The sequence below is a fragment of the Parambassis ranga genome, chromosome 22, assembly GCF_900634625.1.
Source record: "Parambassis ranga chromosome 22, fParRan2.1, whole genome shotgun sequence".
In the NCBI taxonomy this organism is placed as follows: domain Eukaryota; kingdom Metazoa; phylum Chordata; class Actinopteri; family Ambassidae; genus Parambassis; species Parambassis ranga.
In genome coordinates, this window is record NC_041042.1 from 14190027 (window position 1) to 14328917 (window position 138891).

The 138891-nt window shown below is 43.2% G+C and overlaps 12 protein-coding genes across 17 annotated transcripts in view; 7 read left to right on the top strand and 5 right to left on the bottom strand.

The window, feature by feature from the left end:
• The first annotated feature begins 1771 nt into the window (after positions 1 to 1771).
• On the top strand, positions 1772 to 6553 carry pls1 (plastin 1 (I isoform)). The gene is made up of 16 exons (XM_028395422.1): positions 1772 to 1913; positions 2107 to 2197; positions 2572 to 2732; positions 2805 to 2934; positions 3234 to 3366; positions 3644 to 3725; positions 3840 to 4005; positions 4349 to 4491; positions 4578 to 4676; positions 4765 to 4960; positions 5096 to 5174; positions 5268 to 5382; positions 5459 to 5592; positions 5663 to 5786; positions 5869 to 6002; positions 6085 to 6553. The coding sequence occupies exons 2-16, from the start codon at positions 2128 to 2130 to the stop codon at positions 6221 to 6223; spliced, it is 1905 nt and encodes a 634-aa protein (XP_028251223.1). The 5' UTR covers positions 1772 to 1913; positions 2107 to 2127; the 3' UTR covers positions 6224 to 6553.
• Positions 6554 to 6977: 424 nt separating this feature from the next.
• Positions 6978 to 19894, top strand: atr (ATR checkpoint kinase). Its single transcript, XM_028395978.1, has 48 exons — positions 6978 to 7154; positions 7298 to 7389; positions 7561 to 7713; positions 7798 to 8705; positions 8808 to 8938; positions 9009 to 9185; positions 9352 to 9518; positions 9631 to 9783; positions 9864 to 10062; positions 10147 to 10403; positions 10488 to 10684; positions 10769 to 10869; positions 10989 to 11160; positions 11397 to 11552; positions 11646 to 11840; positions 11927 to 12022; positions 12099 to 12188; positions 12353 to 12448; positions 12530 to 12660; positions 12733 to 12876; positions 12986 to 13079; positions 13161 to 13286; positions 13398 to 13604; positions 13699 to 13812; positions 13884 to 13999; positions 14309 to 14429; positions 14510 to 14647; positions 14745 to 14916; positions 15034 to 15200; positions 15291 to 15455; positions 15555 to 15646; positions 15726 to 15817; positions 15904 to 16081; positions 16158 to 16343; positions 16430 to 16589; positions 16683 to 16862; positions 16942 to 17084; positions 17166 to 17263; positions 17351 to 17580; positions 17765 to 17899; positions 18065 to 18265; positions 18345 to 18488; positions 18574 to 18724; positions 18802 to 18958; positions 19036 to 19189; positions 19270 to 19421; positions 19504 to 19609; positions 19705 to 19894. The coding sequence occupies exons 1-48, from the start codon at positions 7102 to 7104 to the stop codon at positions 19876 to 19878; spliced, it is 7821 nt and encodes a 2606-aa protein (XP_028251779.1). The 5' UTR covers positions 6978 to 7101; the 3' UTR covers positions 19879 to 19894.
• Positions 19895 to 20781: 887 nt separating this feature from the next.
• On the top strand, positions 20782 to 25152 carry LOC114427486 (endophilin-B1-like). Of its 2 annotated transcripts, XR_003669463.1 has the most exons (11): positions 20782 to 21156; positions 21246 to 21387; positions 21971 to 22099; positions 22181 to 22314; positions 22389 to 22481; positions 22577 to 22660; positions 22756 to 22779; positions 22937 to 23026; positions 23107 to 23207; positions 23775 to 24321; positions 24682 to 25152. XR_003669463.1 is itself a non-coding variant. In XM_028395577.1 (10 exons), the coding sequence occupies exons 1-10, from the start codon at positions 21100 to 21102 to the stop codon at positions 24268 to 24270; spliced, it is 1350 nt and encodes a 449-aa protein (XP_028251378.1). In that variant the 5' UTR covers positions 20782 to 21099; the 3' UTR covers positions 24271 to 25152. The 2 variants fall into 2 exon arrangements, 1 of the variants encoding a protein (XP_028251378.1); XM_028395577.1 differs by having other exon boundaries at positions 23775 to 25152.
• Positions 25153 to 27564: 2412 nt separating this feature from the next.
• On the top strand, positions 27565 to 29028 carry LOC114427808 (uncharacterized). Its single transcript, XM_028396020.1, has 2 exons — positions 27565 to 27702; positions 28308 to 29028. The coding sequence occupies exons 1-2, from the start codon at positions 27579 to 27581 to the stop codon at positions 28913 to 28915; spliced, it is 732 nt and encodes a 243-aa protein (XP_028251821.1). The 5' UTR covers positions 27565 to 27578; the 3' UTR covers positions 28916 to 29028.
• A 2044-nt stretch (positions 29029 to 31072) lies between these two features.
• On the bottom strand, positions 31073 to 35349 carry slc35g2a (solute carrier family 35 member G2a). The gene is made up of 2 exons (XM_028395948.1): positions 35088 to 35349; positions 31073 to 32481 (listed from the first exon to the last, which is right to left on the bottom strand). Exon 2 carries the CDS (start codon positions 32453 to 32455, stop codon positions 31100 to 31102), a length of 1356 nt encoding a protein of 451 aa, XP_028251749.1. The 5' UTR covers positions 32456 to 32481; positions 35088 to 35349; the 3' UTR covers positions 31073 to 31099.
• A 5240-nt stretch (positions 35350 to 40589) lies between these two features.
• On the top strand, positions 40590 to 66763 carry stag1a (STAG1 cohesin complex component a). The gene is made up of 32 exons (XM_028395411.1): positions 40590 to 40742; positions 57414 to 57627; positions 57736 to 57856; positions 57944 to 58099; positions 58202 to 58298; positions 58387 to 58463; positions 58561 to 58765; positions 58868 to 59019; positions 59097 to 59170; positions 59265 to 59388; positions 59469 to 59567; positions 59672 to 59751; positions 59845 to 59952; positions 60042 to 60156; positions 60260 to 60377; positions 60631 to 60734; positions 60817 to 60909; positions 61214 to 61507; positions 61728 to 61798; positions 61932 to 62100; positions 62678 to 62770; positions 62879 to 63053; positions 63154 to 63293; positions 63379 to 63480; positions 63575 to 63723; positions 63851 to 63979; positions 64071 to 64273; positions 64359 to 64527; positions 64629 to 64745; positions 64841 to 64955; positions 65047 to 65127; positions 65208 to 66763. Exons 2-32 carry the CDS (start codon positions 57599 to 57601, stop codon positions 65229 to 65231), a joined length of 3783 nt encoding a protein of 1260 aa, XP_028251212.1. The 5' UTR covers positions 40590 to 40742; positions 57414 to 57598; the 3' UTR covers positions 65232 to 66763.
• Positions 66764 to 67205: 442 nt separating this feature from the next.
• pccb (propionyl-CoA carboxylase subunit beta) lies at positions 67206 to 71299 on the bottom strand. Its single transcript, XM_028396382.1, has 15 exons — positions 71038 to 71299; positions 70467 to 70586; positions 70314 to 70382; positions 70156 to 70212; positions 69957 to 70070; positions 69758 to 69868; positions 69541 to 69649; positions 69333 to 69453; positions 69172 to 69253; positions 68971 to 69094; positions 68780 to 68887; positions 68446 to 68546; positions 68211 to 68309; positions 68028 to 68127; positions 67206 to 67930 (listed from the first exon to the last, which is right to left on the bottom strand). Exons 1-15 carry the CDS (start codon positions 71284 to 71286, stop codon positions 67809 to 67811), a joined length of 1686 nt encoding a protein of 561 aa, XP_028252183.1. The 5' UTR covers positions 71287 to 71299; the 3' UTR covers positions 67206 to 67808.
• Positions 71300 to 71797: 498 nt separating this feature from the next.
• Positions 71798 to 76949, top strand: msl2a (MSL complex subunit 2a). The gene is made up of 3 exons (XM_028396271.1): positions 71798 to 72855; positions 73417 to 74831; positions 75030 to 76949. The coding sequence occupies exons 1-3, from the start codon at positions 72714 to 72716 to the stop codon at positions 75330 to 75332; spliced, it is 1860 nt and encodes a 619-aa protein (XP_028252072.1). The 5' UTR covers positions 71798 to 72713; the 3' UTR covers positions 75333 to 76949.
• Positions 76950 to 77598: 649 nt separating this feature from the next.
• LOC114427524 (tumor necrosis factor ligand superfamily member 10-like) lies at positions 77599 to 81844 on the bottom strand. Of its 2 annotated transcripts, none has more exons than XM_028395632.1 (6): positions 81566 to 81844; positions 79954 to 80097; positions 79555 to 79600; positions 79330 to 79446; positions 78532 to 78761; positions 77599 to 78450 (listed from the first exon to the last, which is right to left on the bottom strand). In XM_028395632.1, exons 1-6 carry the CDS (start codon positions 81677 to 81679, stop codon positions 78241 to 78243), a joined length of 861 nt encoding a protein of 286 aa, XP_028251433.1. In that variant the 5' UTR covers positions 81680 to 81844; the 3' UTR covers positions 77599 to 78240. The 2 variants fall into 2 exon arrangements, with proteins under 2 accessions (XP_028251433.1, XP_028251432.1); XM_028395631.1 differs by having other exon boundaries at positions 79555 to 79597; positions 81566 to 81805.
• A 2167-nt stretch (positions 81845 to 84011) lies between these two features.
• On the bottom strand, positions 84012 to 87551 carry LOC114427815 (neutral cholesterol ester hydrolase 1-like). Its single transcript, XM_028396024.1, has 5 exons — positions 87495 to 87551; positions 86170 to 86386; positions 85850 to 85919; positions 85597 to 85750; positions 84012 to 85521 (listed from the first exon to the last, which is right to left on the bottom strand). The coding sequence occupies exons 1-5, from the start codon at positions 87549 to 87551 to the stop codon at positions 84901 to 84903; spliced, it is 1119 nt and encodes a 372-aa protein (XP_028251825.1). The 3' UTR covers positions 84012 to 84900.
• Positions 87552 to 87816: 265 nt separating this feature from the next.
• Positions 87817 to 91232, bottom strand: LOC114427794 (neutral cholesterol ester hydrolase 1-like). Its single transcript, XM_028396010.1, has 5 exons — positions 91015 to 91232; positions 90082 to 90337; positions 89543 to 89612; positions 89271 to 89442; positions 87817 to 89201 (listed from the first exon to the last, which is right to left on the bottom strand). Exons 1-5 carry the CDS (start codon positions 91153 to 91155, stop codon positions 88581 to 88583), a joined length of 1260 nt encoding a protein of 419 aa, XP_028251811.1. The 5' UTR covers positions 91156 to 91232; the 3' UTR covers positions 87817 to 88580.
• Positions 91233 to 99552: 8320 nt separating this feature from the next.
• Positions 99553 to 138891, top strand: part of ppp2r3a (protein phosphatase 2, regulatory subunit B'', alpha) — a 44449-nt gene continuing 5110 nt past the window's right edge. The window contains exons 1-4 of one of the 4 annotated variants that reach the window (XM_028394805.1): positions 99553 to 99755; positions 123706 to 127174; positions 138372 to 138656; positions 138840 to 138891. The exon at positions 138840 to 138891 is cut by the window's right edge and continues 52 nt beyond it. In XM_028394805.1, the coding sequence (XP_028250606.1) occupies positions 124448 to 127174; positions 138372 to 138656; positions 138840 to 138891 (3064 nt within the window). In that variant the 5' untranslated portion in view covers positions 99553 to 99755; positions 123706 to 124447. Of the gene's footprint in view, positions 99756 to 100034; positions 100170 to 123705; positions 127175 to 136566; positions 137237 to 137293; positions 137751 to 138371; positions 138657 to 138839 lie in introns of those variants that run through there. The other 3 variants (XM_028394807.1, XM_028394808.1, XM_028394809.1) reach the window with 3 other exon arrangements.

Here is a 138891-nt window from a genome sequence, read left to right on the forward strand (position 1 = left end):
GAGTGGCAAAGTGTCAACATTACAGCTGAAGTAAAAGGCAACACACTCAACTACAGCACACATTTTTTTGTCTTTTTTAATGCAGAACTTGTGATATTCTTTAGAGTCAGCAGGCCTATTTTTGTGCGAGGATGCTGAAGGCTCAGAAATCAGAAATGTGTGATTTCTGCAGGCAATGTTTCCTTGTTCAGCTGCAGCTGAGGTAACAGAAACTCAATTGTTGTACTAAAATGGCTCTTTGAATGGTTTATACTTGATGTGAATGTTTAATAATAAGTGCTGCATGTACTATTAGACAATAATATGAGGAAGAATCTATCATTACTTATTTAAAAATAGAGAAGCTCTGCAGCCTGTATTAACAAGCAGCAGAAAGTGTGTATGTGTGCTTTTATGCGCGTGCTGTGTGTTTGTATGGGCTTCCATCCACCTTCCATGCGTTCTTAGATGCAGTCAATAATGCATGAGGCTTTATGAGAAAGTCTTTGGCAAGTTGTCACACTTTTTACACCAACAGCTGATCCCAGCTCAGGGTCCACAACCAGAACTGCTGCTCGCACATCAACAGCTGAAGGTGGAACGCTTGTCTGAGACTGGCAGCCAGGAAGAGAGATGGAGTAACCGGAGAGCACCTCATGAGTCACAGAGTGAAACCGAACCGATCAGGTGTCTGGCGGAAGAAAATACCCGAAGAGGAGACGCAAAGATGGAGTCCCCTGTCACTGTTTTTAGTGAAGAGGTATAAAGATGCTCTCAGTAAAGGAATATTTCGCAGACTTGTGGCTGACTATTAGAAGTTTTTTGTAGATGATGACCAACAGGGGTTAAAGGAAAAACGTGAAAAAGGAGGGGCTGAAAAGGAGAATAAGGAAGAAAGGGCTCCAAAATAGTCATCAGAAAGCAGATTTTCTACTCTGGACTGGCCCTGACCAGGACGTTAAGCCCCTAAGCCTGCCTGGGAATGAATGTAAGCTTTTGCTCTTTCCTTATGTTACAGTTTTGCTGTTATCAAATACTTTGCTGTACATGGTGCGAGTAAATAATCTGGCTGTAGAAATAGGTCACCTCAATGTTTCCTGACAGGTTGCAGATTTAGGGAAAAAAGGAGTCAAACAAAAATACTATAAGGACTGAAGAAAAGCTGCAGAGTTGTTGTCAAGTGCACGGCAGTTTAATATAAGTGATGCAGTTGGCTCTGTGCCTCAGGTTACAGGGCATTATTGTGCAGCGGTGAGGCAGGCAAACAGCCTCATGATTTAAACATGCCTGATAGAAATGTGAGCATTGTCCCTTTAAGAAGTTTGCAGGAAGGATGCTAACAGTAATGTAGAAGAATCATCACGCAGCATTTCTTATTCAGATTAAATGTACTCTGGCTTACTTAGTTTCTTCATACACTCCACAGTTCTGTTTAGTGCTGAGGTTACCTTTGCCTGGAAGGTTAAACTCAGGGCAAGAATGGCTCATGTATTTGTTCTTATTATCAAAAATGTGATCTGACCACACAGCTCTTGCACATGCAGCCTTAATATTTCTTTGAACTGCTTCAATTCTTTGCCACCACCTGAGTGTTTTATTTATTTTTTGTCCTGCATTATAAATCAGAAATGTCTTTGCTGCAAATAAACAGACCAGAAAGGGACAAACAGACAAACTGTAAGACATGATGACACAGCTCAGGTGTTAAATGTTTAACTGTCAGACTACGCCTGTCCTAAGGTCCACGCAGGCCAAAGGTCCACTGTGTGACTCCTCCTAGGTGAGAGATACTCAGCCGTCGAGCCTCCCTGAGATCCAGCCTTCTCTTCTGAAGCTCTAGCAGAGCCCTGGAAGACTCGACTCCTGTAGTCAGGCTGAAAGGGATAAGCAGTGGAAGGCTTCACTGCTCAGGACAGGACTGACAGGAATCACAGGTACTCATGTCTGAACTTCCTGTCTCCACATGGGAGCATCGATGTTGTTTAATGTGGTGCAGGTTTAAGAGATGTCGATGATGCATTGTCTCAATTATCCTGCCAAAAATCCGACAATTGTCAGAGGCCGATTGTTTGATCAAAATGAGACCCATTTCCTCTTCGTGTCTCTGTGTGTGTGTGTGTGTTTCAGGTTCACAAAACAGAGGCCACTATGGAGAATTATGTCACTCAGATTTCCCGTGAGGATCTGGATGATCTGAGAGAAGCCTTTAACAAAATCGGTCAGTTTTCCCCCTCACACACACACACACACATACACACACACACACACCTAATTTTAATCCCACAAGAGTTTTACTGTCTGCCATAAAGTATGACTTTTATATAAGTGATTTTTATTGCATAGGGTGCCCAGTCTATCGTGTGTAAGGTGCTTTCAGATGTGATACTGAAACGCTGACAGATTCTATCAGTTAATAATTATAAGACTATTATTGTAAAAAGACGATGACAATGATCAGCAGTAATCACCTGCTGATAACAGCCTACTTTGGTGTTTATCATGTAGAAATCATATAGCATCTATAATCACCAAGTGTTTTCTTAACCTTCCTTGTCTTGTCTGTATAGTATATATATGTGTTTCTGCCTCCAGATATCGATAACAGCGGCTACGTGAGTGACTTTGAGCTCCAGGAGCTGTTCAGAGAGGCAAGCTTCTCTCTACCAGGATACAAAGTGCGAGAGATCATCGAAACCTTCATCGCCGGAGACACAAACAAGGACGAGAAGATCAGCTTTGAGGAATTTGTTTCTGTAAGTTTGGAGGCCAGGTTGTGAGTAAGTAAATATGTATATCTGCTGAGTAACACAGTGTGTTTTGCTCAGATCTATCAAGAGCTGAAGAGTAAGCAGTACAGTGAGACCTTCAGGAAAACCATCTCGAGGAGGGATGGGATCCGCTCGTTCGGAGGGACGTCACGAACCTCCAGTGAAGGAACACAGCACTCCTACTCTGGTACACTACACTACACTTCATTTTCTGTTAATAGCTCTGTTAGCCTCCACATTTAGGCCTCAGCGCCAATTACCTCATCACAAAAGATGAGCCCTGAGCTGCTTCCTCAGGTCGGACTGAGAGTAAATTTGGCAAATGTTCAAATCCACATTCCTGAATGGGAGCAATTAACACTGGACTCACAGACACCAAGAATATCTAAATAAATTGAATGGATGGGCACAGTTTTCTACTTCCTACTGAAATTGTTACAGCTGAATGCCTAATTGTTTCATTTGTGTGTGTGTGTGTGTGTTTAGATGAGGAGAAAGTGGCCTTTGTTAACTGGATCAACAAGACTTTGGCAAAAGATCCAGACTGTCAACATCTGCTGCCTATGAACCCTGACGATGACAGCCTCTTTAAGTCTGTCCGCGATGGCATCCTTTTATGGTATTAAGCAGGCACACTGATATGTGTATAACTTCAGATCCAGGCAAATGTAACTTATGAACAACGAAACATCTCTTTCTTTTTATTTCCACTAAATTCTTGTTTTAGTCTTTTATATGGCAACAAAGGTTAATGTGGGACTCGTATGATCCTCTTTTATGATACTTTTATTGTAGTTTTATTGTAGCTGGAGCCTCTGAATTTAGATCCAGTCATTATCTCACTGACCTGCTTATCCTTTCACATCATTTTTTTCACCTACTTTGTTCCCCTTCAGCAAAATGATCAACCGGTCCCAGCCTGACACAATCGATGAAAGAGTCATCAACACAAAGAAGCTCACTACCTTCAAAATGACAGTACGTCTCCCTGAGTTTAAAACCCCAAAAGACTCAGGCCACAACAATTATTTTTGTTGAGCTATCAAAGTTTAATCAAACCCATTGATGTCAAAAAATGTGTGATGTTCATAGGAAAACCTGGTCTTGGCCCTGAACTCGGCTTCAGCGATCGGCTGCACAGTGGTGAGCATGGACGCCCATGATCTGATGGCTGGGAAACCCCATCTGGTCCTGGGACTGTACTGGCAGATTATCAAGGTTGGACTCTTTGCTGATATAGAAATCAGCAGGAACGAAGGTCAGCACACACACACACACACACATTAACTTCACATTGGCACTGGTATTTGGAATGAAGAACGGGCTTACTACAGTAACAAAAAGTTCTGAACTTTAAATACATGAGCTGTTCTTAACCTGATTTATTCATCAAATAAAAAGACATTTATCTGCTGCAGCAGAAACTTAATTTTCTAGAACATGCAGCTTATAATCAAACTTTATCATAGTTCTTTTTGAAAATGTGCAACACGGAGTGTTTAACAATTTAATAAAAAGACTACAACAAAAAAAGATGATTATATAATTGGCCTCCTCTGTTGTTTTAATTGTGAACTAACTGCAGCTCTGGGTGTTTCCAGGTTTGATTGCCTTACTAGCAGAGGGAGAACATCTGGACCATCTAATGTCTCTGTCCCCTGAAGAGCTCCTGCTCCGCTGGGTCAACTATCATCTAACCAACGCAGGAACGGAAACAATCAGCAACTTCAGTGAGGACATCAAGGTGCCATGCAGAACACACAGACACATAGTTATTAGTATGTTCTCCACCACTGCATGGATGTAACCCTGGCTTATTCTGTGCTGAAGGACTCGAGGGCCTACTTCTACCTGTTGGACCAGCTCTCTTCTTATGAAAACAAGGAGGAGTATGATATGGATGTCAAAATCGACATGTGCGGCCTCGGTGTGAGTCTCTTAGTTTGTTTAAAGTAATGTGGGCATGATACACGGACCATGTCGTGTTATTCATGCCTGTGTGTGTGTGTGTATAAAGGAGAGAGATTTGGAACGACGGGCTGAGCTGATGCTGCAGCAGGCAGCCAAACTGGACTGCAGGCAGTTTGTGTCTCCTAAGGACGTGGTATCTGGGAACAGCAAACTGAACATGGCCTTCGTCGCCAATCTGTTCAACATGCACCCTGGTCTGCAGAGGGCTCATATGAATGGCGTTGACACAGCACTCATAGAGGGTGAGACACACCTGGCACTATGACACACACACACAGATCAGAACTAATAGATAAAAAAGCTACATAAATTGTGCTGCTGCATTGCGCAGCCATACAAAATGTTTTCTTGTTTGTGATCTGTTTGTGTTTTTACAGCGGAGACCAAAGAGGAGAAGACTTTCCGCAACTGGATGAACTCCCTGGGTGTCTCTCCACGTGTCAACCATCTTTACCAGTATGTCATCAATAATGCATTATTAATCTCTCAGGGGAAACCGCTTCTTCTAAGGTGTGAGTTTTCTGTTAATTTAATCCATACCTTTTGCAGTGACCTGTGTGATGGCCTGATTATTCTGCAGCTTTATGAAAAGGTCAGCGTGCCTGTGAACTGGAAGAAAGTCAATATGCCTCCTTACAGTGCCCTGGGGGCCAACATGAAGAAGGTGCAATCATCAATAATACAATGCATTTATTGGAAAACAAATGGAATGTTACACAGTTTTTCTTCTGATGTCACAGCTGGAGAATTGTAACTATGCTGTAGAGCTGGGCAGGAACGTGGCTCACTTCTCTCTGGTTGGAATTGGAGGAGAAAACTTAAATGAGGGGAGTCCCATGCACACCCTGGCGCTGGTCTGGCAGCTGATGAGGAGGTACATGCAGAGCTGTGTGTCATTGTATGTAATGTTTTTCAGTTTCAGTTATCTGTTTGTTGTTTTTCAGATACACTGTTCGGGTTTTGTCAGATCTGGGTGATGGAGAGAAGGTTGGAGATCAGATCATTCTGAACTGGGTCAACACCACGCTGAGCCAGCAACGCAAGACCACACAGATCAGCAGCTTTAAGGTGTGTTTGTGTGTATTCAAAAAATTGGACACATGTGCATAAACTGGAGGTGAGCTTGAGCTTGCGGCCATGTTCTCTGTAGGACAAATTGATCAGCACCAGTCTGCCGGTGATTGACTTGATTGACGTCATCGCCCCCGGCACAGTCAAGTGGGACATGGTGAAGAGAGAAGAGAAAGGAGGGCTGAAGAAAGACGATAAACTCAACAATGCCAAGTAAAGGACAACTGCTTGTTCCACAGCCTTCGTGCATTTGTCATTGTCTTATGACTTATTTCGCTTCCTGTTCCTCTCCTAGGTACGCAGTCTCATTAGCTCGAAAGATCGGAGCTCGTGTCTACGCTCTGCCTGATGATCTGGTGGAGGTGAATCCCAAGATGGTGCTGACAGTGTTTGCCTGCCTCATGGGGCATGGATTGAGAAAGGCCAACCGCTGAACCAAATGTGAACCAACTGTCATCTTTTTTTCCCATTGTTGTAATTTTTTTGACCTTGTTGTGATCACCAGACAAAACAAGGTTCAGCCTTCACATACAGTATCAACAACACAACTGCATTTGTCATCTATGATTTTTCTCAGCAAACTACAAATGATCTATTTGCTTTATTATATAAATACAAAATTACTATTTTATTTACTTCAAAAACAGCAGAAGGAAATGCCGAATCATATACACAACTGTTGTTTCAACCTTTATGTCTGTAAATGTTGTGCATTGCTATTTAATTACTGAAGAAAATCTATTAAAGTACCACTAAACCGTGAATATGTGTGTTGTCTTTAATCACAGATTTTTTCATATGTTAATTTGCAGGTGCATAAAAATATCTTTAAAAACAGACAGGCTATCTAACTTTAACCTATATAAATTTACTATCTTTATAAAACAGCAAATCTTTAGTATAAGCAATTCAAATAGCTGCACATTCAAAATGCATCACTCTGCAATATATGCTAAAGTCTCTAGGAAATTAGGCAAAATAACAGAAATGCAGACTTTTTAAAAATAAAACGCATTACAGGCAGGACAATTGATGTAAGATTTGTACAGAATAAGCAGTTTTAACTCCACGTTTGCTATAGATTTTTGGTATGTCTCCGCCAGGGGGCACAGTTTGTCATTTGAGTTTGGTTTTCGGCCCTCGGTGGATGCCGTACCAAAACAGAAAACGTCATTTTGGAGCGAAAGTTTTGGAAAGACTTGACAGGATGGACAGGAAACGAAGACGCGTTCTAATTAAACTTGCCACACATTCTTAGTTTAATGCCTTAATAAACGTTGTTTAAATACAGACACAGTACATTAGTGTAAAAATGGAAGGTCTGGAGATGTCTGCTATGATACCGGCTCTTCAGGAGCTTGCTAGGTGAGTTACTCGGCTAAAAGTAGCTCAAAGCTAACACATGTGGTTTGAGCTCTGTTTGTGTATTTTTTTCATGAGGATGAATAGAAACTTTATTGTGTCACGTCTTCGTGCTTAACGTAGTAGCACCGTGTTGGTGTTTGCAGTGCCAGCGCTGCTGAGTACGACCTGGCGGTGCAGAAACCTCGACAGATTCTCTGCCAGTTCATTGACAGGATACTGACAGATGTGGATGTCGGTAAGTCAGGGCATACATACAGGAGGTGGTCACAGTAACACAAACACCCGACAGTAGAAGAGAACAAAAGATATCATTGGCAAAACAATAAAGCTTTTTATTGTTTTGTAATATTTTAGCTTGGTTGGTTCTTTATGTTTTGCTGAACTTGTCTATCTTCTATTGTTTCAGTTGCTCTGGGGCTAAATAAGAAGTCCGGGTCAGAGCCAGCTTGTGTAATGCTGCTGGACTTTGTGCAGCATATTGTCAAATCTTCATCCTTGATATTTGCCAACCCTGTCTGCCAGCCTGCCGAGTTTCCAGATGCCACACAGAACAGCACTGGTAGGAAAAGCCTCCTAAAAATAGACTAATCCCTACTAAAATAAAATGTGAACATTTATCTTTATTTATTTTTCTTGCTTTCAGATTTCAGTAAGTGGGTGTCGGTGCGTTTGCTTCGTGTGGCAGCAGCTCCGGGCTGTGACACCCTTCATGGACGGGTCTCTGCCGTGCTGTGCTCTTTGCTTCACACTCTTCGAGTCAGGGCGCCATTTATCTTCAGTCGCCTCACTCAGGAACTTATATTTCTGGCTCAAGGCCTCAGCAGCATCTTGTATATACACATCTCCACCTTGGCTGGTCCAGGACATAGTTTGGACATTCACACACAAAGCCGCTGGCCTGTAACACTTGAGGGCTTCAGTTTCTCCCCTGCACGTGCCTCTTCCTACCTCACACCCTCTCCTCTTGAACTGTCCTCACCTGCTGCCTTGGAGTCGTTGACTGCAGTGACACTTGGTATCATAACCGACTCCCTGAGAGGAGTTGTCTCCTGTCATGATTTGACTATAGCCTGGGAAGCAGCGTGTTCCTTCCTGGCCAATGGCAGCACAAAGCTGAGGAAAATCTCTATGGTGATGCTGAGGAAACTGGTGGAACTGAGAGGTTTTCCTGAGATGCAGTGTCATGAGTTTTTTAATGCTTATTTTCATTTGCTGGAAACGCATTCCTACACTTCCACATCGAACTCAAATGAGAAACAACCCTTCGAAGGAGAGCTTCTGAACCTGACTCGCTGTGTGTTTCAGTCATGTTACATTGCTTCTTCACACTTTGAGCCCATCTATCTCACTCGGATGTTTGAGTGCATTTGCACGCTTGGAGGAGCAGGTGTCAAGTTAGGGCCAGAAGTTACCGAATCACTCTGCCTGTTGTTTAGCTTCTCGCTATCTGTTGCCCCAGTTTACGAGAATGCTGCATTGCTAAGGAGGCATCGGGTCACAGAGGTCTGCAGGACACTGGTGTGCACTGTTGGGACAGAAAATCAAGCTGAAGTACGAGCTGTTTGAAGTTCTTTCTTTCCCTTTCCCCTTAAAATGTTTGTGCCATCTTTTTACTTTACTTATCTTATTTTAAAAATATGCTTGTTTTTTTAGTGTGCAGAGGGGTTTCTCCAAGCCGCCCTGAGAGCTGAGACAGCTAGGGTGATACAGGAGTCAGGAGATCGAGAGATCGCTACCAAGAAAGCCTGCAAAGCTGCCAATAAAACAACAAGAACACCATCAGCGTGAGTTCATTTGCTTCTGTACAGAAATCAATGCAGCAGCTTTAATGACAATGTGTCTCTTTGTCTTCAGTGAGATGGACATGCGAGTTTGCAGTGAGGTTTGGACTGTGTTGAACAGTCGGCTGGAGGAGCTGCTGGCACTTTTGAACTCAGACACAGTTGAACCTGGGACCCCACAGACTCTGTCAGCTTTGCAGGGTGTGGCTCTCATCCTGCACTTGGCGGCCCTCTGCACATCTCCCATCAGGTAATAGATGAACAAACTGGCTGTAGCTCCTTCCCTTCTATCCACCATCTATCCCTGTTTTTTTCTGTCTCCCAACACAGTACAGAACGTGCTCCGATTTTGCCAAATGTCTTTCACAGATATTACAGCCACCTTCTTATGCAGTTTTGCTTTTTTTCACTTCCAGCAATGTGTTTCCTGTCCTCTGGGTGCCCGTCGAGACTCTGGGCAGAGTCCTAAAGAGCTGTCAATCAGTCTTAGAAGGCAACTCTCAACCTGTCTCAAACCGGAACTACTTTCAGTCTGCTGTCCAGACCACTGTCGGGGTGCTTGACTCTATAGTGTACCTGACCAGTAAGGGCACATACAAAAATATCTTATTTTAAGTTTCTAGAAAGTAAACCACACCCTTTTTGGCTACAGATTACTGAACTTCCCATTTTTTTGTATGCATTTGTATGTGTAGTGAGCAGCCAGAGTGAGGACGGGCTTCAGCGGCGTGTGTGTGCACTGCTGTCACTGCCCTGGGTGTGTGAGAGTAAGTCTGTTCCAGCATTTAGGAGTTCAGGATTTCCCTCCTGGCTGCCTGCTTTGGCTCAGAGACTCAACTTCTCTTATTGTGAGTAATCTTGTAAAAATAATAAATACATAATTTTTCAGGCTATGATATAATTGTAAAAATTGTTTCTGTTTTTGTAGCACCTGATGTCCAGGCAGAGTGCGTGCTGCTGCTGGCCTTTCTGCGTCATGGTGTGTGTGAAAAATGGCGTGTGTGTGTTTTATCCAAGGCACTGCAGAGCGTGGATGAGGTGGTGAGAGCAGCAGCAGTCAGGGCCTTCCCTCTTCTTCTTCACCACCTGGGAAACACACACCACAATCTCATCAGCACTACTCTGCTGTATGTAGACACCAAGATACCTTCCACATACTCATAACTGATTAATACCTGTTGCTCACTTATATCATGATGTGTTTGATGTAGTTCCAGGCTAGAGGACAGTTCAGAGCAGGTGAAGACGGAGCTTGCTAGGATTATTGGTCAGCTCAGCTGCATCCAGTCGGAGCTTTCCAAGCTTAGTGAGGTCTACACAGAGTCCACCACTTTTCCTAAACTCCTCTGCTTGCGTTGTGGCCTTGCAACAAAGCATGCTAAGAAAGCAGAGCCAACCCTCAAAGCATCTGTTGTTAAACCATTTCTTCCACTACTCAGGCCACAAGCTCCAAGCAGTGTTAAAAAAGGTACTTCTACAATTAACTTTTACAACATACAAAAAGCAGTAAAGCAACACTCCTCTTAATTGCTTATATATTTCACTGTTCCAGCTTTCCTTGAAGCGCTGCCTCACCTCTGCCAGCATGTGAATCTGGTTGGTGGAGACAGCGACTCACAGGCAGTTCTATGTAATTTGCTTGGTCTAATGGAGGATTCAGATCCTGTGGTCAGAATATGCTTCAGCGAATCCGTCCGTTTTCTGCTAACAGAGACAACCCGGATTTCTGAACAGAGCTGTCTGAATGAGGTAAAAAAAATGAGGTTCAGATTTCTGTTGTTAGGACTTGCATTTGCAAATCAACTTACATGTGTGCTTCTGATGCCACCTCAGCTGCTGGTTGCACATCTTAAGGAGGCATTTAACAACGCTAAGCTGAAGAGAGATGATGATCTGCGTAACACACTCATCCTCACTACTGGAGAAGTTGGGAGGTATTACATGTCCCTTGCCTTGTATTTACATAAATTGTCACAACCTATACACAATATTTAAAAGAGTCTTTTACATGTGACCTCTTTGAATTGTTTGCTCCTGTTTTCTCCTCTGTCAGAGCATCTCAGGGTAGTTTGGTGTCATTCTCTCTCCTCCGTCTCCTCCACTGTCTGCTGTCCAAGTCATCCTCTGTATCTGTAGCTGCTTACACTCAGATCAGAGCTCTGGCCACTGCCAAAGGCCTCAAGCTGCAGACCCTCTTCAGTCAGTACAAGAACCCCATTTGCCAGGTAGAATATTTCATGCTGCAGTTACACTTACTATAAATGACACTGAGTGAAAGATAACAACACCACAATAAAACAGTGCTGGATGGCTACTTTTAATGTCTTTACCACACTCATTTCTCAGAGCATTAAACCTTTTCACTGTACTGAGTGTAATGTACAGTAGACATTTCTTTGTAGCTGTATAAAATTCTGTGTATTTTTGTAGAGGATGTCCAATGCTTCATTTGCCTTTTTAGTTCCTGGTGGAGTCACTACATTCACGCCATGCCTCTGCCCTGCGGAGCACACCTGATCAGAGCAGTGAATCAGCCAATCAGAGGGAGCTAGCTCTGGACATCCTGGCTCAAATCGCACATGCTTTTGACTTCCCAGACCTCCACCGCTTCCTCACTGTATGTACATTTCACTTCTGTGCTGATAACATGAACTGTATTGTTAGATGTGACCCTAAACTGAGGCTGTTTTATGTGTTTTTTTCAATACAGCGGACCCTTCAGGTGCTGCTGCCCTACCTGGCAGCCAAGGCCAGCTCTACAGGCTCTGCCCTCATCCGTACACTGGCAAATGAATTGAAGGCAAACAGAAGAGAGATTCTTATCAACAATTTCAAATACATATTCAGCCATCTGGTGTGTTCATGCACCAAGGAGGACCTGGAGAGAGCCTTCCACTACCTACAGGTATTAATGATGTGACTCGTGGTTTGAGCTGAAGTGGAGAAATGAGCACTCATGTTGATTTTGAATACTCCCTCATGTTGTTTCAGAGTGAGACAGAGATTGAACTGGGCTCTCTGCTACGACAAGACTTCCAGGGTCTTCACAACGAACTTCTGCTGCGGCTTGGAGAGCATTACCAGCAGGTTGACAAACACACAAATACACACTGTCCCTTTTACCTGCATAAATGGTATGTAATGACCTGAGCTTACTTTGCAGGTATTTAATGGCTTGGCAATCCTGGCCTCCTTTGCCTCCAATGATGATCCATACCGGGGTCCCCGAGACATCACCACACCAGAACTCATGGTACGTGTCGGACTGTATTTCATATTATTGTCTTCATTTTTGGGGTTTTTGCTAGTTGATTTAAGTAGTTGTAATCTTTAAAAAAGCATCTGCCATGCTCTTTTTTAAACAGTTACTCATACTGCATTTTCTTTGCTGCCTTTTTTGTCATGATTATGTGCTAGGCTGATTACTTACAGCCAAAGCTGCTGGGGATTCTCGCATTCTTTAACATGCAGCTGCTCAGCTCTAGTGCGGGAGAGAAGGACCGCAAGAAGTTGGTGAGTAGAGACTGTGTGCTGATTATACAATCAGTTAGAATCAATGCACTACTAAGAAGGTCTGCCGTTTTTTTTGCAAAGGTGCTGACAAGTGTGATGGCTCTAATGCGACTGATGGGCTCCAAACACATCAGCTCTGTCAGAGTGAAGATGATGACCACACTCCGTACCGGCCTCCGTTACAGAGAAGACTTTCCCCTGCTCTGCTGCCAGTCAGTGTCTGCACCCTTACACACATTCTCATAAAGTTATTGTTTCTGTAACAAATAATGTGTTTGCTTCAGGACTTGGGAGTGTTTTGTGAGGAGTGTGGAGCAAATACACCTGGGCCCTCTGCTGAGTCATGTTATTGTTGCCCTGCTCCCCTTGATCCCACTGCAGCCCAGAGAAACTGCTGCTATCATCCGCTTCCTCATCCTGGACAACGGGTAATGCACAGAGAGATCAATTTACTCATAAAAAGTTAAATGGCAAAAAGAAGTTATGGCACTGTGCTTATTATAGATACTGTAGTTATTATGGATGCTTCACTTACAGGGACGAAGTGAACGACTACCTCCATGAGATTTACTTTCTCCCAGACCATCCTGAACTGAAAGACATTCACACAGTCCTGCAAAATTACAAAACGGTCTGTTTGAAGGTTGCGATGATGATTCTGAGATTGTTATTGGTATTGAAGATGAAATTATGGATTTTTTTTCCCATCTAGTTGACAGCCAGCAGCAGTGATTTGGCTGCTGCACTGCAGCTCTCTATGAGAGCCGTTCAACATGAGAACGTTGATGTAAGAATCCATGCTCTGACCAGCTTGAGGGACATGATGCACAGCAACCAGGTACACAAACACTCAAAACATAAAGAAATGGGTAAATGACTCCATATCGCAACAGATCACAGTGCTTTGCAGTTCTCTGTTTTTATGATATAATTTTTCTGGGGACTGCAGGAGTGGCTGCTGCAGCAGGTTTGTGCAAGTGAAGCAGTGGAGCCAGTCATCTCCAACTTGGTGTCGGTGCTGCTGAAGGGCTGCCAGGACTCGTCCCCAGAAGCTAGGCTCCTGTGTGGGGAGTGTCTCGGGGAGCTGGGCGCTGTGGATCCTGGACGTCTGGACCTGTCGCACACCCACACTCATGGCAACCGCAACACTTTTGTGGTAAGTAGCAGCAAAAATATACATTATACATTATGAAGCTGTGTAAACAGACCTCATTTTACTCAAAGTAAGTGTTTCTTTTTCTTGGTGACAGAGCGGGGTGGATGATCCTAACTTTGCCTTCGATTTGCTGACTGAATTGACCAGAACATTTTTGGCTTACGCTGATGATGTGAGAGCCCAGGACTCCGCTGCTTATGCAATTCAGGTATAGACAAGCATACACCTACTAAACACTTGTACACATGAGCAGCTTTAATCTGTGTGTGTACACTGTAGGAACTGCTGTCCATATTTGAGTGTCACGAAGGCCGAACTGACTCACCAGGCCGACGTTTGTGGAGGAGATTCCCAGAACAGATTCAAGAAATACTGGAGCCACACCTCAACAGCAGGTACAAGTACAGCTACATACACATCTCAGAATCAGAAATACTTCATTAATCCCACGGGGAAATTGCTTACATTCCAGGTGCGACTTGCATGATCAGAAATAAGGTTAGGAATATATAACAAGGGAGTAAATAAAATATGACAGCATTATAACATCCAATATGGATATAATTAATAAGGGTTAGATCAGACTGTCTGATCTCATAGGGAGGATTGACCTCCTCTAGCGCTCAGTGGTGCATTTTGCTCTCTGAATTATTGATTCATTTTGCTGGTTCTCCTCTTTTATTCACTCTTTTCCTCAAATGCAGATATAAAAGCAGCCAAAAAGAGGTGAACTGGTCCAAGCTGAAGAAACCAGTGTACCTTAGCAACAAAGGCAGCAGGTTCTCTGATTGGTCAGCCACCTGGGCTGGATACCTCATCAGCAAGGTTAACAGATCTTTGAGTTTAGCTGCAAAAGCAGCATGCATTTGTTTTTTGTTTTTAAGGGTAGTTTCTTTGTGTTCCAGGTGAGACATGAGCTGGCAAGCAAGGTGTTCACGTGCTGCAGTTTCATCATCAAACATGACTACAAGGTCACAATCTACCTACTGCCTCATATCTTGCTCTACATGCTGCTGGGTTGCACACCTGCGGAGCAACAGGAGGTGAGAATGTTGTCTGTGTGACTCCCACATGCAGCATATGAATACGTGTTTTAAATTTGTTTTCATGTTTGTTTGGCTGCTTTGTTTTTTTTTGAAGGTAACAAAAGAGATTCTGGCTGTGCTGACAGAAGGTGATGAACGAGGACAGGGGCGTGTCCAGGAGACGGCCTCCAGCCGATCACAGCTCAGCACTCAGACTGTGTTTAGCATCTTGTCACACCTCACACAGTGGAGCCGCCATATACTGTACTCCAAACCTAAACTGAATGGTAACATGATTCATTTTAACGTAAACAATCTGCATTTATCGTCAGTCTACTGTATATGACTGCATTCCCATTATGTATTTTTAATGTGTGAGATCAAAACTAAATGTTTCATTGCAGAGAGTGGAGATTATCAGCGTGTGGTGGCTTTCCTAAAGGGTATTCCACAGGATGTTCTGGCAAAAGCCTCTCTTCGATCCAAAGCGTACACTCGTGCCTTGATGCACTTTGAAGCTTATATACTAGAAAACAAAGAGAACATCCAGGACCACCTCACTTTCCTGCAGGTCAGACAACAAGACTAGTTGCTTATTAATTGTTAAAAAATCACTGAATCAAGTTTTGAGCTTTTGAAGAGGGATGATTGTCTGTTGCAGACACTGTATGCAGCCATGCATGAACCTGATGGGGTATCGGGGGTCAATGCACTGAGGAGAGAGGAGCCGTCGCTACGGGAACAGATACTGGAGCATGAAAGCATCGGCCTCCTCCGAGATGCGACCGCCTGCTACGATCGTGCCATACAGCTGGAGTCAGACCAGGTGCACACACACACACAAACACACACACAATTAGTGCTTGCTGTCAGCTCTGGTTTGTTACAGTTCTTCTGATTTGATCCTATTGATCATCCCGCACAGATTGGTCACTATCATGGAGTGATGACGTCTATGCTCGGGCTGGGGCAGCTGTCCACAGTCATCACACAGGTTAATGGAGTACTGGCTAACAAGTGAGACACATACATGTAAACACACAGATAACTTACTGTCATGAATTATTTAGTTTAATTAAACATTATGCACTTTTAGGCCCCAGTGGAAGTCGGAGCTTAACACTTACAGAGTGGAAGCAGCCTGGAAGCTTGGAAAATGGGACCTGCTGGAAGATTATTTGAGTTCAGGTAATAAAAAACAGTCCCTTTAAAGTTGCAGCATCTTCAATCAGTAGTGACTCTGTATGGCCTAAATCAGTGCTCTGTGTCTCCAGACCAGCAGTCCAGTACCTGGGGGATACAGTTCAGTCAGTTACTCTTGTCCGCTAAGAAGCAGGATTCTGAGACTTTCTATGAAAAGTTGAAGGTGGTGAGGAAGGAGCAGGTTGTACCTCTGTCTGCTGCCAGTTATGAGTGTGGCACCTACCAAAGGGGATATGAGTACATTGTCAGGTCTGTGCTTTTAGAATCAATCAAATTTATCTTATAGCAATAACTTGTTTCTAAAAAAAAACGTATGTGTGTTTAGGCTCCACATGCTCAGTGAGTTGGAGCACACTTTCACTGAGCTGCAGAAACACAGTGAAGGATCTGCCCCAAACCTTAGCCAGCTGCCTCCTCATTGGTCAGATCGGCTGGAGATGACGCAGAATTCCTTCAGGGCCAAGGAACCCATCCTAGCCCTCCGCCGGGCCCTGCTCAGCCTTGAACCACAGTAAGGATATGGAAGCATTGGTTGGCACACACATACATTATCCATCTACTTGTTTGTCTCATGATCATGTACCTCTCCCTTTGCAGGCCTGTGTGTCAGAAGCTAATAGGGGAGTACTGGCTACAAAGTGCACGAGTTGCCAGAAAGGCTGGACACCACCAAACAGCCTTCAATGCTCTTCTGAATGCAGAAAACACACACCTGGCTGAGCTAGTCACTGAAAAGGCCAAGTGGCTTTGGTCCAAGGTGAAAACCAACATGTAAACTGAGAAATAAAGTGTAATGTATTTGTGCTTTTTCCTCTTACTAAACCGATCTTCTGTGTTGGCCTGCGTCCAGGGCGATGTACACCAGGCTCTGATTGTCCTGCAGAAGGGTGTGGCCCAGTGTTTTCCTGATGAAGAGCCCCTAATGGACCCTCGTAGCCTCCAGACTAAAGGCCAAGCCATGCTGCTGGTGGGACGCTTCATGGAGGAGACTGCCAACTTCGAGTCCAACGCTATCATGAAAGTGTACAAGGTATCAGCCATGAAAACAGATCTTTGGATATTACAGCAACTCTTACAAAGGGCACATCAGTACATGTTGTGTTTTTCAGGATGTTACCAACCTTCTGCCGGAGTGGGAGGATGGAAACTTTTACCTAGCCAAGTACTACGACAAAGTGATGCCTATGGTGACTGAAAACAAGATGGAGAAACAGGGGAACCTCATCAGATACATTGTCTTGTACTTTGGGAAGTAAGTTATTGTTTTTTATGTATTTATTTTTTTAGGCTCATTAATTTCAACCATCCTATACATAATCATACTCCTCCCCAGAGCCCTACAGTTTGGAAACCAGTACATCTACCAGGCTATGCCTCGCATGCTGTCTCTCTGGTTGGATTTTGGAGCTAAAGTGTGTGAATGTGAGAAAGGTGGGTGATTGCATGTGCACATAAAGTGTGTTTAATGTTTGATTTTTCATTGCTTGTTAAATTTCCTAACATATCCCTCCACCACAGCCGGACGAGCAGACAGACAGATGCGACTGGAGCTGAGCAAAATCAACAGTGTTGTGAGTGAACATTGTGACAACTTGGCACCGTACCAGTTCCTCACCGCCTTTTCCCAGCTCATCTCCAGAGTGTGTCACTCCAGTGACGAAGTATTCACTGTCCTCAAGACCATCGTAGCCAAAGTGTTACTCGCATACCCTCAGCAGGCTATGTGGCTCATGACTGCTGTGTCAAAGGTCAGTGTGTGTGTGCTTTAATGTCATACTTACGCACCTACAAAGGCAGGTTACTGTAAATACTTAATCCTTGTGCTTCCTTGCTTTCCTGAAGTCAATTATTCAACATGTCTGTTTCCTTAAGTTTTTTAAAAGCCGGATATTTCAGTATTTAAAAACCATTGTTTTGTTTCATTTTCTTCAGTCTTCCTACCCCATGCGTATGAACCGCTGCAATCAGATCCTTAAAACAGCTATCAGTCTTAAACAGTCTCTGGAGAAATTCATTGGAGATGCCACCAGATTGACTGACAAGCTGCTGGAGCTGTGCAACAAGCCGGTACACACATACACACAAACACACACACACACAACAATCACTGTTTGCTGTATGTAATTAATAGTGACTGGGGTGCTTTTCCTTTTCCTTTATTAATGTTCTTTTTTTAAAGAATAAATTGAATGAAAGTGAGTCAAAGTAGTAATTTCTGAATGTGTCTTTCAGGTGGATGGTAACAGCACCACGCTCAGTATTGGCGTTCACTTCAAGCAGCTAAAGCGTCTGGTGGAGGAACCGACTTTCAGCCAGATCCTGATTCCTCTGCAGTCAGTCCTTATCCCAACACTGCCCTCGACAGGCGGGGCAAACACTAAACACGACGCCTTCCCAGGACACTGGGCGTACCTGGATGGCTTTGAAGACAGTGTAAGACAAACAAAATGTAAAAAAAAAATGGTTTTGAAACGACAGCTTCCTTGTAAACATAGTCTGTGTGTGTATATAGGTGGAGATCTTAGCCTCTTTACAGAAGCCTAAAAAGATAAGTCTGAAAGGTTCGGATGGACGAAGCTACACCATGATGTGCAAACCCAAAGATGACCTGAGGAAGGATTGCAGACTAATGGAGTTTAACTGCCTTATCAACAAGGTGTGTGTGACATTATACTCAAATTACAAAATACACTAAAGTAGCATTTATATTATGTGTTCATGCTTTCTGTGTGTGTGTGTAGTGCCTACGAAAGGATGCTGAATCGAGGCGAAGGGAACTACACATCCGAACGTATGCTGTAATTCCTTTAAATGAGGAGTGCGGTATCATCGAGTGGGTCAACAACACTGCTGGATTGCGACACATTCTCACCAAGCTGTACAAAGATAGAGGTACTCTGAAGCCTGTAAATATAGGTAAATACTTGAGATTTAAAACAAAAATTAAAAAAATCTCTTGTGTTTTTAAGGTGTCTACCTCTCAGGTAAAGAGCTCAGGAAGCTTATTCTACCAAAGACAGCTCCCTTTGAGGAGAAACTGAGGATCCACAAGGAGGTGCTGTGTGCTCGACACCCCCCTGTCTTCCATGAGTGGTTCCTCCAGACCTTCCCTGACCCCACATCATGGTACAACCTTCCCTTTAACTCCTCTGCAATGACGCTGTTTAACAAATCTGCAATAAAACTTCTGTGTGCGTTTGTAGGTACAGCAGTCGCTCTGCATACTGCCGCTCCACTGCTGTCATGTCCATGGTGGGCTACATCCTGGGTCTGGGAGATCGCCACGGAGAAAACATCCTGTTTGACTCCTTCACAGGAGAATGTGTTCATGTCGACTTCAACTGCCTTTTCAACAAGGTTTGTCTTTGCTTCAAACAGTCTTGTGTGGTACCCCTACCATGCATTTTTCTCATGTTCCTTCTCTTGGTCTTCACTAGGGGGAGACATTTGACGTGCCTGAGGTGGTTCCATTCCGTCTGACCCAAAACATGGTCCATGCTATGGGGCCCATGGGTACTGAGGGCCTCTTTCGGCAGGCATGCGAGGTCACAATAAGACTAATGAGAGACCAGCGAGAGCCACTCATGAGGTACACACATAAATACATTATGATTAGCAACTTATTTTACCAAAAAAGTCAACATTTCTCTTTTGAATTTTTTCCCCCCAAGTGTGCTGAAGACCTTCCTCCATGACCCGCTGGTGGAGTGGAGCAAACAAGGCAAAGGACTGTCAAAGGCTCCGGCCAACGAGACAGGAGAGATTGTTAATGAAAAGGTGTGTGCATCTCTTTAAAGTTTAATTATGTTTGCATGCACACAGCAGCATCTGCATCTAATACTCACACATGTTATATTGTCCCTCACTTCCAGGCTAAAACCCACGTGTGCGACATCGAGCAGCGTCTGCAGGGAGTGATAAAGAGCAGGAATAAAGTGCTGGGTCTGCCTCTGTCAATAGAGGGACATGTCCATTACCTCATTCAGGAAGCCACGGATGACAAACTGCTCTGTCAGATGTATTTGGGCTGGGGGCCATACCTTTAGAAGCACAACTCACTTACAGGAGACTATTCTTGATTATCCAATTTTCGTTCTCCCAGTTCAAAAACAGTTTTTTGAGTTCCAGAGAACAAACTGTAGAGTTGTGTACATTCTCTTGTAATAAAGGATGTGTTTTGCTCAATTGTTGGCACCTAGCTGTGTCCTCTAATCTCTTAACCCTCCTTACATTCACAGAAGCAGTCGGACTGTAAGCTGTTGCTGTTTTAATCCCCTCTCTCATTCTTACACCCAACAGCCTCACCTTTACTTAACACCAAGTAGGCTACAACTGGAAGAAGGGTGTCGATACAAGCGGGAAGTAGAAGACTGGTTTTTGTTGTTTGGTTTTGTTTTTTTTAAGGGAGGAATAATTTTCTGCTATCATGCGTTCAGAGACTCAGAGAGTCACTGTGTTTTTTATTATTGTTTTTCTTATTTTTGTCAATGCATGGCTGTTTTTGAGCTTGCTTTAAGGTAAAAGCTGTTTTTGTTCTGTGTATGTGATTTTCGGTTAGTGTGGTCCTACGAGGAAAAACCATAGCCGGCCATGCAAGGAGCCGTGCAGCTGCAATCCATTTATCACCTGCGGAAACTTCTACATTTGTGGAGATTATGTTTTTATTTTGAATAATCCGGACCGGAAGTCTTGGATAATCTTTGCTGTCAGTACATTTGTAAATTGTATTAATGTTTAAGAAAATCTATAGCACATACTAGTGTCTGAATTAAGTTAGCAAAACGATTCTGAGCTGCGAAATACATCGATATATTTTTTCTAAGTAATCCGGAAGTTGTTACACCGAAGCCACCCATCAAATTAAAAGCCCCAGGAGGTAGAGATTACATGAGAACACTGATTATCTGCTTGTGTTGTGAAAGACTAGCCGATGTAAAACTGTAAACTAGCGAGATAAAAAATAATATTTAATCACAGTCCGCATCAAAACGGAGGAAGCGCTCAGAATGGCCGGAGGAGGTTAAACCTTGACCCGCAGCCTCTCGCTCCTGCGCCCTCCTCATGCGCTCTGCTGCGCGGCGTTAACGGGCAGTAATCTGGCTAACAGAGGGGCGGAAAGCCGTGAGGCTATGGCGAGGTCAGCTGCCTGTTGTTGTAGTTGTTGGCCGCTTGGCTTTTTATAGCGGCCAGGTTTGCTCCGTCCTGTTGGGCCGGTAACACTCTAAAGATTCCACCGGAGACAGCGCTCGACCTTGGCGGACGCTGTCATGGATTTGACGCGGCTGGCTGTGGACGCTGGTCAGTTCATCAACCGCGCTGTTCAGGTACAAACAAAGACATTCCAGTTAATACATAAAACAGGCGATTTATTATATAAACTTAAGCTCAATGTTCTTCTTTGTCTTTGCACCAGTACGCAGGAGAGAGTCTTGGCCAGGCCGAGAAGACTGAGTTCGACCCCGGGCTGGAGGCGCTCCTAGCCCGTGCAGACGCCACCAAGACGTGGACGGACCAGATAATAGCCCAGACTGAGGTTTTACTGCAGCCCAGCCCTGGTGAGAGCCTCTGGATTCATCAATTAGGCCTATTATTCCTCTGCTGCTGTTGAAGCTAATTGACTCCTCAATTAACCTTTAATTTATCACAAAGATTTATAACCTCTAATACATTTTTATTTTAGTAACTTTAACAGGAAGAAAAATGGTGTCAAAAACAGAGGGACTCTAAAACACTAATATACCAATAACATGAGGGTGTATGCCCTGCTTTTATTATTAAACACTTCATCTCATTTTGCACAGGAGACATTGACACAGACCCCACATTGAGCCCCCAAAGAACCCTATTCCTTTATATGGATACATAAAGTGTTGCAGAGAATCAGCTTCATTTAAGAGGAAGGTCTCTTTAGGCTTGTAGGTTTGGAACTGGAAAGGGTCACAACAGTGTTAGTTATGGATTAGTACTTCCATCAAATGCATTTATTCATATTGGAAGGAACAATATCTCTCAGACCCCAACATTTATTGTTATTTGAGGGTGATGTTTAGCTTAAAAGGTCAGTCATTAAATATTAAATGTTATTGTCCTGGTGGTACCTTCTGAACAAATTAAAATTATTATTGATATGATAAACAGGAGCACGTTTAGAGGACCGGCTGTATGAGCGTCTGGAGTGGAGCGTCCCGCCTCGGCCTCGTGCCCACGAACTACTGGGAGATGAGATGACCCAGGCCGGGCTGGAGATTGGGTCAAACAGCCCTTATGGTGAGCATGTATTTTGTATTCTTTTTTTAGTGTTTTGACAGATGTTGTTTTCAGTATGTGCTGATGAAGTTTTGTGTTCAGGAATGGCCCTGGTGAGGTGCGGAGAGGCTCAGAAACAGCTCGGAGAGGCAGAGAGGAAGTTTGTCCAAAGCACTAACATTCACTTTCTCACACCTCTGCGGAGTTTCACAGAGGGGGAATACAGAGCCATACAGGTAAAACACACACAGAAATACACACAAACACTTTTAATGTATTCTTATCTTATATTTGCTCTTATTATTCACAGAATGAGCAGAAGCTGCTGGTGAATAAACGTCTGGACTTGGACATAGCTAAGACCAGGCTGAGGAAGGCACACGAGGCTGAGAGAGAGGCCGGAGTGAGTTACACTGATGACTGATGCAACAAACCGCTAAACCAAATCAGTATGTAAAGTTCTTTCTCATTTATGTTTTCTTATGTTTTTTCTGTCAGAGCCTAAATGCAAACCCGCTGGATGACGACTACTTGTCTCACGTCTCATTCATGTTCAGCTTCCTGCGTGTTAAGTGGCTAAAGGTCAGTGAAGGACTAACCCCTATTCTGTTCTATTCAGCTCGATATTTGGTCTTTGACTTGATCATTCGTCCTCTTTTGTCCTTTCCTTCAAACAGATTTGGGCTCAGGAGATCGCTCAGGTGAGTTTATCTCTGACAGCACACGGCTCTGTAATTGTCCTCATGCAGCTTCACAGAGAGACTGTCAGCAGTTATAGAACAGTTATTAACATACAAATGAGTTCCATCATATTCTGTTAATATAAAGGCATGATCGGAAATGTGTGTGTGTGTGTAGGCAGAGATGGAGCTGAGGATCTGTCAGAGTCTTTTTGATCGACAGTCAGAAATAACAAGACGAGTTCTGGAAGGAATCAGCAACACTCAGGTACACACACACCTAGTGCCTGTCACTTTAACTTTCAAACAATGTGATTAATTTTTTGTCATCCTTTTGTGTTTTTTCAGACCAAACACATGCAGAGTCTGGTCGACTTTGTGGAGGCTCAGTCTTGTTACTTTGCTCAGTGCAACCAGCATGCTCAGGAGCTTCAGAAACAGCTGGCCAGGTGTGTGCAGTCTCATTTACAAAAACTAAAATATGAAGTATGGCATTATGTATTACAGTTTACCGCATTAGTATAGGTGTGATGTTTTTATTATTATTTATTTTTAATATTGATAATCCATTGTTTTTTCTCAATTGGGTGTACCATAAATATAAAGTAGTGCTGCTGAAGAAATATTTCAAAATATGTGATTTTCACATGAAGTAATGCTCTCTTTTAAAACCAAATGCCAAGTACGGTTCAAAAATATATTGCTGTGAACGGCAAGAGATTTTCTTGAAATGGTCAAAGTGCCAGGCACTTTTTGTGAAATTCATATGTTAAATATGACAAAATATGACAATCCAAAAATCTTTAAAATCTAAACTACATCTGGACACTTCATAGCTTTAATTTGAAGTTCTGATTCATTTGGCAAAATTTCTATAAGCAAGAAATCCACCACAAAGATGTGTTTGTGCAAGAAGCTCGGGACATCTGGTTTCACATAGAAAACAGGACCACTGAGAATATTTTACGATTTGAGTATGAATGTTTTATATATTATGATTGTGTTTCTCCTTGCAGCATTCCAGCAGTCCTCTGCTCCAATAACTGGCAGTCGGCGCTTAATAACGCAGTTAACCAGCCGTCAACAAGCAACCATGTAGCTAATGAGCCTGTTGGGTTAAATCAGGTCACTCCGATGCCCGTAGTCGTCCACCAACTTCCAGACTTTAACCAGGACTCATGGACAATAGCTTCACCAATTCACCAGTCTGACAAAAACGCCACAGATTCCTCAACAAACCAAACAAATAACAACAACAATAACAACTACAGCTTTCTAACTGATGGCCAGGCAGCAGCGCCGGCTGCAAATCAAGCGGTTGAAGCACCAAACCCAACAGATGCCCAGGAGCTGACATCCAGTGCTTCAATATCCAGTGGTGCAATAACAACGGTAGCTTCACAGGCAGTGAATGCAGCCGCTACTGAGACTGTGACAGCCAATGGAACCGACCAGCTGCCCGTCATTAATGGAGGACATCTCCAGGAATCATCATCATCAAGCAGAGACTAAAGCCATAGAGCTGGTTTCTGCAGCTTCGGCTGGATACACAATCATCGTAAAGTGCGTGTGTTATGGCTAAATGTATTAATTAATCCCATAGGGAAGATGTGAAGTGCTCATTTTTCTAAACATGATCTGGTGCCACAATATTTCCCGCCCTTAGTGATGCTCATATATTCTTCATGTGGTATGAAAATGATGTCTGTACAGTGTCAGTCCCCACATGTGGCAGCAGGTGTAACATTTCCCGGCTTCAGGCCCTGGAAAAGGAGGCTGGCTGACCGTTACATGTTTGCATTGTGTAGCTCTCTGTTCTCTCAGCCTGTTAAAGAAGTCTTTATTTTTACATTTAGAGATCTAACATGTGCCAAGTCATGTATGTGAGTACATGGATTTATGTGACCCACTCTGTGTTTACAGTTTGCCCGAACCTTGTGACACCTTGAAGAGAAGTATATGTGCCACCTCCTCCTGACTCATGTTCTATAAGGTGAGGTCATTTTCCATATGAAACTGTTCATGTGTCACAGGGAGGTGACACAGGTTGAACGGGACCTTTATGCTTCCTCCTCATGGGTGTTTCCCCCGTGCACACACACAGCCTTTCTCCCCTGTTAGGTGAAAGTGGTGAAGTTTCCATGTCCAGATGTTGTTGATTTTCTTCACCATGGGGCAGCCCTGCTTTTACTGTGATGCGGGTCCACTCTTGGGATGGAAATATGCACTTTATATGTATCGTTGATCGTGCTGATGTAATCGCTGCGCTTTAGTCCTTGTACGTAAAAAAGATGTGTGTGTGGGTCGTTTAGCTGATGTCAGTGCAAGGTTGGCAATTCATGTGAAGATGTGGAAATAAATATGCAAGCAGTGATGTCATGTCAATCCAATATCAAGCACAGGCTCTGTCTCCAGTCGAGGTGTTTATTTTATTGGTACACACATTTATTTTCATGTTGAGGGCTTGATTATGCTTCCCAGACTTTGTGGTAACACAACCTGACACTGCAGATCTTGTGGTTAAGCTTGACTTTCTCCACTGTTTGTATTAACCACATAACACAATCACGAGGTTTTGTTGGTGCCAACATGTACCACAAACTTTTAACACATGCAAATCACTGAGCAAAGTGTGTATGTGTGTGTTTCTGCATTCTGTCCCCTGCTTCCTGTCTGTGTCTATCCAAACAAATCAGATCGATTAAGCGAAGCTCGTGCCATATTGATCCGAGCACAGTCGGGGAGGCCTGCAGTTCAATAACACCATAAAGATCTAAAATGGTTCTGCATTTTAGGAGGGGTGGAGGTACAACACCCACCTAAAGACTGATTAAACAGTGTTTCATTCTTGCTACTTTTTCCTGTGACTCATGGACAAAAATAGTTTCTCCTAGATCTGTCACTAGTTATTCATAAGTGTTCTTCCTCTACGTTCATAAAGCAAATGAACCTGTGAACTCTGTCACTGGTCCAATATGTCCGTCAGCAGATATCACAGCTCCTGTTTGATAGAGGAAGAAAATGTAATTTAACTTGAGAAACAAGTTCATTATCAATCAATACTTTTGTATGTTAGCCCACAACTATGTATTGTCAATGACATTGGTATTTGTTACATGTCATCCCATAGAAAGAAAAACTAAAGAGAGCCATGTTTGGAGCCTTGAGGTACTCCAATACATGTACAATATAGAAGGTTGTAAGTTTAAAAAAGAGTTAAAATATTTAGGTGTGTTACTGTGTTAAAATTGTGTGATTTTTGTGCTGTATTTTAATAATATCTCCATAGTTTTTTCGCCTCCTTGTCCAACACATTTGGGGACAAACAATGGGATACACCCAAAAACACCACACCATTCTCATAAACTGGTCTGTGCTGACTGCTATGTGGTCTGTTCATCAGTGAGGTCCTGTTGTTGTTTTACATCTGCTCTAAGTGCTGCTGACAACACCCATTGTCCCCATTTCTCTCTGCATCCCTTGTTGGAAAATAAGTTTTTTTTTTTTTACTAATTCCCTCTGGTCTGAGTAAAATTAGATGCATTCTAAAATCCAGCGCTTCTCTCTTTGCCTTCCATTTTTCCTCTCATGTTTTTTTTTTGTCTTCCCTTCATCTCTCATCACTCTTCCCCCTCATGGCCAGCTGGGAGTGTTTTGTGTGACAGCTAGAGTGTAGGTGTGGTGTGCAGGTGGGGGTGGTAAACAGCGTCTGGCGGCTGCAGATAAATGTGACTCCTCTGTGGCCTAAATAGAAAGATGACCTATACATGCGAGTGGAGGAAGTGGAAATGTTTCAGAGGGGACGAATAAGGACAAATGAGCAGCAAAACAGCAAGTTGAACAAATTTTGTCGCACCTGCAAATTCTAAATCATGAATTTATTGCCTTTGTGACAAAGGAAAAGTACACACTCATGCCAACTTCTGCACATCCTGGCCCCAATATACAACATTTGTCTGTCTCTACCTGTCCTCTCTCTTCCTGGCGCTTCCTGCAGGTATTGTGTTTTCCTGAGATAAATCAGCCAGCCTCACTGCAGGTACTCCCACTCCTATAATTATAGCTTGTCAGAATTTTAGACAACACGTCCGCCAGACGTGCTGACATGTGCAGTTCGGGCTCTGTCTGGAGGTCTGCAGGGAGAGAGGCCAGGGTTTTTCCTTTGACATTGCCATGTCCCACTTCTGCTGCTTAACCCCATCACCTGTTGATCACAGAGCCCTCTGTCTGTGGGCTGTGAAGCCTCAATGAGAACACAGTGTCTTCGTCAACAGGTAACAAAGTACCATGAGAGCTTGACAGTATTGCTTAGCAACAAAATGCAATTTCACGTGTTGGAAATATACTCATGGCGACCTAAAAAATATGATCCTGACTCTGCAGTGTTGCAATTTTTGTATGTTAAGGGATTTGGTGCTGATTCACAGCACAAGGAGGGAATCTGACTCATCAGTAAAACTATCTTCAGTCACTAAAGGAAGTAAGGCTGCAGGAGACATGTTAACTTTCAAATATTAGTCTAGACTTTTTAGGTGAAACAAACACTAAATCTTTGTTTTGACTTCTGTTTCCCTCACCCCAGCTCTGTTATAACTCCCTGTCTTTCCCCTTAATGCCCACATTTCACAGCCACTTTGATTTTTGACATATTACCTCCATCAAAGTGTTACTCACCCACAGTAACCCCCCCAACCCCCCAAAAAGAGCTCTGCCCCACCCTCCTCAGCTCGCTTTCCCCTCCTTCTTCCCTCTTTGCTGGGTTTATAAGTGAGCAACAGTTACCTTAGTGAGAACAGCTCTACAAAAGGAAGCAAAGCATCATGTGTGCATTGACGATCTGGCGTGTGCTGTGCGTGCTGAGCACTCTTTGTTCATCTCTGTGTATGAACGAGGTTGACTATGAAGAGAACTTTGACAATGAAATCTCTCAGGACCTGCAGGAGGGTGAGTTCTTTTTGTTTGTTCGGTCCTCTGTTTTCTGTTTGTTTGAATAGATGGAGCATTTTAAAAGTTTTTGTCATTTTGTTCATTTTAATTTTAAAATTTGCATCAAGTTGAGTTATTTATTTTGGACAGCAAAGCAAGGTTGTTCAGCAGTACTTCATTCTTGATCCACGTCCATTCCAATAACGTTTAACAATCTGCACTGTAAAGTACATTTTTACGCAGATGACACTATCTTTCGTGATCAGAAGTTGCATTGTTTGTCTTTTTTTGGCATTTTACTTAATATTTTCCTATTTCCTATTTGGCACGTACAGCTTTATTGTTTGAGTCAGATATCAATAAATATATCTATTGGTTTCTACTGGCACTTGAAAAAAGCCCTATGGGCAGCCAGGAAATATAATCATTGGACACATGTCTCAAAGACTCTTGTCCTGGTTATGTTATGGATACCTCCAAATAGCAGTAGGAATTAGAGAGTAGACTATATTGTCACATGATGTTACATTAAATAGTATGGTCTGGTAATGTGTGCCCAGTATGACTGTGTAACGGTTGCATTCCTGTGTAACTGATGGACCCATTCCTGTTATCGTCACCAGGCGAGTCTCCAACAATTCCCTGCCAAGCAGATTTCTCCAGATGGGACAAGCTTTTCATCAATCTAGAAGACTCCCACATGAGGCAGAACATGTTGCTGGAATCTGTGGAGCAGTGCTGTGGAGGAATGAGTGCTCTAAAGGCCCAGCTGGAGAAGCTGGCGAAGAGAACGTGCCAGCAGTGTGTACCCAGCCTGGAGTCAGTATGCAGGGCACAAGCTGAAGAGGCGAGTCTCAGGCTGCAGATGGGCTTGATGGACCTCCGAGAGGAAGAAGAGGAGAGGGAGAGGAGGTTAAACGCCACCTTGCAGATGCTGTTGCGCAGCAGACACGAGGAAAACGCCCGATTGAAGCGAGTGGAGGAAATGGTGGCACCATCAGGACCGGCAGACGCCAAGATCGGACACCAGCCAACACAGAGACCTGGAGGTTCGGGAATGAAGCCATTTTCATCTGACCTGAAGGAGCAGGAAGTTACATCATCGGTGGACATGGCCACATTGGAAAGGGCTCTCGTTGCCATAGCAACAGAGCTGCAGAGGATTCACCTTCAGCTGAGCAAAGTGATAGAGCAGACAGGAACACTGAGGAAGGACAGAGGAGACACATGAATTGCCCAAAAGAAAGAAAAAAAAACTGAAACTCCCCTTTAAATGATTTTGCACATATTCCTTTTTTTAATGTTTCCTTTTTATATATATATATAAGTAATCTTAAGACTTGGCTGACGGCAATGAACTTAAATGTACCATAAATGTTGTGGGTTTGCTGTAATGAATAAAAATGAATTAAACAACTGAATTAGCCTCATGGAAAGGTTTCCTCCCTCCTCCCACACACTTAAATGTCTGTATGTGACACTTTCATTTGTTTGAGTTTGGCTTCCTCCTTTCCGCCTCGTGCCAGAGTTTACACCACTGCCCTGATGTTTATGTTGTTGTGGTGATGTCTGCAAAGACCTACAACCACAAAAAAGGTGTGTCTGTGAGGTTTAATTCTGGGCTGCTCCCTGCCACTCATTAGCTTCTTTAATAGTGTCTGAATGCAAAGAGGCCACGACTTGTTATGCTCAGAGTGTTTATAGTATGAAGCCTTTGCCAGGACTGCTTTATACTGCCGCCGTCTCCTTCACGCTAATGCACACACATGCACACTCATTATAAAAAACCACAAAGAGGGGCTGTTGTTGCTGGAGGCACTCTCCTCTAAATTTTTTATAGTTTCTGTTTGATGTTTTTTGTTCCAGATCATCTCTTCATTCCTTTTTTTAATGCTTCATACTTTTGTTTAGTTGATTTTTATTTGAGCAGGAGGGGAAATTGGGTAGAAAGTGAGACACATGATGAGGTGGTCGATTGGGGAAAAAAAAGGTTTAAAAACAAGAATTAGAAGCTGTAGAGATAAAGACTGATTTAACTGGGTAGCGGTAAACCATACTGTCACAGATAACATTACATGGGGTTGTGTCGGAGTAGCATCTTGTCAGCTCTCAGTTGGATGTAAAAGAAAGGAGTAGCATGAGTCATGACATTTGCACATGAACATTAAGCAAGTTTGTGTTGTCTATCGTAGAAAATCATCCAACAACCAGCCTGCATAATGATCCCCTGCATAAGCTGCATTATCTTGTCTTGCTGTGTCTGACCAGCCCATCTCATGTGTGGTGTCCCTCTGCTGATTTCTAGGTGCTTCTCATCACTGTTGTAGCAGTAACTTGTTGTGTTTCTGCAGGATATGATGATATGAAATTGCACGTATTACGTCCCTGCACCAAATTCAGTACATATATATATATGTGTGCTTTTAATTAGGTCAGAGCACTGACATCACAGAAACATTTTTCACTGATGAAACACTTACAACTTGTGCCCAGGCTCGTGTCTGTGTGTGTGTGCATGTGCCTTTCTTTATAAATCTGCAGATGGATGTGGGGGTTTTAATAAGATGTGGAAAAGCAAGCGGTAGCATCTCCAGACTTACCTGTTTCACCATGTTCCCCAACATGCACACCAAAACACACCACACATGCTCATTAGACACGCAATGCAGAGGCACTTTTTTATGAAAAGTGTTCATCGGTGGATAAGTGTGAATGGATGGTCTTTTGTGTGTTGTTCATTCATTAGCATGGAGGAAAGAGCAAAGAGGAAAGTAAGAGGTTATTAATGGTGAGCACAATCGAAGTAGAGACACTCCGAAAAGTAGTGACCATGTGCTTACGTGTCTGGCCCGTTGTTATTAGATGTAATGACTGTTCCCCATGCACAAAGCACTGGTTTATCAGCCAGCTGGCCAGACACAGCACAGTAATCAGAAACCATTAGCCTCACTTTCTGCCCTGACTTCCTTTCGTTCCGCTCCTTCTCTTTCATGTCTGTTTTGTCTTCTGCCATCATTCTCCTTCCTGCCCTGCTTCTTATCTGTATGCCAATCCTATCATCTGCTCTCTCGCTCTTCCTCCATTTATCTTCCGCTTCTAGCGTCACTCGCTTGCCTCACCAGCGGCAGCCAACAGCCAAATAGATGGCATCAATCCTTGGCCAAATCTCAGCAGGCTCCTAAAAAGAGAAATACAGCCTGTATACATTCATGGTCACTCATGAGGAATGCAATTTGTTCATGAGAGATATTTTAATATCACATCACGTCACTGTAACAGACAACACAATATTGGCACTTTCCCAAAAGCAAAGAGCACAATACAAAATAGATAACGCTCCAATAAACATATAGTAGTCTCTTATTTACACTGGAAACAATGAGGGAGGGAGTGAGGAGAAGGACAGAGGGGGTGTCTATTTGATGGGTGAGTCCAGAATCTCCTCATACTCTTCCCTCTGGCGCCGTGCAGCCCCTAAAGAGGGGGACAACTTCATTGCCACGAGCCAACCAACGCTCAGCACGATCATCACATTCCCCACGACCTCGGGTGCAGTGGGAGCCAATGGCAGCACAGCCAGATGCAGGAGTATGGCAACCGGTACCTCCAAGCTTTGAGAAGCAGAGACCAGAGCCGGGTGGAGTCGGGTGAGGGCGTGCGTCATACCTAGGAAGGCTGCGACTGAGCAGGCAACAAGACCCAGGACTAGGCCCCAAGCTGAAGCGCTCATCGGCCAGGACCAACCCTCCTGAAGCAGGGCCAAAGAGGCCGGGGCAAGCAGACAGCCTGTCCAGCTTACTGTGAACAAAGCGGTGCCAACACCCACTTTTTCCTTGAGGGACCGATACCCGACCAATGCCAGGGCCATCCACAGTCCAGCAAGAGCCGAAAGAGACCAACCAAACGCTCCCCTCCAGAACACAACTGGGTCAGTTGGTGAATCTGAATTACTCTCATCTGCTGCAGGAAGCAACACAAGCCCCAAACCACACAGGCCTGCCGTGATGGTGATCCCATCAGCCAATCCCAGCCTCTCCTCCAGAAGCAGGAAGGCAAGGGTCGCTGAAAGAGCTGTGGTTGCCAAGCGCCATGTTGCTGTGGCATTTCCAGGCGATGCAAAGGTTAGAGAAGCATAAGCGCAACAAAGGGAAAGGGAGTAGGCGAGGCCGTAACAGATCAGACGCAGTCGATAACCCTCTGGTCCAAATGGGTTTTCTCCTTTGTGGAGTGGTACAGCCACTGACAAGAGCTGCACAATGGATCGAGCCAAGAGCAGAAACAGGGGGCCTAGACTGAAGCGTTCAGAGGCCAGGCGGGTCAGAACAATCAAACAGCCATGTGCCAGGGCCGCCCCGAGCAGCCCTACCCAAGTGAGTCGAGATGCAGACACAGACGCCTCACCAAAACTGGCCAGCTGTTCCCCCACACCTTTCCCAGAACCCTTTGCTGCTTTGCTACCCCCCTCGCTCTCCTCCCCTCCCCTGGCAGCTTGAGGTTTATGGGATGTGTCCTTGTCTTTGGAGCCAAACAGAGTCAGCGGCCACTTCCTGCTGTCAGTCAGCTGTTTTTTGTCTGACGTCTCCTCCAGGAAGGAGCCAAAGTCCTCAAAGGATGGAGCGTCATCGTAGCCGTCATCTCCAGGTTGAGGGAAGTGAGTGTGCACTCCGGGCTGGGGGGAATAGGGTGTGTGCGTTGCATATTTGGCTGTGACGGTGTGAGGGTGGATCTTCACTCTTTTCTTCGAGCCACCCAGGAGATGAGTGGACTCCATTTTAACACTTCAGAGAAGACGTGCACCTGGGAGGACAACAAAACACCTTTAGAACCACATACATTCTGTAGTTTACACACGCTCTCCGTTCTCTCCCTTCACTCTGTCTCGCGCACTCTGATTCTGCTTGATATCTCATATATCTTTAATATCCGAGATAATAATAGCAGTGACTCACATCTTCCCCGGTGCCCTGAGTGTTTGCCAGCGAATATACGCAAGCTTTACCCATGTGAATTACATTTTTTTTTTCAGTGTAATGAGACTGCACATTAAGTCCATATTAGCTGAGTTAAACACACAAATGTCCTTATCGCATCTTTTACTCTTCTTGGATAAGATGACCTTCACAGGGGCTTAGAGATAGTTGGCAATGACAGTTACATAACCCAGTGCTTCCTGCCTCATTTGTCTCCCATCTTCCTCTCTAATGACTTTTTCTTCCCTCTCTCTTGCCAGTGCTCTATCTCTAATTGTCAGTTTATGAAAACATAATTTTTGATACTGATATTTACATCAAAATAACGGCATATGAATCTCACCCCTCCCCTTCCTCCCCTGCTGCTTTAATCTCCCTCTCTCTCTCTCTTTCTCACCCTCTCACCCTTTCTCTCTTCGACTTTTCTCTTCTAGGTCCTGCATGCTTCATGGATGACTAACTTACAACTGATGTATGGCTCTCTGCGGCAGAACAATATGACCATGCAGGGGCTGTACGGGCACACTGCTGCATTTCAGGTTGTAAAAACCCTTTACAGCTCTATCTGGGAATGGAGCGGCACTTTCATATGACATCATGTTTATTGCTGCAAAATCATACAAAGCAAACAACTCACTATTATTTCCCGGCACTTATGTCATAATTCCAGTAAAATTTGACTTGTTAATAAAGCCAGGCATATATATACATATCTACGCAGACTCCTGTGGTGTCATGTAAAATCCTAGACAAGGTGGGGACTTGTGTTGATGGTATTCATAGAGATCTATGATTTGTAGCATGTTAAATGTTAAGAAACAGTTTGTTTTAGCCCAAATTATGATCTTTTCCTAATCCTGCTTTGGTGTCTTTTTGGACAAATATATTGATAGCAGTAAGATGAAGTTTCTGTAAAACTTATTGATAAAAAAATCAAGACGTTCTGCAGACTAACAGACCCTGAAATGCATTACAAACATCATATGTGGTTGTAAAAACGGCTTTTCTTGTTCAGTTTAAGGATAAGGCTCTTACATCTTACTGCTGCTGCTCACATCATTAATGGTGCAGTCCCTTTGATTTGCTGACAGACTGTGTGGCCTTTCCTCTCTCTGGAGATCTAGAGAATTCCCACATATTAGTGTAAATGGTCCATCATAAATACAGCTAGAAGGGCTGCCACAGTGTGAGCGCTGTTTTTAGCCGTGCATGTCTCTCAGTTTAATGGCAAGTGCTCATAAATTATTTAATATGAGAGCTGTTAAAAATACCTTTTCTGATAAGATGGTTTTGAGGAACTTGTGCTGCCTGCAGTAACTCATCTAAAATGAAGAGGCATGTGTCTGGACTGATTTCACCCATTTGCAGCATGAAAAGCCACAGGCGTGTTCTGGTGTGTCATTTGAGAAGATCTCACCATTTTTTTCTCACTAGAGGTTATCTGAAACCTGATCAGCTTCTCTGTGAACAAACAAAGAGCAATAAGAGATCAGAACGTTCGACCGCTCTCGGTCTGTGAGATGAACTGTGCTGGATGATGCAGCCTGCCTCTGCAATGCTGCTGCTGCTGCTGCTTACTCTCAAAAGCTTCACGCCTTACACAACCCTAAAAGTGAGCCACTACACCGCCTGCACATTGTGATGAAATCATACTCATAAAAACCATCCATCCATCTTGTTTTATTCCTTTTTTAATTCACCAAACATCCTCAGAGTTTGATATTCTCTCATAAAATGTCATATGGACTTTTAATGGATCAATCATTTAATGGATTGTACTCCTACACTATTAATAATTGATTAGACTGAAAGTATGACTGATGATGTGTATAATATGTTTTTACGGAGGTAGACGTTTGCTTAAAGCTTATTGAATACTGCTGTGAAAATAACAGTGAGTAAATAAAGGTGAGTCTGTGGTAGTCTAGTTTTCTCGGCGATGCGCCCCTGTGACGCCAAAGGCTTGAAAACACACATGCTCGTGCACACACACACACACATAGCACATAATCACAGCGAGACGCACTGCAATTCACAATCAATTAAATGGTCGTTTTCACAATAAAACACAAGGTTGCTCCATGACTGCGCTGCGCACCACCTTCACGGTTGATGGTTCGATTCCCGCCCGGCACACGGCAACTGTATGTGCGATGTCTGCACTGAAAACCCGACCCGTGACCCATGACGAATTCTTGAATGGGGCGAAGCGCGCTCTCGTTCACACACTCTGCCTGCGCTCGGTTGGCACACGGCAGCTCAATCAATGAGTCCTCAGACGGATCCACGATAAGTGACCTTACGGTGATTTCGTTATAATGGCCAATAATGTGCCACGATCAATAAATCATCGAATTGGTATAGCTGGTTGTTAATGGTATACATCTCACACCTTATCTGGTCAGAAACGACCCTCCCCACGCCTGAACTCACCTGCTTTCCCGCAAACCAGCTCCTGCTGGATTCAACTTCTCTCTCGTTTCACCTCTGTCAGTCACCCGAGCGTCTCCAAACACTCCGACACCTCTTCTTTGCCATTTGTTCGTCTGCTTCCTCCTCCCCTCTCCTTCCCCTCTGCTCCTGCGGCAGTCCGGACTCTTCTCAAGGGCACAGTGCTGGCGCGCCACAGCCGGGCACCTGCGGTCACCTCACTCCACTCTGCGAGGGGGAAATGCGTGTTTTATGGCAACCTGCTGCCCTTCCATCACTCTCTGAGCAGTGTTACAGATGCTCCCCCTCAGCCTGAGCGAGACAGAGAGAGAGAGAGAGACAGAGAGACAGAGAGAAAGGAGGGAGGGGAACAAATCACAACGTCTGAGCATGCGTGATTTTCATTGTACCCCTGATCATTGATATCTATCATCCTGCCTGTGGTGAGAAATGAAATTGTACCATTGATTAAACACGTCTTCTTCTGATTTCCCTGTTTATGACCATTTTCATTTAGGACTACAAGGTCCTATAAGATCATTTGGTGCACAAATCTTTTGATTTAGTGACATTTATGATATTAAAACTTGAAGAAATGATCATTTTGTAGGTATTTTTGCGCAGATATTCATCAGTGTGTACTTCCTCTGTAGAAACTTTTGCACATTATGTTTGCACCCACACTAAACTAGATTTCTTGAGACCTGTTTCAAACCGTGAGTAAAATGCTGACATTTCATCTGAGAAAAGAGTCATTGATTTGATTTACTTTGTTTCAGCAGGTGCTTTATTTCCAATTAAAGGAAATGTCACTGTGCCACCGCATATACTGACACTGATAGACTTGGTGTGGCAGAGCTGTTTCCAGCTCCAACTTTACAACACTCCTGCTCTTTAAAGTGAGGTCTGCATTGATCTATAAAGAAACTACTTGTGTAAAACTTAACTAGTCAGCACAATACACTAATAGTAAGAGAAACAGTCTGATTTTCAACTTATGGTCTTTACAACAAAGAGGTGCCACATATGGGTTTCTGTCCACATACTTTGGGTGGTGTGATTTAATTTGAAGTAATGAGAATTAAAAGATTGAATTAAGACTAGGAGGCTGACTCAGAAGGAGCTCTGGAGTTTCTCAGTTGCTCTCACTCTTTTCTTCTTCTTCCAACCTGACAGTAATTGCTTTGACATTTTGCTGCCCTAACACTTGTGTGTGTGTGCTCTGTTTTGAGCTGTATTAACCTTTGTGAAATGTAGCTGGGTCGACTGTTGTTAGGTTACTGTTTAATAAGACGCCTCCAGGCTGCTGCTGCTGCTGCAATGCTGTTAGCAAGGGAGGCAAATACATCCACTGGGGCACAGGGAGACGCACAGTGGTCCATAATTAGACCAAATCCAGCATGGATAGGAAGCAAATATTAGCTATATAACCAAATGAGTGTGTGAGAATATGAATATGCAAAAACTATGCTGTCAAGAACATCTGTGATGGACACAGGAGCTGGACCATGAAGCAAGGACAGAAGGTGGTCTGACCTGATGAATCATTGTGGGTTTATGTGTTTACCTAGGTAAGGGATGTCAGTGGGGGTCACTATGGAAAGGAAGAAATGCACTTTGACAGTTGGATGCTCTGGGCAATGTTCTGTTTGGAAACTCTCAGCATCCATGTGGATGTTACTTTGTTATTGCATACATTGCTGTAATCATCTGACTTGCCAAAGCTTCAAAATGTGCTGCTTTATTTACTTAACAAAACAAATAATTGCTTTGGAAAAGCTGGCCAACATGGACAAATGGAGCACTAATAGAAAAAGTTAAGCCTTTGGTAATTAGCTTGCCCCTTGAGCTTCATTCCTTCCTTCTTCCTGTTAGTCCTTCCTTCCTTCCTTCCTTCCTTCCTTCCTTCCTATGCATCTGCTTTAGGCAGTTTGTCCACAGATGAGGAGGAATATCTAGTGTTTCCATGGTTACCGAGAATAAGAGTACATCAGACCCAGTTATTTTGGGCACTGTTTAAATCCCATCGACTGCTCCGCAGGTTTTGCAAGCAGGTTCATCATGTCCTGACTCAAAAGCCACAGCCTCCAAAGATGGGCTGGTGACTTGCTGTGATAAGAATGTTCTGAGAGAAGCAGGGATGAGCTGACAGCAGGGAGGAAGTAGAGGAAGAAGGGTAGGTGGAGAGAGGGCTTTTGATGAATTCATGTGCACGTTTGAGTCAAAAATGATGCTGTACTTTCTGTTTTGCTCCAGAAGAAATTAATTATGTATGGTGAGGGAAAAGTTGACCTTGAGTGCTCAAAACTTGGGTTTTGCTTTTTATATTTTTATTATATATGAATTTCTTTCACACACATCTCATGCAAATGCAGTAGAATCTACTGTTAGCTGTTATGTGCCACACACTGATTAAATAAATGAACACCTAAATCCACTCTTTACTAATGTGGACACTAAATAAACTAAATTTAGCCCTATCAATTTCATTTCATTGTATCTGTTCTGAGTGTTGGCTGTTGATGAACTTATCAGGACATCATTATTCAAAGCTGGGGTTCTTCGGAAGCTTGTTCTCATTACAGCCGGAGCTGATGAGACCAGAAACAAGCGCACTGCAACAGTCGACAGGACACATTCATCACTGGGCCTCCAGAGAGATGAAGTAGAACAAAGTTCCTCTGTTAAGATTAAGATGCAGGATATTTAAGGGTATCATTGGGAGCTTGGGGTGTTCAGTGCATGACACACACACTGCAGCAGAAATCCTTGGCTGTGTCCATCTGTGTGTGTGTGTGTTCCATCGAGGGAGCTGGATGTGACAGACTATGACTGCCTGGTTCATCGCCAGTGAGGTTGTGATAAGCTGTGAGGTTTTTTCTCATACATTTTGTATTACCACAGTGATGGGGAAAAAGAAAAAGAGAGGGGAGAGTGGTGCGGGAGACAAAGGGGAGGGCATGAAAGGCATGTGGGGAGGCAACGAGATAAAAAAAAGAATGCCTTGGGAGTGAAAACACTGCAGGCAAGGGCAGAAATGAAGAAGTGTAAAACAGTTGTGTTAGTCAACAGCCTCAGAGATGAGACAGAGCAAAGAATAAAAAAGGGGGCCTCCACTGCGTAATTCCCAGCGAGTGCATTTCAGTAAAGAGAAAGCAGCCATCAAATCAGAACCCTTGGAGCTCTCCTGGACCTGTGTGTGTTTCCCCACAGATGGAGATGTTTGCCACTACCTGTGCTAATAGCCTGTGATTACCTTGACAGAATAAAAAGGGGGTTTTTCTTCCAGTGGTGCTGCACCAGACGGCCTCTGTTTCCATGGTTACGGCCCTGGGAAAAGTTTTTAGATCATGGTGTATAATACGCCGTGATGCAGTGTGTATTTCTTTTGTGTGTGTGTGTGTATGTATAGCACAGCTTCTCAAAGTCTGCATCAAAACTAGGGCACACGGATCAGACGTCTGCGGGGTTATGTAAGAAAACACTGCGCCTTGCATACCTAAGAAGTTAGGTGTGGTGTCAGTGAGGCACTTAAACAGCATAAGCTTAAACATTGAGCAGATTTCAAAATGATTTGAAGTGTCTCCAGAAAGGTTTTATATTTATGTGTCCACATAAATTTAAAAGCATGTGTGCTGGAGGCAGATGATACATTTTGCTATCCCATCAGCACTCCTTACTGACACAGATCCTCCTTCCTTTTAAAATCTGGCTTTAATTTGCATTTTTTTTTGATAAATAGTTGCCTCTTCTATCTTCATACTGCTGTGGTGGCGCATTCCTTGCACTGGAGAGTGAGTGGTGATGTGCGGAATCAGAATTCAGACCTCTGACCTCTGACACAAGAAGGAACTGTTGTCTCCTTCATAGGAATCGACTCTGAAGTCACCATAAATGTGACTTATTTTATGATTTCACAAGTATCCATGGAGATCTATCCTGTATTGATGCATTGAGCTTTATGGCTTCTGTTACAATTTATATGTCAATACCATTTACAATCAGTAAAAACTGAACAGAATAATACACAATGAAGACAACAGTGGTTATTGATATTCACATATTTGTGGTATTTTTTAAATATGTGCACAGAAGCCCTCATCTTTCATTTTCTCTCTGAAAAAAAGAGCTTATTATTGTATTGCTTTGCCTATTTTCTTCACACAGCACCTGTGGAATTCATCATTACATGAAACATTAAAGACCAATGATTTGAATTCATCTGTATATTTGTGTGTGTGTGTTTGTGAAATAACCCTGAGGGGAGGCTCTGGCTGCAGCTTTTATGTGCAAGACGTGCTGTTGCTATGGCAAACAACGGTGCGTCAATCAGATAAAAAACCACCCGGTACGGTTGTGTGTGTGTGTGTGTGTGTGTGCCTTTTCTATTATTGATGCAAAGATACAGAAAAAGTGGGCACAGCAATATTTTTATCTGCCTTATATCTTTGCTGCATACATAACATCTCTCTCTCTCTCTCTCTCTCTCACACACACACACACATGTAATTCCAGGCGTTTGATATCCACTGTAATGACTTTGAAGTGGGACTAATATAATCAGCCAAAGTCTTTGCTTTTTCTGTCTCTCTCTCCCTCTCCCTCTCTCTCTCTCTCTCTCTCTGGCAGTATCAGGCCATCAGTGCCGGAGTAAGTAATGTGAGTACATCCCAGCTCTGTAATTGGGTTTACGCACGTCCAATTTCAGCCTAAGGACCTGACGTAGGAGTTGGGGCCATGTGCGAAGGCTCACTCTTCTCTCTCTCTCTCTCTCTCTCTCTCTCTCTCCTTTTTTAGTATAACAGGTTGAAAAAAGAATCAAATCAAACAAAGCTACAGGTCAAAGGTCACTAATGCACTGATGCACATGTGTGCTTTGTAACCTGAGTGTACTTTTATTTCTTTGTCTTTTTGTTTAGAAAAAGGCTTTTGCAATAGGTATTTTTATCATTCACCATGGCAACTGTGAAAACAGTCATTGTTTCAGGTATGTCTGAAACACTTTAGTGTTATTTTTACTTTTAGGATTGATTAAATCAATCTCTCGCATATTATTCATCAGTTGCACCTTATAATTTACAGTTAAATTCACATGTGTGTGTTAAGAAAATCAGCAGATTCAACAAAACTGATTCCAAACTTTAGTCATTTTAAACAGCTCTAGCTATTTAAAATGAATACCGTGTATGTGTTTTTAGTGTAATTGTAAATAATTCATAATTGCTGCAACATATTTTCATAACTTGTTGTAAAGTTTGTGTTTATTTCTGTGATTTCTGACACTGTTTTCAATTTCAATTGAACTGAGAGAGAGAGAGAAGAGGGGAGCCTCTCGGCCGCTCTGCGCGCCCCCGTCAGTGTTGTGTTTGCGGGGTCTAGGGTCCCTCCCTTCCTATGCTCGCCCCCGGAGGCGCGCCTCCGCCGCAGCTCGCTGTGTCCGCCAGGGGGCAGCTGTGTCTCGGTCTGAGGCTGCGCCGCTCCCGCTGCATCACAGAGAGGAAAATACCACCAGATGGCGGTTTAGGATTGCTGCTCTTCTCTCAAGGCGCGGTTCCGCTCGCACGGCCAATTTTCAATATTAAAATACGCACGATATTATAACGAAAATCGATTTATTATTTCGGAAGGTGATAATCGATTTGGCGATGGTCGTTAAAGGTGAGTGCCTTGTGTTTTTGTCGTGTTTTGTGCGGTGGAAAGGGAGACGGAGCACAGATTAAAGATGGTGGACACAGACATGGAAGACTGGTTGGTTGGGGGATGGGCGCTAGCGGCTAACGGAGGTGAATGTGCTTTCTCTCTCTTCCTCAGTTACATTCTAGCCTAGCAGGGCTGTTAGCTTGCGAGCTAGCCCCCGAAATTTCGGCAAGACAACTTGCAGGAAGGGCGAGTGGCTGCAGCAGCTTTGGCCTGTTTTGCCACCAATTTCTATCCCGGCGCTGGAGTTCGGCTTGTCAACAAATAAAGAGACCATGCGGTGTGACGTGTTTTCTTGCTCTTTTGCAAGACAGGATTCAGAGCATCACCTTCTCTCATTCGCACGGCAGTATTATGATTGTACAGTATTGCCCTCCTGCCGCGCGGTGCTTTCTGTGGTTGGGTTTGTCATGAGCTCTAAATGCTACTAGCCACGTTGTTGTTGTTATTGTTGACAATGTTGTTATCGAGCGTTTTATACAGAAATGTGTTCCTTGTTTTTACTTTTCTCCCCCCCCCCCCCCTCCTCCCGTGTCAACATCAGCATCCCAGCTCGCCTTTAAGTTTTCAGTGTACTTTCCACACGGCTTATAAACAGGTTGTCGTTTTTAAATCAGTGACAGCACACGTATGTTTCCTGATCAAACTGCAGAATGGACTCCTGTGTGTTTAACATGATAATTATGGCACTTCTCCCCCCCCCCTTCTGTGCGGGAAGCAGGCAACGCTGAGCGGGGAAACGTGAGTCACATCAGGGGGGATGGGCTCCAGCAGACACCCCTACAGGTTTAAACGGGCTTTTGGTCCCAGCTTCCCTCCCTCTCACTGACCTTTGTACAGCTCACCCTATGCATCGAGTGCAGTTTAGGGTGTTCCATCAGGTCAGAGTGCCTCCTTGCTGTTTGCGTGAATCTCAGATTGTTGCATAACTGCTTTGTTTACAGTCAGCCATGTGATTTCTCATGCAGGCTGTCTTGGATCGCTATCTGCAGCCTCGCTTTCCTGCCAACTTGTCTTTCTGTGATCACTAAATGTTTCCAGTTCCACACTGCACAAATCACTTTGGATGTGTTCTTCAACACTTCAAACTTTCACTTCCTATAAGTGTTGTTCTGTTTGTACTAAATAATTTACAGGTATTTCATGTTGCTTTAATTATACTTGTCACAACACTAATGAGGTGACAGGCTTTTGATTATTAGATTAATTCATAACATAAGTCCTTAGGGATAACTTTCTCTCACCTCGTCCAACATGTTCTCTGTGTAAATGGGCTAAATGTAATGGGCTCTTGGCTAAAAACAAAAGAAGATCCAGAGTTGATGCTGACAAATCACATACAGCTAGAAATAGAGAAACTTGCTGTTTTTGTAGCAGGCTGTAAACATGGGGATTTACTCAGTTGGAGCCAACCCCAAGCTGCAATTACAGGTTCTCCCATTTTTGGAACTGGTTGGCATGTTTTTCAGCCATGGAAGTTGCTGTTAAATGGTCTTTCCCCCAACAAGAATTAGAGATTGAGATTGTTTTCATAAAATCCCATTTTTTTTTTCTGTAGTCTTTTTTATTGCGTCATGGTCAGTTATACAGTTTTGCATACTGTTAACCGGATTTCCCATGAAGTTTATTTAGGTGTAATTTTGCTTTGATAATGTGTAGTCATGTACCACTTCACACAGCTCTGTGTGCAAAATTGTCTGTACACTCATGTTGAACTTAAATGCTTTCCTTTTTACTGCAACAATGTAATTTGACTAACCTTTACCCTTATTATACGAGGTGTCAGGTCAGATGTGATTTGATGATTGACCACTTAATAGTCACGTTACGCAACAGAGATTGTTCACTTTTTCACCAAGGGACCTAACTATATATATATATATTGTCTATTAATATGGTTGTCTGACTCACTTAAGCACAGGGTTGTGGATCTAATACAGGCACATTATCAAACAGCACATTATTTGGCTTTCAAATTGCAGTTTTATCTATATCGATTTTTTTGTCCTCATCAGTGCACAAAGTGGTGTGAAATAGTTTAATATGTTATGCAGAAACAGCTTTTTTAATATCCACACTGTCTTCCTTTTTGTTTGTGTAATGCTGTCATAAATATTTAGTCACACACAAGCCTGTCCTTGCCTTGAGAATGGGAATAAAACAGTTTGAAGCTGATGTTTAGTGACACGTGTTGTATAACTTTCCAAAGGTAGCTAATGTGAAGGGCATTGTTTAAACTTTTACTCCACAGAAACGGTGAATAACCCTTCTTCCTTCCTCCGTCTCTTGAATCACTTGGCTCTTTGCCCTAGCTCTTCCCATAGAAAGCCCTTAACAGTCTTACAGTCACATATTGGTGCCTATTAGTAGTAGATACATAAAATTGTTAAAGGCATCAATGAACATGTAGTGGAGATTTGTTGTGGGATAAGCAAAACAAATTTACTTTTTAAAAGGCTTGTGACAGCAGCTGTAATTATTTTTAAGCGATTCATTAAGGACTATGAATCAGAATGTAAGGAGAAAGCCCAGATTCTACATTATAATAAATGGTGCTCTTTATAGTTTCTTAGCTAGAGGGGTTTGACACTCGGCTGCACTGTGCTTTCTGTTAGAGCCATATGTTTATAATAATACAGCTCAGGGGATTATGTAATGGCTTTGACATTTGTCAGGGCTTATTACATGGTGACCTTGATTCGAGATGTTGGCTATAGAAAGAGTAATATTTCCTGTTCATCCTGTTGTCCAGCCTTTGGTGCTTTTTGGCTCAGACAATGCAGTGTTGAAAGGAAATCTAAATATTTCTGCCATCTGCCCTCATTAGTCTGTTTAAATCTAATGCACTCTCTAAATGCATGAACCATATAGTGTTTATAATTACATTAAAGTCACGTGGATACAGACAATTCCAGCTATCCGAATTACACTTTACTTGATAATTATTATTAGATATGTGTATGTTATTTTCTACATTAAAATGGGACATCATAGTATTGTAGGTTTTTATTTTAAACTGAATTCTGTTTGTCAGTACAAGGCCTGCAGAACCTTTTCTGAAATGGTTTCGTCACCCCTGGCTTGTTTAAAGGCTTTGCTTGTGATGTGGTTTCCTGTTGAGTAATTGCTTGCATTGCTGTTGTCAGATTCACTTTTACAGTTCGAGTTGAGGATTAGGATGCTGTAAAGCTCAGCTGAGGGTCATTGTGCCATTTGAGGTGCTGTAGGTCTGAAGGAACCGGCGGTATTTTGAAAACATACCAGTTCAAACTAGTCAAGGCCGTTCTACTCACTGATGATCACAGAATCAGTTAAGACATGACGTTCAATTCCAGTATCACAAGTTTTTGTGTGTCCTCCCAGCAGTAATGCTTAATACATGCATGCTTGCTCTGCTTTGTGGTCACTGTGGGCAAGGTCAAGTTTTTGTAAATGTTTTATTACTTGGTTAAAATTACAATTGCAGGTTGTCAAATAACACTGAAACTTAATGTTGACATAATGATCAGTCGGATAACATAGTGGCAGTGTTTTCATTAGTGTATCTAAATCTGTATTCACAGGGTCCTTGTCCTTGTTAAAGAAATACAATTCAGCTGTCAGGTTGAGCTCTAATGATACTGGGTGTGTCATTGTGGTGTGTGTGAGTGTGTGTTTTGGCGGTTTGTGATTTCTCACTGGTATTGCTACATGGCTCAGTGGTTGCCAGGCTGAGCATGTCTCTGCTACCTGCATTGTTTTTGCGGATGCAGCCAACAAGTCTTACCCGCACTGTGACTATGTACGGGGTGTTTCTATAGAGTCAAGAATGGGGAAATGGGAACCGACGTTTTATGTTTTGGAGGCAGTTGCAGTTTAGCATCATACATTAAACCCTGGTTTGTTATGCAGCCTTCTTTCTTGTATTAAATTTCAAAATGGAGTTGCATATCAAGGTTATTTAACAAATGCTGCTATTACAGGTAACTTTACACCCTGACCACATCAGAGGCGGATGTCTCTACACAGACCGTGTGTTAGCTCCAGTTTTACTGTTGTTATATGCTTGTAAACACCAATGCTGGTGTTTCAAGTGCATTTTGCTGCATTTTGCATCTATGACTTGAGTTGTTGCCTCATTTTTGTATGCGTAGAAGACTAATGGATAATGAACTTCCTCACCACACAATGGTTTGTTTCTGTTTATATCAACATCAAAATTCATTTCTTACGTCAGTCAAGCCTTAATGGTGAGAAGTAAATCCATGGAAGATATGATGATACAAATAATGGCAGCATAATATGTGAAAAATTACTGTACTGTCATTTCCAACACTTGAAAAGCATCCAATTAAAGTCAGAAACTAGTGGTGTTTTTCACAATCTGCTGTCTGCTGTCAGGACAATTAAAAGGTGGTGCTCCCGCGTGAGACTGGATTTCTTGCTCTGACAGCACTTCATTTTTCATCACTGCTATAAGGTAGAGCTGGAACACCTTATTAAAGACTGAGCCTAAGGCCTGCATTAGAAAAGACCACAGAATTATGGCTCAGTCAAACAGCAGAGCTGCATTTTGCATTTGTGAACAGAAACATCTTAGTATTATTAGTGTGGTTACTCTAAGTTCATGTTGAAAACTATCATCACTTTCAGATCTGCTTTTATGATCCCTAGGCAAGCTATTTTAACAGCTCAGACTATAAAAACTACTGCTTCAACAAATGCATTTGTCAGCTTCCTAATCCCTGAGTGGAAAGAATTCTCTTTCACAGCCTTGGCCAACAGTGTAGAAGTCAGGCAAGTTTCCTTAAACATTGGTTGAAAAGTGTGAAGTGAATGTGCGGCTGAGTGCCGTCCATATTTTTAGTCCACAAAAAAAGCAGGTTATGATGTATTATTGATTCCTTTTTTAGATTGTGTTGTATTTTTTCCCTCTTCACCACTACATTTACAAAGCCAAAGATTCATTTTACAGAGACCTCAGGGCTTGAAGTTAAGTAAATACTTGTATTGGCTTGAGAGGAATTTGTTATTTATGTTCAGAGCAGTCAGATCTAAATTTAGTACCGGAACAGACCTGCAAATCTTTAAGGTGTCATTTATACAACAAGGTAAACGATCATCTTTAGGGAACAGCAAATGGCACCTCCTCACCATCAGCTGTGGCAGCGTTTAGTGCTTTTTGTACACGGTCCTACTTAATATTGATTTGCTGGCTTGTGCCAAGACAATTCTCCAACTTTAGAGTGGGAAATGAAACGCTCACAAAAGACGACAATTGTCAAAAAAGGAGCTTTTAAGCAGGTCTGAAACAGATTGACTTGTGTTAAGTGGTATTGCAAGCAAAGTGTATTCAAAATTTAAAAGGATTTTAGAAAATAACAGTAATTATTTTTTCATTCATTATTTCTATTTTAGGTTTGAGTTTGGCTGCGAGTAGAAATATGACAGGCCGCATTCACTGATGAGGTTTTCCTTTCGGTTTTGCTCCCTGCACATTTACCCATCTGCTCTTTCAGCCTGTGTGCATCAGATTAAGGGGCTTCCCTGCCCTGCTGTTGGTCTCCAACAGATTGTTCACTGGTAAACCTTGTTCTTTTTCCCTACTGACTGCATGTAATCTTCCTGGAGTTGACCACATATAGACCAAACAATCCAATGTAGTATCAGAGGGTGTTCTGTAAAATGCTCAACAGTGTGTAGTCAAGGTTTCTCTGAACTCCATGCAGAGTTAATAGACTACCACAGTGTTTTCAAATCTAATATGCTATAGGACAGAAAATAATTCACTTTTTTATTATAGATCTTACATGCCACAAAATGATGCAAGTGCTGGCAGTTACCTCATTAGCTATATATATAGTCATTCACTCATTGAAATGTAAAATAGAGAAAGCATGCCTTTTATATTTAAGGTAATATATATGCAGTGATAAAAGTTTTATATCAAAGTGTTGATAGTATTTAGTTTTTTGTTGACCATATCGTTTTTTATCTCTATTCTGTCCTGTAAGGATTCTGTGAGAGGAAGCTTTATCATTAAGCAGCCACAGTTTTTGGCATTTTGCTTGAATAAACCAGCACAAAATTCAAATGATTGTCAAAGCTGACCCACCCATGAGTTCACACCCCTAATCTCCAAATCTCTAAATTGTCCTGTTGTGCCTTGTAGTACATTTCTTTATTTCCCTATTGAGCAACTTAAATTGGATTGACTGAGTGACCTCCTATACTCTGTGCTCTGAGCCCAACTAGGCCTGGCAGCCTCTGCAGACTGCTGTAGATGCTATTGGAAAATCTGTGTCACAATAAGATTACAGCAGCTTTAAAATGGGGAAGCAACTTGGCCTGCATATTTATATATCCATACTTCCTCAATTAGGTAATCACGTTGTCTACAAAATAAATGACAAACATGTCAACATATTGCGTTAACAATGGCATGATATGAGAAATCATCTGTTTGTTGCTAAAACACAAATGATCTATCAGACTGTTTACTTTGGCAGAACTGCAGTCAAGTAATGACATGTTTGTGTGTTGTCTGATATGGACAGCTTTTGGTAGACAAAACCCATTATGCTTTCCTCAACCGGATCGCTCAGTCTCAAGGATTACTGAATGTACCTCTTACTGCTGCTGTTTTCTTGTTAAATTCTCTTCTTCTCTTTGTCTTGACATTTGTCAGGCACCTAGCTGAGATTTGCATACTCTTACCTCCTTGAAGCTCTGCTTTAAATCAGCCATCTGCTTCAGTCAAAGCTCACTTCTGATTCCCTGAGCTGCAGTCTATATCTGGGAAGTCATTATTCCCCTCAGCTGCCTGGACATTATTGCTATGTAACAGCATTTTTTTTTTTCACTTACACGTCTGCCTACTCCGATTAACAGGCTTCTCTCACTGCTGTGAAATCTTTGACATACCGCTAGATGATTAGGAAGTAATAATGGGTGTGAGGGCTAATGGCCTTCACAAAGTGTGTGTGTGTGTGTGTGTCAGTCTGTGTGTTTTTGTGTACCCTGCCTTCCTCCTCCTATTAGAAGTGAATATGAGGTAGACTGAAAATCTGGGCCAAGGTGAGAGAGAGGGAGAGGGAGAGCGAGATCCCAGACAGATGAGAGAAGAACAAATTAGTCTCTTTCTACTCCATTCCCTCTGCTGCTGCTCTCTCCCTCTCTGCTTCTGTCACACTTTCTCCCCCTTTTCCCACCTTACCCCTCCTCCCATTTGCCCCCTAACCCTTCTCCCCTCACTCTCGGGGCTCCATTTTGCGTCAGCTGTAGCCAAGCACGCAGCCATTGCATTCAGAGGGGGAGAAACATTCTTTGCCTCTCCTCTGCCTCATCTGTCTCTTTTATGCAGTTCTACAGCCTTGCCCTTTTCTTCATATGATCTATTTATCCTTTATTCACAGAGGTAGTTCTCAGGAGACTGGGAAAAAAATCTATTTTTCAGCAGAGATCTTATCAGTTTGTGCAGTTCACACAGCATCCTTCCCCTCCTCTCCGCTAAGATCAAGCTTTGTGTGCTGCAGAGTGTACAGTAGTTTGTGGCAATAACAGATGGCTGTGTGTGTGTGCAGGACCATGACTGTGCGTCTGACACTGACTTTCTGTGTTGGACGGGTAATCTCCCGTGTGATATAATCGTAATCTGGTTAAACCAGACGGCCGCATTTGGCCTCAAGGCTGTTCCACATTTTAAGGCCACGGCTCTTTGGTCTCAGTATGTATGGAGGCTGGCAGCATAATAAAGTGCAGTTATTGTCTTAGTGGTTCAGCTCACAGTTGTGTCCCCAGAGGAACCGATTGCGCTTCACCCTTACAAGTCAGGCTCTGGTTGGTCTTTATTGTAGGGAGGTATTAAAGGCTTGAGAGCCTGTTGTTTTTTTAATTGTTGTAGTTGTGTATGCCTTTCCTACCATTTGTTTTGATCTGATTATAAGCTGGTGCTTGTTCCCACAATTGTCAGAGTGAAAAAGACAAAACAGAACATTTTCTCTTACTTCTTATCAGACAGTGGGATAAAAATCCCAACATTCCCATAAAACAGCAAGTAGAGGGCTATTTTTTTTAGTGAATCTACATATTCCTAGACAGGCAGGCTGATGACACTACAGCAGTAAGTGTTAAAAATGCACCTGAGCCATCGAGATATCAGAAATGTCTTTGGACATTTTCCAATCAAGTAAGGTACCCTTGTTATATAATGGTTCAAAATAATTAAAATATGTGATATAATAGATATAAACGCAGGCAGCATGACTTAGTCTTGTCTGACATTATTACTAAATGTGCCTTTGTTGTAAAGGCGCTGCTGTCACTTTATGGCCATTTTAATAAGAGCGGGCAGGTGTTAAGTTTCATTAAAGCTCACACAGCTTTGCAGTTGATTCCTTTTAAAAAATGACACAAACTGCAAACATAGAACTCTGGAGAGAAAATATTCAAAGAGCCGTGTGTTTTAGGTGTCAGCTCACCTGAAATAAGGGCATGCCATGTGCATGATGTATGCGTGTGTTCATTTGTTTGCAGTAGGGTATTGGTGCAGCAGTACTGATTATGCAGGCCTGCTGTCGTCGTTGTTCCTTATTTTCAACAAGCACATGAGAAATGTTCCTCCCAATGAAATTCTACCTGTGAACCTACGTTCTGTTCTATCTTAATCATTCTAAACCTGATCTAAAATTCTGATTTTCAATCTACTTCACACAGTTAACACCTGATCAGCACAGACACACAGCATGTTAAAGAACGTAAAATTAACTTGATTTATGTGTGTATTCATGTTACACCTGACCACACTCACGAACATTATTTTATTCACTTTATTCTGTTATTCTATTCTATTCGCTACCTGAGTGAAACCATAAAATCACCAATTACCAAGAGAAACAAAAAACATGACAGAACTTAACCTTGCAAAATCCAAATCTAATTATTTGGATAATGTTACTATTGACCCTCAATCCCACCCCTTCTCCAGCCAGTCTGTTGCAATCAGTTACCAGCATACAGAAGAAACACTAGCTCTCTGTGATGCAGGCTGAAGTATTTTCAGTAGAAAATAGTGCTGGGTATGACAAGTAGGACTGTTCTGGGATAACTGAAATATTTAAGGTTGGTATGTTTTACTAATCATGCTCTAGCATAGAGCTCCTGCAGCCCCAGAGTGTTAAAAACTGAGTAGCTTGTTCAGAGTTTGAACTGTTGACTGGATGCTGGCCTCTCGCCAGAGTGTCTTGTAGAACAGAAAAGTCCTTAGACATGCCAGTTTTCCTCCAGTGATTTGTAATTGCAGTCACTGTACTATTAAATTTAATTATGCAAGTACATCATATGTCGGTTACAACCAATGATTGCTTTTCTCAGTGCTTCTTTGTCATTCCTGTGAGTGCTTCTCACAAATTACATTTGTGCTGTAGTGTACGGATTCTCACTAAGCCTTGAAGGCACACTCCAAAAGACTTTGGCTAAATTCACAATTTACAACTCAAAAAATGTAAATATGCTTTATGATAACTTGTTATTGTTGTTGTTATGAAAGGCCACAGAATGTAACAAGGTAATCAACTGACAACACTGGATTTAGACATAAGGGTTTCAGGCAATTTGGCTTATTTTCAAAATATATAATATTCATAATATACCTGGAGGACTGCATAACATCTAGCCAAGTGCCCCAGTCATTTTTCCTTTGTAAATTGTAAGAGTGTTCTCCCTTTTGATGATTAAATGACTGTTACACTCTTTTAAGCTTCTCTTGATAAAGAAATTGTTACAGCAATACAAACAAGCAGGCCAATGCACAATTGCCGAGTTCTCTGTGCATTCTGGACACTGTCACTTTAACTTGCCACCTAGAGGATTGCTCTCATTTTCAAGCCATGGGATGATCCTTCAGGTAGGGGTGCATCAATCGATCGGCCCCGATTTCCTAAATTGTGCGAAATCGGCAATTGTCCAAGTCCTTTATGTGAAACCGATCTTATCTACAGATGTTATCTACCTCTGTATAGGCTTTTTTTCTGCACTACAAGGAAACTAAAAACTCAGAACGCTTTATTGGTGTTGGCAGTTGTTTTGTTAGTTTACCTCAAACCTTACTTCTTTCATTTGTAAAAGCAAAGTACTGCTGTATTCACGAGTGTTGTTTTTCAATAAAACAAGATTCAAACATTAAAGGTGTATGCTGTCAGTTATTTTAAAAAATCTGTAGCAGCCAAAATCTCAATTGGCAGGTCCGCCTTTTTAAAAATTGGTTATGAATGATTGGCACCCCTACCTTCAGGCCACTGGGTTTACAAGGATTCAAGTTAATTTAATCTGTTTAAATCTGGGAGAAACTGTTTCCTTTCCACCAGAATCTAGTGTTCACCCTTGACACTGCTGTGTTGCTCTTCAATGGTAAATCACAGGAGTGAAATTCTGTCCTCTTCCCCTCATAGTTTCATAATGCTTTCATAAAGAGTGTAAATACATTGCAGAGAGGAGATACACAGCGTGGTTTACAGTTACAGATAACAGCTGAGGCTAATGTGGGACAAATTCTGCCTGAGCTGAAAGTGTTGACATGAATCGTTTTTGAAGAAATAATGAAAGTGGTAAATGGCTGCTGAGCAGAAAATTACTTCATTTGAAATGTGTTCTGGGCATGTTGCTACGGAAACCAACCTTTCTAAAGACAAGTACTTTACAGGGGTTAACATCAATTGGTGCATTTGACAAAATAATCTATAAGTTTTTTTTAATAAGAGAGCCTGCCGCATTGTTGTGCCAGCAACATTTGAATGTAGTGACACAGAGGTGTAAAAGTTAATCCGCTTCAGCCTGTGTTCAGTGAAACAGCTGCTAAGCAAGTCAGTGGCTGTAGTTTAGAGAGACTGTAGAAAGGAACGCTAAGCAGCTTTAGTGTGTGTCAGTCTGTAACAGCACCACAGAGTGGGGCATTTGCTGAGCATATGGCTGTAATATAAAAAGACTTTTCACTAAAGAGGCTGTGAGACGGGAAATGATAAGATTCACAGAGCATTGGAAGAAATTATTACACCACTCATGTTCACAGGGAGAATTTACATAGTAGTAGTTGAATATTCTGCTCTGGTTCATTGGAATAAATATTGATGTTATGGTTGCTTTGTTAGTCATGCTGCATTGTAATAGAATTGTTCAGAGTGATGTTGACCCTCTGACAACGTCCTCTTGTTTTCACTTTTGGATACCTTTGGATTACGTATGTATGCTATCTTCTTGGGGTAACACTGTAAAAACATGTCATCAACTTGTCCATCGTGTTTGATTACCATGGCTTGTTCACAGGCCAGAACTTCTTCCTGTTCTCTTCTCCAAATGTCATGATCATCCCTCGCTTTTCTGTCAGTATTTCTTTCTTTGAATGCACTCTTGACTAAATTCATGTATTTTACTCATCTGTTGCCCCAGTAGTAAGTGTTAGGATCACTCTCTCATATGCTGTATGAGACCTAATTCAGTCACTCACTAATTCTCATATTCATACTCTGGGTAAGAAAGGTGAGGTACGCATGCAAATCCTCCTGGACATACTGTTGTGACCCATTCTGTAATATTGATTGTGGACACAAATAGCTCCAGAATGAATTGAATATTGATGGCAACGCATGTGGTGTATTTGAGAAACCAGTCTTTGCCTCTTCTCTCCATCCAGTCGTGTGTGTGTGTGAGTTTTTCAAACAATGCACAATTGTAATCCACAGTGTAAACATTTAGGGCTCACCACGCTAAGTCTCCAGAGATAATGGCCAATTATAGTAGACACAGTACAGGTTATACTGTCAGAAGAATTGGCCATCAGGGACTAAGGCAACAGCAAGGTGTGTGTGGTGCTGTCTCATTGTTTTTCATGAAAAATTGCAACACCAGCCTTTCCTTAAAGTAGACTGAACAAGATGCAGGTGAAAGTGCATCCACCTTATAGTTACTCTCTGTTGAAATTGCTTTGTGTTTAACAATGCCTGGATGAAAATGTAGTAGGAAGTTAGGTGTATAACAGAACACAATGCATGGATGCTAACTCCCATCTTATAATATTCAGATAGAGCCCTGGCTACTTTTGAGGCGAGCTTCAAGTAGTAATTGGCAGAGCTATGTAAAAGTGTTGAGCCCCCCAGCTGTTGGCACAGTGCTGAAGTGTCATTCTAACTACTGATTCAGAGTCATTACCAGCTGCTGTGTCACTGTTGTGTGACTGACCGTGTACTCTCTGAAGTCCCTGTAGATAAAGGAGGGAAGCTGCCTTTGTGGCTCAATTAAGAAATGTAAAAAGAAGCTGTAAGCTACTTTGCCAGCTTTTTTCATTATTGTCATAATGGTGCAGCTGCTGTTGTTGTCTATAAAGCCTTTTAAACGTGTGTAATACTTTGAGAAAGACTCCTTTAATGTCATTTTGCTAATTGGTTTATATTAGTAGTGTACTTGTTATTTTTGTCTTGAGGCAGCAGCAGTTTTTCATGTGTCATATCTTATAAAGACAGATTATTCTACAGTGTTTTCAGCCAAAGTAGACTTTCAGAGTTGAAGGGCGTGAAGTGACCATGAAAGACACTGGCTTTGGTGAAGGATGCTTTGTAAAACTGGATTTATGCTGCTGTGTCAAGGCTTTCTTCTGTCTGTATTAGAAGCCTCTGGCATTGGAATTGATTTATTACTCTGAATATGATTTCACCCCTTTGCTAGCTGGATGGGTCATACATTTTCAGGCTTTGCCATGCCTTTATAATACTCTGCATAATTGTGTTTACACCCTGTTATGAGCTTAGTGGTAAAGCCTGATGACAGAAGGTTAGCTTTGTTGTTGTACCTTAACATTGGATCATTTGTTGTTTGGAGAGTTCTGATTCGGGACACTGATTCCCTTTCTCTGACGCTGAAGTTGTTGAGTTTAAATATGGCTTTTTGTTTACCCTTTTCCCCCCTCACCTGAATTTTTTGATAAGCTCTCTTATGACCAATTCAAATGTTAGCACTATCATGGATGGCAAACAATGGGGTCCATAAGGAAGGAGACACCACACTTAGCTATGGATGTCTGAGGCGGAGAGAGCGAGAGTGAAAAAACTTTAATCAACACTGGAGGAGTCCTGTGAGAGTCTTTAAGTCAGATTTCATGGAGCACTGACTGGATCTTTACTGGTCCCGTTCTGTTCTGCTCTCCCCCAAAGTCCTCGCTGTGGTCCCTCCTGTCTCCACTCAGCCAATCAAATATGCCATCATCGCCGGGCTTATGACCCACACTAGTTGCTATAGCAACACCGGCCTGCCTCCTAGAGAACATGTCATGCATTTTAAGTGGTTCTCAGATGCTCGCCCGTTGTCTCTCAGTCTTGTGCTCACTCACAGTTAAGTAGACACAGACGCACAGAGGATCAACTCTCCAGACCACAGATAGTTAACATTAAGGGTTTGCTTAAGTGTCTGAAACAGCACTCATAACTGCACCGCCTAGCCTCTGGTGTCTTTTGTTTAAGCATGAATAGCTACTGCTGAATATGTGTAGACACATGATGATTGCTCTGTGGCGATAACTGTTTCTACTCTACTTGTCAAATATACCCGTTTTAGTGATGCTCACCTGTGCCTGTTTGGATGCAACCATAGTCAATGTTTAAACTTCTAAAGTATTTTCTTATCAAATTCAAATCTGTGCTGTGCTCATAATGCTGAAGAACACAGTATATCACGACAACCACTAATATGTTCCAGACAGAAGTTCCCATCACAATTTTCCCCACAAAGACAAAATACTAGTTGGCCTTTTCTTTCTGTTTGACGTAGCTTTGTAGAGTTTTATTGTTCTAAAAAAGCTACAGTTAAATGTGTTTATTTATTTATAAAATAGGTGGTTCATTTTTAGCCAGATCAAGCTTCCCTCACCCTGGTTTGATACCCTGCAAGATGAAATGTGTACACACACACACACACACACACACAAGGTCTCAGCCTCACCACCTGGAATGTTGAAGCGAATGTTTTGAAATGCTTCATGTAGAGAATTTGCCCTCCAACCAGCTACCTGCTGCTCAGCTGTCTGTGTTTCTATTAGCACAATTAAAATCCCCTGCTGGCAGGTGTTTGCAACATTTTGCTTGACTTGTGCTGTTTTTCTGGTTCTTTAGTCATTCCGTTTGTTTCAGTGATTTTCAAAAAGGTCTTTTTTCATGTATAATTTATTGTTCTGCTTTAGCAGTAACACTTTGTAATCACTCTTGTCTGATGCTGGTTTTCATTTTTAAGTTTTTTTGTGTACATTTATGCCAGTAGAGTTGAAATGGAATTGAACTGAGAGGGCAAGAGGTGCAAAGTGAATGCAGTTGTCAGCTTCTATCCTGTCCTCCAAAATTGAGTAGTTCAGGAGACTCAGTGCAAATTATTCATGGGCGCTGTTGAAGCTGCTACACTCTCCAGTGTGTGTGTGTGTGTGTGTGTGTGTGTGCGGGTGTTAGAAAGCCACATAGAGAGTGCCAGAGTGTTGACAAAATGAGGAAACCCAGTGTGCGTTGAGGATTATTTAGTTGTTGGTCGATATTGGGTCTAGCAGGCTCCTGGCTTGCACACACACACATGCTACATATACACATCCTTTTCCTCTTCCTTCCTGCGCAGCTCAGAACTGAAAAAAATGAGGAGAACTGATTTAAATGAAGTTGGCTTCTGTCCCTTCAGAGGAAGATAATCTGATGATGAAAGGGATGTTGGGGTAAAAATAAGCCAGCAGCTGAGATGAAGTACAGAGATGACAGTGGTTGATGGGGAGGGTTGGTGAGATTACATAATAAGAGCAGTCCACTTGATCGATTTTGTGTATTGATTATTAGATATATGACTCTAATCCACTGTGATGTCCTGCTTCAGCATCTTGATTATTTCCACTTACAGCAAGTGGGATTAATCTGCAAATTAAAATCACTATGATATGAGCCAATAATATGAGGCTGATAGTTCATGTTATCAGCATCTTTAGCCACTGCTACTATATGTCATTCACTTCGTAACTACACCGGGAAGTCATTTAGGAGAAAATGACAAGACAACATGTGCAGGACAAGAATGCTATCTAAATTAGTTATTTTATTTATGCCTGACAATTATAGAGGTATTATAGGCTTTTGAGTTGCAGTCTACATTTTTATAGATGCTAAAAATATCCTTAAAACACTAAATACACACTGTGTACTATCTGGAACGTTAGTGATTAACAACTTGTCAGTATCCTGTGTGTGATGATATTCTATTTGTTCTAGTTTACTTTATATTTTTAGCTAATAACTCCATTTAGCCTCCTGTTTTCTGAAGTTTAAAATGCTTCTGTTGTTATTTTTGTTATGTTATTATTTTGACTAAACACTCCACAAGATTACAAACTTTAGCAGTAGTCTCTCTGCTTGTAATATCTGTTTCTCACAGTCTTGCAGTTTGGTCAGACGAAGGCCTGGTTGTGTGGAACTGTGAGCCAAACCGAAGTGTGTGCGTATGTGTGTGTAGTTCAGCTTGAAGAAAAGAGGGGGCTCTCCTGTCCATGTTATACTACAGTATAAACACTGTGTGGAAGACAGTATTTAAATACACACTCTCTTAGCCTGCCCCCTACTGTTGCCCAGACCTACTTTCAAACACACACATATGTACTCACACACACTCTGGGGAAAATATACTGCTAAAACACTTCGTATGTGACCAGAACATAACTGTAACTGAATTGTGACTTAAATCTGTGTTAATGGATTTTTTCTTGGCCCATTTTTCCCAGTAAAAACCCAATTAAGCACTTTGGAGATAGACTTTGGGCAGAGGACTTTGTGGATCATACTGCCTCTTTTGGTGGAGTGTGGTATTGCTCACCCTGTGCTCTTTGATCTTATTAGCATATAAACAGTTCAACAACTGCTGTTGTAATTAACTTGATTGACAGTTTTTTCTTTACAATAATTGATTGTTTCTGTCAGCTACAGCTTTAGGGATTTTTTTATTTTTTTGGTGGCTTAGTTTGCATCCTTCATGGAACCTGGGATATTTTAATTTTGCTGAATATTGAAATTTCCCCAACTTTTGTAGACAAACACATCATTAACATTTTTATTAATTACAGAGCAAATCTTACATTGAGTTAAGCAATTTTACTTTCTTCATTACCCTACTTTTTATCAACATTTAGAAGTTCAACAAGTTTTAAACTGATCTTACCTGTAATACATGAAATAAATATATTACATTATGAAATGTTTTATGTTTTTTTTATGGATTCTTTTTGTCCTAAAATTATTTGAAAACAACACTTCTGTATACAAATCCCACACCAGACCCATAATATTTTTGCTGTTGTAGTTCTTAAATTGACCAGTTGGTGTCCTCCTTTCTCTCTCTTTTTTTTAACCAGAGTGAGAGATTGAACTGTCTCCGTGTGCTTTCTGTGACATTTATAGATGTGGCAGTTTGTTTATAAAGCTGTCAGTGTATATTAATGTTTAAACTCATTTTATTTATTGCGATGACTGTTTTATTATATTGTTAGTAATGTGACAGATTGCCTTGATTGTCTAAGCGTTCAATAGTATCAGCACATCAATGTGTATGGTGTGTGAAAATCCTTATTTCTTTGTCTCTCTTTGTTTATTCCAGAATCTGAGGAGAGTTAAGTGCTGGCAAGTTGAGCGCAGTCCGACCTGGTGCCTCTCCTCCCTGCCCTCCATCCTAGACCTGCCCCACCCCTTGTACCTCCATTATCACCTGAAGGCTGCTAAATCCTGAAAATACATTACACGGAGTTACACAGGTCCCCACCTCCAACCCCCTCAACAAACAGCATGATTACCTCGGAGCTTCCTGTCCTACAGTATGTAACAAACATGTTTTATAATTACAGTTTTTGGCATTGTCTCAGTAGCTCAGCTTGGTGGTTTAATACATGTATTTGATGCTGATATGTGTCTTGTTCTTTCAGGGACTCATCCAATGAGTCTGGGGCAACAGATGCAGTGGGTTTAAGTATGAGCATAAGTGAGATAGAGGATCCAGAAGTGAAAGGGAAGAAGAAGAGAGGCAGGCCTGGGAAACAACCAATGGTATGGAAAACTGATTAGGGATGTGTTTTTCTGGCAGTAGACACCAGTATTTGGTTCTGTTCCTAACTGGCAATTCCCCTTTTGTAGACATCTGCTAAGAAGCCCCGGAAGGCACCAGTGGATAAGACAATGAGTGTGGCCCGAGGGCGAGGCAAAGCCAATGGTGTGGCTCAGCATAATGGAGATGGCAGTGATCCTGTCACTCTTTTTGAAGTTGTGAAACTGGGCAAGAGTGCCATGCAGGTTAGTAAATGTGTTTTTAGAATAACATTAAGTATAAAGAGAGAAACACACGTTTGATGATGCTGATGTGTGTTCCTGTTCCTTCTTTGTGTGTGTGAACAGTCTGTGGTGGATGAGTGGATTGAGTCCTATAAACAGGACCGAGATTTGGCGCTGTTGGACCTTATCAATTTTTTCATCCAGTGCTCAGGTTGCAAAGGTATGAATAGTACAGAGCTGCTCTTTTACTATTGTTCTGTGCTCATGACAGAATACTAAAAAAAATGATGTTTTTGTTTCGTAACCAGGCACTGTGAGGATCGAGATGTTCAGAAACATGCAAAATGCAGAGATCATTCGCAAGATGACAGAGGAGTTTGATGAGGTAACCGTCTGTTTTTCTAAGGCAACAACAACATCATAAAAAAAGCTTGCCAGAAAAAAAGCATGATGGATGACACATTCTTGTGCACCACTTTCAGGACAGCGGGGATTATCCTCTAACCATGCCAGGTCCAATGTGGAAAAAATTCCGCTACAACTTCTGCGAGTTTATCAGCGTGTTGATCCGCCAGTGTCAGTACAGCATCATCTATGATGAGTACATGATGGACACTGTAATCTCCCTCCTCACTGGACTGTCTGACTCTCAAGTGCGAGCTTTCAGACACACGTCCACATTAGCAGGTAATAACATCACATTTGTTTGAAAAACAAACAGTGTAATGATGAGGGGTTAAGTGTGGCAGGCGTTAACAATAAGTAATGTGCAATTCTGTCTCTACATAGCGATGAAGCTGATGACGGCACTGGTTAACGTGGCCCTGAACCTGAGCATCCACCAGGACAACACGCAGAGACAGTACGAAGCAGAAAGGAACAAGATAGCTGGCAAACGAGCCAATGAGAAGCTGGAACTGCTGCTACAGAAGAGGAAGGAGGTTAGCTTGTGTTTAATAACTGTTCACCTATAATTGGAATTGATTTGTATGTAAACTTGACCTTTTTTTCTGTTTAGCTTCAAGAAAACCAAGACGAAATAGAGAATATGATGAACTCTATCTTCAAGGGTATCTTTGTGCATCGCTACAGGTACACTTTTTTGTTGTCACAAAACTAACTGATAATGAGAATATTTGACAGAAAATGTGTTGACAATGGTTATTGTCTTCATTTTCATTTCTAGGGATGCAATTGCTGAGATCCGTGCCATCTGCATTGAGGAGATTGGAGTGTGGATGAAGATGTACAGCGATGCATTTCTTAATGATAGTTATCTAAAATATGTTGGTTGGACGCTACACGATAGGGTGAGCTGATATTTTAGTGATTTTTGCATTATGTTTGCACAAAGACAGACCAATAGTTTGAACTGCCTGTCAATTTTCAGCAAGGAGAGGTGCGTCTTAAGTGCCTGAAGGCTCTACAGAATCTGTACACAAACCGAGAACTGTTTCCCAAGCTAGAGCTTTTCACTAACCGCTTCAAGGTAACTGTTTTTTTTTTCATGTCATCTGATTTCTGTTATGCCTCTGCTTATTTATTTCAGTTCTTTGCAGTTGTTTCTCTCTTCAATTCTCTCTATTTTGGCAGGACCGAATAGTATCAATGACACTGGATAAGGAATACGACGTGGCTGTAGAGGCCATCAGACTGGTTACGCTCATCCTGCAGTGAGTCACTTGATTCTTTTGTTTACTTCTTTTGGTGTAGTTTTGAGTCTAATGACATTTGAGTCATGTTGATTTGGTGATTGTCCTATACAGGGGGAGTGAAGATGCTTTATCCAATGAGGACTGTGAGAATGTGTACCATCTGGTTTACTCTGCTCATCGGCCAGTGGCTGTTGCTGCTGGAGAGTTCCTTCATAGGAAGTGAGTCTTGACGGCTTTTTCATACCTATATTATTTGTGTTTCTGTTTCTTGTTCAACAACTCTCCTTTGTCCTTTTCTCTCCTGTCAGATTGTTCAGTCGTCATGACCCTCAGGCTGAAGAAGCACTGGCCAAGCGCAGAGGGAGGAGCAGTCCCAACGGAAATCTCATTCGCATGCTGGTGCTCTTCTTTCTGGAGAGTGAGGTAACACTTAACCACACACACACACACACAAACTGTGGGTTTTACTAAATAAGCACACAAACACATGTGTTTAGAGTCTAACTCTTTCACTGTGTGTGTGTAGCTCCATGAGCATGCAGCCTACCTGGTCGACTCTCTGTGGGAAAGCTCTCAGGAGCTGCTGAAAGACTGGGAGTGTATGACTGAACTTCTGCTGGAGGAGCCTGTACAGGGAGAAGAGTGTAAGACACACACACACTTACTCACTCCTCTCATTCTCACTGCAAGCCTGTGAAATGACTTTAGGCTACTTCACATCAAGTGGAAAAAAGAATCACAGCTGAAACTCTGCAAGAAGAAATGATGCAATAAAATCGTGTTCTGTGAAACTAAAACTTCTCTGTTTCTGAACTTTGCTGACAATCAATCTCCCTTTTGTCTCCACATTTGTTTTCCTCTCCTCTTCTTTGTCCTTTGCTCTTTGCTTCTCTGCAGTGTTGTCAGATAGGCAGGAGAGTGCGTTGATAGAGCTAATGGTGTGCACCATACGACAGGCGGCAGAGGCACACCCACCTGTTGGCAGGGGCACCGGCAAACGGGTAGGTGAAGCATACAAGCATCATAGCTCTCCAAACAGTGCCACTGTTATTTAGTTTGACCTTATGTTTTGGGTATGTCCAGGTGCTGACTGCAAAGGAGCGGAAGACCCAGATAGATGATAAGAACAAACTGACCGAGCACTTCATCATGGCTCTGCCTATGCTTTTGTCCAAGGTAAAACTTCAGCTTGCAGCCTGCAAGCGAGTGACCAGTGACTAATGACTTGGCAAGATAACCGATCTGTTTGTCGAAATAATTGATCAAGCTGTTAGTTATGTAGAGTTGTTAAGTGCTATTGAATACTTGTCACTCTGGACGAGTGTTTGCTAAATACTTAAAATGTCATTGACTATTTTTACAACCTGGGAAACGGACACAGATATAAATCTGTGGGTGCTGATGGAGTGGACTCTCTTTTTTTTGGGTCTGTACTCCTTGTCTTCATCTAATCCTCATCTCACCGTCCTTTCATCAACAGTACCAAGCAGACTCAGAGAAGGTAGCCAACCTGCTGCAGATCCCTCAGTTCTTTGACCTGGATGTGTACAGTGCCGGACGCATGGAGAAGCACTTGGATGCCTTACTGAAGCAGATCCGACTGGTGGTGGAGAAGCATACCGAGACAGACGTGCTCGAGGCTTGCAGTAAAACCTACAGCATCCTCTGCTCTGAAGAGTACACCATCATGAACCGTGTGGACATTGCCCGCTCCCAGCTCATTGATGAGATGACCGATCGATTCACACACTCGGTTGAAGAGCTGCTGCAAGAAGTATGAGAATATGAAGCATGGTTTGGGAAGGATTAGTGAAAAAAAATGATTTGCATGTTAGGGTCTAATATAATTATAAATATGCCCTTTTGGAGTAGCTTTATATCATGGTTTCATGATATAGGTCAAAATGTAGCCATACATTTTCTTTCTTGTCATAGTTTTACAGTGCATCATAGCTATTAGTCTGATGTAGTAATGACAGATGGTTGTGTTGCAGGCTGAGGAGGCCGATGATGACGATATCTATAATGTCTTATCCACACTAAAGCGACTCACAGCCTTTCACAAGTAAGATTTGCTTTTATTCTGTTTTTGGCATTGATTTAGATACAAGACAAAAGAAAAGCTTGCACTTACATTTTTTTAAAAGAAAGGAGTTGATTTGGATTTGATGACTTTTTTTTCTCATTTCCTGCCTCAGTGCCCACGACTTGACTCGGTGGGATTTGTTCGGGAACTGCTATCGGCTGCTGAAGGCAGGCATCGAGCAGGGCTCCATGCCGGAGCAGATAGCTGTCCAGGCCCTGCAGTGCTCTCACTATTCCATCCTCTGGCAGCTGGTCAAGATCACAGAGGGAGCTCCCAGCAAGGTGCAGGACTCACCTCATTAACAGAAAGTTAATTCCATGCACTTCAATCGTAGCTTTATCTTTGGTCAGGGGCTCAGAGTTAAGTCTGCCGTGTCAGGAGCATCAGTGGCCCAGGGGGATAGGAGCTTATCTGTATCACTGCAAAGTGGGGCAGCTTAGATGTAAAAAAATCCATCTCATTGTCAGACACCACCAATTGAGAGACCACAAATCTGTGTTATTTAACACCAGACAAAAGCTTAGATTCAAGGTTGCTCTTTTGTGCTGGTGTTAATTGTTTATGTAAAACGCAATCTCGATATATATACAAGTCACAAGTGTCAACTAAAGCCCATTTACAGCCCATTTACATGCAATCATTATTAGTTGATCCGTCTGCCCTTTTCCATGGAGTATTGCTCGCCTTCCTAAATTAAGTTAGTCACTGATACACGAAAACAATTGATTCCGTTAATGATGCAGTTAGTGAGGTCAGGACGATTAGCCTGAAGGATGCTGCAGCTTTACATTGATTTTTGTCCATTATGTGTCACAATCGGCTAATAATGTTTGTCTTTGGTTTGCTGTGCGTGTGCAGGATGACCTGGTGGCTCTGAGGAGAGTGGTCAAGTCTTTCCTGGCTGTGTGCCAGCAGTGCCTGTCCAACGTCAACACGCCAGTTAAAGAGCAGGTAACAGAGAGTGTGTGATATAATGTGAGCGTGACTGCAGGAAATGCAAAGGAAGTGTGTTTTCTCCTATCTTCAGTGTCACTTCTTCAATTGTGCTTCATTTTCAAGGCGTTTATGCTTCTCTGCGACCTCCTGATGATCTTCAGTCACCAGCTGATTTCTGGCAGCAGGGAAGGTCTCCAGCCGCTGGTTTTCAACCCAGACAGCACTCTGCAGAACGAGCTGCTCAACTTTGTCCTGGATCACGTCTTCATCGATCAGGATGATGAGAGCCAGAGCATGGGTAGGACAGAAGGGTTTTTTTGTCCTTTAGGGACTTTTCATATTCTCAGTACAAGTATGTTCAATATTTTCCACCTTCTCTGCTGTCCTTGTGTCTGCAGAGGGAGACGAGGAGGATGAGGCTAACAAGATCGAGGCTCTCCACAAGAGGAGAAACCTGCTTGCAGCCTTCTGCAAACTCATCATCTACGACATTGTAGACATGCCTGCTGCTGCTGACATTTTCAAACATTACATGAAGGTGTGTGTTCACCCGTACTTGACACAGAAAACAATCAGCAGTCAATATTTTTGCTTGATTTAATTGTTTTCTTTCTCTGCCTCAGTATTACAATGATTATGGTGACATCATCAAAGAGACCCTCAGTAAAACCCGACAGACGGACAAGATTCTCTGTGCCAAGACTCTCATTCTCAGTTTGCAGCAGGTGAGACAGTCACACTCGGTTCCTGCGTTTCATTGTGTAAATTACACTTATGTGCACACCCACAAACACCTTTATGCTGCTGTGTGTGCTGCAGCTGTTCAATGAGCTGCTGCAAGATCAGGGTCCCAACCTCGACCGAACATCGTCTCATGTAAGCGGCATCAAGGAGCTTGCCCGGCGCTTTGCCCTCACTTTCGGCCTGGATCAGATCAAGACCAGAGAGGCTGTTGCCACGCTGCACAAGTAAGACCAGGAGTGTTTTTGTCTCACTTTCACAGAACCAATCATGCACAAAGAAACATAAGAATGCTTTTGCTCAGAGCAAAGTTTCCTTGTTTTCTTACTCTGTGTTTCTTCACCTGTTTTTCAGGGATGGAATAGAGTTTGCATTTAAGTACCCGAATCCTCGAGGACAAGACTTGCCTCCTATCAACCTTGCCTTCTTAGAGGTCCTAAGTGAATTCTCTTCAAAACTAATCCGCCAGGACAAAAAGACTGTGTATGTAGAGTTTTTTTCCCCCTTAAACATTCATTCATTGTGTAGTTTGAAAACAAAGCAAATAATCCTAAACTGCTAAATGTTTCCTCAGCCACTCTTACCTGGAGAAGTTCATGTCAGAGTCAATGTCGGAGCGTCGGGAGGATGTGTGGCTGCCACTGATTTCCTACAGAAACAGCCTGCTGACGGGAGGAGACGAGGATCACATGTCTGTTACATCAGGGTCCAGCAGCAAGACGGGCTCGGTCCGCAGCAAGAAGGGACGACCGCCGCTACACAAGAAGCGCATCGAGGGTGAGCCGACAGCACAGAGATGAGGGGTTTCTTTTTTTAACAGTTACCTGCTGTTGTGTTACTGAAACTGTAAACTACTTTTCAGAGGAGAGCAGTGTGGAAGGCTCGTGGATGATGCGTAATGACACCCTACAGACACCTGGGGCACTTCCAACACCTCAGCTCACGTCAACAGTCCTCAGAGAGAACAGACCAGCAGAACATATTCCTGACCCAGACTCAGAGCCGGGATCAGAGAATGACTACGTACACAAGTGAGTTGTACATCCACATATAAATACTACGTACCTTTTAGAATACTGAACTCGAACAACTGATAGAAATCGGTGTTTTAATTCAGAACCTCTGTTTTCAGTCCTCAGATGCAGATGTCGTGGCTCGGCCAGCAGAAGATGGAGGAGGTGAACAGGAAAGACCGAACGGGCATGAACTACATCAAGTCGCGCAGTAATCAGGGCGTCCGGCAGACTGTGTAAGTGTGTTTTACATTTTTATGCTGCAGCACAAAAAGGGATGATGATTAAAGATAAACTACAGAGAGAGGATAAAATGGAATTTTCCTTTCAGCCGTGGGTTGATGGAGGATGATGCAGAGCCAATCTTTGAGGATGTGATGATGTCATCGCGGGGCCAGCTTGAGGATATGAACGAGGAGTTTGAAGACACCATGGTCATCGACCTGGTTAGTCACATCAGTTAACCCGTGATTTATTTATTCGCCAGTTTTACCATAGCTTGAGTGTTACTTTACCTTTTTTGTGTTTTTATTTCAGCCACCGTCAAGGAACAGACGTGAAAGAGCAGAATTAAGACCGGATTTCTTTGACTCGGCAGCCATGATTGAGGACGAGTCGGTAAGTAAAGCTCAGTAAAGCTGAAATGCTACTGAAGATTGTATTTTCTTACCTTCTCTCTCTCTTCTCTTTTGTTGCAGGGTTTCAGCATGCCCATGTTCTGATCTGAAATGAGGGAAAGATCCCATGATCAGGATCTATATCAGCAGTAAACAGAAGAGAAGGGAGGGGGTTTGGGATGTGTAACCAGATCGCCTGGCAATCAAATTTCTAAAAAGAAAAAACAATGTTGAAGTACTTTTCTCTGATGGGAGACATGATGGGAGGCTTTATGTCCTTAGGATCTACTCATAGATCCCGTGTTGGATGGACCTCACCTGGCAGCGAGGACCCGCTCTGCTCCTCTGCTCTGACAGGCGGGTTGGAGGATTCACTGTCTAGAATATTCAAGAGCTCCGTCTTGCTCGTATTCTTCCTCCACTTCAGCCTGTCTGTTTAGGTTCTTGTTAGTGGTAGCTCTGATGGCGCTCTGGCTATCAGCCAGCCGAAGAGCACTTGCAGTTTTTACGGTTCCCTGGTCCACAGATGTACAGATGTACTTCAGTTTCTGGTCAGCAGCACAGAGCAGCGTATCACTCTGTACAGTCTCCCCTTTGCCCTTCTTTTAATGCACTTCGATCCATCTGGTTAAGACAAACATAGAAAGGATCTCAGTACTACGGTAAATGTTCTATATCTTTGCTCTTATTACCACCCACTGACCCCCCTCTCCTCTCCTCTCCTCTCCTCTCTCTCTCTCTCTGTCTGCCATCTCCGAGTCCTTGTACGTGGTGGTGCTGGTGTGTGATGTGCGTGTAAAGTGTTGGTGGTGATGATGGCTGAGTAGTGGCACATACACACCGAGGTTCACAGCTGTAGACAGACCAAGAGGAAGTGATGTAACTGTCTTGTGTGTGGTGTCAAAGCAAAGCGCGTGTTGTTGTTTGACAGACACAGAACCTTCTCAAATCATGGAAACCTTCTGCACACACACACATACACACATCCTTAATAACAGCTTTTGAAGTAAAAAAAAACACATTTTAAAAAAGGCAAACATATTTTCAACTCTGTAGCTTTAGTACTAAAGTTTTAAATAAAGTGTGTTTTTGTTTTTGTCTGATGTTTGTACAGTTTTTTCTTGAATATGTATCCTGTTTGTTGCCAAATTGTGGCCTACATACTTATAGTATATTCCAGCCCCTTCCCCCGACACATGTAAGTCATATCCATCGGTTACCAAGTGTACCAGCTTCTAGGCGCTGTATGGTCTGATTGTACTCGTATCACAGTCCAGGATCAAAAACATTTTCATACCTGCAGTGTTAACCGAGATGTTTAAAAAAAAAAAAAGAAGAAAAAAAGTGAGAGAGACTTATCATTGTTCATATCCAATGCAGTGATAGATCATCATGTCTGACAGATCTGTTTGAATGTGTTTTGAATGTGTTCAGCCATACTTTTATCTCACTTTCGTTGATTTATCACTCATTTACAACCTTTACTCATTGGCTGGTTTGGCAGTCCTGTATATATCAGACAATTGGATCTTTTCTGCAGTGCAGTTGACATCAGTTGCCCTGAAATAATCTAAAAAGCCTGTTTTTTTTCTGTGAACTTAAATTCTTTTTAATAAAATAAAATCTGTAATCAATGATTGGACCAGTGTTGGTGTCTTCATTTCAAAATGCCATTTCCAGATTTGTTGTTTTTAAACAGCAGGCACATATCCTCCCTAGTCACTGTTGTGTGTTCTTGGGCAAGACACTTCACCCTAGCCTGTGGCGCGCCTTGCTAGTCAGTGTATGACACTGCTTGGCAGCAGCCGTAAAGAATTTCCCTCTGGGATTAATACAGTATCTAAAAAATAAAAAAAAAATGTGTTGTCAAACCATAATGATTTTGGCTTTTGTCAGACGTGTTGATGTGTTTCATACAAAGCTCCGCTATAATATGAGACCTTATCTTAACACTGGATAAAGGAGCCGCCCACTTGTTCTATACCATCTTTTATTTTGAAAACCAATTCTCTTACACTATTTGTACTCATTAAACACTGAATACAGACAGTAATTATTGGTAAAAGGAGATGAAACAAATGGTATTGAGTCCATGATTTATTGTTACAGATGGCAGAGCAGAGCCTGTGTCCAAAAAGGCTATGAGAATTACTTTTCTGACCTTTTCAGAGGATCACCTGTTTGAATACACTGCAGGTTTAAAAAAACAGTAGGTTGCAGTATGTTTGCATATGTTGACAGTTTTTTTTCAGATGCATATTGTAGCAGTAGTGACCAATGTGGCCAATGATAATCATTTTAAGTGTGTGCGACCACTGGATGACTAAATTCAGTTAAAGTAAAATGTTTGTCTGTGATATAGATCCACATCCTGACTTTGTTTACAGAGCACCAATATTTCCTCCATATCAAAAAGCCTCTGTGTATTAGCTGAAGACAGTGAGGTGGGATGGGAACGAATCAGGGAGTGATCTTTTTACTTGCTGCTTTCAGTGGAGTGGTAAGCAGCGAGAGAAAAACAATAAAACATGACAACTAACATCTGCTTGGCAGGCTCCCAACGTTGTCATTATGAGGTACCACTGCAGTTCATTTTGAATCTAGACTCGATACAAGCAAGAAAATCCCACCGCAACAGAGTGCCGTTCAATAGCGTTTATATGGAAAACGTTTGGGTGTGTTTCACAGAGGAATGTTGGCGTGCTTCTTCCAGGGGTTGACCTGCTTCTTGCTAGCCAGCACCTCCAGATCTCTGCAGATCCTTTTACGAGTGGTCGCTGGCTCGATAATGTCATCCACAAAACCTGAAACAAGAATCAGTCAGATGGAGGCGCATGTAGCTGAAGTGCAGACAAGGACAAGGAGAATTTTGAGAATTTGTTTTCTTCACAGCAGATTCACCTCTGACAGCTGCTGGGAAGGGGTTGGCAAACTTCTCCACATATTCTGCCTCTGCTTCTGCCTGGTTCTCCTTTCCTCTGAAGATAATCTGAACAGCACCCTGAGGATATGTTTGCTGCAGTTTAATCAAAGGAGACAACACAGACAGACAAACAACTAGAACATGTGAGAGAGTGTTTATACCTTGGCACCCATGACTGCAACCTCAGCTGTAGGCCAGGCGTAATTCATGTCTCCTCTTAAGTGTTTGGAGCTCATCACATCATAAGCTCCTCCATAAGCCTAGGATACAAAAACAGAAAGTTAGCACTATGTAGTATAGCGTTAGATCAGCAGCAGGCAGCATATTGTGAAGCATCTAAGTGGGAGTTTGAATTTACTCAGAGGATTGTTCACATGAATCTCCTCACACACAAACCTTTCTTGTGATGACAGTGATTTTTGGGACGGTGGCCTCGGCAAAAGCATATAGCAGCTTCGCTCCGTGTCTGATGATGCCTCCATACTCCTGAGCAGTACCTGTAGAGCACCAACACAGCGATGTAACTGTACATTGGACGCTATTAGTGTCACTCAGACAAGGCGCTGAGGATTTTTTCTGACATGGAAAGTTATTCAGTCGTGACACAGCTGGCTTATTCAAACGATAAAACCAGTAGATGAAACATGCTGCTTTATTCTGAGCAGCAAGAGTTGTCAGAGGATCCCAGATCACTATCTGAATAGGATGTAGACTAGTCTGATTATTCTACCTGGCAGGAAACCTGGCACATCCACAAACGTGATGATGGGAATGTTGAAAGCATCACAGAAGCGAACAAAGCGAGCTCCCTTCACTGAGGAGTTGATGTCCAAACAACCTGAAAAAACAGGGTAAGAGTGAACAGCAAAGTCCAAGTGAGTACACCACATATTTTATGTCTATCACACTTATTTCACTTACCCGAGGCCACTTTGGGTTGATTACCCACAATCCCCACAGTGCGTCCATTCATACGGGCGAATCCCACCACAATGTTTTTGGCGTAGTTGGGCATAACCTCAAAAAACTCCTTCTCATCTGCGATCTGAAAATGGGAGATTGAAAATTTTTACTACATGCAAAAATTAGTACATTATAGAATGCACGTGTTTGAGCACACACCGTCTGAATAATATCCAACATGTCATAGGCTTTAGCTGAGTCAAACGGGACAATGGTGTCCAGTGACGGTACCAGACGATCGCTGAGAGAAATAGGAAGGAGATGTCAGAATAAAAGTGATAGCATTTTTTGTTAAGCACTGGTAAAGTTGATGGGTTTACCTGGGGTCATGACACTCCCTGATGGGGGCGGGATCCTGGTTGCTAAGCGGCAGGAAGTTGAAGAACTCACGCAGGTTGAGCAAGGCCTCAACGTCATTTTCAAATGCATGGTGGGCTACACCTGAGGGACAGACATAAGACAGACACTTTAGATGCACCGAGTCCTGTTCCTGTGGAAACTTTTAGCTTTTAAGCAAAAAAAACCCACCAGATACGGAGGTGTGTGTTTTGGCTCCTCCAAGCTCCTCTTGAGTCACATCTTCATTGGTGACAGACTTCACAACATCAGGCCCAGTGATGAACAGGTATGAAGTGTCCTATATACACAAACATTGCAGCTTGAGAAGATGTGTATACTTTATTTTTATTGTCTTCTGTAGCTGAAAGTTTAAATTGAAATAACAGTAGGATGTCAGCTCCAGTACCTTAACCATGAAGGTGAAATCTGTCAGGGCCGGGGAGTAGACGGCCCCTCCCGCACAGGGGCCCATGATGAGAGAAATCTGAGGGACGACTCCTGAAGCCAAAACATTCCTCTGAAAAAAAAAGTAAAGTGTTAAGTTTTAATTGGTAGATAGACACAAATTAAAGACTGGAGAATGATACCTATGAAAATATACATACCAGGAATATATCTGCGTATCCAGCCAGAGATTCTACTCCCTCCTGGATTCGAGCACCTCCGGAGTCATTCAGCCCGATGACAGGGGCCCCAACGGTCATTGCCTGGTCCATGATCTGAGAACGAATGCACCCACACAGGCAATAAACTCATAAACTTGTAGATGCCAGAACAGAAGATGTGTTTAAAGCTGTTTGTTACCTTGCAGATCTTCTGTGCATGAGCTCCAGACAGACTACCACCAAACACTGTGAAGTCCTAAAAGACAGCAGAAAGGACAGAGAGGAATATTAGCTAAACGTTGAGCTGCTCTCTACATGTACAACGTAAAGTTTCTGCATAGGAACCATGCATTGTACCTGACTGAATACATAAACCAGCCGTCCGTTGATCCTGCCTCGGCCTGTCACAACGCTGTCACCTGGGAACTAAAACAAAAAAAAACATGTTCTTGTTTCCACTGCATGCAGCAGTATGAAGCTGTCAGGGTGAAGTGTGTGTGCCCCGATTACCTTGTTTCCATCCTGTTCCATCCCAAAGTCAGCGCAACGATGTTCCACAAACATGTCAGACTCCTCAAAGGACTCTGGGTCCAGCAGGAGATCCAGCCGCTCCCTGGCTGTCAGCTTACCCTACAAAACAAGACCCTGTGTGTTAAAAGTATGGCTACCACAGTGCTTATGCATTTAAGATCTTTGGGTCGGTATTATATGTCATTAATAGGGCTGTTCTGCGATAATTGTAAGAAATATTGAACTTATTTCTGCCTGATGTTTGCAGGGTTGCTCAAGGGCACTGGCAACCGCAAGACCTGTGTTCACCAAGACAGGACACGGTCGCCACATCATATTTCTTGCAAATGCTGGCTTTGAAATGTCATTTAAATGTGTGTACAGGAGAGAAAAAAAGGCAAAACTCAGTAAACAGACATTGATTCCAGTGATTACGAGCCCTTGAGCCAAGTACTTTATACCAACATTACTCCAGCTGCCACTTGCATTAAGTGAAAATATAAAGAAATGTTCAAGAAGAATATTAGCAAATATAAAAAGACGTACTTGCGTCAATGTTAGGTAACTTTACCTTTTTGTGTTGTGCATCTATTCTCTTCTGACCTCCCCCGACCAACGCCGCTCTCCGTTTCTTATCAATCCTCTCCTTAACGGACAGGTGGCTGACCGAATACCAGCGGCGGTCCTGCTTTAATAAATTCGTTTGCGGCACTGCTGCACATACGGAGCCATATTTTACTTGCCCCAAACTCCTGAAAGAGACCCTCAAACCATTTAACAGTCCGCAGCTGCTGCGAGCCACACTGAAGGCCGCCATCATGGCTTCTCTGATGACAGCGGTGAAGGGAATGACATGAAGAAGTTTCAGCCAATAGTGAAAGGGGGGCGAGCTCTCCCGGCCAATCAGAAACAAAGAATTTCGTGCCAGAGGTGGTGGGCGGGATCTTATGTTTTTCTGAATGTCATGCTTTAGAGACCCAGCAGCCCCGAGTTTGGCTTGTCAGGTACGGTCAGGTAACCTTTCATATTACTGAGACAACAACTTGGCCTTGTTCACTGGAAAGGAAATATTATATGTATTTATGTAAAATCAGAACTAAGCACCTCCTAATCTGTATGTATTGACTATATCCGACTCCATTGTGTTGAGTGTTAATTTTTAAAAGTCTGTATAAGAAAATTGTATGAGATGTAATCCAAAGTTTGTTTTTGGAAGAATACATTATTTAAAAAAATAAATGACAAGTTATGAAGGTGTTATGTAGACATATCGGGACACAACAGGACGGGAGCCTTAGGTACACTACCGTAACCAGGGTAACTGGGGGAAGTCTCGCGTGATGATCATGCCTGTCGAGAAGGACTGATGCGAGGAAAAAGTGGAAAATCGAGTGATTGATGCATTTGTAAAACATCAAGTTAGCTATGTTTCGGTCGCCACTCGCCAAGTACTATAGCAAAACGTACCAACATCGCAGGATTTCGGTTTGCAGCTTGCATTTGTCTCCTACGTGTGAGGTATAAGGCGGCCCTGGGGGGTTAGTGTTTCAGTTGGATCCTCGCTAGCTAGTTTGGCTAACCATGCTAATGCTGGCTGGTTAGCTTTGTTTACATCAAGCGCGCGCCTGGGATGTGTTTTCTAATTTCCTACCAAATAAATGATCGATCCTCGCAGCGACGCATCATTCCATTGATCACCAATGAGGAGACAGCGTGGGACAGTACATGGACTCTATGGCTATCATCAACTATCACTTGTGTAAAACATTTTGGCTGATGTAGTAAGCTAACGTTAGCCTCATAATGCTAACCTTTTGATCATGGGTCGTTTGGCCATTTGATTCAGTGTTGGCCCTTAGGCTGCATTGGAGATGTACATTTGTGTAACTAATGATCCGACTGGTCCGAATAAATAGGACGTTTAGTTGTGATCTGAAAGACTTCGTTGGTGAATGGTACCGACTACGAACCGGTGATGCTAACTTTAGCTAGCCAGCTGCCGAGCTAGCTAACGTTGTGCGCGTTTAACCGCTTCACTATGTTCGTCGTCTCAGGTTGTCTTTATTATTAATTCATAATTCATTTCTGCTCTGATACACTGGAGTGACTGATTATTGCACCGCTGGGCCCGTGTATATTTCCTCCATCACCCTGAGACTTGGCAGTGTTAAAAACTCCGACGCGGAAACCTGCTGGATTTTTTTTTCCGCCGGACTGTGTTTCCCTGAGGCTGCGGAGTACACCGCTATGAACCCAGTTCATGCAACCGCCTTGTACGTGTCCGCCAGCCGGGCAGTACTGCAGTGCGACCCACGGCAGCCTCATACCTTCGCAGATATGTACACGCTACTGCCATTCTTCCGACAGTCTCTGGCATGCCTTGTTTGTGGTAAGCAGATATAAGAGTGCCATGACAATGCATATTGCACACATACAACTGTCTCATTGTATGATGATCTCAGACTTTGCACCGTGAATTGGTTGAATTGATTTAAAAATGAATAAGTGTTGTAACCACACTGTTTTATATTGACTGGAGTGTCCGTGGGTGTGCGTGTGCTCGCAGCCGTTGATTTGTCGCGCTCACCACTGTGGTTTCCTTAGCAACCGAGGCTGAGACCCAGTCATCTGTCCTCTTGACAAGACAGATGACTCCTCTGTTGTTGTGCCTGCTGCAGAGCCATGTGTTTCCTATTCATGCTGTATTTACTCACTTTGCTTAGCTAGTGGAATATCCAAGCTGACACTTTGCACTAAGAGATGTATCAACATTGACAAAAATTAAATACAGAATAATTTCTGATCTCTGTATATTATGTTATTTTACTATAATTGTTTGTGCTTTGATGGAAATATTTAATCAGAAATGTAGAACAGCTATTATTTTGTGACATAGCTGCTGTGCATTTGTCAAACATTGATAAACAAGTGGGTTCTTTGTTTGTCTTAGGTAAACTGCTCCAGGATCCCATTTCCCCAACACATTCAGAGTGTCAACATTACGTCTGCTTGGGCTGTAAAGGCCAGAAGATGCAGATCAGACCATCGTGCAGCCGCTGTAAGGATTATTCTTGCTTCCAGGAGAATAAACAGCTCTCTTTGCTGGTGCAGTCCTACAGGAAGCTCTGCCTCTATGTAACTCATTCACCACTGCTGCAGTCAATCAGCAGCCATGTGGGAGGGTCTCCAGAGGTTATGGCCTTGCTAGAGGAAGTGCTAATGTCACACAAAGAGGAAACTGAGACAGAAGACCTAAGCCTCATACAGGAAGATGTGAAGCTTTCTGCTCCTGAGTCTCTTACTCCTACGGAGGCACCACCTGCTCCTACAGAGCTCTCAGCTGTACCCCAGAGTTCCTCCTCTGACCCTCCCTGTGTCAATGGACCGCAGGAATGCAATGGAGAAGTGCTAGAGGAGTTAGATCCATCTTCTCCCGAGCTGGAAGTATGTGAACTGGTAGAGGAGCAGCCACAGGCAGGCCTGTCTGTATCTGATACTGCTTGTGCTGGTTTGGAACTGAGTCTCACCACTGGACCTTTAGCCCCACCACCCAGCACTGTGTGCTCACTCAGGGATGTGGAATCTAGTAGCAGGGAGCTGGAGGAAGGGGAGGTGTTACTTCTCAGCGTGGAAGAGGTGTTGCAGACATTGGATCCTCTTCAGCCTGGTCGTGATTCTCTTCATACACAGACAGAAAGGACGCACACTCACACACACATGGCCACGGACAGAGCACACACGCAAATGTACATACAGCTGGATGCAGCTCACAACTACACACAGATACAAACAGGCAGGACTAACACAGTGGCAGGCCATGGTGCCCACATACACACATCCTCTTTCAATCCTCCTCTAACCTCCAAGCCCCCGCCGGTCCGCCTTAACCGTAAACGATCTCGTTCAGAGAGTGACAGGGAGAAGGTGAAGCCTCTCCCTATTGCTTCTATCCTGCAGAGCTCCTCCACAAATGTACACACTCCAAACCCTGCACCAAACATACTGCATACACAGCCACCCACACCGTCCCTAACTGTACCAGCACACACATACTCATCACTTCCCAATGGGGTACCTCCTAAGCCCAGTCGCCCTACGCAGAACCACAATAAAGGTGCCAGGAAGCATGTGGATCCAACCCCCAAGAAGTCCCATGCCAAAGCCCGCAGCGGTGGAGGCTCCAAGACCAAGGATCGGAGCAAAGACCAGCGGTTGATGTCAGGTTGTCTGGTACCCCCGGCACCTGTCAGGACTCCGTATAAGAAGCCAGCAGAGAAGAAGGGTTGTAAATGTGGCCGGGCTACACAGAATCCATCTGTGTTGACCTGCAGGGGGCAGCGCTGTCCCTGTTACTCAAACCGCAAGGTGAGGTGTTAACTTGTCTCACAGCTTTTGTTAAAGGTAAAATTTAAAGAAATATATTTTTAGGCCCAAAAGGACCATTATAGTGTTTTCATTCAGCGACATTCTGGAAGTTGTTGGGATCAAAAACTATTTTCCTGCCCTTTACACTTGACAGCATTGGAACAATGCATGTGGAGTAATGTTTTCTATCTTTCTCAGGCATGCTTGGATTGTATCTGCCGAGGTTGCCAGAACTCCTACATGGCCAATGGTGAGAAGAAGCTGGAGGCCTTCGCCGTGCCAGAGAAGGCCTTAGAACAGACACGGCTCACGCTCGGCATCAATCTCACCAGCATAACAGCGGCTGCGGCCCTCCGCAACCCGGCGACCACCAGCATCCGCGCTAACACCCTCCTCAATGTCGCCACAGCGACAGGGACCCCTGTGACCACAGCCTTCCTGTCCCCCAGCCCCCCACAAGAGCCTAACTACGAGGACAGCCTGGAGCTACTGATTGGATGAGAGGCGGGGACCCCCAAAAAATAGACAGCTTGGTGCTGATTGAATGTGACGGCTGATTATTGTGTCTGTCAAATGACATGTGCTTCCTCTCTTTGAGAGGGGAGGCAATCTAAGGCAGCTATGGGTCTGTCCTGTCCTGTAACCTGCTCTTCTTCTGTGTTGGAAAATGCTGAGTAGTAAGACTAGCATGGGTGTGCCAAAGCCTCCTGTATTGTGCCTGTGTGACGGTGTGTATTGTTGCCTGTCTGTTGTTACATATTTATACTCCGTTCCCAGGCTGTTCTGTACTTCAGAGGTGCTTTCTTTATGTCCATAGACCGCAGACATACTGCAAGAGGCAATAGAAACCCATAACAGGGTTCGTGTTTGTGTGTACACACAACTATAGATTAATGTGTATGTTTTTGATTTTTTTTTTTTTTTTAATTTTTTAACATTTGGCACATAATGACAACAACTGCATCGGCATCATATCAATGTTGCAGCATTTTCTGTGATTAAGTATTACTCCAGGTATGTTTAAGAAATGCATATTATGATATCAGGACAGCCCTTACTAATCCTTAAACCCCCTGTATGTGTTCACACCTAATTGTGAATGCCTCTTGTGACTAATCTATTGAGATTGTCTGTCTCACACAAGACTGTATGCCTTTTCTATCTCATTAATTCACTTAAATCCAAGTACTGTTGGCTGTTAATGAATATGTCTTAATGAACATGACTGATGCAGGCATTGTACAGGCAGCAAGATAATGTCAGAGCACTTGGCTGGCTCCACGATTTGCGTGTGTTTGTGTGTGTATGTGTGAGCGCCTGCCTGCTGAGATGTCGGCAAAGACGGGGATGGTGGGTTGTAAGCACTTAGTCTGATTGATTGGCCAAATTACAACTAAAAACCATTCTTGGTTACCATAGCAATAGGAGCACCAACAAGGAGCACCTCCCAGCTCCCCGTGCACACACAGTTGTTTACAGTATTGCTGTTTAATGACTATAACTGACTGTCTTCAATTAATACAATATATCATGTTTCAATTATGGGATTGTGTCTATAGATCAACTGAAGCCATAGGTTGTCATTAACAAAACAAAAATATTGTGTGTGCATTTTCTCCCCCTCCACTGTTGTAGTGTCATGACTGATCAGAGACTATTTTTGATACCAAGTGTTAAGAGATTTGGTACCACCATCATTCTTTTAAGATCATCATGAAGCTCTCATATATAACTCAAGAGGCTGTGTGTTGTCCATGTTTGTGTTTACTGTCTCAGCTGTAACTACAGTTATGTTTGTCAGTCCAGTCATGGTGACCAAAAACAGACTGAAGAAAGAAAGAGAGAGAGAGAGAGGACTCAGGCTGACCAAACAAATACCTAGGTCCTCCACTCATTGACCAGGAACTAGCAGGTGGATTACAGTGCGATTGGCAAATATGATCTATCTTCCTGTGCGTGTGTCTTTTGGGCATTACTTGAACCCAGATTAGTTTTTGGTATTGTTTTTTTTTATGTAAAATTTGTAATTTTGTTTGAGGAGTGACTATTATTGCTGAAACATTCACTGCCATATTATGGAAACATGTAATACAACATGGATTAAATGATAGTTTTTTACTTTTTCAGTTTTGTGTCTTTTTGTGTAGCAGGGATGTTGTGGGTGACTTTGGGCAGATGTGTTTCATTATAGCGGCAAGAGACTAAACACTAGAGCCAGTTGAGCTAATTTGAGACTGATCGGGTCTGTAAACAGCAGTAGTTTGAAGCCGGCGTGTTTTTCTTCTTTCCTTCAAACGTTCTGGAAAATATTTGTTAAGAAAATTGGAACATCATGAAGCATTATACTAAAACTAAAACACTGATAACCTATAAAGCATTACAACCCAGGGGAAATAAATATGTACAGACACAGTAAAACCACATGCAATAATGTTAGCTAGAGGCTGAATACTCACAACATCAATGCTAACATGCTTAGCGGTCAGGCTCTCCAGCAGCATCCTCAAGCTCCTTTTAAAGGATTCCCAGCTGCTTCCCGGCCAGCTGGATGATATAATTGGGTTTCCGACCAGAGTTAGGGGACCTCCGCCCACCTGTCCGTTTCTGGTAGACCCTTTCCAGGTGTCTGAATGACCTCTAAATCTTTTCAGATGTCAGCAGCCTCAATTTTCTGACTAGAGGATGACACTACATGAACAGTGACTCCATTTTTTACTGAAAGGGAAAATGAATGTCTGATCTGATCTTCATTGAGACATTTCAAACCTCAGAAATATTGGAATTTATTGACTGGAAAACATAAATATCCCCACATGGCTATTCAGCCCTTAGTTGTCCAATAATCTGCCAGATTGTAGTCCATCACATAAATTCAATCTGTCACCATTCAAGCCATTGAACAATGATGAAATGCATAATACCGAACAAGTAAACCCCTGTCTGACATGTTTTCATAACGAGACCTGCGTCCAACAATCATTTCCAAGGAACCACATCTCAGCTGTTATGTGATTGACCTGCAGGCGAAACAGATCGCTCTGTTCTCAATAGGAGGCAATCAGACTTGAAGCGTGCAACATTTAATCTCCATCTATTGTCCTGCTTCACATGCCCTGTTCCCTGAATGCACTTTGTAATGCATGTTTGCCATCATTCTGTTTACCAGCCTTGAAAACAGAATTAATACCCTCTGTGTGAGGTCTAACTGTGACCAATTATTAATAGGTCGCTGCTGGAGGAAATACACACCAGCATAACCCCCAAGGTTTGTGGTCCAGAGGAAGTCCTTTGCACTCCTCACTGCTTCTTCCACTCCTGAACTTTCCAGACAGCAGTTCGTGCTTTCAAGCAAACCCCCCGTGACATCCGGGTCCACCTCTGCTCACAGTTCTGTCAGTATCAGTCTCCTTTAGCCCACCAGGAAAGCCCCAAAGTAGCTCGCTCTCCCATCCATCTCCATGGTGCTGGCATTGCTGACGGTGACAAAAAGGCGGTCGGCAGGCTGTAAAAAGGCTGTGCCAGCCTGATGTAGAGAAAAGAGGCCGGGCTCCTGACCCCGAGGCCAGCAGACACTCCGTAAGGACTTCATCAGCAGGATGGGCACCGTGTAGGAACTCATCTGTGGGCCACACATAAGATCAAACCATTCATTAGTAAAGGGTTAGTACTGCTGATCTTTTATTGGTAAACGAAGGCGCACCTTCTTGTAGATGTACTGAACAAGCTGGGCGCCATCCTCCTTAGCGTCCCCTTCCATCTCCACCAAGGAGGGGAGTCTGAAGTAAGTCTGGGCGTAGATGTAGTAAAGACCTGCTTTGGGCACCAGCAGCTCGCCTCCCCTCAGCTCCATGTTCTGCAGGAAGGACAGCCCTCTCTTGCCCTCCCACATTCTGATGCGTTCCCCCAGGTATCCCCCGCTGCTCCACGAGCCTGCAACACATTACAGCAGCCACATGGTAAAAAAAAAAAAGTACCAAAAGATGCAGACAAGATCCGGTGTAGAAGGTTTGTTAGATAAAAAAATATACATTTTAAAGCCCCTATGTGAAGAATTAGAACTTTGACTCTAGCTCCCCCCAGTGGTCACATTATAAATGACACAACATGAAGGAACGCATACCGCTAGCTTGTTGGCTCATCTGTTCATTAATCAAAAATTACAAAATAAAAATCACACATGTAAAATTCAATGTTGGACTAAGTTCACATCCTTTTAAATATAATAATATAAATAAATTAACATTTGAGGAAATTCCTGGTTTCAATAAGACACTGACTCATCTGACCACAGGGCACTTTGGATGAGAAAGCAGCTGCACACTGCAGGTCCTGACAGACATGGAGGAATGAGCAGGTAATTAAATCTGAAATCAACCTGACAAGCCTGGAAGCAAATTCCTCACCCATGGCCCGGAAAGGTGGGTGAGTGTTGTGAATGTGAATCAGGTGACACTACACTACTACATATATTAGATACTATATATTAGATTATCCTCACTCTCTGCTGTTGGAGGCGCCAAGGATGAGACAACACCGGTCACATGGGCAGCCACTTCAGGGAGTGGGACCCCTCGGACCCCTGGGCTCAGCATAGGCAGCACTCCTGTCAGCTTATCTGTGCAAAACCCAAACAGATACAAAACACACACACACACACACACACAAAGGGGACATTTTTAGTCATAGGCTCGCCAGTAGAAGTCAATGGTGGCATTATTCTTACTTCTCATAGCGCCAGATATCTCCTTCTGGAATCTGTCAGCCATCTTCTGATTGAAACATAGAGAGATAAAGAGTGAACGGGCCAGCAAGCTGTCAATTAAACATACAAGAAAGAAGACATAATAACTTAAATCAAAATCAACAACTCGTTAATTCACCAGAGGCCCCATGAGTCATTCAGCCTTCACTCTTTTTCAACATATACACCATTTTTAACCCAGCTGTCATGACATGACTTCAGTGAGTCACTGTGTTATTTAGAAGGGCGGTGGAGTTTTCCCAGTTTCAATTAGAGCTGTCTGCGTAACTGCACGTATGAAGAAAAGAAAAATCCGACTAAAGCTGTTTTAATCCTGTGAATGCAACAGAATTCAGGAAAGTTGAACAAAAAATTTCAAACCTTCTCTATGTGGTAGCGGAGCTGTTTTGTAACCTGCCAGCAGGGGTCGCTCTTTTTGTCTTCGGATGCTGGGTCGTCCAATCCGGAGTGAAGATTTGTGTTTATCAGACAGGAGACACTGCTCCTGGAAAAACTCTCCCGCATCTGCCAGTGTGTAAAAGAAATTCATCGATTCATCGTAGTTATCGTAATTATTTTGGAGTCAAGACACAACTAATCAATCCCAGATCCAAACAATTTTAGGTAAATCATGCTAATGACAGGTAAAGCTGAAGCATGATATGACGGGGTAAGCAATCAAGCAATCAACTAGCACTTTAACCCTTCTGCAACGTTCGCAAACACTCCCCTTTCGTGTTGTTCGGGACAAAAACATCCTCTAACTTTAACGGTTTTAAAAATATATCAGATACATTTTTTTCATGTTTTTTTGCATAGACCTTTTAATTAACTTCAGTTCTGATCAAAAGTGGTAAAAAAAATAATTTTTACCCTTTTAACCCTTTAATCACCAATTTCATAAGGGGTGGTGCCGATAAATGGGAAAAAAAACACTTTTAGTAGAAATGGTGAATGTGGACTGGATTTTTTAACCTTTATTACAGTCTTGGTCATGTCAAACATTAGTAACAACATTGACTCAATGCATTATTAGTTTTTGCACAGCACTGGATTTTCATTTTTTTCTCCCTTACGTGTTGTTCGTGGACCTTTTTGTCCCATAGACTTCCATTATAACCACATTTTTTGACTGCACAGCCATGGCACTACATAATCATGCATTCTTGATTGTTGGTGGTTTACCCTGTTGGTAGGAGGTAAAATGTGTGATTTTTACAGTTAACAACTTAATGACCCTATTAACCCTTTACCTGCAGGCCTGTGCTTATGAAGTGTAGTTTCTGGCTTGTATATGGAGTTATAGGAAGTATTTTAGCACATAATTGTGTGTCTACACACTGTGTGCGTATGTTAGAGAGAAAGAGCCATTTGCAAAAAATGCACCTTTAATTAATACATCTGTGTGTTTTTTTCACTATTACACTTACAAAAAAATCCTTATTAATTAAAATCATGAAATTAAATCCAGCATGTGAGTATAGTGAGTTGAGGCGCTTTAATAATTGACCTTTAAGTGGCCCCAGGTGTGCCTGAGGTGAGGTGGGTGTCTCAGCCAATCAGAGTCCAGGACAGGACACATGTCAGCCTCATGGGAAGGTTTTAAAAAGCGGTACTTTGGTTCGCTCCAGTCTGATATGTGCTGGTTAGGGTGTCACTACCCCTCAGACTCATTTCCTTCCATTGTTTTTGTGTTATCTACTCGCACCCACTTTCTCATTGTGCAGCATTTAGAGGCAGAAATTCCTGTTGGGTTGTGTAGGACTATTATTTCTGGCGCGTTTATTCCTGAAATCAGTGTCTGTTACACATTGCAGAGAGCTAAATAGGTCAGTAAGTCACCATTTTAAAGTCTGTCACACTGTGTCACTGGTACACCACTACAATGAGGCGCCTAACACAACAAAGTGCTGTGTTGCGTTGTCACTTCATTACATTCCATTTAACTGAGTGCATTAATATGATAAGCGAAAGTAAAGCACGAGTTTCTTACCGTGCTCAGGACTTTGTTGAAGTAAATAAAACTGACCGCAACCGCGATTGTCTGGAGCAGGATTGCAGCGAGAATGATGATCCCCAGACACTGGACAGAAATAGAAATGGCCATATCACAGCGTGTGAAAGAGTCTGTACAAAAAAACTCCAAAGTCCACAGGAGCAAGACAACACTTCTGGAGACAGGACAAGTCAGATCAAGCTCTGCTGCATTTCTGCTCTGAGGAGAAACAGAGAGAGAGAGAGAGAGAGAGAGAGAGGGAAGCGGTGCAGCAGTTTGTAGGTGGAGCAGAGAGGAATATGGAGGATTACAACAGCCTCAAGATGTCACTGTTATTAGATAGAAGTGAGCTGTAATGCTGCACATGCAACTCTAGGATGCATTCAAGTGGTGTGGGAAAAGTAAAAACTTTATTCTGACTGGCTGGCAGTTATTTTATTAATTGGACTGAAATTCGGCGAAATTGCAGACTTGCACATTTAGGATGCGTTCAATGACTATAGGGGAATATATACACTTTTTATGTAATTTGCTAATTTAGAATTATGACCACATGCTTTTGTGCACATACAAAGTTAGTTTTGTCTTCAGTTTGTGGTTTTGATGTTCCAGACATTAGACACACTGTTCTAACTGGATTAGTTTACTTTTTATTTTGGAACCTTCAGAGGACAATTTAATGACTTTCAGTCTCCAAATATGGAGCTGCTTAAGGCGGCATTAGATAACCATATAAATGAGGCATTTGAGGGAAGCATGAAAAAACAATATGAGGAGATTTGGAATAAGATAAGATTTGGGCTTTTGTCTGTGATGTAATGCATGTTTTCACGAACGTATCTGTATAATGACTTTGTATTGGTGTGTGTTTGTAACATGTAAACATACTATGAGTATTTTCTTTGCCCCTTTGTGTGCATATCGTCTTAGCATTAGCTTTGAGAAGCACTTGAACGCAGCATGAGTGCAGGTAGCAGATCATCAAAATCTGAAAGTAAGATGAAAAAGGCCTTTTCCTGTCATTGTGTGAGGTGATCTGAGGGAATGCAGGGCCAATTAGTGCCAAATAATCTGCCATTGTTATAGACACAGTGGAGTAATTGTCACAAGGGAGTCATTCGATCTGCAGAACTTAACCTTGACTGGTTCCTGCACTTTCATTCCTTCACCTCTAACCCCCCCCTCCAACTCCATTGTCAGTGCGAGGAAGTGAGAGTAGAGCTGCTCCTGGATGTCGACGGTCCTCCCAACCATCAAAACATAAGAACACATTCATACCAGCGCGTACGCAGACTGAGTGCACCAGCAGCTGGTTTACAGCAGCACAATTTATCACAATATCATCTGAAAATGTAGTCAGGAGTAAGAGGGGAAGAAGTTTGTTTCCTTCACTGATTTAAATCTCAAAACAAGGAAGAGAAGGTGATAAAAGGTTCCTGTGTTCCCTTAAGTGAGCCAATTCCCAGGCTTCTGGAGAAGCTGAGTGATACCTGAAGACTGTCTGCCCTCAGGCATGGAAGATGACACCCTGAGAGACGTGCCATTCTACTGTCCCACAGCAAAAAAAAAAAGAACGCATTTCAGAAAACATTTTTATCCACCTCATTCCACTGTTTTTTCTTCCTCTTTGGTGCAGCTAGGTGGCGACCTTTGACCTCTGTTAGACATGCAGCAGGTCCTGACTAGCTTTAATCCTCAACAGATTTTCAGAAAAGATTCTTTCTCACTGAGAGCCAAAGATGAAAACAAAAAGATAAATACCACTGGATTACATCACTATGAAAACCAAAGATTTAAGAGTCACAGGCATTTTTTTATTCAATAAAAAAAATCACAGTGCTGCAGGGAGTGACTTGAACAAACCATTTTCCAAACCTGAAATCAGTTACAAGAACAATGAGAACCAGAGAAGCTGCTGCCTCTCCAGATATTAAAAGTGTTTTTCCCCTGAAGGCAAAGTGCTCAAATACCCAGAAGACATATAATGGATTTAAAGGGTGCTCCATCAACAATCTTCTGCCCTCCACTCCTCCTTTCCCTCCCCTCAAGGCTTCTCCTCCCCACGTTCCTCTCACTTATGTCATGGAATCTCCCTAAATTCCCATCTGAGGACCACAGCTGCTCATTGTCTCGTCTATAAAACAAAGACCAGTGCCGGAAAAAAGAATAATGCTACAGGAGCACAATGCCAGAGACTGGCGTGTCTGTAGAGCAGCATTTCCCTGATAAGAAACTAGAGTTTAACTCTAACCCTTTATTTGTTTAATTCGAATCTTAAGGAAGGAAGGGTTTGATGCTTGGCGTGGACGTACTATTCACATCAGTAAAAGTGTTTAAAATGTTTTTAAATCATGCAGTGCCTCATATTTGACATGCTGACAAGGACACACAGCCACCTTGATCCCCCTGATTTAGGGCTGTTCCACACTCCACCATTGTGTTCAGGGTTCATGCTGTTCTCATTCCAACAGAGGGCACTGTTGCATTGCCCTCAGATGCACTCAGCTCATCTCCTAATATTAAGCATGACATTAAAACTTTGTGTTTGGGCTCAATATATATATAACAACATTTAAACATGTATAAATGTTTAAACAGTAAGATAATGCAACCGGTAGTCAATCTATATTTACATCCATACATACATACATACATACATAGTTACAGTGTCTGTGTCCAGTGATCGGGTCGCCGAGGCCCCCTGCCTACGACTGCTACCCAATCCACTACGCACCGGCCCATTACGGTTCCTCCCACCAGTGGTGAGCCCATGGGAGGTCGGCCCCATGTCGCTGGGCCCCGTGGGGAAAGGCTCGCATTCGAGCCCCAAACCCGGGCCTGGCTCCGGGGTGGGACCCCGGCTGAGGTGGCTTGGGCATCTGTTTCGGATGCCTCCTGCTCGCCTCCCTGGGGAGGTGTTCTGGGCATGTCCCACTGGGAGGAGAACCCGGGGAAGACCCAGGACGCGGTGGGGAGACTACATCTCTCGGCTGGCCTGGGAACGCCTCAGGATTTCCCCAGAAGAGCTGGAGGAAGTGTCCAGTGAGAGGGAAGTCTGGGTGTCCCTGCTTAGACTGCTGCCCCCGCGACCTTAGTGTGCAGTACTTTTGCTCAAAACCACAAATCCATGACTAACTTCACAAACCGCTGCCTCACAGGCAATGTCCTAGCAAAGCTTACATTCTTAAAGTAAAATGTATCGATGTGATGCTTCACAGCTGTGTGTGTAAAAGTTTATTACAAAAACTTGCAGGTATATGAGTGAAGTTCTTTGATAGATTTGTGATTCACAAAGCTACGGCTGATCATACATGCGTGCACCCATCACTCACTCATAGGTTTTTCTGTAGCCAGCTGATGTACCCCCTGAGCATCCTCTTCCCCACATCAAAGTCCACCGGCCACATTACTAAACTAAAACATCCGTGGAAGCCGTCCTCATAGTGGTCGTTTGTAACCATCACTCCTGCATCCTGCAACCGCCGAGCGTACATCAGTCCATCGTCCCTCAGCACGTCATGCTCACACGTTATGATGTATGTACGTGGGAGTTTAGCCAAAACCTCTGGTGAAGCAAGCAGCGGGGCTGCACGCACATCCAGCAGGCCCGGCACCTCCTTCAGAATCTCAGGGGATCCATTTTCCACGATGAGAGGCTTGTGGTTCTTCTTGTACTTCTCTGGGAGGAGGGTGGTCCAGTCCACACGTGATCTCAGCTCTGGGGTGAGAGGTGAGTGTCGCAAAGCACTGTGGTTGTTCACTAACAGCTGGGGCTCCAGGGAGAGGTCAGCGTTGAGGTACTGCAGCCAGAACTGGACCATGATGGAAGGATTGAGGGAGGGTGCATATTGATTCTCTATATAGGATGGTGTGTTGATGTCCAGACCTTGGAGCGCCGGGTAGATCAGGGCCTGGACACTGAATTTCACACTCATGCTGTCATCTGTGGAAATCTGTGTGGACACACATGATGAAGCTTCTTATACTGACACTGACACACACACACACACACACACAGGTGTTGATACCTCCTGAGCCACAGCAGCAGCCAGGTTTCCTCCAGCACTGTCTCCAGACACAGCCACACGTTCAGGGTCCACTGCATACTTTGCCAGAATCTCCGGAGACACACACACACACTGAGGACCTAAAGGTTCATACTGCAGTGATTTTAAGCATGATCTGATGAGAACAGATGAGAACAAAAAGTTCTCCTCAGCCTATAATACATCACGGAGTTGTGCAATAAAAATGCACGATGTTGCATAATGGTGCAGTTACTCCACAGAGACCACAACGGTGTCCAGCTCCTCTGAAAGCATTCGGTTGGTGGCATCATATGACCCCTTCTCTGAGTATGAGAGAAAAGCATTTCTGAATTTATTTGAAACTTATCAGGCAACACACACACACACACACACACACACACACACACACTCCTGGTTGAATCTTGAAAATCTGATCAGCACATTTTAAAGAGTAAATATCCATAGACATCAGACTAATTTGTATTTTTAATACAAACTGACCCCTTTCCAAACTGACTGAGAAAATAAATGCATGTAAAACTATATCTACAGGTTCTTTATTTGTGTACTCACTGCCACTGCAGAGGGCAAAGCCACCTCCATGATAGTACATCAGCCCTCTCCTCAGTCCACCAGCTGGGGGCTCGTAGACTCGCACCGGGATGCCAGCAAACATGACATCGCTGACCTTCACTCCTGCAAAGACCCCTGTGTCGCTCTCCGGACCCTCTGTGTACCTCCTGAGTGTGATGATGTAATGGTCATAACCCAGCCACTGATGGAAAATCGCCTAAAGATGAAGGAAAGCAGACATTCAGGACTTGGCAGGGAGTTGAGACACAACTGTTTCACACAGTCACCTCTGTCCTCCTGCCCGAAAGACACAGCAGTTTACCACACATCCAGACAGCTACACTGATGCAACATGACCTTAATAAAGTCTAATGGATCACATCAGTGCTGCCTTTTCCTTAAGCTGCAAGCTGCAAATGTAGATAAGAATGTGAAATAAAACATGAAAAAGATAAAGAGCGTATCACACCAGTCTCTGCCAGTTTCTCTACTTTAAAAAGTAGATGAAATGTTGATGTTGATGTCCTCAGACAGCAAGTGGAGCCACTCCCTGCCCGACACCATAAATCTCACAATTTATGACTTAATGATGTCATGGTTTATGATTCTTTTGCACCTTGTCCTTGTGATCCAGTGTTGCTTTTGTATTTGTTTTCTTAGGTTTGCTGTCTGTGTTAACCTGTGTTCTGTTTTTGTGTTTCCTTTAGCTGTAGGTTTGGTGCTCGTCCTCGCTGTGTTTACTGTGGCGTCTTGTGCTTCCTGTTTTAATGTGAAGGTCCTGTCTTCCCTGTGTATTCCTGGTGTTTTACTTCCCCAGTGTTGATTACCTGTCCCGCCCTGATGTGTCCACCTGTGTCTTGTTGTCTTGTCTATTTAAGTCCTGTGATCTGTGTGGTCTTGTTTGTACTCCTGTGCTTCACTTCTATATTTCTATTTTATAGCCTTGTGATTATTTTGGTTTTGAATTATAGTTTCTTAGTTTTTGTCCTTTAGTACTTTTGAACCTCAGTTCAGCCTTTTCGCTTCTTGAACTGCCCTCCTTTGTTTTGACCCTTGGGCTAAACAATAGAGCTTTCAGTTAAATCACTACTTGCTGCTGTTCTGCATCTAAGTCCACCTTTCACACCACAAACCCTGCCAAATAACGCACCCTCACACAAAGTCTGCACATTTTATTCCACTCTGGCTTTAAAGTTCATGATGCAAACATGAAGCTATCTTCTGTTAGAAAGTAAAGAGCTTGTAGTTCTGTTGTGTACTTCCACGTTGAGGCTTTGAAGCGTGTGTCAAATAATTCAGGAAAGCGCAGTAGGCAGCTAAAGCACCATTAGGCTTCCGTCCACGACTGGACTCCCACGCGCAGGTGGTCCACGAAACTTCATCTCGCTAGTATCTATCACTAGTTTTGAGTCTGTTTGTTTAGCAGCACCAGGACGCTTCCGCTTAACATTTCAAAGTAAAAGGTTCACTTTGGACTGTAATTATAACCAAAGTACAAAGATTTGAAAGGATCGTCAACCACGAATGGGCATCTGGGAATTGGAGTGTTTTGTTTTTGTTTGTTTTGTGGGGACACATCACTTTAATATGACTACAAAGGAGCACCAAAGAGCTGCAGACTACAAAGAATACACTACACACTGAACGTATTGTAGGCAGATGAAATTATATTTCAAACAATAAAAAAACATACCAGTATTACTCACATTATTATTATTTGGGTCATTCCCCAGATAAGACAATCAAGTTTCTGTAAAAGCATAGCAGCTTAAACAATAATATTAAAAAAAATCTCCATTAAACCAGAATTTGGATAGAAAATAATTTCTTCTTATTTGGCAACAAAATCACTCCTGCAAAAGTTCACAATAATATTTAGTGCATGGTGTCCTTAGTCCAACGGGGGGCGCTGTTGCATTGATTATCAAATGTGCATTTGTTACACTTGCACTCTGCAAATATTTAGATTGCACACATCATATGTCAAGCCCTTTATCCCCTTACAGGACCACAGGGAGTTAGAGCCTACCCCAGCTGTCAGTGGACGTGTATAGATGTCTATTTGACATTTTAAAATTCTGCTCAATGTCTTTTCATCCTATGTAAATGTCACAGCATGATTAGCCGTCAAACAAGCAATAAAAATTAGATTTGCTTAAATCCAACAGTTTTAAATCGTTCCAGTAAAAGCAGCTGATTGACTTTGAATGTATGTTTTATGCATTTACTGTATTAGGTGTCCTACTAAGTGATCACAGTGTTATGTGGATGGTGTCATCAAAAAACGTGCAGCTGTGTGTGGGCCCTGAGCTTGGTGAGAGTGCATTTAAAAGTTCATTAACAAGTGAAGTGTGGTTCGCAAAGCAAGGCGTTTGTATAAAAGAAACACTCACATGCATCCATATGCATTCTCACAAGTTTTTCTGCAGCCAGCTGATGTACCCCCTGAGCACCCTCTTCCCCACATCAAAGTCCAACGGCCACATCACTAAACTAAAACATCCGTGGAAGCCGTCCTCGTAGTGGTCGTTTGTAACCATCACTCCTGCATCCTGCAACCGCCGAGCGTACATCAGTCCATCGTCCCTCAGCACATCATGCTCACACGTTATGATGTATGCACGCGGGAGTTTAGCCAAAACCTCTGGTGAAGCAAGCAGCGGGGCTGCACGCACATCCAGCAGGCCCGGCACCTCCTTCAGAATCTCAGGGGATCCATTTTCCACGATGAGAGGCTTGTGGTTCTTCTTGTGCTTCTCTGGGAGGAGGGTGGTCCAGTCCACACGTGATCTCAGCTCTGGGGTGAGAGTTGAGTGTCGCAAAGCACTGTGGTTGTTCACTAACAGCTGGGGCTCCAGGGAGAGGTCAGCGTTGAGGTACTGCAGCCAGAACTGGAGCATGAAGGGTCGGGAGAGGATGGCTAGATTCTGGTTCTGTAGGAAGGAGGGTGTGTTGATGTCCAGAGCCTGGAGCGCCGGGTAGATCAGGGCCTGGACACTGAATTTCACACTCATGCTGTCATCTGTGGAAATCTGTGTGGACACACATGATGAAGCTTCTTATACTGACACACACACACACACACACACAGGTGTTGATACCTCCTGAGCCACAGCAGCAGCCAGGTTTCCTCCAGCACTGTCTCCAGACACAGCCACACGTTCAGGGTCCACTGCATACTTTGCCAGAATCTCCGGAGACAAGAAGTGTTTGGCAGCAGTGAGGCAGTCTAAATACGGCACTGGGAAGTGCACCTCTGGATACAGACGGTACCTACACACACACACACAGAGGACTCAAAGTCATTACCGCACCTATTCCACTGATTTCACACACTCTGTGTGTCACAGTGAGTAAAATAAAACATACTTACTCCACAGAAACCACAACCATGTTGAGCTCATCTGAAACCATGCGGTTGGTGACATCATATGACCCCTTCTCTGAGGAAGTGAGAAAAGTGTTTAATGAAAAAAAAAATAAACACATATACAGACAAAAAAACAGGTTTTTAAAAGCTGGACTATCCATTTGTGTGTATGAGGATATGCAAGTGAACAGGCAAACTCCTTCTACAGGAGAGACAGTTACATGTTAGTCTGGCTTTTCTGCATACATTCTATCTTTAACTGAATCTTTATCTTTAGATACTGTTCTTGGATGCCTCGTTTGCTTCCCCAGCTCTGCATAAACAAGCACAAAGTGTCATTAAGACAGATATTTACCTTACTCTCCACTGTGTGAACTCGTTTAGCACAAGTCTCTAATATGCCTTTAATATCCCAACTTATATAGCTCCATTTAAAGCATGTTGATAATTTAATGAAATATCGACCATCTGTATCCTAACACAAATGCATGCTTTTTGTTATCTGAACTTATTTACAGCTTCTGCAGTTCTTCTGTACTCACTGGCGCTGCCGAGGGCCCAGCCGCCTCCGTGGAAGTACACCAACCCTCTCCTCAGGTGACCCTCCCCGCCAGCCGGGGGCTCGTAAACTCTCACCGGGATGCCGGCGAACGTGACGTCGCTGACCTTCACTCCTGGGATGACCCCTCCACTGGAGTCAGAGGTCAGGTAACTGTTCACTGAACCCTCAAAGCCCTGTGTGTATCTTCTGAAAGACTTAATGTAATGGTCAAAGCCCAGCCAATGCTTCAAAACGGCCTGAGGACAGAGAAGGAGAGTGGACAGCAGAGAAGAATCTCAGTGGAACGGAGAGTTTAATAAGGAGACTAAAAGTCTGTTGTGTTCCTGAAAACTCTCCACTCTGATGGACAATAACATAATACTTTATGATGTGTATCATGTTCTCTCATCGAAAATAGTCAGCTGCAGAAAAAGTAAAAAAAGTACAAATGAAAATATCACCACTAAATGCTGCTGGAGAACAAAACAAACTTTTAAAGCTTTAATTATTTGCTTATCGTCTTATCTCACAGGATTAAGAAAGAGCAGGGCAGCACACTAACCTCGCCTCATGTGGCAATAAGTAACTGACACTGCAACAATCTGCGGTGCCACTTTCAAAATGTAGAACAAAGGTGAGGTCATTGTCCTCGAACAACACCAGGGTACAACTCACTTGCCTCTGGATTACAATTAGCACATATAAAATTACACAGTGTAATGAGTCCATAATAAGTTCTTCCACTTAAACAGCTTAATAAAGACTTTTAGTTTAGTGTCATGTACACTTCATATAATAATTACTGCTGTTCAGAGTCCATGTCTGTGTGCCTGTATATGCAGCTGCACCTGTAACATAACCTATAAATACCTGATGTCAGTTGGTATTTTGTGTAATTACATCACGATGGTAACTAATTCATAGCATCTCTTACCAGGCGCATGGCTGTCCTGAGGGCAGCATCCACTAACATCAACTTCCACGGCTCCTGGATGCCATCAGGTATCGGGGTGTAAACGTAATAAGCGACGGACAGCGTTAATAACACTGTAACAGCGAGCGGCAGCAGCCTCATCCTGCTCCTGCCAGGGTCTGTGTCTCCAGTGAGGAGCGTGCACTCTGTCTGTCTGTGTCTGTGGGACCAGAGGTAACAGCACTACTGCGTGGAGTCAAACACTTCCGCTGCGAAACATTTCAAAATAAAAGCTCTTCTCTTCAGGAATGAGTTCAGGTGAAATATCACCAGCAGTGGGGAAAGTCAAACTATTAATAGCACACAATCAAAATGATTATTTAGAGTAGTAAAGAGTAAAGTCACAAATGTTAAAGTATGCTACGTTCGTGGGTGGCATTAAGCATGTATTGTTTATTTAATAAAATGATGTATGATATTGTATCTGTATTTTTCAAGATTTAAGCAAATTAAAAATGTACAAACCTATTTTGGATCACTGTGTTAAGCACAGTTTTTAATTTGAAGGCATCTGAGAAATGGGCGTACAGTTGAATTACAGACTAGAGACCACAGGGGGGCGCCATAGAGCCGCAGACTGCAGACACACAGTTGAGTCTGCAGGAGACATGTTTTTAACTTTTAAATATTAGATTATTTTATTGAACACACTTCTTAAGGTTAGTGCATATGACAAAGAAAATAAAAGACTATTAAAATAAATTAAATGAAAGGTTTTAGTTGATAGTAAGCTGGATTTGTGCGTTGTCTATAACAAGGAGGAAGTCTCTCACTGACTACTGGTGCTTTTTTCATGTATTGACATCAATACTGGAATACTGAAAGGCATTAGTGGAGTGTTGCACTCTATTGATCCATCCACAGCAGCGGCCATCTTACTTTTCTGTTTTTAGACAAAAGATATTTTTCTTCTGAGCCTTAAGTGCCCAGCAGCAGCAGCAGCAGCAGCAGCATTGTTCAATATCTGGTCAGTGTATTTGCAGACTGTGGGACTTTTAAATCAATCACAGCAGTGACTGGCATCTTTGACCACTTTTAGGCTACAGTGACTGAGTGCAGAGAAGAGTCTCATGTCCGTGCTATTTATCCCCCTGTTTCTTCCCACGGTTTAAAATTTAAATGTCCACTCTGTCCCTGGTGGCCTGTGCGAGAATGTAAACAAACATAAGACCCGATGAGGATCTGACCCCCACGCTGGGCTGGTTTTCCAAAACATAGTAGCCAGACCGTGTCAGATTAGCTTCTATGGAGGACTGGTGTGAGGGCCTCAGGAAGGTGGCTGTAAAAGAGGACATCTTTAATTAAACTTGGGCGGTTAACTAAGCTAAGAGTAAAAAAAGACTCTGTCAAGCTCAGCCTCCCTAATGGACATTAATTAACACATTGTCACAAAGAAGTGTGAAAATTACGAGTGGTGGTTTTTAGTCCTCCAGTTTGCTCTCATTCTGTCTGCTTCTGAAGTTTTCAGACACTAGAAAGCACAGTGGATGGAAAGTTTTATGCAGATTCTGGTGGAACAGTTTGCATCACTCAGAGAATATGGATGAGCGGCAGAAGAAGGTGGATTAGGCTGCAGATTTTTTTCTGCTATGGTAATTTGCTCTCTAATACAGTTGCATCTCTAGTTACTCATGACGCACAAAACTACAAACTCTTTGCAGTCATCCCGAGGTCTTAAATCCTGTGTGGTGGTCAGTGTTTCACACTCTTCAAGTCAGATGCCATGCTTTCCAAAAATCCCTCTGAACGAGAGCTTCAGCAGAAAGCCTAAATTGTAAATGTGATATATGTGCTTTCCTAAGTCTGTGCAGTGTAAAAAAGTCTGCATTAAAATCCCTCTTCCTGCCCTCCCTTCCCCTCCCTCCTCTCTCTGTATGTGTGTGTGTTGGCCTGGCGTCTCCCTCCAGTCTGTGGTATGGAGGGCAGGGAGAGGGCCCCTCTCTTGTGTCGCTGACTGGAATTACACTTATGGTCATTTAACATGACTAAACGCATGAGGCAGAAATGCAGGTTTTCCATTTCAGGCGGTGCCGTCTCGTTGCTCGGCCTGTGTCCTCCCGACACATGCATTCAGACATGTTGGAGGATTACAGCACCCCCAGGATATCAGTGTACTTGTTTTAGAGGCCTTACAGCAAAAAACAAAAACATAACCAGGTGAAAAAGCTGTTTTATAGCAGCCAGCTGTAGGGAATAAACCATAGATTGTGTTGATGTGTATGTGAAATCAGGAATGTTGGCTTAGAGAGACAAAGATGCTGGCGGTGCCCAAAGATGAACACTCAGAGACTCGGAGACAAACGAACAGAGCATTCAGATTCTGAATCAACACATTGTGACACTAAGGACATTTTTCTTGAGTGCACTTCAAACCTTTTTATTCCAAGAAGGTCCAGCGTGTCTGATTAGGCCTCTGTTCTAGATTGAATAAGTGGAATGATACTTCATGACCTCTTCTCTGAAACAGATAAGTAACACCATCAATGTCAGCTGAATTCTGTTCAGTCTGTATCTCAATGCAATTACAGAGGGACTGTAATGAGATGAATGTCTCTTTCATATTCAGCAAATGGCCAAGTAAAAAATGAGTTTTTAATCTTGCTGCATGTCCCTCTACCTAATGGCCGCTATTCTAATGAAGTAATCAGGCGTCATATGATAAGTGTATGTTCCTTGTATTCGTTAAAGTGGAAACCTGCTACCTTTCTACGAACAGGAAGTGAGATAATAAGACAGCAGCTTCCTTTTCTCTGATGCAGCACCACAGATTATTAACAGAACCTTGTCCTGAAAATCAGTCAAATGATGTCGCTTATTTCAAGATTCAAGATTCAAGGAGTTTATTGTCAAATGCACAGCGCTTTACAGTTACACTGAGCAATGAAATTCTTACTTTGCGAGTTCCCTTCACGTGACTTTATACACAACTAAACTAAAAAACAGACTTATTTTAGGCATAAGAATAAATAAAAATACAAATAAGGAATAAGAAAAATAAAATAAGCAAAATGTGCAGTTCTCTGTACAGAGGGTAAAGTGTTATCAGTGTTTAAGGTGCATTGTTTATGTATTATTGTCAGAGGTAGGACATTTAGAGTGTGCAAATATGTTAACAGATTGTACATGCAAAAACAAATATGTGCAGTTTTTGCATTGTGGCAATGATGCTACATGATAAATGTTCAGTCAGTGGTTCAGCAGCCTGATGGCCTGCGTTTCTTAGTCTTGTTGTCCTTGCTTTCACACTCCTGAAGCGAGTGCGGTCTTTGATGATGTTGTGTGCCCTCTCTTTGTGACCCGAGCATTGTAGATGTCCTGTAGAGGTGGGAAGGCTGCTCCACAGATGAATTGTGTCATTTTAATGACATGCTGGAGAGCCTTCCTGTCCTGAACGGTGCAGTTCCCATACCAGACTGTGATAAAGCTGTCTGTTGATTTACAGTGTAATCCATCCAGTCTTCTTGTTGTAGAATGTACTTAATGTAATGCATGTATGTAATTTCCCCACAGGGATTAATAAAGTAAATCTTAATCTTAATCTTAGAAGCTGGTAAAGACAAATAGCCATTTGTGTTATTGGACACACACACACACACACACACACACTCTGTGACAATAATGCATTGTGGTATTCAGGAATGTCATGGGCAGTAGGACAGTTGGTGCTTGCTATGCTTCAGCTGCAACGCAGACTCTATTTCTGAAATGACAAAAAAAACAACCTGTTGTTATTCTTTCCTCTTCGGACTAAGGTGTCATGTGTGAAAGAACAAGAACAGAAGCAGGAACTTTTTTTTTTTTTTGGGGGGGGGGGGGCGGATGGCGTGCTGTTGCTGATGCGAGGCGTTCACAGTTCTTGATTAGGTGAACAATCGGCTCTGCTTCTGATGAAATACTGTCATCGTCTTAGCAATGTGGAATCCTTTTATTTTATCTTCAGCTACTGCTGTTTGTCTCTTTCTGCACATGCTGTACGCAGCACTCCAGCTGGATACAGCAGCAGCATGCAAAAGGCGAATTATGCTGATTTTTCTGCTATATGTGTATATCTAAAAAGTTTAGTTGAGATGCAACCCGTCTTGCAACACAAGCTGCAACTTTGTTCCCTTGTCAGCACGGCAGCGAGGATGTGAAACAGAACTGATCATGATGAAATCAAACATGGCTGAATATACAAGTTGTGCTCACATTAACACATGTGGAAGAAGGTGATGTGTCAATGCATGCACACTCATTGGTTACAGAAAAAAAATGTTTTCTTGCTCCAAGTATTTTTTTTCCCTGCCATGTCTGAGTCGCGGTGCATAGGCCAACAAACAGCAACATGAGATTTTCCGAATCTGATGGACTGCATTAAATACCCACACAAAACTGCCAGAAGCAAAGACAGACTGTGACTAATGCTGACTTGGGAAATAAATTAAAATGTTGGTTTACTGTAAATGAGAGGAGTAGTGTTGGTCTGGTCATTGCCAGCTCATATATAGTTTTTCATGTGTCAAAGTCAATAGTAGCTAAGGTCAGTGTAACAATTACTCCACCAGCTGGTGCTGCTCCCGACGATCCAGAACAAGAGGACAAGCCCAGAGGCGTTGTCCTTCCGTTGTAACCTGCAGCATATCTATGGCACATCAGTTCCTTTAGTTTGCATCCTACACTTTGGAAAAAGCATCATGCTGGCAGCTGGCCTGGGCAGAGAGGGGTCAAAGGTCAAGTGTCACACGGATGTGGTCGACCGCATGCCTCGGCCCTGACCTTTAACCTGTGGCGTGGACAAGGACAGTCCTGTATTATTCTGCAGAGGAGAAACAAACCTCTGCGTGCCTCTTTGATGGACACAGTGGCAAATACAAACAACCACATTAGAGCACATAAGGCAGCAGGGATTAACATAGCATCTATGATTAAACATGCAGATGAACATGCACACCCACGCATGACCTCCCACTTCCTCCCCCGGCATACTCAGCCGACGCCCCGTACCGCTCCCATAAGCCTTTTTTCTGGTCTAAATAGGATCCTGATGTTCTGTTAACCCCCCAACACACACACACACACACACACACACACACTCCCTCTGCGTCCCCTTTGGCCAGAACCAAGGCTGTTAAACGTGGTTTTGCGCTCCTCCCCTCGTCCTCAGCTGCTGCAGAGCGATGTTGACAAGAGGCAGCTGTTGCGGTGGTGAGAGGGTGTGAGTGATGCAGTAGGCAGCAACCAGAGAAGATACATGGATACATGGAAACAGGCAGATACTCAGACATATGGTGGGGGGGGGGGGGTCACCTCCAGAATCCACATCCTATATGTTAAATCACCGTTAGTGATCGCTGTTTTTTTGGCCTATTTAACATGCAAAGAGTTTCATTTGGAGCTGCAGTGGAGGACCTTGACATGTTGAGAAGGTGCAGAACGTCTGCATACGATCTAAAGAGCCTGCCTAGAAGACAGGAAGAGAGTGTGCTGCTCTGGAGAAAGAAGCCAGTTTAGACAGCTGGTATCATGTAACACTAATAAAAGTCTTCCCCTTTTATTAACATTTCCCTGTGGAGACAAAACCCAAACTCCCAAAGACGCACAGATACAGAGTTTGACAAGCCTGCTGATGGTGAAAGTGCACACATGCAGACAAGCAGGCTCACCTTGTAAAACGCATGTGCAGTCAAGGGTTTTATTAACTTTGGTTTCGTAATGAGCTCACCTCCGTCTGCTGGATATCAGCCTGTGTTGCTGTTTTTGTGTGTGTGACTGTGTAACCCTGATGTCCTTGACTCTATATGTGATGCTGTATTTCTGGTATTCAGCAAAAGCTCAGACCCAGGTGTCTGATCCTTAAGGCACAATTCTCATGTACAGCATGTGTGTGTGTGTGTGTAGTTTATCTGTGTGAGGTGCTGAGTGACACTCCCTGTTCCATTTTGTCAGGATATGTCAGCACCTTCATCGTGTTTTTTCTTTTTATCCCTCCAGCTCTTTCCCCTCCACCACTTTTTTAGCTAGAGCCACCACTCTCTTCCTCAGATTTCCCTCTCAAAGGCTTAACTCAGCTTAGCATTGACTTGAAATATAAAAAAAATAGCCTCCAGGTGATTTGTTGGTTTCAAGCAGCAATGCTACAAACTCATTTTAGTGAAACGACAATCTTACAATCTTTAGGTAGGCTGAAATGGTAAATTCCACACAGGCAATAAAGTTTTGTTTCGTTTCCTGTTGGGCCTAATGGTAACTGGGCACATGGGTTTATCTTTTGGTTTTGGGTGCCTAAAGGACCCTGAATCCATAAAGTCTTTAGCCATAACTAGCTGGCTACACTTACTTTCCCAGATCTCAGTGCTACAATGAAAAAACAACACTTCTTAAAGACTTTACATCTCAGATACTTAATGTTTTTGAGTTGTTTAAAGTTATTGACATCTTACATAACAACATGTCTGCGTAGCCAGATTGCAGTGATTGAATATTTGTAATGTGGGTGTGGAACATGTGGTATGCTAATTCTAATCAGACATTATACCAGACAGTAGTGATCCCACCACATCATCTCTTTGTGTGCAGCCTCACCATCCTCTGGATGTTAGAGGTAGGGCCTGATCTCTCAGCTCAGGCAGGGTAAATGTGTTCTTTCTTTCCTCATCCAGAGCTCTTCTGCATTGTGTTTGTCTGAAACCTTCACTGCTTCCTGCCAGGAGCATTCCCAGATAACATAGCAACTAATCTTAAACCCTGATCTCAGCTGGCCTTGGAAGCAGCTGGGGGTCCCCCAGGAGGAGCTGCAGGAAGGTTCAGGAAACACAGAGACCTTGGTATCTCAGTTCCCACTCCAGGACTGTTACGTTTGGGGAATGAATTCACTGTTTGATTTTCAATGGTGAGCTAGACCTGACCTCACACATAATGCGCCTTGTTGATAATGATCCCAGATATGATGCATAGTTAAGAGAATTCGTGATCATATTGCCTGAACTCATCTGCTATATGTAGGTGTATAGATTGAGGATGGTGGGGATACAGGCTGTACAGCAGATGTTCACTCTGGAGTCCGGGTTCAAGTCCCACTGATACCACCAGAAGAAAGAGAAAGTAACACAGAATCTCTGCAGCCTGACATGCTGTTGTTTTCTTCCTATAACACCGGACCGGCTGCTCCTCTTCTAATTGAGTGCAAGCATTTATTTTTATCTCACAGGCAAGAAAAAGGTGCAGCCACACACACACACAACAGCAATACAGTATATACACACACACGCACACACAAAGTGGCCCTCCTTGTCATGTGATGTGAACCTTGTGATAGTTGATGTTGTTATAGGAGACACATTCCAGCAGGATTTGGACAGGGATCTTAGGCGTGAGTGTGTGTTTGCATGTGTGTGTGTGTGGGTACTTTAAATGAAATCCACCGCACATCATACATCATCAGTCACTCACTGGCAGGGTAACTTCACACCCGCAGCGACACAAGCACAGACTACATCCCATTTATGCTATTTTTTTCTGCTAAATCTGTGGCTTCAAGCAGCACCTGGAGCTTCACCGACTCTTTTAACAGTGATGGAGGACACCAGTGACCATGTGGATCTAATAACAGAGGTCATGTATGTGCATGTGGAGTTTGGGGGGAGGACCTTGACCAGTCTCACTAAAAAAAAAAAAAACCAAACACTTCTTGTCTACATTTATACACTCAAACTGTATCGTAAGCTGCAGTCACGCTGGAGCCGACTACCTGGTCTCCATAGAAACACAGATTTTAAGCACAGAAATCCTGCACTTCACCAAATTAGTCGTGTGGTCGAACTACAGTAAACATGCTGCCTATTCAGCTTCATCATTCATAATTCACTGATTATTGAAAGAAGCCCAAAGCATAAATCTAACCCACTTAGACTGAGGCTGTTAACACATAATTATAACCTCCAGTGCTGACTCTCTGTGCGCTGCACGTTACAATAGAGAATGGACCCCACAGCTAGAGCTCAGGTAACCAAACATGAACTGTGGATGCTGCAAGAAACAAAGTGTTTAAGTAAGTTTTGGATCAGCTGTTGTGAAAGAGAGACAAAAGTATGTTCAGTATGTAACAAGGAAAACATGTTTTTATTGTTTTATTTATACAATAATACATTTTAAGTCAGACTTAAATGAGTAACTATTATATTCATTGAAAAAAACAACAAAAAACAACATTTATTCCCCTTATTTATGTGCGTAAACTAATGATATTTGCATGTTTTATGTCGGCTACACTCAGCCAATCAGATTAAGAGAATAAAAAAAATCTCAATATACAAGTTTATAGTTGGATAAATTGAAGTACTGATGTATTATTATAGTCTGCAGTACAGTCTGCACCAACTGCTTCACAAACGAGCTGTGAACGTAAAACCGGGGCAGCCTGTCACTCTGCTGGAGCCCCCGCCCCGCCGGTCTGTTAACGGGAACTCCCCCTAAGTTCCCCGGTTCTCCTCTCTCTGTTCATTCTCTCCCTGAGCTGTCACACACACACACACACATCCACAGACGCAAACACACGCCGAACCGCTGCGTGTTGAAGCAAACCTCTACTACTACACACGCACAGTCAGACTCTCCGCTGTTACCGAGAAGCGGTTGTTTGATTTCGCAGTCTGCGTCGAGCCTCGTCGTGACAGAGTTTGGAGACGGCTGGAGGAGGAGGAGGAGGAGTGCAGGGGGAGAAGAAGGTAAGCGATGGTGTCAACATGAGTGTTTTCTCTCTGTTTGGAAACTTTGCCGTGTGATTGCCGTCTGCCTCGTGCGCTGTAGCGTGGGGATGTCGCCCGTGGAGCCTCAGCTGCTGCTGCAGGATTTATTTATTTATTTATTTATTTATTAAACAACCAGGGCGTGTTTTATTTAAGTATTTGTGTTTGGGCGCGCGTAGTGGTGCGTGCGTGTACGTGCGCGCGTGCCCTTTCACATTACATAGTGTATGTGCGTGTGTGTGTGCGTGTGTGTGGGAATCCTCCTCGGTTCAGTGTGTAAGGGAAGTTTGCTGATCCGGACGCGCAGGTTATAGTGGATCATTAAAGGGAGGCAACCTGAACCTGGAGCGGCTCATGTGGGGGAAAGCAAACGGAAGGTCCTGAAGTGCTCCGGTAACTACTAACTTTTATTTGGGCAAGTGAACGCAACACGTCAGTATAAGTAAAATACAGACTCTTCTTTTACTTCTTCAGTTTCATGTTTGGAGAGTAATGCCACTATTGTTGGGTAAATAAAGGAATTAGGTTAACATGTGATGTTTTTATAGTGCACGTTGGTGTAACTGATGAACCAGAATCATATTAACTCCCACTAAACAGCGGCTTTGGCATTAAAAAGCCTGAAATAGATTCTGTAGCATTTTGTAAACAGAGGGAAAGAACTGCATCAAACTTTGTAAACACACGGTGCTTACAGTTTATTATTACAGCACAGTCTCCTCTGTGTGTGTGTGTGTGAATATATGCGCGTGTCCTTTAGCACTTCCATAATGTGTTTGTGTGTACATATATGTGTGTGTGTGTGTGTGTCTGTGCCCAAGCGGTGATATCCTGTCAGATCCTGAGAGGTGGGGGTCAGTCACAGGGTCTCCCCTCTGGAATTCTCCTAGAATAGACACAACACACACACACACATGCACATAACGCTTTTTTCTTTTATGATGACCCACTGTGTTGATTTTGACACTGTGTGTGTTTTTTTGTCTGCTTGATGCTGCTAACACTGATGTGTCCTTAAATATTGCAGCGGTGTCCTCAGTGTGTGTCTGTGTGTGCAGGTGCATTTGTCATCCTCTGTCTATTATCTGCTTTTTTTAATGCAGGTGTTTGTCATACTGCTGATTCAACCTGTTGTTGTAACTGAATAGTGAGAAATCAGAGCCTGTTGGTCATCATCTTTCATTGTCAAGCTTCACTACACAAAGCTGAGACCTCTTCCTCTTTCATCTTAGCTCTGTGGGTGTGTGACTGTCACCGCCGGAGTCACAGGGGATGTATTTCTAAAAGACCTTTAAGCAATCCAGCAGGACTCAGCATATTGCCATCCTTCTTCTTCCTGTCTTGTAGACACTGTGGAGAGTGACAGGAATGAGTCAGAGCGAGAAACCAACACTCTTGTTGCACCCTGGCTCTGTGTGTGTATGTGTAAGAGAAGGAATGAGAGGATCTTGTCCAGCGTAACTTGAGCCTGGTGGACACACCGACTTTTGAAAGAATGTGGAAGTGTGTGTGTGTGCTGCATCACCAGCCACAGACCTCCTTATTTGACACACACACACAAACCATCACCTGCAGACCTGAGGCTGGCTCACACAGAGTGTGATCAGGTGTTTGTGGTTAAGTGGCTGATTTATTCGTGCATGCAGATTTGCATTTGCACATCAACCTGCTCATTAAGGAAAAGTGTTAGCAACAGTCCTTCTTCTGTGTTTTTCTCATTGTCATGGATGAACTGAACAATGCTTTCCTGGTGGGCCTGACATCTACTCCATGTGTGAACTTATCTACTTTAGGAAAGAGATGGAGAGAGGGATGGAGAGAGGTCAGTTTGCATTCTCCTTCCTCCATCATACCAGCAGTTGCTGTGGTTTTCTGTCCTTGACACTGAAATGATGACAGTATTTTAAACGGGCAGCTGATGTCAGTTTAAGAGTGACAGAACATTTTAATAATGGCAGTCGTCCTGTGTTTAGATCATCACTCTTCCTGTCAGTTACCCTCTCTACCCCCTCTCACATTGCACAGAAGCTTTTATGTGGTTCAACTCAGGAGATTATCTTCTTGTTCTGTTGCTTCCCTCCTCAAATAGATGCTTTGTGGGTGGACTGGTGGGTGGACGGGCGACCGAGTCTGCGTCCATTTTGGATCTGTGTGTGTTTGTGTGTGAGCCCATAGTTTTTTTCTGTCCCTCACAGATGTGCGTTTTTTCACAGGTGCCTGTTGTTCCCAAGCATGCTGTGTGTGTGTGTGCATGCGTCCTTGTTGACGCTATTAATCTGGGTTTTATCCATTTCTCAGATAGGTGTAAAAGAACAGTAGGTGCCTAGCAACCATGTCCCATTCGAATACATGTAATGTAATGAGGTAATGGAGTGATGACCGAGTTTGTGGTGTTTTAGTGCAGACAGATGTAGGTTGGATCACTGCGCTGAGTCACAAAGTGCAGACTCACAACAGCCTGTTTCACTGTCATTCATGTCAGATCTATTCATATCTGTTTTAAGCATTAAATCTCTTGTTGCCAAGGCAAAAGCAACGTGCAACAGATTATTTTTAGACTCAGATCAGCCTGTGAAAATCTGACAGAGATGTTAAAATATTCAGTTTCATGGCAGGATTTGGCAAACAGTGTATGATGTGTGTATTTGTAATGGTGATTCTTCAAAACCACTAGTAAGAAGAGTTCTTGAATTGTGTTCTCGCATGTCTGTCTGTGGTGGAGGGAGGATGTCCGCTCTGTCAGTTTTGTCTGTAGTCTCTTGTTTTTTTTTTCGTCTTTAGAAAGTTTGTTTGACAGCTTTTCCTTTTCTGAGGTGCTGATGGCAGCCAAGGATGCTGAGTTGTCAACTTAAGAGTCAAAACTACACCATACTGATGTGACATTCCAGGATACTGACACTATGTTTACAGTGCAAAATGATAACCCAATGTTGCTAATGTGCACAACTTGCTGGAACCAATTTTGTGAAAAAAAAAACACAAAATTAAAGGGCACATCATGTGAGCGACATTTTCAGTTATCATGAGAACTATTCGTGTGGCTGCTCTGCAGAGAGGAGGCTTTATGATTTCATTAGGACTTTAAATGTCTAACAGAAATCCTCTATTGCAAACCATGACTGTGACTCTACTGTTTCCTAACTTTGTGCAAGTGAAATGGTTAAAAATATAGTTGTATAGTTGTGTTATATTGGAGAGTGCAAAACCTATATTTTTAATAGCAGGATCTATATTTTTTGTCCCATCTGAGGACATGGAAATGCATAAAAAAATATTTATTTTCAATACATGCAGATGTTTTGTGACTGTTGATTCTCCAGCAGGGGAGATAACAGGAGTGTAGTGAGTTATGCAACAGGAAGCTGTGGTCGAACCAACATGGACACAAACACACCTCTTTCTTAAAGGGCAGGGAAACTCCCTGATGCAGCGTTTAAGCATCCACTGGCATGCAAGATTGTAATTAGTTTTCATTTTTGGATTATTTTAATTTGAAATTATGACTTACATCATTCCCACACCCTAAGTCTCTGTTTGTCTGGGTGTGTGTGTGTGTGTTGGGTGCGGTGTGTTTGTAATTAAGCCAACATTTAGCTGTGTACCAGGCCAATGACTGCTGCTAGACTTCTCACATTTAAGCTTTCTAATTGATTCAGTGTGTGATTTATGTAGCTCTCAGCAGCCACATGCGCTTGCCTGTCTGCCTGCCCCTGCCCTTGGTTGTGCAACACCGATGCATGCGCACACACACACACACACAACACACATAAGCACACTAAAGCATGAGTTACTCATCGCTGCAGCACAAGGCACTATTGTGTCGAGTGTCTTCATGGCCCTTTTAGTGACACAGTCATTCACATTTCCCAGCAGCATATGTGTGTGTGTTTTTGTGTGTGGGTGGGGAGGTGGGTGGTCGTCTCATGTTCCGTGTAACACTGCCGGCTGCTAAAAATGAAGACGTGACAGGGAAAGTGTGAGTGTGATAGTGAGAAGTGTGTGTTTGTGTGAGTGAGAGAGAGAGAAGGGCTCAGAGGGAGCTGCATCTCAATAAGTGAAGGAGGTAACACACTCTGCATGGTTATCACAGCCTTCTTCCATCAGGTGCACCCAATAGAAAGGTTTTCTATTGAACTCTTCCAGATATAACTTTTTTTTTTAGATTGTGGCAACCTTATCACACATTTTGTGATAGACAAAGGTGTAGATGTGAATGCAGCTTCAGCCATGCTGCACCATTGACCCCAGTTTTGTTTTTGGAAGGAAAATGGTCTGTAATGTTTTTATGAAAGCTCTGAGTTTTGAAGGACTCAGACATTCGATGATAGGAAGAGGAAGCCATTATACTGCCGGCAGTCATTATAAGGGAAATGTTTGCAACCACTTTCATAACATTACTTTTATGACTTACATATTCAGAGTGATGTTACAGGTGAAAACTGTGTGTATTTTCATGTCTTACTGGAACAGCGTGTACTTGTTTATATATGGGTTTTATTTTAGTAGTTGTAGAGAATGTAAGTGCACGGGAAATAGTTTTTTGGCATTAAATCAAACAAATGACACATAAATAAAAGTTCAGCTGAACTAATAACTATTACCCTTGCTGTTGATAATAAGATGTTAATCTGTGAATTACATAGGATTTAATACAATTGCAGCAAAGCAAAAGACTTTGAGCCAAATATCATGGTTTTTGTTAAAGAAGAACACAAACATTTCTGATTTCTTGGTCCTCTAGGAAGGATCTTATCAGTGTTTCCTGTTCTTCTTTATGACAGTATGACTGCTTGTGAATCTTGCCCTGCAGACCTTTAATATGTGACAGATATGAATAATATTTAACTTATCAAGTGTTGGAAAGATAATTTAGAGTCATAAATGAGAGTATTCTTATCTATATGATGTGCAGGATGTGGCCGTAGATGAATATAATAACAACAAAGTTGGATGTGGTTGTCAAAATAAAGGCCAAACACAGTCCTAACACCAAAAGCAGCACTGTTAGGAACAGAGCCCTGCCCTACAATGGGGTGATTCATACAGTGAGTGAGTGAGTGGGAGGTGGACTGTGCCCAGTGGCTGCTCCTTTAACTACCTTTAACTACTCAGAGATTCACCCTGGGGAAAAAAAAGGAAGTCAGACAGAGGAGGAGGATGAAGATTAGTGAGACAGTGTTGAGGATCCCTGACACTTTGATTCACACATCTCCCATCATCCCTCTGCTTCTCATTGACTGGATCTTTTGTGGGCTGCAGTAGAGTGTGATTGGGTGGTTTGGGACTGCGCAGTCTCTGGAATGTGTGTGTGTTTGTGTGCGATGAGTTAATAGCAATCCATTGAGTGCTTGATTGTGTCCCGTTGTCCACACTGGCTCTCTTTGTCCAGATTCTCACACATACACACATCTGAATCTGAACCAGGCATTCTTCCAGTGGCAGGGCATTGGCCAAGAGAGAAAGAGGAAGAAAGAGGGAATAAATAACTAACAGCACCATTCATAGTCATGGTGGTGGTTCGCCCTGGCTGAAGTTTGAGACATGAATGGGTCTGAGGCTAAAAATATTTTATTGCTGCTTTTTATGTTCATTTGACTCCTCCTGGTCTTTTCATTACCTCTACGCTGTGATGCATTCTCTCACAGTGGAAGCAGAGGAAGCCTGTGCTGCATTAAGATGTGTTTAATAGCATTTCTGGGTTTATAGAGTGGTTGCAGTTATGCAAGGTGTAAATGTGTGCAAGCAGCCCTCTTGGGCCGAAAGGCCGGTCAAATAGGAGAGAGAGATTAGCAGGATGGCAAACAAAGGCGGGGACAACTTTCAAGAAAGGTCACGAGACAGATCCAAAACCTGTTACATCAGACGGCGCCTTTTGCACTTTCGACCAGTGGGATGTCTTGCTCCGCAGCATCCTGAGCTGCATAAAGCTCATTTCACACTAGACAGAAAAGCCCTCTATGATCCATAAGATAAGTTGCATTTGTGCACCGATTTCAAGGTTAAAAGGGAATAAGAGTGCCGAAGGGTGGGTTTTTATTGATCAGTGTGGGCAGACCATGCGACTCTCCGCTCACCGCAGATGGCCAAAGATGTGGCAGAAAGATGGAGATAGAACAGGACACAGGAGCCGGGAGACGTGAATGAAATGTGGCGGAGAAAGACTGACAGTAATGCTGCACGACTCACAGGGAGAGGGAAGTAGAAAGACAGAAATGTGGGCAAATTATTTGATCCACTGTTGGGAATGTGCCTCACCACAGAAATACCTCCAGTGCAGCATGGGAAATGTAGGGGTAGAGAGAGACTATTTCAGGCGCCTGTTTGTTATGCCAGCCTGCATCTCAGGGCAGAGTAAAGGTTTTGCAGAGCTGTAAGTACATTACCATGTGAGTTGGAAGGAGAGGAGGAGGAGGAGGAGGAGGAAGAAGAAGAAGAAGAAGAAGAAGAGAGTGGGAGGAGGAGCAAGAGCAGGGCAGCAGATTCTCTCAGGGGAGGGAGAAATGACCCAGTTGCACCACCAGCGTGCCCTCTCTTGTTTTTTCCGTCTCAAATCTAAATCTATTCAAGAAGCTTTATTAGTAAGATAAGGTCGCTCTGACATTGCCAAAGCTTAAGTGCATCTCTCTGTCTCTCTCTCTCTCTCGTTGGTTAGATGGAGGCGGAAGTAGGATGGTGGTGAGAGAGGAATGACAGGCTTTATCTCGGTCAGTAAACACAAGTCAAGGGAGTCCCTACATTGTTTATACTGTGTCCTAAACTCCCCACACACACACTAACACAATCACTCCTTCACACATTGTATATATGGACACACAGGCCATCTATGCACACATATACACACACAAAATCAAGGTCACGTATGCAAAGGCACTCATACACAGACAGAAATGTACACACACACACACGCTTCGAGGCTGTGGTTGGACTAAGCAGTGGTGTGTGATTTTGTGTGGTGGACTGTTGGCAGCCAGTATACGGTGAACTGGTCAGATCCCAGCACACTCAAGCTTCCCTTCTGCCTGCCAGTCTGACCACTAGTGGCTGTGTGTGTGTGTGTGACTGCTCTGAAACACAGTGGACTTCAGTGCATCTGAATGTACCAATAAACCAGAGATAGTTTCATGTGAAATTCCTTTCTTACCAAATGGATCTGCTCATTATGACATTTAGGAAATGTGTTACACAACATGCACAACCCCATCTCAGAGAAGCAGCGGTGGTGGTGGCTCCTCCTCCTAGACACTGATGCAGCATAGAAATCATCCAACAACCAACCAACCTGCATGATGGATAAGCTATGCAATCTCTCTGCTGCGGGTACCAAGCATCCGGCCCCTCAGAGCAACAGTAAACAGTGTGCAAGGAAGCAGAAGAGTCCATTAAAACAAACTGTGCAAGCATTAGGATGCTTCCCAAGCTCTCTGGTGTCCCCTCTCGCTCCCTTTTTTTTATCACTGAAATGTTGGCTACCGCTTCATTCTCTAAAATATTCAAGCAGCCATTACATTTTTCCAGCATAATGTATTTTTAAAAGGCTCTTTTTCCTGCTTTCTTTCTCCTCACGGCCTCCTTTAGTTGGCCTTTTGTGTGTCCTCTGCTCAACCAGCTGGATTTCCATCAGCAAATTATCCATCTCTCAGTGAAAGCTTGTAACAATTCGGGCTTGACTGATCATGTCTGGTAGATGGAATATTATCTTGTAGCATCATATTTTCACTTCATGAAATCTACAGTGGAGGAAATGAGGGTTGGATTCAAAACCTTGTGTAACATGCTTATGTGGTACGATTGCTAATTTACAAAATTGGAAGTCCGGTGTTTTTTTTGTGGCCTAGGAAGGACATTGTATTTAGGTTGGACTCAGAAGGCTGCTGATTTTAGAACAGCATGGCAATACTGGGTGAGAAGAGTAAATAAACTTAGACAGGCCAAGTTGCCCTTGAGCAACACGCTGACCAACTCATGTGGAGTTTGTTAAAAGCAGAGAACAAAACAAGTAGAAAAGTTTGTGAAAGTGCTGAAGTCTCTGTAGACACCAAATGTGTGACGCTTTCCCCTGCTTTGATCACAGATTTTCCATGTCCGTACAGCATGCCATCACTTCCTATGATCGTCAGTGCTACATCCCTGTGGTTTCCATGGTTACAAACGGTGCTGAATCCCCAACTGTGAGACAGACAGGAGACAGATGAGAGTATAACTTCGGCTGGTAGAGTTGAGACGCAAGCAATTCTCAAACAAGGGTCTTTTTTGGTCCCTTTTTCTGATGTGTTGGAGAGACATCAGAGACTTTTCACTGTCTGCACTGGGCTAATGCAAAGCTGCAATTTAGATAAAAATCTTACCAATCATGCACAACATTTTTCCAGCTTAAAGTGGATTCAATTTAAAAAATTAGATGGGTTTGGCATGACTGGTCGCGTGGTTTTTTTTCTGCTGTCAAAAAAAAAAAAAAGCCCAGAAATGTCTCAGACTGTTGTCTGTCAGATTCTTCAAAACCCTCACAAGAAACATCACACCTGCTGGAATATCAATATTTGCTTTGTGACAGTGGAAGACAACATGTTTTTTTGATACAGTCAGGAGGCCTGTTTATTCACTTAAGTCCGGCTTATGGGAATGAGGCATTTTAGCGTTTCTTTTGAGACATTTTTAGAGTTCACACACATCCCCTGGAGATTTGGATGGAAACTTCTTACTTTCAGCATCTGGTCACTTTGTTTGCTTCTCTGGAAGCACGCTTAAGCATGTAAATGGACAGAGGACAGGTACGTTTGACTGTTTTTGTAGCTCATCTTTCTGATCTCTCGCCTATCTCCCATTTCTTTCTTTCTGTCTTCTCTATCTCCTTAATCTCATTCTCTGATCTCTTCAGACAACCCTGACAGCACTTTCTTCCCCCTTTTCCTTCTTCTGTGTCTCATTTGTCCATGTTCAGGCCCCTCGAGGGGGGATACACACCATATAGTCTCCAAGAATCTAATCTGTCTACCTGTGCATGTAGAGTAGGATGTAAAAGCTGCTGCATCATGATGGTGTATATACCTTCATGCTTTCACTGCATCTCCTGAAGATTTTCCCTCCTTTTTCCAGTATATAACTGTGTGTGTGTGTGTGCCAGTGCCCCAGCTAAGATGTGGTAGTCTGATACCACTGGCGTTCTTTCATCAGTGAGGTGATTCTCCTGCTATGTGTTTGAACTGCAGTGAATCAAAGACAGCTTGTTGTACGGCTGCAGCTGTGGCCGTATCACCTGCACCCTGAATCCACCGGGCTTTTCCTTTCTTTCCATCTGTCTTTCACTCTTTTTTCTGCTTTCTTTGTAGCAGTTTTTTTGTCATGCATGCATGTTGTGTGTGTGTGTGGAAGCCAATTTCAGGCTGATTATTCTTTCATCTATTATCCGGCATTGTCACACCCAGGACAGCATATACTGTATCCAGTAGTCACTTTAATGAGCAGTAGACAGCTTTGCAAATTCCATTTTTGTGCTTACTAACAGTGTTAGCAATCTGAGTCATGGGAGACGGATATTAACACAACAAGGGAACTTTTATACTAACAAGACTGGAGCTGTACCCGCTGGCTTTCCCTTACTGCCACTAGACAAAGTCTTGTTTGTGACCCTGAATATTTAGTTGTTATCTTGATAAAATGTCACCATATCCCTAACTTTAGTCATTAAATCTTGAACGGTTTTTGTTTTTGCTCCCAACTTTCCTGCAGCATAATGCCTACAGCTGAAACTCATCTAAGGACCTGCATCAGTCCAAGTATTTATCTTGTTGTCAGTATCTGCCAATTCTGGATTCTGATCCAGTACAACACATCTGGTTGATAATACGCCCATCAGATGCGACACATGGTTATGTTTCTGCTAACAGAAGATATGATCAAATTGCCTGATGTCATCTGAACATAGGACAAAACTCTTAATAAGGAGCTGGGTGGAGGATGGTGGGCAGATATCTAACACGGTGGACTTTCACTCAAGAGTCTAAGGTAGCATCCCCCTGACATCGCAAGCTGTTTTGTTTTCACTTGGTGTAAACTGTTATTTTTCTGCGTGGTATGTTTTGTTTTTAATCGCAGAGTCTTAGCATCTTAATTTTCCTAATCAGCTCTGGAATATAGGGGTTTGTGCACATATGCTCAGGCTCTGTTCCAACTGTTTGTGTTGCCAACTTTCATTTTTTTATAGAGATTGTAGATAACAGAAGGTCATGCATGCTGATTTCTAAAGATGATGTCTTGTTTCCTGCTGTTCCTCCCTGCACCTCCTCCAAGAGTTTTAGAAAAGATCCAATATGAGGCATCAGTAGAAATAGATGCAGATGTATTCAGCAGTGAGGGTAGACTGACAGCCTACTTCAAGGTAAAATTATCTACAATTAGTATAATAATACAATCCAATGCTCTGGTGTTCCCAGTCTGTACTTTTTGATTGCATTCTGATTAAAGACTGAGCATTCATCTGAGAAACATCGAACTACATGTTGACTACACTGATGTGGCCTGTGTGTGTAATTGCACTGTAATTTCTTCATGGAAACGTTGTGATTAAGCAGTGATATACTGGGTTATTTGTAGCAACATTGTATAGGGTTCCACAATAGAAACCAACACAATCCAGTGACAGGCTGCGTGGGCAGGGCGCTCATGGGAACTGGAGTGGCTTTAAGCGTTCAGGTCCTGTGGGACGGCCTGGATTGTGTTGTTGTTGTTGTTGGTGAACTCACTCCCACAGTTTCAGAGCCAAAACACACACATAAAGTTCCTTGCAAGCGCACAGATATGCACAGAAAAGTATCGATGGGTGAAAGTTTTTACAGGAAACTCGTCAAAGTGTCGATTTAAAGGTAGATTTTAGTTGTTCCTGTCTTGAAAACGAGCCTCACATGGCCTCATGTTTGACTTCACATGCCCCGGAGTTCAGAGACTGTATGTACGAGCTCATACATGCACAACACAAATGCACCCAAACACATGGAAGTACAAAGACGTGGATCGAAGCCAAGAAACACTCGACAGAGACTTTAACCTTTTCCTCTTGTCTTCTCTCCATCAACTTTTCACCTCATCATCTTACAGGAAATATTTATTTCCTTGCATCTTTCCCTTGTTTCCTACTGCTTTTTCCTTTTTTTGTTGCAGCATGTATTAAAAAATTATTTTTGACCAGTTTTTACACTCATGCCAACCTGTTTTGGGGGGTTTTTGTGTTTACCTCTGCATGAATATGACCTAAATTGCAAGCCAAAAAATGTCCGTCTTAAGTCCTATGTTATAAATGAAGCGCTGGTCAGATCTGATTCATCAAAAAAAGCACATTTTCTGCCATGCATGAGTAGTAAAAAGGGCAAAGGAGATGAGAATAGGAGTTGAGTGTTGAGATTCACCCTTTGGCAAAGCAGGCTGCTAAGAGCGAGAGAGAGAGAGAAAGACCATGACAGTGAGTGAAGGTATCTGAAGTATCCGTCATTTAGGCTGAATCAGAGGAATGCAGGCTACTCTACCCCCAGGCGTCAGGACTTATATATAGGCCGTGCACCTCAGGACGTCAGCGCTGCCCTGTGGATGCCCTCCTCCACCTCCTATGGATGCAACGTACACTTACAGCCTATTAATCACACACTTAAATTGCTGTCAGACTGCTTTCTCATAAGTCACATTGCAATGGCTTGTGTTCAAAGTCTTGTGTCTCTGCCTGGAATCCAAAGGGCTTATGATAAAAAGAGATGATGATGGATTGCAAATTAGAAAGAGAGAAGCCATTCTCTAAACAGAGTTGGTCTTTCAAGGTGGGGACACGACAAGCTCCATGTTTTTTTTTTCCTTTCTTTTACTCTCTCATCCACGTGGCTGCTGGCATTGTCGACTGTTTCTGAGTGGGCATGTGAACTTTTCTCCTTTCTGTCTCTCTAAGGATGATGGACTTTTCTCAATTCCAGTCAGGATATCTTGTCAGCTAAAACCCAGAGTCTTAATCCCAAACAGTGCAGTGTGTCACAGTGAAAAAAGACGGCGGAGATGATGTGAAGCTTTTAAAGAGGAATAATGATTCTGAAATGAGAGAGAATTTCCCAAAAGAAGATGAAATCTCTGGACTTAACTTGACACAAAAGGCCCAAGGCTTTTTGAATAGATCATTATAACTAGAAGCTCCCTTCCTGACTTCATAATGAGGCTTTTTGGAAAGGCTGCTCTTTAGTTGCAGGCTGAGGGGTGGAGACGGAGCGGGGATCGGAGCCAGTTTCCCAGAGGTTTACTGACTCCTGACTTCAAAGGCCAACACAGTCACAGTGTAACTGCTGCTGCAGGAGACAAATCCTGAAGGGATCAGACGTGTGTGTATGTGTGTGCATTTCCAGTTACACCTCAAAACTGCTGATGTAAAAGGGTCAGAAGAATGACCGTTCACTGTTTCTGTATTGATTACTTGTTTTGTCTGCCCGGTGAAACAGGTGCAACATCAGGCTCAAACTGTCTCACTACCCACAGTGCTGTGTATTTCAAGCATCCAAATGTGATTTAAATTTGGATTTATTCGTAAATATACATGCTCTTTTCATCCAGTACTTGCAGTTTGTTTCATGAACTCATGTGGGCGGCTTATTTAGAATCCTTCCTCGCAAGTGTAGGTGTCTGTGTTCATATTGTGTGTGTGTGTGTGTGTGTTGGCATATGTGTGTGTAACTAGCAGATGTGAGCCATGGACTCGGAAGACTTGGCAGTATACGGACAGGATGACTGTGTGTCTGCCTGCAGCTCATGAACACACTTACTGGAAAATGTTATATGGAAACACTCACACACTCACATTTACATTTATAGTATTTACTGGCGGCTAATGGTAAGAAGAGAGAGACAGAGACACACACACACGCCTGCTTGACGTATAGGCTTTACTGCCTTCTCAACTTTTATGGGAATGTGCACACACACAAACACACACAGACACTGAAGTATGACACATCCCAGCAGTAAACAGCATGCTGTCATAACCAATGCATGAAGAGTCTGAGACAGACGAAGACTTGTTGGAGACTTTTGTGCTACATGTGTGTATGCGTGTGTGTGTGTGTGTTGCACCACTCCAGATAAGGCAGGGCTAACAAGGCTGTAGTGCTGCTGTGGCCTTTCTCTGACCTACGTTAGGCAACTAGAGAACCATGTCATTCTTCATATTGAGTCTTCAGTCCTTTACATCAAAATAATGCAGTAAATATTCTCAAATAAAAACCAGCGGTCATGTTATGGAGCTGGGGGTGTGGCTGACCTAAAGGAAAAAAAGAGGGGGAGGCAGGGGGAAAAACAAGGGTGGGTTATGGAAACCAGTGAGTGGTGCTCACCAGTGGTATTTCCAGATGTTGCAGATAAAAGAAAGTTTATGCTAACAAACAGCAACTTCCAATAGGATTTCAAAAATGCAGATAAAATAAGCAGTGTTTTCCTTATTTACTTTCCATAATAGATAAACTCCTGCTGCCTGTCATATAATGTGAAATTCAATTATTCTCCATGCACTCAAATATTTTCACAATAAATTATTTTTTCCCTTTTAAATCACTGTAGGGCTTTTAATTTGAAGTTGTATTAACTAAATAAGGCTTCGTACCAAAGCAAGTCCAAAAATGGAAAGGAGGATTTATGTAGCAATGTATCGATGGGTCAGAAGATCATTAAAATGATTTGAGTTCTGCAGGGTGGGCGGGGCTACAGCAGAGATTTCATTGCAATTAAAAAACCTGTCTCTCACTTTCAGAGCCTTCTCCTACAGCTCTATTAATCTGAGCTGGCTGTGTGTATTTTTCTAGATTTTAAGGTCTGAACCTCTTGGTGCAACTTTAAACTCACCTTTTGAGAGTTGATTTTTTTCTTCTGTAAGGTAGTATACAAATGATCTTTGTGACTTCATACGCTCACTCACTTATAATCTGCTAGTCTATAATTGACATCACTGTTGGCAGGCAGTGTGACTGAGCGTGTGTGTGTGTGTGTGTGTGCGCGACTTGCAGGGCTGTTGGTTAGTGTGTTAGTATGATAAAGTGTGACAGTAGTCGGTGTGATGATCCGGGCTTGCAGCCATAGTAACAGCACAGGGCTCCTAGTCCGCTTTTGAACTGCTGCTATAATGAGAGAATGTTCTTTTCTGAACTTAACCCAGGCGTGTGTGTGTGTGTGTGTGACAGGGTGAGTCATACATGCTGTAGCCATTGTCTTGTTTTACTGTTGACATCCTTGCCCATAACCAGAGGCGTTGTTATTTTGTTCAGCCTCCAGGTGACAGAAACAAAAGGGGAAGAAAGTGTGTGTCTGCGTGTGTGTGTGTGATATGTTGCATGAGGTCATCTCTATTTTGTAAGGTCTGGCCTGCAAGACTGGGCGGCCATACAAAAATGTCTGTGTGTGCACCATGACAGCAGAGGCAGGTGCCCCCCCCCCCTCCTCGACTCTCTGTTAAGTCCCGGTTTGACATTATTGGAGTCTAATAAGCCATACTCAAGTCTGCTCATGTAGTAAATCTTTGCCATTGTGTTGCCATATTGCAAACAGATGTGCACACACACACACTGGCAATATACACGTAAAATGCAGCCTGCAGCTATATTTGGATGCTCATGGCCTCTCCTTTTCTCGTGTGCTTTGTATTATTACATTATGCTGCTTCTTTGTCAGATTTGTTATATCCTTTTCTTCACTTATACTAAAATACTTTTTATGGTTTTACCTGTTGCTTTCTGCCTTAAAAAATCCTCAAGAAATTGCTCAAAAAAGAAATGTATTACACAAACTGTAGGCCTACCTCCTGCACTAAGGTCAGGGGATTGTTGTACAAGACAAATGAAGAACTTATGCAACTAGCGCATTGCCTTTTTAAGTCTAACGTTACTTAACACAAAAGCAGTAAATTAAGAATTACTTAGCCACTGTTTTCCTAGCATAGCTGCCAGAAGTCATCGCTTGTACCTTCACTATATGTATATGTAGAAATATGGATTCATGCATCCGTGTGGAAAGGACTGCTGCTTCTCATTACAAAAGTCTAGACCTAAACCCTGGGCTTAGCTGCAGTGACTGAGCCACATGCTCACATGAAACCACATCCCAGTCAGAGCTTGTATGTGTATTTGGCATACTGAGGGTGAATGAAAAGGAAAAAAAAATATTGTGTGTGTGTGTGAGTTGATGTCTCAAGCAGATGAAGTAAAATGTCAAGTAAGGCACCAGCAGAACACGACTCCACAAAAGGAGGAGAGGAGCGAACCTGAGAGATGCTGCTAATCCTAGAATGATTCACAAAGTGCATAAAGCTGAGGAGGTGTTGATTAGAAGATGACAGATGAGAGAACAGCAGTGGAGAGGTGAAGGGAAAAGGACAACAAAGTGAACTTCATGGCGGGAGAAGTTGAGTGATGGTTTTAAAGGTGTAAACGTGGCCCCGGCTCTGCGTGACACACTCGCAGACGCTGAGGACCTGCAAACATGTGCACACTTGAGATGAAAAGACAGCCGGACATTTGACCATGAGCAGGGACTGGGGGTCACATGCACAAACAGGACTCCAAGAATAGACTCTAAACACTAAGGGAAGAAAATAACCCAGTAACAGCAGATGTGGCGTCTCTGTGTGTGTCTGTCTGTCTGTGTGTATGTGATACACAGAGAGGCAGATTTGAATGTTTTTCATGTGTGCTTGTGCTAATAGATTTACTTTTCCATTTAGTTAACTGTGCTTATAAATGAGAAAACCAATTGCTCAAGTCATGCTTTCATCTCCAGCTCTAATGAATCCCATAAGCTGTTTAATATCTGCTAAATCTTCATGCAGTGGCTTTAATGTTCCCACTACATGCATTTTCAGTCTGCTGAGGTTTTGTTTAACCGCAGGTTTAATAGAAAGAAGAGAGAAGAGTTGAGGGAGAGGTGAGGGGAGTCCAGTTTTATAGTCTTGTTTGTATGTGGGGTTGTAAATACCCCCCTCCTCCTCCTCCATCAGGCTTACAGTGACAGCTTGTTGCACAGTCACAGTGTCATGGCTGCTCCTGTTTATATTGTACCGTGGAGACAAACAGCGTTTTGCAGCTACAAGAAAATTCAAAATGTTTTTTAATGACTTAAGCTGGGTCTTTTTTTGATGTTAAAAGACCTGAAACCCAAAATACCTCAGTCAGTTTATTAAAGGCTTTAATTTAGGGGGGAAAAAAGGACCTGAAACTTAATATTGTGCCACAGACGGTCAGGACCCACTAATAGTAGGGAAATGTTACAATGATTAATGCCAAATATTCCGTCGTACATCATGGAAATCCTGATTAGGGGTTTGGTGAAGTGGTTGTGTGAGGTGTGTTTAAAAAGCAAATCATGTTCCAGTAACAGACTGACCTGAGCTGCACTATAAAACATTGTTTTTGTCAGGTTGTGTTGAGTTTTTGCACAACTGGATGTAGAAAATAAGATGTGGAAATGGGTCCTTTAGGTCCAGGCTGACCTACCACAAGTGTCCAGTTAGATTTCCTGCTCTTAATTCCATCTTTTCCCCAACATTTTCACACAGTCAGTCACCGTCTCATAATGCAACAATCAAATTATTAGTTAATCGACAGGACAGCCACTATCTGTGATGAAAACGGCTATTAATTGTGGTCATAATTTCAGTAATGGCAGTCATCAGCCCTGCCTCAAACGGATTGGTCGAAGCTGCCGAAAGGTTGATGAACACAGGCTGTAAGAGTCCTGATTTAGCTGTGGTTATACTGTGTGTGTGTGTGTGTTTGCGTGCATGGCGGCGACAAGATAAGGACGGGTGAGTCAGTGCTGCTTCGGAACACGATGACTCTGTGTGACGATGGGCCATGGCGACAGGGGTTTGCGGTTAGAAACCCTAATCTGCTCCTCATATGACCCTCTGATGGACAGGGACAGCAGTCAACACAAGCACACACACACACACTCACACACGTACACGACCCTCAGACTAGTTAGTCTGGCCTCAGCTCTCCAGTCTAAACATGCTCTTATATGGATTTCTGTTCAAATCTTTTTTTTTCTTTCTGTCATTATAAACAGTCCTTTCTACATGTAACAGCCTCGCAGGGAGACTTTGTGTTTGGACGTCTTTAGTGGAGTGAGAGCGAATGGTCTTTATGCGTCTGCTTGTGACATTGTATACACTGTACATCAGCGAGTGAATGACTTTAACAGTTTGGACGTCTAGACGTATGGAATATATGAAGTGTGGACACATCATTATGTCTTCCTTCCACATGGTAATCCACTCTCACTAGTGTGTTTGTGTACAAACATAATTTCATGGCACACCCTATCTCCACACACGCCTATCACTGTGGATCTAACAGGTGGGGATGCTGGTTCCTTTGCAATCAGAGGCTTGTGTTGCAGTTTTGGTTTCACAGTGAGCACAAGATCCCTCTGATGGAACTGTATGTGTGTGTGTGTGTCCCTGCTGTAGCTGTTTGTATTGTACTTGTTGAATGATATCTGTTAGTATAAAAAGCACTCTGGTATCTAGGGAATGTCTGACTTCAGAAGTTGCTGGACCCAGCAGTTGGGTTTATATCCGCCTCCGTGGCGCCTGGTTTTGGTGGGCTTTGCTTCCTTTTTGGGCTCTTCTCTTCCCCCCACACCTCTTAATGGATTGTGTTCACCCCTCTTTATTGGTCATGTTAGCTATTTTTGAACTGCTCTGCTTACTGTATGATAAGTTTTTACTACACAGTAATCCAATCTCCTGTGAGGTCAGCTAAAGTTTCAGAGTGGCATTGAGCAATGGCATTTAGGCAGACAGCTCGCCTGTCAATCAAAGTTGCCAATTCAAAACCTTGATGTGATTAAGTGGTATAAAAATCCTCCTCACTTTTGAATCAAGCCTCAAGTGGCCATTTAAAGAACTGCAGGTTTTGTCACTCACCAACAATCCTAATCCTAATATTTGGTCCGCCCTGTGTGTAATCTGTTGAGCTGCTGCTCTAATAAAAAGTTGGAACCTGTATTAACCAGCTTCCAGACTTCAGACTTGCTTTGGCATACTTCTCAGATGAATTGTGAAGTGTTTTTTGGCTGAATAGTGCTTTGTTTTGCTGCAGATAAGGAGATGCATCCCCAGACTTGTCTATGACGGCATTTCCACACTCCCTTCACATATCCGGCAAATGCTGTTAGACCAAATAGTGTGTATTAAAGATCTATTGAGATGCCACAGACACTGACTACTGACCGATTTAAACCCTTCTGCCTCAAACTTCAAACTTTTTCTTCTCCACTTTTTCTCCTCAGGTTTGTGTGTGAATGGCAGTGTGTGTGTGTGTGTGTGTGTGTGTGGTGGGCTGTCTGGTGTTTTGTGGTTGTTGTAAGCTGGTTGCCTCTGGGTCTGGGATGTAGGTGGTAGCAGGAATAATCTGAATCCAGGTCAGCTGTCTTTGCACATTACACTAGATTTATTTGTGTGTGTGTCCTTTGTCTTCTCTGGCTGCCAGAGTGTGTGCTTGTCTACTGTCTGATTTGTGCGACTGCGTGCATTAGCAGAATACAGCCAAAACCATGACATCATCCAGAATGTGTTTTTTAAATTAGTGGCAATGCAGAGACAGGGTCATAACGAGCTGTAGGCGAGGCAGGATGGACAGATGTGTGTGTGTGTGTGTGTGCTTATGTGTGGTACAGAGAAGTGTGTCAGATGTTTATATTGGTATTTGCAGTCTGTTGTGTTTGTGTGATTACACGCAGAAAAGTGTGTGAATGTGTTCTGGAGGGTTTAATGTTGTGATGCTGGTGCCAGCTTTCATCATTATCATCTCATGTGGCCTACAGTGGTGTGTATGTACGGCATGTTTTTTCTGCCCTCTGCAGTGGAACAGCACGATCTGTGTGTGCTTTTGTGTGTGTGTATGTGTGATAAAGACAGTGTGTGTTAGCCTTATAAGGTCAAGCTGTTTTAACCAGGAAACATCTAAGGATAAGAAAAGATGTGAGTCACCGTTTTCCCTCATCTGCTCAGAAACACAAAAACATCCTCTTCTCTGGCCTCAACTGCTTCCCTAAGGGGCGGTATTGTGTTTATGTGTGTGTTTGTCCATGTGTCCTGTAGCTGTTGCTGTGCGGAGAGTCCCTGTTGTGTCAAATGAAGTGCTGAGCTTTTCATGTAGCCCACTCCCCATAGAGATGTGAAAGATGCGGAAACATCTGGAGAATCAATGGTTAATCTTTGCTGTACTATTTATTCAGTGTCATCATCTTGCAGTGCGCAGAAGTGCAGGTGCACTAAAATGACCTGAGTTCCTGCAGTGGAAGAACACCTGTAGCTGAGCTTCGTCTCCTTCTTATAACAACCATGCCCTCAACTCATACATGCAGCTGCTAGTTCTATACTGACGCCTTTCTATTTCTTTACTTTCTTGCAGAGTTTTCTGGTAAAAAAGTTGTTGTATATGCTGCCTGAAAGAAATACCTCCAGCCACACTCAGGGCTGTTAGCATCAATAAAAAATACCTCCGATTCTAGACGTGTAGAGCAGTCAAAGAGCTGTTGGTAGTTATAAATTGATGTTACCATGTCCACCAAAGCGATCAGATATTTATGTCTCGTGAGATAAAGTCATGGCAAACAGCTTGATCAACATCTGTTATATAACATGGATGAATGCATGCCAACATAAATCAATCATCTGTTTGCCCCAAATGTCTGCTCTGTTGACAGTAAATATGCCCTCACAGAGAAACTCGTCCCCCCTAACAGGACCTACCTGCATGCAGCCCTGACCTATAAAGACCGGTTCTTTAATTCTGGGACGCGCTCTCTGCCAAGCCTGCAGATGTAGTTTTATCTCTACAGCTCTGTGTGTGGGTGTGTGTGTGTGAGTTTCTCCACAGTGCAGTGATTTGTGCTGTCAGGCTGGGTCTCATCCAGACAATAATTTTGGCAGACATAACAAGAGAACCCCCAAAGTCTTTGCCAGACACACACACACACACAGAGTTTTACTCCTGTGCATAATCAATCATACAGTTTTGATAACTAACTCTCTACACCTTTTCCTGTTTGCTCTTTTAAGTTATATTACATTATAAATTTGCCGCGGAGCCTCTGTGCTTGTCCTCTGTAATTTAAGGACATTTTGTGTTTTGCATGCATGAATAAAAAGGTAATCTCTGCTTTCTACTGTTTCTACTTAAAGGCTCAGAACACATACATCTCAACCTCTTAATCTATTATTGTATTATGTATCCCTCTGATTCTCCCTCTGTCTGTGTATTGGCTTGTATACAAACATCTGGTCTGCATAGCAGCTCGTGACAGCAGCAGGACCTTTTTTTTTCTTCTTCTTCTTCCTGCTTCTAAAACTAATGGCCATATGCATCGTGCACAATCAACAGAAACCTAATGCTGTGTTAAACTTAATATGACACGAAAGCTTGTACTTTAAGTTATTAGTGTAGATTTAGATGACAGCACAAGTACTCGTGCAATGCACTTGGTTAAATAAGAGCATGCAACCCGAACATTTTATATAGATTTATCTTACAAATGTTGAATAATAACTACAGACTTTTGACATATTTATGAACATTATTTTGCAAGTTGAACTTTAAAGTCTTTTTTTTAACCATCATAAATGAGACTACTGTCGATGGTCCGACTTTCAGACAGGCCATCTTTCTCCTTTTTCTCGTTGCAGCTAAAAGTAATGATAATCGAAATGTGGCTGGAGCTGCCTGCCAGAGAGCGTTATCTATCAGTCTGCACCTTTTGTCTTCCCACCAGAAAATGACAGCTACAGCTGACTGATGCGGAGCTGATGAACCAACTTTGCCTCAGAATAAGTTCGAATGAGTTTTTGAATGTCTACTTTATGTGCGTGTGCGCATTCGAACAGGCGAAGTCAGAGTCAATAATTCATGTGAGGATTACAGACAGAGGCAGAGAAGTGGGTCAGAGCTACAGCTACTCCTTCGGACATTTGCAAAGATCAAAGTGTGAGAGAAAGGAGGTGAAGGCGGAAAATAAGAATGAGAAGAAAGGAAATCGACTTTTCAAATAATTAACGAAATCGGAGCGTTTGTTAATGACATTTTTTTATTGACGTGCTTGCATGTCTCACACTGTGCATGGATTTGTCTGTTTCTTTGTGAGTGTGTGTTTCTCAGTGGAAAGTTATGTTGCATAAAGCCCTGTAATCCCTCTCTTGTTGCTGCTGTTGTCTCCCATTGTAGGGCAGAAGTAAATACCCACAGACACAGCAGCTCTGTTTAGTATGTGCATGGCATAGCTGAGCTCTGTTCTCTGTGTGTTCTCAGCAGCAAAGCTGAACTTGTGCATCAGGATGTGTGTGTGTACAATGAGTGGGCTAGTATAGACCTGTCCGCTATGTTTGGGGTTCCTCTTTAGGCCTTCTTGTTCACAAAGACCCATTTCCCCCTGGGAGGGCCCCCTTGGCCCCTTGCTGTGTGCACCCATTGACAGGCATGCACATGCACGGCAAACAACACCGACACACAACTTCTGTGCCCGCTTGCTGATGCACACATGCACACACATACTTTTAGTGTAGGGTGTGACAGAAGTGGCCTCCAGTGATTTACTGCTTCCTGGTGAAGGTCAGGTTTAAGGAACTGGACTTTTTTTTAGATGGAGGAAGACGGAGGAAGAATTACAGAGAGAATGGGAAGGGGAGAGGTGTCACAAATAACTTCTAGTGCTCTCACAAAGTGACACAAGGACCTGAGTCTACTACTTTGTACTTGTTCTGCTTGAATGCATTCACACAACCTCTGAAAGAAAGAGGAAGCATAAAGGAGAAGGGCCACGGATAAGAATTCCACTGTAAATTGTGTTATTGTGCTTGGAGGAACTCTTCACTTTGTACTTTGACTGAAGTTTGATTGTGAAAAAAGTTCACATTTTTACTTTCTGTCACATTTTTTATCTCAAAATGTCCAAGACACCTTAAAAATAAACCCACATTTTTCCATGCCTGGATTTTGGCTTTAAACTCTGGCTTGTTGACGTTAAACTGAAAGCTGATACCTACACGCATTCTCAGTTAACTCGGCCATAAAATATGTCCAGAAGAGGGGGAAAAAAAACACTTAGCTACCTCTGAATCAGGGCAGGGCAGTGTTCACTATAGTGAATCATCTTTTTCTGCAGTATGTGTCAGTGAAGCATGTGTGGACATTAAAGTGTGGGTGAATGTGTGTGTGTGTCTGTTCAGTGTTATAAACACCCGTGGAGTTTGCTTCCATGCTTAGTATCAGTTTGTGAGGCAGTCATTTACAAAGATATACACACAGATATTTAAAGTGTGCACAGTAAAGATGGAGGAGGTGGAGTGTGTGTGTGTGTGTGTGTGTGTGTGTGTGTGTGAGAGAGAGAGATGACTATCCTATAATAGTCTACTTCTTACTGTCTGTCCACATTTCAAGTGCAGCTTGCCAGGAAGTGTAATTTCCTGCTCCAGAGTCTGATTCAGCAGCATCCAGCTGTTGTGCTTGTGTTTGCATGGAGTGAGAGTGAGACAGAGAGAAGAGATGAACGCCTGTTTTTTCCATACACCGTCTTAATTGTTGTTTTTCCAGGTGCCGCTCCGCTTCGCCAGGCGCTGTCCCCCACCCACCAGCCCACCAATCATTCCTCCGACTCTTGTCATTCGCTCTTTTTCACACTTTTAACTTGGAAACTCCATCTCCTTGATTTCCTTGAGAACCCGCTACAATTCACAATTCATGCACCTCCTCAGTGCGTCATTTTTGTGTTCTTTGTTTCAAAACTCCTGAACTAATGTACCTATCGGCTATATAAATACAGCTCTCTAGTTTGTCTAGCAGTCTGTCTTTATTATATGGAATATAAGTGGAGGCTAGACTGTGGCTGTGGCTGTGCTAGTGCTCTCAGTTTATGAGTATGTATACAGTCTATAGGCATATATGTGTAGGAGGGCACACATTGGAGAAATGTGTTGTGCTACTGGAGTGGGAGGGGAAGTGAGGAGAAGCAAAAAGGTGGTGTACTGGAGGTAGAAGCTAAAAGACAAAGAGATCTAAACCTAACGGAGAGAGAGAGATGTAGACGAAGGTGGGTGCTCCAATTTATTTCACTCAACATGTGACCTTTAAATCCTTTGGATGGACCCAGTCAGTGAACACTAGCATTGTTTCTAACAGACGTGTCTCCTCTGTACACTCATCATATGTAGATGAAAGTTGCTGGCTTGGCACAGGCAGAGCAGTGGTTAAATCTGTTTACATGGGAAAGGAGCCAGACATACAGTGCTGAGGCAAATGTCTGGTTCTTTAGATTTTTTCAGACCCAGTATTTATTTTGGCTCCTTATCAAGTTCAAGGTTACAGCATATATATCAGTTTTTTTTTCAGTTTTTACCCTCCCTTTGCTGTAAAATAAAGCCTTTTCAGACATGAAGCTTTATTGCTTTTTGTTAACATAATATAGAATTGGTGCTCAGACAGGAATGGGGACATGAAAGCAACAGGTGTTCCCCCCTCAGCACACCTGCCTCTCTTTTTTTTAAGAGTCGTGATTTCTCAGCAGGGTTAAAGAACACTCTTTGTAGATCTGCTGTGACGAAACAGGGAGTCGTGTCTTTTTTACCACTCTGCCTGTTTAACCCTCCGAACTTGCTCTCCTCCTTTTGATCTGGATGTGAATGTGATGTGTGTGTATGTGTTTGAGAAACGTTGTCGGAATTAAAATGTGGTTTTGATGATTAATATCAGCTTGATGGTGGCTGGAGGTTGTAGTATCTGGTGCATGCACACACAGATATACTCAAATACTCAATTATCCACCTCTTGATAACTGTCGGAATGATTAACTTTCTCTTTCTCTGTTTTTCCTTCTCCACTTTCTCACCCTCCCTTCTGTGCCCCCCCCCCCCTCCTTTGCTGCCTCGCAGGTGGTGCCCTCCTGTCAGAAACACACACTCCCTCTGACACATGGCTGACAGCGGGAGACGGAAGGGGTGAGCGAGAGAGTACGGGAGTGAGAGAGATCCAGACTCACGCTCACAGAGTGAAAGCGGCAGTCGGCCATCTGTGATCAGTCCCCTGCCATTCTGCAGCTGTGTTGGAATCACTGAATGGTCCTCAGCTCCGTCAGAAAAAAAAGAGGCTTCTTCCTACGTGTCATTGCCCAGGGGATGAGCCCAGGCTAGGGCAATGTTAAGGCCTCGCTGGCCTTGGATTAGGCCCCTGGGGCTCTTTCTTTGGAGGGATGGGTGATGGCCCAGCTGGATCTTCCGCTGTCACCATACTCCATGGCTATCATTAGTGGCTAATGAGCTGCTGCTAGAGAGGAAACGGAGAAGGTGCCTGTGGAGAGAGGAGGAACCTTACAGCTGTTATTAAGAGCCCCAGAAATCTCAGACAAGGAATTCTTTGCTTCTGCAAGACAGTTAAAGGCTTTAAAAGCATGAAAGGAAATCGACTGTTGTTGGTATTTCTTTTTGGGCGCTGATTGCCTTTTTTTTTGCCAGCCTTTGAGAAGAATTGTCACTATGCAGTTAAAAAGACTTGTGATGTGATTGTTTTTCTCTCACGACTAAAGGAGTTTAAACATCTTTTCTAACAAGTAGGATTAAAAGTTTGGTTTGTGATATCATTTTTGACCCTTCTATGCCCTGAGGAGAACTGGTCACCATGGCAGCAGCCTACCGTGTAGTTGTGAGCAGTGTGAGCTGTTACAACAGTGTTGTAGTGGACCGGCGCGCTCACTCGCATGCTGTGCACTATTGTTCGGGTCCATGTGGGGCGCTGTCCCAGGGCCTCGACTGTACTGTTGCACATCGTGGCACCTGCTCCGAGCTGCTTTGTGGCCCTGATCCCACATACAGTGACCTCAGCAGCTCACCTGTGCACTCGCGTAACATGGTCACTCAGCAACTTTCTAATCATGGTAAACTTAACATGGATAACACTCATAATAGCGGACTAGAGCGGGCAAGCAGCAGTGGAAATTTGTCTTTAGGGGAGGACAGCCCCACATGGCGTGGTAAAAAAGCTCCAAGTACTGGAGGTTCAACTGGGAACTTGAGCTCTTCTGGCAGTCTGAAGGACATTACTGAAGAGGCCATCAACCTCGCCAGTGGTAAGCTCAAGGAGTTTTCTTTTGATAAGCTCCGCCTCTCCTCTTCCAGCCATGTCACCTACCGTAAAGGTCGTAAAGTCCGTCCTGACTCATTTAGTCGTCGCTCCACCGACCTGGAGATCATCTACGGACACTTCAGCTCTAGTCTTACCACAAATGCAACAACTAATGGCATGACAAACGGCATGGCTACTTCTAATGATGAGAACCTGCCACCGTACGTGCTGGGGAAAGGAACAGGGCTAGAGGAGACAAAGCTAAAGGGGAGCACAAGCACATTATCAGCCATCACCAAAATGTGTGGTGGCTCAGCAAGCAGCCTGTCTAGCATTGGGTCTTTGGACCAAAGTTTGAACACAGTGGCCGCCCTGTACCGCAACACCCTAGGAGAGGAGAACCTTATTGCCCGTCTGCTGGAGAAGACCCGAGCAGAGGCTGGGGGAGCAGGAGGGGAGGATATCCGTGCCTGCCTCGACATCTTGCTTAAATGTTCTGAGGATCTGAAGAAATGCACTGATATTATCAAGCAGTGCATCAGGCGCAAAGCTGGGGGAGGGCCGGAGGATGGAAGTGCAAGTCCTGACAGTGTGTATCGGGCTGTGATGACCCGTCTCAGCTCCTATCTAAAGAGGCTGCCCCTGGAGCTGGAGGGGATCGGAGGTCTAGGAGGCAGTGGGCAGGGTGCACCTGGAAGTGGGCACAGTGATCTGGCTGAGCTGGTTAACACTCTGCACTCCATCCAACAAGGACCTTACTCACCAATATTTGGCAACGAGCAACCTCCCCGCTATGAAGATGTGGTGCAGTCACCCCCAATCACAAAGACTGTTTCGCACTCTGCATCTTCTACCCCCTCCTCTTCATCCTCATCTTTGAAATCAGATTTTAGCCATACCACATCAGTCCAGAGCTCAACCCAGCCCAGAGCTGCTCCACTTACTAATGGACTGCAGTATCCACATTCTTCTTCTATCACACAACACACTCTCTCTCCCCCATCTATTACATGCTCTTCATCCAGCTCCTCTCCAACACACTCCCCCTCCCCTCTTCGTGCATCCCCAACCCCACCATACACACACACCCCTCCAGCATCACCAATGGAGGCTCTTTATATTGAGGAAGAGGAGGCAGATGTGGAAAAGATACCTGAACAAATCTCGCCAACTCGAGGGGTGAACACAGCCCAAAACAAAAATGGGACTATGCTGGGGCAACACCTACACTCTACTCATTCACATACACTCCATAACGTTTCAAATACTTTGCCAGCCAGCTCAGGCTACAGCCCCAGTTGGCCTTCCTCTGGATCGCTAACAGCGCCCAAAGCTGCCACACACAGGAATGATGACATTGACAAGCTGCTGATGGACTTGGAGAATTTGTCTCAGAGTATGAGCCACCCCAGAAACATAGAGCCTCCCCTTCCAGCCAAGACCCGGAAGAGAGAATTAGGCCAAGGGATCCTCTCCAAAGAGTCCACTGCTCAGCCCAAAATGGCCCAGTTCCAGGTCCAGAAGCCAGCCAGCCAAATAACCATGAACGGTGTTAGCTCCAGAACTCCTCCCCAGAGAGACAGCAATGAAACTGTAGCAGGAGAGGAGGAGGATGGAGCACTCTTGCTGAGAATTCTTGAGAGTATTGAGAGTTTTGCTCAAGAGCTGGTGGATTCTGGGGCAGGGAGCACTGGGAGTGCTGAGAGGAACAGTGGGAGAGAGCGGGAGGTAATGAGGCTCCTGCAGGATACACTGGCCACCACTGGCAGTGCTGAAAGCCCCGTGGAGAGCACAAATCCGCCAGCTGCTCCCACTGCACCATCCATGCAAACAGATGTAGCCCCAGCCATACCAATAAAACACACCTTGGCAGTTTCATCAGTGGTTTCACCTGCACCTGCACCAGCACCAGCACCAGCACCCATACCTGCACCAGCACCCACACCTGCAGTATTTGAAGCTGAGTACAAGGCTACAGATGAACCTGTATCTAAACCCACACCTGAACCTGCCCCCAAAGTTCTGCCTACAGCTGAGGCCACAGATAAAATCACAGAAGCTTCTGGATCAGATGAGGCTGATCCAAATCCCATCCCTGCCCCTGTAACACCTGCACCTACAAGCTTGCATTCCTTCACACCTGTAGATGAATCTGTGTTACCTGTGATGACACCCGAAGCTCCAGCTCCTATTACCTTACGAGAAGCTGCTAATGAACCTGCTCCAGCTGCACGAGATGCTGGTTCAACGCTCCTCATCCAGCAGACTCCAGAGGTGATCAGGGTAAGTCGCATCGCAAATGCATAATCTAATGTAGGCATAGACAGGCATTTACTGAACAATGCACACAGTGTTACACAGTATTACAGCAGACTTACGATAATAGTCTTTGTGGCTGGTGGACAAAAACTCTCATTAGCAACTGTCATGTTGACAATCATTGATGGTATTTGGAGTATGGTACCATGCAAAGCTACTGCCAGTCTGTGTCTCTCGCATGCTGTGCAGCTTTGAGTTATTCATGTTTGCTATAGTTGCACATAGCAACAGAGTCAGACAGGCAGTCTGACAGTGACTGACGAGGTGACAGACATACAGGGACCAGACAGGCTGAGTGACAGCATTAGGCTGGAAAAAAAAGACTGTTTGAAGGTCAGCCTCTATTGCTGCAAACACTTGTCATTTAAAATGCCCAAGTGAGGATTGTGTTGCAGTGACATGACGGCGCTGATGCAGCTGTAATTGATGGGCTGTGATGATAAGTATTAATTAACTGTGATGAATAAGCCGATACAGTTTCTCTCTATGGGCTTGAATAGAAAACGCTGTGAATTTTGAGCAGCTCATTGTGCTAGGAGTGGCTCTTTGTTGACTTTTCCTGGTTTATAACTTGTGTTTTGTCCTGTGTTTACGTGAATGTGTGTGTGGGTTGGCCGTGCCTTTCTCACAGGGGAGTACTTAAAGGTAATTTTGGGTTGTGCTACAGAGGGAACTGGAGCGTGTGTTTTCGTGTGTGTGTGCATAATAATCTCAAAACGGGGGGTTACCTCACAGTCTGTCTCTCATACGGGTGTTTAGCAGCATATTGTGGATTTAAGCAATTATGCATGACAGACAAACACACATTAACACCAACACAGAGTATCTATCAAGTCAGTAATGTTGTTTTTGCCCTCTGTCCTTGACTTTCACTGTGGGACTTTTATCTTTCTCGTCTCCGGCCATCCATCCTTCCTCTCACCACTCTCTCCAATGGCTGTTTGTGTGTGTTTATTTACTGAGCTGTGTAACCTTATGCCCTGCTAATATGTAGGGCACCTATTTATGAGGTTACCATGGTAGCTGGCACAGTCAGAACAGAACAGCCAGCAGATGAACACATCATTACACAATCTCCTTCCTCCTCTATCCACTGTCTGTCTTTCCATCCCTCTTTCCTTTTCTCCTATTCTTTTCCACCCACATATTTCTTTCCATGCTTCATATTTCTTTCATTTTTTTTCCATTGTTCCCACTTTTGTTTTACATCTTAGCGTTCCTCTTTTACCTGGCGGTCAAGGAGTAAGTCTGTGTTGACCACCACTTCTCCTTCTGCCCTGTGATTGGCTGCCGTGTTATTTTGGGAGAGGTGAATAACAGTTGTTGCTGTGTAAAGAGCAGAGAAACCAAATGAGAGGTGCTGATTGGAGCACAGCAGGAGCAAAATGGGGGGCAGGGCAGGGTTGTTGGCACACCAAGTGTTAACGGTATCGTTACTCTACAACCCCCCCTTTCCACCCCTGGCAAAGCTAGGTGTGAGGGAGGCCTAAATCTGTCCACCCCTCTGTACTATGGCATCCCGCTAACAGACTCACTGTCGCCACAGTGGAAATGGACCCACGTATGTGCATGTCTATGTGCAGCAAAGCCTTCTTAACATGTTCAGGACTTTATCTGTCTGTGCGTTTACATGTGTCCATGCATGTGTGTATAGATATAGATGAATTTGTAGGAGTCCCAGTTGTATGTGTGTTGCACCGTGTGTGTGTGTGTGTCTGTTTGTTGGCCCGTGGATAAATTGACCCAGTGCTACTGTGGGTCACAGCTGAGTTTGGGAATAGCTTCCTGACACCCAATACCGATTCTGGCACTCTGGGAATTATGCTAATATCCCTCAGCGCCAAACCCACCCCCCCCTGCCTCAGTTACACATTAAACTGCCAATCAGTCTGCAAACGAGGCATGCCCTGCTCCAACACAAGCGAGCAAATGCCCTTGTGCTCTGAGCTACTTAGACACTCCACCTTGGACATTTGTGGCTGTGTTTCGCTTGGCACTGCCGTGGCTTTGATGGGAAGTTCTGCTAAGCCCTCTGGGATGACACTGGCCTCGAGCAGTAGCATCCTCATCTCTGCTTGACACGTGTTTATTGTTGATTCTGCTGCTGACAGACTAATACAGGGCTTTCTGCACCTGTCAGAACGTACCCATTAATCTCCATGGCGACAGAGAAGCTAGCTGACATAAATCAGAGACAAGGCCACAACAGTCTGTAAATGATGCTGAGAGTGGTTGTGGAAACTCTCTCTTTTTCCTCTGTGTATTTTTTGGGAATGATAAGAAGAGATATGCGGGAGTGTTTTCCCCTGTACTTAAATGTGACCTGTATGTTTTTGTTTTAGTGGGGTTGTGTCAGTGCAGCCGATGGTGACAGGATTTATAGACACACACACTCCTAGCTTTATCCAGAGCTGCCAATTTGATGGCTTAATTAACCCACTGCTGATTCGAGTGGTTTTGCCAACTGCTCTAGACATGTTGCTAAGGTACACCAGCACTGGTCAGATAAGCGTTATGTGTCGAGAGAATAGAAAAAAAACTGTGGCTAAGATTCTCTGGGTATAATTTATAATTGGAACATTCTCTGCAGCATGTCTTTCTGTAGCAGCAGTGTGACAACACTGTGTTTTTTGTCAAAGAACTGAGCATCTTTTCACAGGTCCATTAAACCCAATCAAATACCATGAGCGGGAAAAATGTGTCTGGTTAGGTAATGTACAGCATACAAAGTTGAGCATTCAGTGAATGCACAAGTGGAGTTTATAATTAAATTGTCTCACATGCCCCATTGCGTCTTCAGTGACCACTTGTGATCAGATCTCACTCTCATGCAAATATGTGCAAATAAACACGTACACCATTTGGAAAGTGTCCATGCACTCAATAATGTCACCGCTGCAAATATATCCTGCTGTGGTATGAAATTAACTCATACAAAGGGATCTGACTGTCACTAATAGTAAAATAAAAATATCCTGACAGCTGTGACGGAGCTTGTGGACACCACCTGAGGATGGTTGCAGCACAGGATCTCAGATGCCTCCTCATTGTGATAAAGCTGTGTTGTTAATAGATAAGACTGTGGAGCAGGGTAAAAACAGGGCGGCAGTCACATCTGACATAACAGTGCATTACCTCCTGTTAGTCACAGCCTTCATTAGAATGTTTAAGAGATGAGTGCTACAATTTAGCTCAGAGTGTTTCTCTTTGTGTTTCTATATTTTTAACCAGGAGAGGAAAACGAACTGTTGACCTTTAAGACAGAAATCTGCAGCTTTTGTAGCTCAGGGAGACATGAAAGGAGGATTCAAGGAGTGATAAACTGAAGGATAGAGATAAAAGAGGAATAACAAGAAGACAAGGAAGCTGGATGAATGAGCGTCTGTTTCTGACAGCAGGGTAGCTGCCCTGGAGAAACAGAGAATTAGAAAAGAAGAGCATATAGAGGAACGAGAGTGGTGGGGACGGGGTTAGTGGTGGGGGTCTGTAGCTCACAGTTGTTGACTCTGGGTCGGCAAAGGATGACATCATTCCTCAGGCTGCTTCCACAGGAAATAAGGTCACAGCAGGAACCTCGGCCAAGCGCGGAAAGAAGCCCGTCTCAACCAAGGTGCACAAGCACACAGATGAATGCATTCATTTATACACCCATACAATGCACTCCCAGACAAGGCTCCGGGTTGCCATGTGTGTGAGGAGTTTTCCAATACAATTCATCCATGTGTTGCCTGGAGAATATTCCCTGCCCTGCCCTTTGATACGCACATCCAAACAATCACACTTTGAACTGGTGGAATGCATTAATTTAACACATTTGTCTGGGTGATATCTGCACACACATACACACAGCGAGTGACATCATAATCCACCACTCCCAGTGCATGCTCATCCAAGTTCTGTTTGCACTGTAAAGTGTTGCTTAAACACATACACACACAAACTCACACATATGCAAACCTGACTTTTATGTCTTTTTTTTTTTTTTTGCAACTGCACTTTTTCCCCTAAAAAATTTTCTTTAGCTCAGTGGGAGTCACTACTGCATACCTCCTTTGGCCTCCCTCTGGGTCTCCATGGCAACCACCACAACATGTTTATATAGCAGTAGGTAGGTGGTGGGACTCCCCTTCCCCAGAAATATCAGTTGCGCAACACAATTGGCTGATTGGTCAGGGATCTCCCTCACAGTATTATAGCACCAGGGGAGACCAGATGGATGTTTGTTTTTAATAGGTTTATTTCAGAGTCTGTTGATGTGGGTGTGGCTGCTGGTTTTGTGTGTGTGTGTGTGTGTTTGAGCATGCATGTGTGCCTTTGTTTCCATGTGAAAGAGTTTGCCAATGTTCCAGAACATCATGGCTTGATTGAAGCTTGGGTGTCACCCACCCACCCCCCACCCATCTCCTTCCAGTCTACTTATTAATTCCCCACCCACCCTCTGCTCTTATTTTCTCTTTGAACTCACCCTCACCCAGCTCCACCCAAACAGTGCTGTTGTTTTTTTTTATTGAATCAAACACACCAGGATGTACTCTCTGGCTTTGTTCAGAGTTCAGAGCGATGAAGTCGGTGATGTGTGGTATAGATTGGTTATTGCACTTTAATTGAAGCATTTTCCAGCATCTTCTGTCAGGTGCACAGTCAGATTGAGAGGCTTAATGACGGACAGTTCAGACGAGAAGAAGAGAGCTGCTTCCCTCTACTGACTCTCAGGCACAACTGTACCGTGAAGTATTGTGTTGGCCTGCAGAGCTATCATTGCTCCTGTTCATTGAAATGAAAAGGATGTAGAGCTCCATCTGCAGGATGATGTGTGAACTTAACTGTTTGTTTCATTTCCCATGTTGTGTTGTACATGCTCTTCCATTTTAAGCAGTTTGTAGTGCTGTTAAGTGCAGGAAAAACAGGTTCTGCAGTGACAAATTATAAATAGAAGAATATAACTTTTGGTGCTTTCAGGGTTATGCCACATGCAGCACATGCTGGACTAGTGTTGACACATGTTTATTAATATTGCAAGACTGCAGCAAAGTAGCCAGTGCCTTGTGCAGTGACCACTTTTTCATACTGACATAACACCTCCTGCCAACATTCCTGTCTATCTTTACTCCCCTATTTGAAAAAAAGAGGGGAAAGAGGAGCTGCTCTGCTCTGCCATTGGCTGTTTGAAGTCTCTTAGTGCACTCTAGTGACAGCTCCCTCGCTGCTGCAGCAGCTCCAGGCCACGGCCCAACACTATTGCTGATGTAGGATTAGCTCACTTACTCTAAATCCTAAGATAGCAATGGTAGAAGTAATGCAAAACTTGCCATGGTAGCCATGTGTATAAATATAAAATACCAATGAAGGCTTGTTGTTATTAAACATTAGATGTTGACAGGCTGCTGTTCCGGGTGAGGGGATGATTCACTGTGCAGTTTTTATAGGGGTGTAGCCTGGCGACCCTCCCAGAAATAGGCGGTAAAATGACACATAAGACCGGTAAATCTTTTCATATCCTTTAGCTGTAATTATTGAGGCAGATGTTCATTACCATAAAACGCCAGATTAATGTTTTACATGCATAATTCAGAGGTGAGGTAGAGGACAGTATTGCATTATTGGTAAATACAAATATAAGGTCTTGTGGGCTGTTCCTGGTGGTCAAAGGACCGACAGCCAGTGAAGTAGTGACAGGCTTTGAGACTCCAGAAGAGGTACTCTAGCAGAAATTGCTGAATAAAATAGTGCCCACACTAGGTACAATGTCCAGATGTCATGATTTTTTTTACATCCTCTTGACAGCTGGGTGTGTGTTTACCTGGGGGAAGAGATGACAGCAATATGCACTATTGGAAGAATGTGAGCTGGAACATGAGAAGCAGTGTGAGAGGAAGGAGTGAGTCCTGGCATTCATGTTACTTTGCAAACCACTTATTTGTAGTGTAAACAACAGACGCTGCACTTTTAATGGCTGTAGTTATATATTTTGAATGCATTATTATTATTACAGGACAGTCTTTGCTTCCATTCTGAGCAGCTGTGTTTTTAACTGCTCCCATGTTGTCCTCCTCTGGTTCGGATGTGAGGTAGACCGTAGCCGGCACTGATCCACTTCATCTATCACGGAAGCAGCACTTGAACTCACTTCATTCTTCCAAGTTTAGAGATGTGGTTCCCAAGGTACCTTTGTGTGTTTGTGTGTGTCCTTCTTGAGAGGAAGTGAGAATAAAGAATGGAACAGCGATGTGAACTGTGTTTCCCACTGTTGGCACGGTAGCTCTGAGAGCATTCCTCCCACAACTCAATCCAGGGAAAGGGTTATCACCATGGAGATGGCATTTGGCAGGCCTGGTCTAAAGTGAATGTGCGTATAATCACATGGATGGGGAGGGGGTGCAGCCTGTTTCTTATGATGTGGGGTTGAAGTTAATTTGTACCAGTGGGCAGTTTGGTTTAAGAATTAATACCATAACAATAAGAATTTTGTTATTATTACATCAAAATCAGCAAATAAATAAAGTCTGATTATACATTTACTTGCAAAATCTGTTAAATTCAATTTTTATTCATATTTTGCATGTGTTGTATACATCATGTGTGTGGAGTCTGCCTGGATATTGCAGCAGAAATAAACATGAAATCGGTGGCTATATTTACACAGATAATTTTACTCACAGCAGACAGCCTGTTTCATAGAGCAGGTGTGTGTGCTGTGTGTGTGTGTGTGTTTAGGAAGTTGTTATGTTCACACTATTCAACAGCTCTGAAAGACTGGAGGAAGCAGTTCCTGTTAAGTGAATCCAGTACACATACACACACCCACACACAAATAATATGGCCCGATAATTAGACACATGTATGTTAGCATGTGCACTAATTAGGCCCTGGGGGTGGGGGGGGGGGGGGCATGTGTGCATGTCAAATGTTTATGTAACAGTTGGATAAAGGTGGCAGTTGTTGAACAGCTGACCCTCTGTGCTCCCCTTTGTGTATTTATTTGATCAATGCCGTGAAGGCTGCTGACTCACCTGCTTCTGTAGCAGCGGGGTTGGAGCGGTGGGTGGAGGAAGGCTCTTGTAGACATAACACTCAGCACACAAACACACCTGTCGCTCTGCCTCTTCTTTCCGTTAAACTTCCATCAGGCCCTCTGTGCTCCCTTCCAGCTTCCAAAGTATTGTAAAATAATCCAAGGGATTGGCATGATACCCATTAATAAGCAATTCACATTTTAGACTAAGATTTTAAATTTAATCTTGCCTTATATATCAATTTGTCTAAAGCACAGCACATTGGACTATGAAACACTATTTTTAAATAATAAATTGTGAATAAACCTGTAGTTTTTATGGCCACTTTAGGATGTAGCTTTATCACTATATATATATATACAGAGAGAGAGAGAGAGAGATAAATAGATAATAGATTCCCAAATATACTAAAATTCTATGTTGCTACGTTGGTAGTCTAATCATTTAATGCTTTTACATTACTGCTGACCTTCTGTATCCCTCCCAGAGGGTACAGTTTGTCCTGGTGACACTCTTCTGTCACTTGATCACAGTCCTCTCCTACATACTGTATTATCCACATGTCAGGATCTTTCAGTTGGCTCCCACACAGTCTAAACTGCTTGGTAAATTAGCTGTTTTTGTTCTGTTTTGAAGTGATGAGTTTTATGTCAAATGACAAATGTTTGCCAAGGATGAGAGAGATTTAAAAATAAAAATAAAAATCAGTAATAAGAGGGCGGTTTTAGGACCAAGCAGAGCGACTCTGGAAGAGGACAGGGTTACACGGACTGTCAGTCAGACAGGAAAAGAGCACACAGCTGCCCGCTGGCATCTGTTCTGGCTCCCTTTACACACTCACACTTCCGTGCGCACACATATCTCTTTATAGGGAGATTTATGATATCACAAGTGCCTTGCCGCCGTTGATGAGGTCATGCAGAGGAAGCGGTGGGAACTAACATGCAGTGATCAGACAGAGATGAAAGGAGATAATGAAATAAAGAAAGGGAGGGTGGAGGGATTCGTGAGGGATGAGAGAGGCTCGGTAAGAATCTTCATGACTGACAGGAGATAGTGATTGTATAATGGTCCCCTCTGCAGCATGGAGGTGAGAAGTGGCTAGAAAGAAGACAATGTGTGAATGTGTGGGATCGGTATGTAACCTTGGCTAAAGTACAGAGTCCAGTTGTTCCAAAGTATTATGTAGGGCGCACAGGGAGCTGAGAGGAGTTACCCTAAAACTCAAGGTGACTCACTTATTTTACTGGAAAGCCGCTCACACAGACGAGCACTGAGCAGATCACATGGTGTCAAACAGACTGAAAATAAACAGAAAATATTGATATTATGGAATAAAACACAGGACCAGCATTAAAGTTACACACTGTTGCTGTTGTGGGGGGCAAATTATATTTTTTTAAAAGCTATTAAAGAGCTGGAACATACATTTTCTTGGATCCTGGAAAGTTTACCTCCTGGAGCAGTGAGGGTTTGTGTGTCCGTATGTCTCTACTTAAATGTGAGGTTCTATATAATCATCCAGCCCAATATAGCACTAGAGGGCACTAGATTCTCCGTCTGTGTTGCTCTGAAACACAAGATGTGGAATCTGCGTTAACTGCGCCATTAGAATGTGAAATATGTGAAGGTTTTTTCTTTGACATTCAGCAGTTATTATGCAGGATAAGATGTGCAAACATTTGGTTTTAACTCAGTCTTGGAGGATTCTTAGAGCGAGGCCTGGCTCCCCTAAGGGATCCCCCCTCTGTGTCCGGCTCGCCTGGCACTGAAGAGCTTCTAGGCTGGCCTGGCAGAGCTGGGAGAAAAAGATTTGAGGCGCCCTGGCAAATGAAGGCCACGTTCAAGACGTAATCTATTTATACTCACTGTTAATTCCCACATATCCACATAAGTTTACATATTTATTTCCAAGAATCTATGTGCAGCTACATGTAATAAAATTAAACAAACAACAGATATTGTTTAATCAAGAGTCGTGTATTTTAATGTTCAAAGGGGAATGGTCTCTGAGCTAGTCCAGAGGAAATACTGTACGTCAACGGATATAACAACAGGTGCTTTGCCTGCTGATTCATCACTACATCCCAAATTACCTCTATGAACACATTTCAGCTTAATTGTCCTACCCACTCACCAAGTGAAGCTTCCTGTCTCCAGTTAAATTATTATAGTCACTTTGAGTTGCAACTTCCCACTGGCTAACTTTAGTCAAAGGCAGGAACTAAGGAGCAGCAAAACACTACACACAGATATGCAACGTTGGTTGCACCACCCCCCCCCCTCCCCACCCACCACCCCCAATACTCAGGACAGCCGGTTTGTGATGTGTGTGTGTGTGTGTGTGTGTATTGCCAGTCCATGGCATGGCTCATGTTTCTCTGTTCAGTTTGTCAGAGCTCAGCTTGGAGCAGAAGGCACCACTGAGGCTGCACCGAATACATACATCCAGAGCTGACAGGGGCACAGTAGAGGGTTTCTTCCCCAGAGAGAAGTAGCCATTTGGGATCATGTTTGGCTGTAAAACAGCCCGGTACCATGCTTCAACCTGCTGTCCTGCACTGTAGCACAAGACGAATAAGGAACATCTCTTTACACAGACGCGCTGCTGGATTATAGCTGTGCAGGACACAGCTTGGGGAGTGTGTGAACACAAGTGGAGTTTGGAGGAGAGGGTGAAGACATTTTGCATCAAACCACGCACATGCTGGATATTATCTTGGTTCCTGGATTCTAAAGCTGTTAAGTAGGCTTCCTCATTGCCGTACAGCCCATCACTGCTTGTTGTTTGGTTGGTTCATCTGTAATCTGTGTAGTCGCCGTGTCAATAGCCGCATCGGTGGCCGTTTCTGGTGGGGGGTTCCGAGTCTCGGCCCCCACCATGATGATCAAGGAGACGTCGTTACGGCTGGACCCAGACCTGAGAGGGGAGCTGGCCTTTCTGGCCAGGGGGTGTGACTTTGTCCTCCCCTCACGGTTCAAGAAGCGACTCAAATCCTACCAGCAGCAACAGGTCAGTCAGTTCAACAGGCAGGGTGGACAGGGTGCACATACAAATATAAAAACTCTTACATTTGTACATTTTTTTGTATTTATTACATGCACATATGTTTTCTACACATACACACATAATGGTGTTAATATAATATATACACACATACAGTAGATGCACCCTGTTGCTCTCCTACACACAGAGTGACATGCCATGGACGACAAACTATTTTGAGGCAGATACCAGCAGAGTATTAATAGGGCAGGAGGCGCAGGAATAGAGTGATAGAATGAACGGTGAGAAGGAGAGGACTGCTACAGCTGTCCTGCTCAATACACACAGTATGGAGGCCCGAGAGGAGACGCCAGGGAGCTCCTCCTGGAAGACACGTAGTTTTGACTTTAGTGTTTTTATTTCTCTTCATTCGAATCCTTTAGCTTTCCATTTCCCCCCCGAACAGCAGCAAATGGGTATCGGATTTGACATTGTCATTCATGATAGTCTAAATTGGTGTCTTGTGATGTAGACCATGTATGTAAGTACGATGATGACTGAGTGTGTGGATGCATTTTTTTGCCTGTGAGTTGGATCGCAGTTTTTTTTTTTCCTGCACTGAGTTTTGAAAAAAAAAAAAGTGAAAATCAGAGGTCACAGGATGCCAATGTTCTGTGTTGATGTGCAAACACATGTACACATATTGGAGCTTGATCTTGCCAACATAAATACAGTACAACTTTCCCATGTGTGCCGTTTTATTTTTGCTTTATTACCATTCAGTTAAGGTGCCAGAGACTGTCAGTTAGCTCCACATAGTCTTCCTGTTTTGTGCCACCTTGACCGCCTGCCTGATGAAGTGACTAACGGGTTGCCAAGCAAGCGCCTTGTTGTTTGTACGTATGTTTATGACTCACTGGGAGTTTCCACCACATCCTTTACATGGCCTTTTAAATCTACTAGTGTGTAGTTGTGTCTTGTTTCTGGGGAAAGTATTCAATATGATTATTTACATACTATAAAATCAGGAAAATGAGGTGAGTTTTTAGGCTTTTAGCTTGACTAGTTGAATTTTAAAAGTGCAAAACTATCAGGTTACCAGCAGAAAACCCAACCCTGTGCGGCACCTTTCCCACACATGATCTCCCTTCTCTCTTTTCAGGTCCAGCCCAAACCAGAAAAGAAACCAGGAACACCTCCACCAGCCCCTGCCGCAGCCACAGCAGCACCAGTCCCCACACCCCGCTCACCCAGCCCTCCCCCAGCACCGGTCATAGTCACCCCTCCTCCCCCTGCTGTTAACATTCCCAGGTTCTACTACCCCCGTGGGCTCCCTGCCCTGGGCCTAGGTGCCAACCATGATGCAGCCATCACTGCCATCGAAGCAGCCTTCACCGAGTTTGAGGAAGAGAAGGCGGACATTTATGAAATGGGCAAGATTGCAAAGGTCAGAAGATTAATACACAAATGCAATAAGATGAAGATAATTAAGCTGCTTATTATCAGTAGAATAACTTTGGTACTGTTCCTATTTTGGCTGCCACTGCTTCCTAAGCAGTGGGACCAGAGACTGTAGGACACATGTTTTTCAGGGTAAGGTAACAGTGGCGTTACTTGTGTTTCTGTTCAGGCATGCGGGTGTCCACTTTACTGGAAGGCCCCTATGTTTTACGCAGCAGGTG

Coding starts and splice junctions, on each gene's coding strand:
- pls1 (XM_028395422.1), top strand. CDS start 2,128: ATGGAGAATTATGTCACTCAGATTTCCCGTGAGGATCTGGATGATCTG. Junction 2,198..2,571: donor AGAAGCCTTTAACAAAATCG/GTCAGTTTTCCC, acceptor TTCTGCCTCCAG/ATATCGATAACAGCGGCTAC. Junction 6,003..6,084: donor GATAAACTCAACAATGCCAA/GTAAAGGACAAC, acceptor TTCCTCTCCTAG/GTACGCAGTCTCATTAGCTC.
- atr (XM_028395978.1), top strand. CDS start 7,102: ATGGAAGGTCTGGAGATGTCTGCTATGATACCGGCTCTTCAGGAGCTT. Junction 12,661..12,732: donor TTTCCCCTGCTCTGCTGCCA/GTCAGTGTCTGC, acceptor TGTTTGCTTCAG/GACTTGGGAGTGTTTTGTGA. Junction 18,959..19,035: donor TTCCCTGACCCCACATCATG/GTACAACCTTCC, acceptor GTGCGTTTGTAG/GTACAGCAGTCGCTCTGCAT.
- LOC114427486 (XM_028395577.1), top strand. CDS start 21,100: ATGGATTTGACGCGGCTGGCTGTGGACGCTGGTCAGTTCATCAACCGC. Junction 21,157..21,245: donor TCATCAACCGCGCTGTTCAG/GTACAAACAAAG, acceptor TCTTTGCACCAG/TACGCAGGAGAGAGTCTTGG. Junction 21,388..21,970: donor TTTACTGCAGCCCAGCCCTG/GTGAGAGCCTCT, acceptor TATGATAAACAG/GAGCACGTTTAGAGGACCGG.
- LOC114427808 (XM_028396020.1), top strand. CDS start 27,579: ATGTGTGCATTGACGATCTGGCGTGTGCTGTGCGTGCTGAGCACTCTT. Junction 27,703..28,307: donor CTCTCAGGACCTGCAGGAGG/GTGAGTTCTTTT, acceptor TATCGTCACCAG/GCGAGTCTCCAACAATTCCC.
- slc35g2a (XM_028395948.1), bottom strand. CDS start 32,455: ATGGAGTCCACTCATCTCCTGGGTGGCTCGAAGAAAAGAGTGAAGATC.
- stag1a (XM_028395411.1), top strand. CDS start 57,599: ATGATTACCTCGGAGCTTCCTGTCCTACA. Junction 58,299..58,386: donor CCAGTGCTCAGGTTGCAAAG/GTATGAATAGTA, acceptor TTTCGTAACCAG/GCACTGTGAGGATCGAGATG. Junction 60,157..60,259: donor TCTTCTTTCTGGAGAGTGAG/GTAACACTTAAC, acceptor GTGTGTGTGTAG/CTCCATGAGCATGCAGCCTA.
- pccb (XM_028396382.1), bottom strand. CDS start 71,286: ATGATGGCGGCCTTCAGTGTGGCTCGCAGCAGCTGCGGACTGTTAAAT. Junction 68,888..68,970: donor TCAACCCAAAGTGGCCTCGG/GTAAGTGAAATA, acceptor CTGTTTTTTCAG/GTTGTTTGGACATCAACTCC. Junction 67,931..68,027: donor CTTCCCAGCAGCTGTCAGAG/GTGAATCTGCTG, acceptor TTCTTGTTTCAG/GTTTTGTGGATGACATTATC.
- msl2a (XM_028396271.1), top strand. CDS start 72,714: ATGAACCCAGTTCATGCAACCGCCTTGTACGTGTCCGCCAGCCGGGCA. Junction 72,856..73,416: donor TCTGGCATGCCTTGTTTGTG/GTAAGCAGATAT, acceptor TGTTTGTCTTAG/GTAAACTGCTCCAGGATCCC. Junction 74,832..75,029: donor CCTGTTACTCAAACCGCAAG/GTGAGGTGTTAA, acceptor TATCTTTCTCAG/GCATGCTTGGATTGTATCTG.
- LOC114427524 (XM_028395632.1), bottom strand. CDS start 81,679: ATGGCCATTTCTATTTCTGTCCAGTGTCTGGGGATCATCATTCTCGCT. Junction 79,601..79,953: donor TCCGCTACCACATAGAGAAG/GTTTGAAATTTT, acceptor TGTTTCAATCAG/AAGATGGCTGACAGATTCCA. Junction 78,451..78,531: donor TTCAGTACATCTACAAGAAG/GTGCGCCTTCGT, acceptor TGTGGCCCACAG/ATGAGTTCCTACACGGTGCC.
- LOC114427815 (XM_028396024.1), bottom strand. CDS start 87,551: ATGAAGTTTCGTGGACCACCTGCGCGTGGGAGTCCAGTCGTGGACGGA. Junction 85,751..85,849: donor ACCGTTGTGGTCTCTGTGGA/GTAACTGCACCA, acceptor TGTTCTCATCAG/ATCATGCTTAAAATCACTGC. Junction 85,522..85,596: donor CTGCTGCTGTGGCTCAGGAG/GTATCAACACCT, acceptor GTGTCCACACAG/ATTTCCACAGATGACAGCAT.
- LOC114427794 (XM_028396010.1), bottom strand. CDS start 91,155: ATGAGGCTGCTGCCGCTCGCTGTTACAGTGTTATTAACGCTGTCCGTC. Junction 89,613..90,081: donor CTGGGCCCTCGGCAGCGCCA/GTGAGTACAGAA, acceptor TCACTTCCTCAG/AGAAGGGGTCATATGATGTC. Junction 89,443..89,542: donor ATGGTTGTGGTTTCTGTGGA/GTAAGTATGTTT, acceptor GTGTGTGTGTAG/GTACCGTCTGTATCCAGAGG.